At 41.5% G+C, this 118,376-nt stretch overlaps 6 protein-coding genes and 1 non-coding gene across 12 annotated transcripts; 4 read left to right on the top strand and 3 right to left on the bottom strand.

The window, feature by feature from the left end:
* Positions 1-933: 933 nt before the first annotated feature.
* Positions 934-32,680, bottom strand: ric1 (RIC1 homolog, RAB6A GEF complex partner 1). Of its 2 annotated transcripts, none has more exons than XM_063889934.1 (27): positions 32,087-32,680; positions 27,776-27,883; positions 18,598-18,677; positions 17,387-17,494; positions 14,908-15,053; positions 14,555-14,691; positions 13,716-13,807; positions 12,948-13,036; positions 12,373-12,517; positions 12,225-12,273; positions 11,763-11,933; positions 11,458-11,670; positions 10,747-10,785; positions 9,977-10,087; positions 9,706-9,795; positions 9,440-9,600; positions 8,285-8,423; positions 8,063-8,179; positions 6,660-7,067; positions 6,147-6,458; positions 5,765-5,923; positions 5,133-5,272; positions 4,766-5,046; positions 4,382-4,594; positions 4,114-4,291; positions 3,814-4,002; positions 934-3,508 (listed from the first exon to the last, which is right to left on the bottom strand). In XM_063889934.1, the coding sequence occupies exons 1-27, from the start codon at positions 32,225-32,227 to the stop codon at positions 3,193-3,195; spliced, it is 4,332 nt and encodes a 1,443-aa protein (XP_063746004.1). In that variant the 5' UTR covers positions 32,228-32,680; the 3' UTR covers positions 934-3,192. The 2 variants fall into 2 exon arrangements, with proteins under 2 accessions (XP_063746004.1, XP_063746005.1); XM_063889935.1 differs by having other exon boundaries at positions 13,716-13,804.
* A 655-nt stretch (positions 32,681-33,335) lies between these two features.
* exosc2 (exosome component 2) lies at positions 33,336-37,837 on the top strand. Its single transcript, XM_063888929.1, is given in 10 exon segments — positions 33,336-33,439; positions 33,442-33,481; positions 33,857-33,958; positions 34,045-34,090; positions 34,760-34,849; positions 34,949-35,014; positions 35,107-35,175; positions 35,488-35,664; positions 35,879-36,007; positions 37,443-37,837. Coding segments are annotated over 10 exon segments (879 nt in total). The 5' UTR covers positions 33,336-33,360; the 3' UTR covers positions 37,524-37,837.
* Positions 37,838-38,375: 538 nt separating this feature from the next.
* abl1 (c-abl oncogene 1, non-receptor tyrosine kinase) lies at positions 38,376-66,240 on the top strand. 4 transcript variants are annotated; one of them, XM_063888807.1, is made up of 12 exons: positions 38,376-38,904; positions 39,554-39,935; positions 57,624-57,788; positions 58,605-58,900; positions 60,606-60,878; positions 61,120-61,204; positions 61,332-61,509; positions 61,945-62,129; positions 62,311-62,463; positions 62,555-62,644; positions 62,754-62,882; positions 63,038-66,240. In XM_063888807.1, the coding sequence occupies exons 2-12, from the start codon at positions 39,809-39,811 to the stop codon at positions 64,705-64,707; spliced, it is 3,351 nt and encodes a 1,116-aa protein (XP_063744877.1). In that variant the 5' UTR covers positions 38,376-38,904; positions 39,554-39,808; the 3' UTR covers positions 64,708-66,240. The 4 variants fall into 4 exon arrangements, with proteins under 4 accessions (XP_063744877.1, XP_063744876.1, XP_063744878.1 ...); XM_063888806.1 differs by having other exon boundaries at positions 60,588-60,878; XM_063888808.1 differs by lacking the exons at positions 38,376-38,904; positions 39,554-39,935 and adding an exon at positions 51,794-52,561 and having other exon boundaries at positions 60,588-60,878.
* Positions 66,241-66,340: 100 nt separating this feature from the next.
* On the bottom strand, positions 66,341-78,402 carry rab14l (RAB14, member RAS oncogene family, like). Its single transcript, XM_063888810.1, has 8 exons — positions 78,258-78,402; positions 73,559-73,617; positions 72,555-72,608; positions 71,470-71,647; positions 70,322-70,388; positions 69,148-69,235; positions 68,660-68,690; positions 66,341-68,545 (listed from the first exon to the last, which is right to left on the bottom strand). The coding sequence occupies exons 2-8, from the start codon at positions 73,608-73,610 to the stop codon at positions 68,368-68,370; spliced, it is 648 nt and encodes a 215-aa protein (XP_063744880.1). The 5' UTR covers positions 73,611-73,617; positions 78,258-78,402; the 3' UTR covers positions 66,341-68,367.
* Positions 78,403-79,251: 849 nt separating this feature from the next.
* Positions 79,252-84,915, bottom strand: LOC134868770 (uncharacterized). The gene is made up of 3 exons (XM_063890072.1): positions 84,430-84,915; positions 81,563-81,703; positions 79,252-80,075 (listed from the first exon to the last, which is right to left on the bottom strand). The coding sequence occupies exons 1-3, from the start codon at positions 84,497-84,499 to the stop codon at positions 79,888-79,890; spliced, it is 399 nt and encodes a 132-aa protein (XP_063746142.1). The 5' UTR covers positions 84,500-84,915; the 3' UTR covers positions 79,252-79,887.
* Positions 84,916-90,454: 5,539 nt separating this feature from the next.
* Positions 90,455-98,285, top strand: ddx54 (DEAD (Asp-Glu-Ala-Asp) box polypeptide 54). Of its 2 annotated transcripts, none has more exons than XM_063890262.1 (20): positions 90,455-90,728; positions 91,685-91,811; positions 91,980-92,050; positions 92,146-92,331; positions 92,420-92,469; positions 92,579-92,620; positions 92,706-92,801; positions 92,911-93,032; positions 93,162-93,223; positions 93,537-93,668; positions 93,825-94,035; positions 94,157-94,288; positions 94,361-94,582; positions 94,937-95,010; positions 95,105-95,368; positions 96,404-96,552; positions 96,660-96,773; positions 96,885-96,995; positions 97,095-97,195; positions 97,386-98,285. In XM_063890262.1, exons 1-20 carry the CDS (start codon positions 90,621-90,623, stop codon positions 97,670-97,672), a joined length of 2,661 nt encoding a protein of 886 aa, XP_063746332.1. In that variant the 5' UTR covers positions 90,455-90,620; the 3' UTR covers positions 97,673-98,285. The 2 variants fall into 2 exon arrangements, with proteins under 2 accessions (XP_063746332.1, XP_063746331.1); XM_063890261.1 differs by having other exon boundaries at positions 97,380-98,285.
* Positions 90,828-90,899, top strand: trnac-gca (transfer RNA cysteine (anticodon GCA)). The gene has a single exon. It is a non-coding gene; the product is annotated as a tRNA-Cys (tRNA).
* Positions 98,286-118,376: the final 20,091 nt, after the last annotated feature.

Below are 118,376 nucleotides of genomic sequence, written 5' to 3'. Positions count from 1 at the left end.
CACGTCTGGAACTGCAGGATTTAAGTCCCTGGCGGTGTAGTGTGTTACTGATGGTAGCCTCTGTCACTTTGGTCCCAGCTCTCTGCAGGTCATTCACTAGGTCCCCCCGTGTGGTTCTGGGATTTTTGCTCACCGTTCTTGTGATCATTTTGACCCCACGGGGTGAGATCTTGCGTGGAGCCCCACAGTTGATTTCTTCACACCAAGCTGCTTACCTATTGCAGATTCAGTTTTCCCAGCCTGGTGCAGGTCTACAATTTTGTCTCTGGTCTCCTTTGACAGCTCTTTGGTCTTGGCCATAGTGGAGTTTGGAGTATGACTGTTTGAGGTTGTGGACAGGTGTCTTTTATACTGATAACGAGTTCAAAAAGGTGCCATTAATACAGGTAACGAGTGGAGGACAGAGGAGCCTCTTAAAGAAGAAGTTACAGGTCTGTGAGAGCCAGAAATCTTGCTTGTTTGTAGGTGACCAAATACTTATTTTACCGAGGAATTTACCAATTAATTCATTAAAAATCCTACAATGTGATTTCCTGGATTTTTTTTTCTCATTTTGTCTCTCATAGTTGAGGTATACCTATGATAAAAATTACAGGCATCTCTCATCTTTTTAAATGGGAGAACTTGCACAATTGGTGGCTGACTAAATACTTTTTTGCCCCACTGTATAAATAAAATTAAAAACGTTTGGATTTTTCACAAGAGTAATATTACAAGAGAAATGTACTTTTATTTAAAACATTTTTTATCAGTTCATGATTTCATTCATCAAAAAGCAAGACTAATTTGATACATATACTGTAAATGTTTAAGCCTTATTTAAATTGATGGTCGTTATTTAAAGCCCTTTGTGTTTGTTGAATATTGAGCTTTAAACTACTTACCTTCATCTGACTACATATAAACACAAAGAGCAGGAACACAGGCTACTCATCATTTTTAAAAATAATTTATTGGTCTTTATGTACAAGGAAAAAAAAATAGAAAAACCAAACATGAGTAGAAAAGGCAAATGTACAAGAGAGTTTCTTTACACTGCATTGAGGATGTTTGCTGCTGCTGCCGCCACTCCAGAAACAAACAAAAAAAGTCTACTCAGGAATCAGGCAACATTTTAAACTGTACACAGAGGGAGGGGTGGGGGTGGGGGGGGGCTGTCCACGACTGAGTGAACTGCAGTACCACGAGACACACCTGCCCCTCGCCTGCAGAGAAGGAAACCAGAAAACAAATGCAATATTAATTTCCCTAGGCAATCGTCTCAGTTTGAGCATCAATGGTTTCTGAGGAGAAGGGAGGGGGGGGTGAGGGTGTGTTTGTTGTGTCCCCCTCTGCGTAATGAGACAAGCACTCGATTTGAAGCAACCGGTTAAAACAGAAGGCCTCTGGACGTTAAGTCTTTGGTTCGTCGTGTTACCGTTTTTCAAGTAAAGCCTACAGCGGAGCAGCGTAGTGTTGCTGTAGGCTTGTTCAGAGGGGGGGGTAGGGATTTATGTTCAGTACATCATTCTGCCCTTTTGTGAGTGTTTAAACAAATCATACAACAGTCACCATTGAAGGATTTCACACAGACACCCGACTCATCTCGTACACACCGACAAGAGAGCAAAAAGATATGATTTGGTCTATCATGATCAGTAAAAGCTGGGGAAAATCAGTATTGAACATAAACAAAATAAAGCTGAGTAACATTTCAATACATTGCACAATATAATACTGACTGATGAACCGTTGAGTGCTCGCGGTAGAGAGCCAATACACAAGTTTGATTTCATTAAGGTGGAGAAGTTTGTTAGCATTCATTAAAATAAAAAAAAACGAGCATAATTCAGAGGCAGCTATAATGCCAATAAATAATACCATAAATGAAGACTAATACGATAACATCTATTCGCATGTGATGAAAGTCACCAAGCATGTCAACACGTTCTCAATACAATGTGGTACGCGCATCCAGAAATCCACACAAACCAGAAATCGTAGTCGTAGAGGTTCAGGGAGGTGATATGCATATTGAACTGGACGAAATAATGACGCGCCAAATTACAATTCTTCCATCACATAGCCAATGCAATGACCAAACCATTCTCACTTTAAAAATGATACTGACTGTTAACACTGCTGCTGAGGGAGTGAATGGATGAAGTCTTCAGAGTAGGATGGATTTAATAACACTAAACCTGCCTCGCTGATGATAGGAAACACATTCTGACAGATGGAGACTTAAACCCAACTGTGTTTATAAGCTGGAGAACATATATCGCATAATTTGGTTTTTATAGCGCTTCGATCTGCTCAACACGGCTCTGATTGTTGTCTAAAATCTGGAACACATGAAGAATATCAGACAGCGCACTCTGACATAATTGCAGTTAGGTGTACGAAAAAAACGAGTCTGCAGGGATCATATTCTAAGAAATCCTCGGGGCGCCACAAAGAATTCATACCATGCTTCTCAAAGGGAGGCTCAAGAGGGTGTAATGGATAGAAAAATAATGTTATTTTGTACACTGTTATATTATTGAAAAAGGTATCACAAAATATTTTTAAATCATATGAGGTATGAAAGTATGAAACACCTCTCATGCACGCTCCTGGGCTCAGACACACTTCCTGTCACGGCTAGAGCTTTGATCTAAATTTTTGCTAGGCGATGTAGCGTGGTGCTGCTTCGAATACACTCAGGGCTCGTCTTTGAACTGATTCTTGCACACGTTACACCAAAGGAAACAATGGAGCTCCTTGTCTGGACACTGAAAAAAGAAAAGAAAAAAGCCTCCAGTTGAACTCGAGTGAGTGCCAAACGAAATCTACGCACTCAGAATATTTGTCATGGAATGTGAAACAAATAAAAACCCTGGTGCTTTCATGTGCTGGTTGATAGCTCCCACACACCAACCTGATGTATAGACGCACAACTCGCCATGGTGGCGTTTGTCTAACAGCACATTATGGTCTGCGTGTTTGCAGCCGAGATGTCTGGCGCTTCGTTTATAGCTCGGTATCCACAGGCGCTCAGCACAGAGTGGATAATACTGACTGAAGTAAGAACCTGCAGGAGAGGTACTTTCTGCGCACACACACACACTCACAGACCCACACACACTCAAACAAAAATAGAGTATATTTCCAGTCCAGCCTCTGCTGCGCCCTCCTCTGTCACAGGTTTGAGTCCAGAGGAGGCTCCTCGCTTCATGACAGGGTGCAGTCGTAGGCTCCTTCTTCCTCGCCCTGCTCCTCTGTCTGTTCGGGGGGACAGTCCTCAGAGGGGGGGCGGGGGAAACCTCCAGCAGGTTCAAGGGAGGGCAGGGCGAGGCCTAGAGGAGCCGCTACTCCTCGGATGTCTTCCACTCGGGGCGCCGTTGCCCCTCCTGGCCCCTCTGAGCCGCCGAGCTTGGAGCTCTGGCTGCTGGGCTGGAAGGCCTCGGGCTGCACCTGCTCTGCCGTGGCCTCCAGCAGGTCCTGCAGCTGCGGCTGGATCAGGTTCAGGAAGGGTTTGTAACCCAGGCTGGAAAAAAGACAAGAGAGTGAGGAGAGAGGACAACGTGGGTAAATGTTTGACACCATTTTTAAAAATTGTTCTACGAATACGATCTTAAGTTCTGGAACAATCGATTAGTCCGTTCTCGAAGCTCATTTAAAACTCAACTCCTACTTCTAGCATTTTGTCCAACTGAATTTGCCAATCATTTTGTTTCATATACGCCACTGTCATCGGTGCTTTAAGATTTTGAATGTGCTCTAAAAATAAACTAAGCTTGAATTAGAACACATCACAGTATCTATTCCATTACACTTAAAAGCTTCACCCACCAGTTAGTGGACACCCATGAGTCGACAGCCAATAGGCCGTTCCGTATACTCTGCACAGTTTCTTGGGGAACCTCGGGGCTGTCCAGGAAGCCGATCACCTGCTTTATGACGTTGGCGTCCCGCAGGATCAAACCAATCACCACACACCACTCTAGACAGCCCGCCTCCATGAACACATGAAGGAGATACCTGGAGGGAAGCAGAGAGGCACCGCTGTCAAGTACAGGCTGACGATTCACATTGGATCATCACAGACTGCAGGGCCACGGAGGGGAGAGTTAGTGATGTTTAGTCTCTCACCTGAGCTGCACTTGTGACTTGTGCGGGCCTTTGTTGGCCAGCTCCATGGAGATGTGCTCCAACTCAGCCTGACTGAGGCTCAGAGTGGACGAGTTCTCATCAACCATCATCCAATCACCATCCACCACTGAGCTGGTCTCTGTCAGGTCTGTGGCCGAGCCCACGCTGTACTCCTCCACTAGAGAGGAGATAAAAAGAAGGATTAGGAAAAGGCATGTATTTAAACACATCTCTTGTTAGTAGCTGGTCGAGGATAACAGTTTTTTACCTTTGTTGGTGAGCAGAGACAGGAACGCGTCGTGTGTCTGTGGTGAGTGTTGGTTGGAGTGGGCTGACGAGGCCGTGTCCATGTCCTTGGCTCTCTCCTCCAGCCTGTCCAGCCAGCTGTGGTTGCTGTTATCCGCCTGAGGGGGCCCCGTGTCCATGTCGCTGTTCAGCAGACTGTCAGCCGACTGAGACTTCAACAGCCGAGTGCTCAATGCTTAGGGCAACAACAAAGACACAACATGAAATATTAGGATAGAGACAAAGGTATTAGGCACTGGGGAAGCAGAAACCACATCACCTTGTGAATGTTTCATCAGCCACTAATCAGGCTGCAACAACTTAAAACACACATTCTGCTGTGTTTCCTGGACCCAGTCTCACTCACCTGGGCGACAGCGTCCGTTCTTCAGTGGCGAGCTGATGCTTCCCACAGGAATAACAGGGAAGGGCCAGAGAAAATCCTTGTGGAGTCGTTTCAACGCAGACACGAAATCCTCAACGCGGGCCACGCGGTTCCGCTCGCGACACAACCAGCCGATGAGTTCGAAGCCCAGCTGTGCAGAAAAGCATCCCAGGTCTCGAAGCCGGACCTGCTCCAGGAGGTGGCGGGCGTGGCGCCACAGCATCAGGTCGATGTACATGTTCTCCGCACAGTCCACCTCCCGACTGACAGGAAGAACACAGGAAGGATTAGATGTTGCTGTGAGGACATTTTGAACAAAACGTAACCTGTGTCCATAGTGTGTCCCTACCCTTTAGCAGAGGGTCCGGAGGGCATACTGAAGGTCTTCTGCAGGTTGAACTTCCCCGTAGCGATGGCGTCCGCTGACTGCGACAAACTGATGCTGCGATTTCTGAAGAACTCAAAACCGCCAGATGAGCTGCTGGGTTCCTAAACACAGATACACACAGTTTACTTCTTCATGTTTTACAATAACATGTGAGGAAAAAGCATGACAGGGTTTCAGGCTTGCTAAATCATGGACAAATATCTACCAACCAACAATTGATGCATGTTCTGTGCTTCTGTGAGTTGTCTCTTTATGATGGATTGTTATTAAATGTTATTTACACACCATGATGTCTGCTTTTTTGAAAAGTTGTTACTATTTAAACATCAGGATTGTTTTACAAAAGGGATTTACATGGCAAATGCAAATAAAAAAAATAAAATTTTATTTTATACAATTTTGTTCCCATTTTTTTTCAGGTTTTGTGGATTAGGGAAAACCCTAAGGTCGCCTTCTCAGTGTGGACGGATATGAACACTCTTGAGATTGAAAACTTTGGACGGATTGCAACATATTGCTGACTGATATCTCTAGACCGAGTCACAGAAAAGTGTCAAACAAAGGAAATAAATGTTCTATTTGAAGTTCTCTACCTGAGTGGTGGGTGTTGGGGGAGGAGTATCCATCTCCCCGGAGCCGATGGCTTTGAGGAATCGGATCATGTGCCGGCAGAGGTCCCACTTGCCCTGCTCGAGCGCCGTGTTGAAGAGTAAAGTGGCGTGTTGTCTGCTCACTGCTGGAACCTCCATGTTCTTCACAGAGGGGGACGAAGAAATAGAGACGGATAGAAAGAATGGAAAAGAGATGGAGACTGTGAGCTTTTTTTTAAAGCATGACACCCTGACCAGTTTTAGGTCAGGTATCACAACGATTGTATGTGTGGTCGCACCATGAATGAGACTTTTTTGTTAATTAATAGGCTACAAATGTGTGATAATACAGCTAACTGAGTATGTGGTGTCATCGTGTCCCTACCTGCAGTATGATCAGGTAGGAGGCTGCTGTGTCCAGGTCCTGAGCCATGAGACACTCCTCAAACAGATCTTTGGGGTTTCCCACGGCTGCGAACAGGTAGTTCCACAGGGCGTACTCCGTCTTCCTGGCACAGTGGACGATGGTCTGGAGAAAGAGGGGGAACTCGGTGATGAACTTGGCCACGGTGGGCAGCAGAGGGTCGGGGATGGGCTCCCGCGACGTGGCCTCTTCTTCCAGCACGACGTGCACCATCAGCTCCATGACGTGGGGGAAGTAGGGGAGCGAGGCACAGGACTGGGCCAGCATCAGAGCCTGTGGGACAGAGGACATTAAGTCATGGAATAAAAGCTCATTCCAGCGCTCAGTGGCTCAGGAGACATGTCTTTCGTAAAACTGGAAAAATGAAATATTCTCTGAGAGGCGATTCCTGTAAGTTTTACACTTAGTGCCAGCGCTTCTTAACCTTCTTCAAATGTTGTCAATTTTTGTCTCCTGATTAATGGCTCCTCCTACCTGTTCACCCAGGTTGCGCACCAGCAGCTGCCTCAGGATGTGGTGGAGGTAGATCTGGGAGGTCCTCTCAACGGTGCAGTAGGGGAACAGCGCCTCCAGTGGCTCTGAGGGTCCCTGCAGCCCGTCGTAGAGCACGGTCTCGTTGCTGGCCCCCAGCACCAGGGCGTCCTCAAACAGCACCGCCAGAGGGTAGATGTTGATGTGGAAGGGCAGCATGATGCGTCTGGAGAGGAAGGAGTGGGGCTTGCGGTGGTCTCGGGGAAACAGAGGCAGCCAGACCTTCATGCCCGCTTCGCCGCAGGACAACCACAGGGCCTCAAGCAGGTGGCGCTTCTTTCTGTTGGAGCGGCAGGTGGTCCACACGTTCTCCACACACTGGGCCAGCACCACTGGAGGACAAAATGGAAGCTAGGGGAGAAAAAAAGAGAGTGAAAATCTATCTCTGGTTACTGAATAACCATCATTTGCACTTTAGTCATACAGTGCTGAGCCTCGGCACTTTAATAATGTCTAACATAAGCCAGTGAGGTGGTAGAAGTACTCAGATCTTGTACTTGAGTAAAAGTAGAAGTTGGCTACCAGAGTGTAAGAATACTCTGTTACAGGTAAAAGTCCGGCAATCAAAATGATACTTAAAGTAAAAGTACAACATTTTTGGCATCAAAATATACTTTAAGTACCAAAAGTAAAAGTAGATATTGTGCAGATTGGTCAACTTCAGAATAATATATCGTATATGTTTTGATTATAATTATTGATGCATTAAAGTGTTTATCAGAGCTGGTAAAGGTGCAGCTAGTTTGAATGACTTTGTATACTGCAGGGTAGCATGTGAATTTACTCCAGATGTAAATAAAGTCTGATTTAAGGGTTGATTATATTCCACATCATTAATCCAAATCGGCAAAGTAACTAAAGGGATGAAATAAATGTAATGGAGTAAAAGTACACCATCTAACTCTGAATTGTATTGGAGTATAAGCAAAAAGTAGCCTTAAACAGAAATACAGAAGTGAAGTACAAGTATCTCAAAAGTGTACTTAAGTATAGTACTTAGTTACTTTACAACACTCCCAAAGGCAAGACAAGGCTAGTTTAGGTAGAGATGTGATAAAAAAATTGCTTCGGAATTACAAATCATCAGGGCCAGCATCAAGATCTCCTGCCATCAGCTACTGAACATTTGAAGCATCTGCGATATAAGCTAGCACAGGAAACCAATATGAACACCAGTGACTTGTAAGGAACATTTCCCCATGGTGGGTGGGTGGCTTACAAACGGGGTGAAACAAGTTTGTCAAACTAAAGAGGCTGTCCAAGTATTGGTTAAATGTTTCCCCTGAGTGTGTCTGTAGCATAACAAAGGAAAAAACTCCATATCCTGGCTTATTGTTTGGACCCACCAGCTTCTTGGTGTTGGCAGGCGTCTCCTTCTCCCGTACCTGCGGCCCTGAGCGGTCCCTCTGCAGCATGATCAGCTGGCCAGCCAGATTCAACATGATGCTCTCTGCCATGCAGGCCTGGGATGGAGACATGGAGACACACACACACACACACACACACACGTTAAAACATGAATGTATTCGCACCTTTAGAGGCAATATTGGTCAGAATGTGTGTGTTACCTGCTGCGGGGCTTTCAATGTGATTCCGGTCTCTGTGCGCACAGAGGTGAGGGTGACGGAGACCACCAGGGCGGGGTGAGGGATGTAGCGAGACATGGACACCTCCTGCAACAACTCCACGCTGGCTGTCGGGTGTGGACTAAAACATGAAATAAATGTAAACATTCTTTAAGTCAGAATCATATCTTCCAGGTAAAACAATGCACCAAAACATCCTGACACTTTCAGTATGCGAGGGAACAGCGTTTGACTGCCAAACAGAAGCTCATTTTCTTCAAACGTCAATGCAGTCGATGTTGGCAGACAGCTTGATGTTGCTTACTTACATGTTTTATTCAGGAAGGTTCCCTGATTTAATTAAGTGCTTGTGTCTTACTTGAAATAAATGTCACCAAAAAATGAAGTAAGCAGAAATCCTTAGAGTTCTGGCAACTTTTAAAGGCGCCAAACATTGTTCATTAAAACAATGTCTATTCTGAACAGACTGCTGACAAATACTTCTGTCATGTGACGAGTTCTAGGTCAAGAACTTTTACTAAACGCCCCTTTTCCCAAGGGAAAGAGTAGCATATTACCTAATACTATTATGACTGCTGGTGCTGAAAACGGAATTCCCCCACAGGGATTATTAGAAGTTGATCTTAATCTTAAAAGGGAGAATGTGTGCTGCATGTAGAGAACAGTTATCTAGTTTATTCAGACGATTTTGGCCAATCCTACATTGAAATTCAGAATGCCAAAACATAGAATATAGCAGGAAAAGGTTTAGAAGGGTACAAATGAATGAGAAATGATTATCTATATTATATTTAATTAACGAAGGGTTTTTCTAACTTCTCCCAATATTTTATGCAAACATACAAAAGTAAAAATCTTCAAAAAGATACAATAAAATAACTGCACATTGCAAACCGAATCACATTATACTGTGCTCTTTATTATTTATTATCAACAGGATAACCCGGCATGCTCGATGAAGAATCTTTTCTCACAAACGTTACAGTTAGTTTTTGTCCCGGAGGCAACACCTTTGAATAAGCTTGATATTACAGAATTATAGTTATGAGTTAAAACCTCTGGCAGTATATAAAACAACTGGCAGAAATGCAACAGTGGGAGCTGTGCTAGTTCTGAATTTAAGACTGATGTGTGTACCTGTCATTCCTCCGCTCCAGGCTGTAGAGGCAGATGGAGCAGTCGGCTCTGAACAGGATGATCATGTCTCTGAAGACGTTCAGCAACAGGGTGTCTGACTGCAGCTTAGTGACGGATGCGAAGGCGTTGTCCAGGTTTGCCGAGCGCTGATAGAGCCTCAACTAGAGTCAACAGAAGGAGACGTCAGAACCTGACTTACTCGACTGATACCTAGATTAACAGAAAGGGGAATCTTTGAGAAACGCTAAGTGGTGCGTCGGCCTCACCTGCTCTTGCTGGTCTATATAATTGTAACAGGCCACCACCACAAAGTCCTTCCACCAAGCCAGCCCTCCTGTCACCGTCATGTTCTGCTCCTACACACAGATGCACACACACATTTTTTACTTGGGCAGGAAAGACAATATTTCTCAAGATGTTTTGAAAGCTAGATTGTCAAATAAAAGATAACTACCATCATGTTTACTCCGGACCAAATATAATACTGACCTTCTGTGATTTAACATCTTATTTATCTCAGTCTTCATTGTCACATACCTGAGTGATGTTTCCAAACAGCTTCCATTTCCTCGTGAATAAGGAGTAGTGTGCAAAGCCCCGCCTCCCTGCTACCGCCATGCACTGGCCTGCTGTGTCTATGGCTGCAAACTACACACACACACACACACACACACACACACACACACACACACACACACACACACACACACACACACACACACACACACACACACACACACACACACACACACACACACACACACACACACACACACACACACACACACACACACACACACACACACACACACACACACACACACACACACACACACACACACACACACGTCAATAAGGCAAACAATAACATGTAATGTATTGACAGAGCATAGAAACACTCACAAACACACTGAACAAACAAGGTGTTTTTGACATTCTTACTGACTACTGGTATATTGACGAGTAAGGTTTGTTTGTATGGTCATCCATCAAACAAAATTGTCATTATAGGCTTTTCTATAGCTTGTATAACAATAATTCTGCTTATACACACACGTTGTGAAGGCAGCATGATTAGTGTACTTTGTAAACAATACTGCTTTGTGTACACAGGACTACAGCAGCTTCTGAGTCTGAGCACACATGGGAGAAATGATTACTGTGACTAATGCTAGAGGAACCAGATGCTTATGAACCGGATCATTCCAAAGATGATTTAATATGCTTTTTTAATGACTCACAACCTTCCTGACACTTGACCAAGTGAAGCAGGAAGCAGGAAGCAGCAAAAGCAAACACACACTTACCCTTATAGGCCAGTTGCTCTCTAGGTATGTGCTGTGAATCTGGGGGAAAACAAAAAGGATCTGATGAATAAAAGATAACAAACTATAGTAGATGGTCTAAAGGAAATATAACTACCAAGCACATGCAGTTGGTCTCAGTGCATGATGGGCTTTTATTGGTTGAAGCTTGAGCTGTAAATAATACTGAAATATGCAGACATCTATATTAGATATTAGACTATTCCTGCTTCTCATATAAGACAGTTTGTAGTATTTTCTTGTAATACAATAAATGATTGAATACTTTGGGGTTTAACATTGTGATAGGTATCTTGACCTTTTTTTTTTAAAATCAGCATAACTCTCCACTTTGAATATAGTATTCTCATATTGTATTACATTTTACTGCACTCAGTTTCTTATATAACTATATTTTGTGTAAATAGTTTCTTTTTTTTTCACTGGTTGCAATAACTTTTTTAATTGTAGGATAGGTATTTTGGTAATTTCATTACTTGGTAATAAAACTGCTTCTGATTTTTTGTCTGCTCTGAAGTTAAAATGATTAAACAATTTTAAAGAAATAGCAACAAATCAGTGACGCCTCTGTTGCTGATCCTACAGGATGGCCTGAGGCTGCAGTCAAAAACAATATGTCCCAAGAAATATTTCAAAACTCTGACACTTCTGCATAAATCTCACACAACCAGGTGTGGTGACTGCGTTCCTCACCTGGACCACGTGCCAGTGCTTGTGTCCCAGTAAAGTGCTGAGTCCCTGAGAGAGAGAGGAGTCGGGGTTGGGGGGGTGGTGCAGCGGGCTGCCGTCGTGCGGGTGTAAGTGTGTGTGCAGGTGTGTGTCAGAGGTGCTGTTATCCTGCGAGGGGTCACCACAGGTCAGGTAGAGGCGGTCTTCACCGTGGAGCAACACCTGCTCCTGGTTACTCTGAACCACAGAGAGAGGAGCAAAGAGAGCATTAGTCTTTTAAGTGTGCGTATGCGAGTAAAAAGAACCCGGAGGATATATTTTCCTCTCACCGTGCACGGGTTGACTGTGAGGGCACTTTTGATAAAGTGGAACTGCAGTATGCCGGCCTGCAGGGTGGGGTGAGGAGGCGTCTCCATCTCCTCCTCTTCCTGCTGCTCCTGCCTTTTCTTCTCCTGCTTGATAGGTATCACCCAAAGGTGGTAGCCCTCCGCTCCCCAGCTCTGGAGGGGGGAGAGTTCAAGTCAGTATGCAAAATGTAAAAGGTAAATTACCTAAGAGAAGAGAAGTATTTGAATATGCCAAATAAAACATTTAATAAAGAAAAAGCAGGATGAAGTGGATAGTATTTCGAAGCATTACTTTTGATGACTGTTTTGAAACATTGTTTACATCATTTAAACATTTTATTGTTTTGTGCAACTTCAACTCTCTGATTGTATTCCTTAACATTTAATCAATTTTTAATTTGAATGGTAAAATGTGGGTGGGACGGTATTAAATAATCCACTTGCCATAGAGCTGATTTTAATTGGTTCCTTCTTGGTACCATCAGAACGATACCTGAGGAGGGGGCACAACCATGAGAAAACATTTGATTTGAATTTGCATCCCAAGTGTGTGTCAGTTCATTTTTCTGTGGGTGTGTGTGTGTCCACCTACGCAAAGTCCTCGCCCAGAGTGCAGATGAGGTGAGCTCCGAAGACACTCCACAGCGATAGGCCGCCACACTCCCATGTAACCATGGCAACACTGTAGTCAGGTGACCAGCAGATCAGCTTGACTGGGCCGGTCTTGTTATAAATGTCTGATCAGGGAAAGAACACATAAAGGTAATTATACGCTTTAGTTTTACATTTTTTAGATAGAGTAAGTGCTGCAATGGATTAATTTATGCATTCTCTGACACTTCACAGTGAAACACATTATACTGTGCTCTTTATTATTTATTTATTATTTTTATATCAGGTTATTTTCATGAGGAAACTTAATTGAATATGGTATTTAAAAGCTGCAAATAATTGATAAACAGACTCCATTGTTCGAATGGTGGTGGCCCTATATTGGCTGCTCCCCCACTAGGGGGAGCCATGGCTTTAGATCCTATTACAGCACTAAAACAGATGTGACCTGAGGGGAATAACAGGCCTCTGAACCCAGGACAAAGAAAACTAAAGGAATTCAAACGATCTCACAGAGGAATCTGAGCAGAGAGGAGTAAAAAGGAGTTGTGGTACCTGGGTAGTGTTTCGGGGTGAGCTCCAGTTTGTGTGAGAGCTGCATTGATCCTGTCGTGGTGTCTATCATGTACACCAGCACTGAGCCGCTGTGATGAATACAAACACACGTTATCAGTCATAACTTCACGGAGGAAAAGCTGTGCAGTAGTACACCGTTAACAAACAGTCACGCTACAGGTCAGTAGGGTGCTTCACTGTCAGTGACCTGTGGCTGGAAGTTAGAGCTTTGCACGCACCTCCAATCCAAAAACACAACCCAGGTCATTATTTGAGTTGTGTGTGCAAATTATTCATTATAGAGGCTTTAATCTAGTTCTTCAATTGCTGCCAACTGACATGTTCCCTCTTGCTCATTCATTGGAGAAAATCACATCAGAGTAAACAAGCGTTTTCAAAAGGTGCATTCAGAGTCCCAAATTGTTCTAGAGATCTTTCTTTTCCTCTTGTACAGCGTGACTGATTTCATCCTCTAATTTGTACGAAAAGGAATACTGCATGTGTGCCCGCGTCAATGAGGTACAAAACCGGACTTAGATTGAGAAGTAGAGCAGGGAGACATGAAGAATTCCTGCCAACCTGACAGATTGCACAGTCCATTAGGAGTTTCTGACAAGCACACACTAGGTAAGCCTCGGCACAAACGGACAGATTCTCACACTGGACACACACCGCAAGGACAACAATTTATCTCTGTAACACAGGGATGCAAAACTAACGGATACAGGATTTCAGTTTTGGTAAATATCCAGACAGAGAGACACGCACCTGGCACAGCCGAAGGCCATCAGCCTGTACTTGTTGTTGACAGCCACGCAGGTACCGTCAGTCACATCTGCTGCCCAGACGCCCTGCAGCTGCTGGACACACACACACAGACACACACGCGAAACATTTATGAATAACAGTACACTGAACGTGTGTGTGAGCAAAATATATTTAATCAGCCTTATTATCGACATTTATGTTATGGATGTACGGATCAGTCTAATTGCAGAGAATAAACGCACGTTCTGCTTGGTTGATTGATTTCAGTTAAACACTGGATACATCTTGAAGCAGCAGTTTATAACGCCCACTGTCCAATTTCATGATAAAGCCATTACCTTTCAAATGCTGCCAAGATAAAGTAAAAGCCGCGAGGCCTGTAATGAATCATCTCATCATGATATTCTTTAAAGAAATTGTGCTGCCAGCCCTCTTTATGAAACCAACCATGAAATGTGTTGACCACAACATGTTGCATCATTGGTACAGATAATCGTCTTCGTGTGTCGCTTCTTAAAAGCTGCCTTATCTTACTCTGTGTTTCTAATAATTATAATCTTAGCATTTTTATATGTTACTTCAATGACGCCCACACACACACATAACACATAATAAATCTGTTTATAAATGCCATTAGCCACTCAAAAGTGAAACAAAAGCCCGGTTATCATTTCATTTCCTCATAGTTTGGTGGCATTTCCCCCGTCATGGGGTCAGATGTCACATGCGGCCAAAAGAGGAATCAGAGACTTTCTGCAGCCTTTGAATGACCAACCATTATATCTTTTTTATACGTTTGCCCTCGTTTTAACATCAGCAGTGTCTGTGATCATTCTTACATCTGCGGTGATGGTGTTGCTGAGCGGCGTGATGAAGCCCAGGCGTCTGTCACTCAGCACCACAGCGAAGCCGTCCAGCGTCACACAATACTCCATACAACGGATATACACTCCCTCCAGGTCCAGAGAGGGACCACCTTAACACACACATACAGAGGTTGAAGTATTACACCATACAAAAAGGAAAACAGGAGAGGAAGTAGCCAAAAAAAGTATGTGTATTTGCAAAAAGTCAACTTTGTATTGAGATTTTATTTCCTAGGATTAGAAATCAGGACATTTTGGACATTTCCTGTCAACTATACTAATGTGTGCTCTGTCTCTGTGTTCAGCTGTGTGCACGGGTGTCTAACCTCGAGCAGACTGCAGGTCTAGTGAGAAGGGGATTGTAGTGAGGCAGATGGCTTTGCGTCCGTTGCTGCCGAGCCCATCCCAGTGCAGCACATGCAGGTATCCGTCTGCGGTGCACACCAGTAAGTCCTCCTGGAGCGACTGCAGACTGGTGGGAGGAAGAAGAAGAAAAACAGAAATGAGCATTGAGGTTCAAAAGCTAAAGAAAGAAAGTGTGGAGGAGGAAGTGAAAGAAAAACAGACAGGGGTGGTAGGTAGGAAGTGGGCATGAGATGATAAACAGCAGTGTTGGAAAACAGAGGCGCAGTCATCATCCAGCTGAGTGGAGCCTGAAACTTTCACTGGCCAGCTGTGACAGGCCACACAGCTGCCAGTGCCAACTCTCACTGTCCTCTATGTACACAAGGGAACAAACGAACAGTGTGTCCGTGCGTAAAGACCTTCATTGTTTTCCTACATCCATGACAGGTCTAAGACTGAAGATGGCACAATGGGACAACCAAGAGGAGGAAAGCTAGAGACAGAATGAATCAACTAAAATTGAGAATGTCAAGCACAGTTGGCTTTAACTGTGGAGGAGGCAACAACTTTTACTGGAGTGTAACAGTAGGAGATACCCACTCGTCAAGCTGTGCATTTGAAATGCCGACAGGAGTCCTCTCACTACTCTGTAATCTCTGTCAAGTGCGCACAGTGGAGATGTGACAGATGAACACAAGGACGTGAAAGATGCAGGCGGTATGAAGACAAGACAAACAAATATGGTGACAAAAGAGCATAGGAGTTCCAGTCACTCAACAAACAAAGACGTCAAGTTGGAGGATGTGGGGATGATAAGAGAGAAGGTGGAAAACTAAAAGAAGAAAGAAGCAACACATGAGAAAAAGCTTTAACTGCCACAAAGGAGAACACCCAAGAAAAACAAGAAGGAAGTAGACACCGGCTCTTATCTGAGACGAGAGACTTTACTTGGGAACCGAAGGGTCGGTGGTTCAAGTCCCAATTGGACCACAGATATAACGTGTGAACTGGTAGCTGGAGAGGTGCCAGTTCACCTCCTGGGAACTGCAGAAGAGTCCTTAAGCAAGGAAATGAACCCTCAATGGCTTCTTAGCACCAGAAAACCTGGCAGCTGCTTACTCTGGCACCTCTCCATAAAAATGCATGTGATGTGCATATCTGTATTCCTATGCATGTGTGTGTATGTACTGTGTATATGAAGGAAAGGCTAAACACTATATTTACACTCTGGGAATAATTAAGGGTTATCGTCTCAATCTTCTTTATCTAACAGAGTTGTTTATTTCCTTCTTTCAACATGAAGGGATCTCTGTGTCCATGTCTTCTCACTGACAATACATTTAACATGGGTCTACATAAAAATGAAAGGATTTACTTAGATAGACTTACAATGTTTGAACGAATGCTGAGAGATACCCAAGGTGACATGAGTTTTTAAAATAAATATATATATTTTTTTATAGCTGGCAGGTTTGTGCAGTGTGTCAAAAGTGTTACGAATGGATCCGTCTTAAAACAGGTAATGCTGATAAAAAAAAAAAAAGGTTGAGCCATCTAAAATGGGGACAAACCTTTTTTATTTTAATAGACAATGAAGTTCTCATTCTGAATATGTAATAAGCGTCTTAACACGCAATCAATCTCACTTAACTGAATTGCCCAAAATGCCTTGTTTATAATCTGAATAAATACTGTCCAGAAAACGGATGAGGCTGATTTAAACCCGTTTATGCTCCAGGCAGCGCTTAATTCCACCCAGCCAACGCTGAAATAAAGTTAGCTTCTGTCGTGCTTTCATCGATCATCAATAAACCCTTCCACCCACCTAATTTCATCCGTCCATCACGGCGCACACATTCATCTCTGCAGATATGTGAATTTCTCTCTCTTCCTTTGTGTTTACAACTGAAGGAGCTGCGCCTCCGCCATCTCTCTCTCTGCCAATGTTGACTTTCCATTAGAGGAAGAAGTGCATTTCCAGAGTTTTACTCCGAGCTAAATGCTCTTTCCACACTTCTAACAGCTAAAAGCATGGAGGACATTTTTTAAACATTATATATAATATGCATGACTGCTGTTTTCATCATAATGTCCGTGAATTACACACTTGGATTTATACATTTTATACACTAAAATGTATAAATCCATGTAAATAGATCGAGCTTTATCAATAATAACACTTTTTTGGTTTACTTTGTGTAGTTTTTAAAGTTTTTAATTGAAGATATCTTGCCAGTGTGTAGCTTATGACTCGTGAAAGGATTGGAACCTTTTGTACATAACATTGTAAAACAATGCACAAGGGGAGATTTAAGAAACATGAAGACATGACAGTGATCGTATCTTTGGGTGGGTCTAGTGTGTGTATGCATGTGAGCTGGGGTCTGCGTTAGGAAGAGGCAGAGGGAAAGGGAGAGAAAGGGAGATAAAAACCGAGAAGAACATAAGATGTTATCGTACCTGGTGATGGGGGCCTCCAGATCCACGGGCTTCTTCATCTCTAGAGACAAAGCAGGGGCGCATTGCTCCTCCTTATAGCCCGGAGTCACCTTCACACGAGGACTTCCTCTGTGCAAACACACAATATAATAATATAATACACAGAATCATTTGAAGGATTTATGGGGGAAGATTTGAAATCCCAGAGTGAGAACAGGAGCTGGATCACAGAATACGTCCCGACTTGCATGACCTCTGCTGGTATGCTGTCAAGGAATGTGAACCCCACACACACACACACACACACACACACACACACACACACACACACACACACACACACACACACACACACACACACACACACACACACACACACACACACACACACACACACACACACACACACACACACACACACACACACACACACACACACACACACACACACACACACACACACACACACACACACACACACACACACACACACACACACACACACAAATGGAGGGATTAGTAAAGGAACGGAGGAAAGCTCAGGGGCACCTCTATACACACACTTTGGTCTACTTTGAAAAGCCTTCCCAGAAGAGTGGACGCTGTTACTGCTTTGTTTTTGGAACAAGATGATCACTAATCAGCTATAGGTGTAATATTGAGCGTCTTGGCCATATAGTGTATTTGTTAAAATAAAAAAAGGGAGAGCTGAAGAAATTAGTAGCTGGAATTGCACCACCTGCTTTTCTCAACCAACACAGCAACCTGTTTATTACGTATCTGGTCGAGAGCAAAATGACAACCTTATGTAAGAGGGTTTAGTAGAAAAGCCCTCTTTTATTCACGCTGGCATTGTTAACCGGCCGCACTGACAGACAGCTGCCAGCGTAGGACACGAGCTGCAGCAAGCATATCGAAAAAGGAGAAGCATTTGATGATTAGTGTTCATAAAATCGATGTTGCGCTGAATTATAACCAGCAATCTCATTATAAAGGGGTCACTTGCAGTAATACCCGCAAGTGTTTCCAACACAAACTGCATAGATATAGGGTTACATGTACAAGACTTACATAACATGCATTATTCATGATGGTTAAATAGCTCCTTAAGGGACGGATGATTTGTTCTTGGTGTATCCTCACTGCAAGAGACAGCCTAGCACACTCCGCTCACTTTGCTAAAGCGTGTGTGTGTCATCGTGTGTGACAGTTTGCATGTGTGCTGCACTCACTTTGGATAGACAGGCTCATAGAGGTATTTGTCGTCCCCTCCACCCAGCACATCAAACAGGAGGATGTAGCCGTTGGCAGTCTGAAAAACAGAGAGGGGACTGTCATTAAAAAAAACACATCAATATAGTTCAGTGCCCGTTTCATTGTCAGAGGGAGGAATGGAAACAAGTGTCGGAAAAGTCCGATTTTATACTTGTATTATTTGAATGTCCTCACAGGTATGCAAAGTCACCCCTTGCCTTTTTATGCAGCAAGAGAATAATAATGAGCAGACTGGAGGGGAGAAAAAGTCCAGCAGTAAACAAAAACATCATCCGTCACAGGAGAAGGCAACAGAATCTATTACACTGTGCGTGCTTGTTAAAAAAGGACCTCCTAATTATGCTGGTTATCTCAAGAAAACCAAATCCACCCCCACACGGTTTGATGCAGAGCCCATCTGAATCCTGAAGTCTTGATCAGTATTTCATGTGTAATTCATGTTTGAGCTAATAAGGATTAGATTCAACACACCTGGATATTTAAGTAAATATTTGTATGCGCAGGGGATGATAGTTGACATTTTCCTGCATAAACAACTCCTAAAAAGTCTGAGCTGTTACTGATAATGAAGCCCCAAAACAGATTAGTCAGTAAAACAAATAAAAATAAAAATGAAAAACACTCGAGGCTACGAACTGTGGAAAAGCTCACTACAGCTTGCATCCAAAAATATTAGCAGAGTCAAGCACAATACACACACACACACACACACACACACACACACACACACACACACACACACACACACACACACACACACACACACACACACACACACACACACACACACACACACACACACACACACACACACACACACACACACACACACACACACACACACACACACACACACACACACACACACACACACGTCAGGGAACCTGCAGAGACTGAGCCTGCAACATGATACGAAACCTGAAAACGTAACTGCACTGTCAGAACGGTTATGTGCAATGTTTTTGCAATGACTGCACATAAAAACACTTCAGTCCTTATACACAGCTTCACAGACACAGATTCTACTATTTATTACAGTGTTTTTGTCTCACTATATGGCAGAGTTTTGCTCAGAGTTGGTGGCAGCACACTGAAGTAACTGTTGAATGTTCTAGAGTGGTGACAGCGTTGTTACCCGCAAGGCCAACATATCACTATAGTAATAAGAGAACCCGAACCACAGAGGCTAAACCCAGCAGCAACATGAAGCTCAGCTGGAAAAGAGTAGCTCCAGCTAGAAGGAAGGGGACTGAGCCAAACAGAGGAATGCTAAACCCATCAACAGCCTTCCAGCCTCACAGAGCTACGGATGAGATAAAGGCAAAAACAGCTCAACACACACTCAAGCATGCATGAAATCTAGACACCTTCAGCAAGATAATGTCAATCGCTGATGCTTAAAAAGGATAGCAAACTTTTGTCTTTTTGCCCCTTTAAACACTACTCATCTCAATGTGAGAAGCAACAACCTGAATCTACAGGGATCATTGTAATTGATCATAATGTAATCGAATCATATTAAAACAAGGGGATTTTGATCCATCCAATGATGATAACAGACCATGTAAAAGTTGTGGTGCAATATCAAAAACTCCATTTCCAACACAACATTTTATGCAAACAAACAAGATATGACACCTGTAGTTTAAATCAAAATGTAAAGTGACACAGCGAACACAATCTCTCCTTTTTCTGAAAGACATAACTTGCATAAATCACATAACACTGCTCACACTACACAGTTGCTCTGTAACATGATCATTAACTCATCCATCATGCATTAGGTGTTTTGATTTGGGAGCCAATAACATACCATCAAGCTGCTACTCATTCTAAACTGCCTGCAACATGAGCTTTACCGAGTTCCATTTACTGTCAGGTGATCCTAAGACTTTGAAGAGATACAATCGATGTTACAATGACTGTTCTTTCTGCACTGAGACTGCAGAGAGGAAAGAGCTATTTCATATTCTCTTTGGCACTATATATAGTTCAATATGAACACAGTAGGATTCAGTCTGATTACAACGACCTAGTTATTAAAGACCCGACATGCTTATGCAACCCACATACAAAACGGGTAAGCGCTCGCATAGCGACCTCCACACCGGCTCATCATTTAACAACAAGAAAAAAAAAAAATTGGAACTGCATGTGGTTCTACACCTTAATATTAAGGGTCATTACACATACACAGTTATTCAAATTGAAACCACATGAGAAGACGCTGTTATTTGTGCCGGTGTTTGTAGAGGTTTATCCGCAAAATGGTTGCGACCTACTCGTTTAATCTCAACATTGCTTTTTTTGTTGTTGTCATTTTTACCCATAAGTACCCATGTCTCGTCAATTCAAAAACCAAAATGTTACCCTCTGGAGGAGTAGAAGTATAGAGTTACATTCAAATGGGTATTTCCTTTTACTTGAGTCTGGTATTCTTTAGTAAATCTACCGTAAGGATTTATTGACAACCTAACCAACAGTCTCAGAATCAGACAAAGTTTATTTCCCAGACGGGGGCTCAGAAAGGAAATTAAAGTGTCACCAGCCGCCTACTGTAAAGCATGCCAATTACAGAAGGAAGGGATTCTCAGAGACGTACCAAGCATAGGAGGGGGGGAGGGGGCGGTAAAACTATTCGGCAACCCAGGAAAAACTTCAGCAGTGTCTCCCACTCTCAACATCACTTCCCTTTCATCTGTGGTTTGATAACATTGCATACACAAGAGCGTTCACACACTCATTCATCTTCATGGGACTACGATGAGCTTCATTTCTACTCAACCTGTCGGATAATAGGTGAAAAACTGAGGATGAAATGGGTGAGAGATGCCTCAATCGTTCACACATGCAGAGGTAATGACACAGGAAGGGGCAGGACGCCGGTCTTTGTCAAATAAGGCCCAATAAAAAAGGCTCAATGCACCTAGTGGCTCAATGTGGGAGGAAGTTTGAAGTTCTCCCTTTATGACAAATGGGTGCGACAACAAATAGCTGGAGCTCACGAACCAGTCGAGGTTCTTTAATGTCTTTCATGAGCTTGCAAAACAGGATGCTTCTACAAATGAGGGATCCAAGGAGCAGCTCTGTTTAAACTGCAGATACAGGACTGCATGGCCAGTCCAAAGTCCTTCTCAACAAAACATATAACATATATATATAAGTGGCAAATTGACTGATTTCTTCTGCTCTATCATTTCTTTAACATTATATTTATTGTATACCAAGTAAACAATACAACTGGTTTCCTTTTTCAAATGTAAGTGAGGAATTGAGTGAAACTTTGTTAACACAAATCCATTTTTCATTGCTGTGCTGGGTTTTCTAATTTCCTGCTTTAACCTGGTTTCTCTTATTAATGTTGGTGTCTTGATGGCCCACACAGTATGGACATTCAACAGTTGCTATCTGAGAGGCGCATATTAGATGATGCTGTATTTATAGGACTCAAGACAGGGCATTAATCCTTTAAACCTAACACTTCCTCTTCTTTCGTTGGCACATCTACGCTACAAACCAACTATTACGACATTATGCTGCATTTGAAAGCATGGGACATCAAAGGAACAACTTCATGTTGCTGTAAAAACACAAAACAAAAGGTAACGAAGAAGAAATAGCTGACTCGTAGCTTCTTGAGTTCAGGCTTGCATGTAGAGTGAAAGTCTGTGGTTTTGTGAGATAGTGTTGAGTCAGCATAAAGCTGCACCAGCGTACTGGGGCCTCTTTTTTATGCATGTTTCAACAAGCCCTAGACATCCATAAACACACAAAGGCTTGTGGATATCTGCAAAGGCTCTCTGAAATTAAGAGTACTTTCAAAATAAAAGGATGCAGTCACTCTTGCAAATCACAGACCATAGATGCGGCTGTAAAGGTGTATTAGCCAAAGCAAGCCTCTTCAATTAAAAGTAGAATTAAAAGTAGTAATAAAAAATATGTGACTGTTTCTTTCCAGCAAGACGTCATTTACCAGCTGTGTGTGATAAAGGGACAATACAAAAAGGAGCATCTAATCTAGAAAAGCCACAACACAAAGTAAAGCCTTGAAATATCCAGAGAAATATCTGATGCACTCTCAGCAAAATGGTGTTTATAGCAGAGTAATGTTTGCTCCTGTTATTGCAAACACATCCTGAATGTGTGTGTATGTGCTTGAGATAAGATAAGAAGCTGAGGGTTGCAATTGTTGACAAAAACATAAAATGCTTCAGGAAATCTCCAATTTGCTATTTGAGCAATCTGTTCCTTATTTACATTTTCACCCTGTTGACTCCAGATGGATAACCATGTACTTTTCTTTTTTTCAATGCTTATATCTGCATAAGCTTAAATATGTACTTTAAGAGATGTGAATGTCTGTCTCAGAACAATTGGTCAAAAAAGAGTACTGTGAGTGAGAGTCTAAAAAAAGAGAGGGAACTTTTTGGCCTTGGATAAATCCCAAAACACACATAAGAAGAGCTAAACGCTTGAAAGTATTTCCTCTGTTAGAAGATCCCTTTTGACTCCCGCCTCACACAAAAAATGTCCCTTTTGCTCTCTCAATTGCTGTAGAAGTTGTTCACTCACATTCACACACACACACTCAGCTAAAGATAGTCATAGCTATGGTTTATGAGGGTGATTACGTCTGCTTCAAGGTTTGCAGTGTGTATGAGCACCCAAACATCTGGGTAACAGCTGGTAGCTGAGGCCAAGATCTTCTGCCTGGGCAACGCTAGCCTTTGTGGTTGTGCTGTCCCTGTCTTCTCTGAGACTGCTCACCCTATAATTACATAACAATGCTTGCAAGGGTGAGAAATGTTATGGCTTCTTGGATATAAAAAAAAGGGTGGCTAGTCAAAACATCAAATAGCCTGTCTGTCATTCATTTCCATCAACTACTGCAAATCCCCAACCGCTTCAGTCGCTCATGGTGTCCCCCAGGGCTCTTTACTTGGTCCCCTGCTTTTCATCAATTAACTCCTCCCATTTGGACAGATGTCTACGGCTTTGTGTAAATGGAAACGTACTGCAAACAACATAGTGAACGCTTGGTCTACCGCATAACATTTAAACTTCAGATCACTTCTTACTATTGCCCATTTTTTTCAGGAAGTGCGACAGGGCAGCGCAACCTTTAAATATACGACTAGTCACTGCAGTTAGAAGAGCCGTTTCTGCTCAGTAGATCTTACTTGAAAAACCAAATGCACACACTCACACCTAAACCATTGCTCTCAAGTGAACAAGCCCTTGCACTTAACATTGTGTATGTGAAAGGAAGAGCCAAAAATAATAAACGTAGTTATAGAGAAGCACAACATAATGTGATAACATCCTCCTAAAGGGCATTTCAGGTTTGACAAAAGAAGGTTTGTCAAGTTGACTTCATCTGGGACTCAAGGATAATGAGAGTCATTTGAAAGCTTCATTAGAATTAAAGCTGCAACTCATATTGGGCTTCAACATTGTTGGCAATAAAGAGGGAATTCTGTTGCACACAGTTTGTGGTTGAGACAGCGGTTGTTCGAGTCGATGCACATTTATGCCACAGAAATACTGGGAGAACATGGCCAGTCCTCCTATAATTAAAATTAAAAACTTTTCGCCAGTCATGAGTGAGAATCAACCTCCGTGTTTGTGGAGCCCAGAAAGTGAGGGAACTGTTATTTTTAGCTCCTCCACCTGCTCCCTGTTGTGTTCGGATGGTCGGCCCGGGGCAGAGCCCGAGTTACTGCTTTTCCAGACACATTCACAGCATTCATTCATGTGTACTCTGGCTTCAGTGGGAGAGGTAGTGATGAAAGGAAGGACAGAGAAGGAGGGAGGCAGAGGCGGACACTAAGAGGCCAAGAGGTCATGGTGCTCATATTTTCCAATACTTTATGTAGAGAAGTCACTATTTTAAAATCAATCTGCCATTTCTGTGTTGAGAATTTACACGAGACCCTTAGACAGTCTCTCCATTGTTTTCCCAATTGTCTAAAATGAGGCATTATCTGGACATTTCTAAGTACAGTACAAAGAAAGTATAAAACGAACTACCACCCTGTGTGTGTGTGTGTGTGTGTGTGTGTGTGTGTGTGTGTGTGTGTGTGTGTGTGTGTGTGTGTGTGTGTGTGTGTGTGTGTGTGTGTGTGTGTGTGTTCTTGTAGCCCCTTTAACTCCTGATGCAGTGAGTTCAGCAGAGTGGCTTCAAGGACAAGTGGTGGTGTTTTGGGGTAAACATCTGCACCCCTCTGCCAGACTGACTTGTAAGCACTTTGCGTTACCTTGACAGTATTTCCTGGCAGTGTTTCCAAAAAGACACAAAATAAGCTGGACTAAGGTGTTTGATGAAACATAGAAAAAGGGAAAAAAGGGATTCTGAACTTCTTGAATGCAGAGCTGCAACAATAAATGTACATCCTTCTTTTTAATGGATCTTAAAATCAACAGGTTGTTTTGCATTAAGCGGCTATATGCTGCATAAATGAGAAAACTCAGATCCAGCACATTCTATGTCTGGTTATGATACTGTATAAAAGGTAAAGGATGAAACTGTTAAACCCAAGAACATAAACATTTCTTCAGGAAATAATCTGATCCTGCAATATGTGGATGACTGCAAAACTATACTCTTGAGACATATTATCCCGCATGATTTTATTGGAAAGAAAACCTAGTGTAAGCATAGATACAACAAGCGCACACAAACACAAATCAGTACCAGTGTGCTCTAATGGTTTTAACCTGTGATGCCGTCTGCTTCTGATCTGGGTCTTGGCGGTCGCCCTATGTGTTGCAGGTCACATAGCCTTTGGAAGCCGATTGAGTCAACTGCTGGCTCGGGTGCTTGCCTTGTGTGAGATTACTCAACAAGACACGTTCTTCACACAGCCATCTACGCTGATGATCAGCTCAGCTAGCAATCATGAGCAATGGTAGCAAGAACACAAAATGTCAGCGATTGAAGTTCAATGTTATCATTTTCCTCAGAAGGTCGATTACTGTGCTTTGTAGGCAGTAACGCTGGAATGTAACGCGAAAACTGTGCAGGCGTGTTTTGGGTAAACAATGAAACTCCATTGTAATCATGTTTGAGGGACATTATTTCCTCTCAAACAAATGCACAACACCAGATACAACACTGGAAAGCTGAGCAATTCTTATATCATACATTTATCCTGATATGTTTTCTGGTTATTTACATGAAAATCCTAAACAAGCAATCAGATTCTGCTACCACTGCTCTGACTTCTTTGTTAGTTTTACACAGCAGATGCAGCATCCCCCCTTTCAGCATGTATTAAGATATTAATTCTACACAGACTGGGATCTTATCAAGGATTACACTTGATAGGAATGATTTACATTCAATCCAATAAGAGCAACAAATCCAGCCAAGATGTACTTATTTAAGCTTCTAGGGACACTGTTCCGAGAGGGTATCAAAACCGGCTGTCTCTCTCTGAACAAGGTCACTGTTTGGGGCATATTATGTGAAAATTATGTTTGGTTGTGCTCTCAACCTTAGTGCAACCTGTGTTAAACACTGTGGAAGAAACAAGGCCAGCAACAATGTCAAAACTGAAAATGGAAAGTGTTGCGTAATGCTTCACAGAATGTATGCATGTTGATTTCCTTTGAAAAACTGCCCTCAAATACAAATAATGCTTATATAACAGTGGACATATACGTAAGCCTTATCATGAACACACCGTCTTAATGTCATGTTTAATATTGTAATAGGTGATATATGGATTGAGGATCCGAAAAGCAGCGTGACAGTGGAGGAGAGACGTGTCCAAACTAACATCCGTAATTGTGTGTGGGATGGGCTTACATACAGAAACATGCTGGCGAGAACATTTTATCTCCATGGAAATGAGCATGGATTTTTGAAATGATATCTTTCAAGCTTTGTGGGCTGATCATTTGCATTTTGTTTTGGTTTTGGGTCTCTATCACCAGTTTACACAAATGCTGGGATGTAATTACAGGAAGGAAGAACCTGGGGAGAAACCTCAGATTACTTTAAACAGAAAAAAAAACAGGTTGTACAGGCTGTGTCCTCCCCCTCATCAGGGTGAATTTGTATTGATTTGCAAAACACACAACAAATGAGGCTCCCTCCAGGTGCAAGAGGTAAGAGATCCCATGACCTATAGGGACACCAAAATAGTGTCTTTAACCACATTGATGGTCAAGTTAATTTATTAACCACAAAACATCAGGCTCTATTAAAGAGAAAGTTGACTTTGAGTTGATCACAGTCAGATGGAATGTATAGTGATCAGCAGACTTCAGGTAGGGAGCAAAGTGTAACAGAGTATTTCAAATGTTATCTCAGCATGTCAAAAGGCCTGTCTGTTCATTAAACCTTTCATTGATTTTAGTTACTTTCATAGCATTTGATCATTTCAACTGCACACTGATGTCACACCGTGGCTCACTGCATTGGAAGACATGTGTGTGATTAACAGAGAAGCTGTTAGATGATGTAGGAAGCTTAGGGAGATGTTTTCAATCCTGCTCTTACTGCTGGAGGAACACCTTCCTTTTATCTGGAGCAAACATATCAGTAAAAATAGGACAAACTCTGCTCTTTAAAGAAGCGCAGCCGCACTTTCATTTTTCTCTTTCTAGCATTTTCATGCTCATTTAACTGTGATGCACTGCATTTGTTAGGAACTGCTCTTGTGATTTACTAACTGTGATTCATTAAAGCATCTTCAATCCACTAACTGAAACTCCACCATGATGCACTCTTTTTGAGTTAGAGAATGAACTCAAATAAGTTTAACATTCTTGTAGTAATTACATTACACTATATTACATTTAGCTGAGGCTTTTATCAAAAGCGACTAACAATAAGTGCATTTAACCATTAAGAAACAGCAAGAATCCTGCAAGTACATTAGCTTTCAATAAGCCAATCCATTGCAAATGCTAATGCATTAGCTTCAGATAAGCCAAATCTTGTGTCACATACAGAAGAGGGTAATTATTTATTTTCCATTGGCCAAGATGCAGTTAAAAGAGATGGGTTTTTCAGTGTGTGACGGAGGATTTGTAGACTTTCTGATGATCTGATATCTATGTACATGCAATGCAGGTACATAGGGCGTCAATCAAACTTGAGATGAGATGGTGCATCGCTGTACTTACCGCCACAGCTATCATGGAGTCGTCTGGTTTCCATTCTGCTTTCTGGTAGAAGCCAAACTGGGTAGCCGCCTTTGCAGACTCGATATAGCTGACTATCAAAACACTGGGCTGTGGGTGGGGATAAGGGAAAGAAAATGAGCACTTTAAACATACTGCAGGTCAAACACAGTCACATATTACAACCAGAAACATCCACAGAACACATACCATTGGTGCTAAAAATGCCTTCAGAACAATTTAAAACATTTGATGGTTGTAGCTTCTCTAATGTCATATATTTACAGAAAAATGAAAATATTTAGTTTTGTTGGTTGGACATTTACATTGGCTCTAGGAAATTGTTCACTTTTTTTCAGTTTTCTTAAGACTCTTAAAATGAAATGTTGACAAAAAAAAACAACGTATTGCAATGTCCTTTTTTATGTTTTAATCATTTGAATGCAGACTGCTGTACAAATCAGAGACTAACTAAAAGGAAACTAGCAAACCACCACCTTTTAAAAGAACAATATTTTTAAGTGGATTTCATTTGAATATTTAGCACAATAAAATGCCAGCTGGCAGTTTATCATGTTTGTCAACTTGTCAAAGGATATTCTTGAGATCAGGAAGACTGTGACACCTGACTGTTGTTGAACTGCTAACCCTCTCTCTGAGTAATAGACTACATTTCAGCCAAGCAAGCAGAACCATGCAACACAGATTGAAAGATAAACAGGCGTACACAGCGAGACTTTGCCTGAGGCAGATGCCCTTAATTTGCTTCTACTCCTGAATCGCTAGGGTAGATATTTGTCTGGATCACAATACAGTTCATTCCAATGCCCTAATATATCGCCACAAACAATAATGTGTGTAACTGTAGTTAAATAAGAAGAATTGAGTGGCTGTAAATGTGTATCTATAACCAAAAATAGTAGGCAGATTAATAGTCATACTATCAACGTTAAAGAGCACTGGACACTGAATCCCTATGGCCAGATAACAAAAGCAGGGAGAGATCTAATGTAATTCCAGCTGTGCAACATTATACCTTGTACCCTGTCACCGTAACGAGAGCAGGTTTCAAGTATCTCGATCTGATAGTGTCTCTCTCGTAGCATGACATTTTTATAATGCCAAAGATACTGGTAAAGCTTGCCCTGTAAGAAACAGAAAGAGAAACCTTGTTCCTCTTTCCAATTGCAATAATATCAGATCCCATTTACTGCAAAACTTAATCTGGAATAAACGTAAAGGGAAAAAGGGAATTAACTTATAATTCAAATGTCAAAAGGATTCATCAACCACTTTTTTTATGCACTTTTCAAAATATTGATCATTGGAAAAGTCAATCAATGCATCACCCAAACCCTGTACACAGGCAGGTGTTCCCCCCGCTAACACAGACAAAATAACTGAAGGTCTCGTGTTTGCATGACAACATCCCGAATAAACAACCACTATATATAATTTACACTGAGCCGAAAAGAGAAATAGTTTATAGGGAAGTAGTAGCTCAAGCTTGTTCTCCTAAGTTGCCATTTCCAGTGCTCAACCACAATTAAATGCAGTCAGCTGCTGTAACTAAAGAAATCCCAGTGGGGTGTAAATAATTACACACACTAGTGCAGCCAAACATGAGCATACAAACACAATGTTGCTCATTTTTGCAGGCACACTAAGCCTACTGTCACTGCACCAATAACTGATCCCTCTATTCCTAGAGATGGTGACCTCCCTCAAGGCTCTTGTAAGGCGTCAGAGCAGAATGACTACAAGGCTAAGCTACTGTGCTACACGGATTAAGCGATTGTGCTTCGGCTGAACAAGTCAGGCTGAGGCTGCTCTGGCCGAGGTCGAGGATAGATAGGATTAAAGAAAATAGGCGTGATGGTTGATGGGAAATGGCAGATTTACAATCACCTCTATAAAAATAAATAACCTGAGCAACGTGCTTAAATGCTTGTTGGTAAATGCACAATATAGTATTTACATTTATTCAGAGAGGATACTACTTTTGAAAACTGTGTAAACAAAATACTCTACTACATCCCTGTGTGTGGACATGCAATGAAGTGAGATAATGGATAGAACAGATGTGAAAGGTGCATGTGAAGAGGAAGAAGTTGCTCCAATCGACATTCCTGGCACTATCCTTTTCCTGGACGCCTCATTGACACTCACAAGCAAGATTCTTAAGAAAGAGGGGAAGGAAAACACGGTCACATCCTGAATGGGCCTCAGGAAATAAACAATGACCCCGATCCATTGTTGCCACACCTCAATAATATACAAATGGTAAAGAACACAGACTGCTATAAACAATGTGCTCAACTGCATGTTATCAAATCAATAGGCCCTTCTCCGTAGCAGCATGGTTCTCAAAAACAAATCACTTCTGGAGTTTACAGTTCACAGGGTTCACAGCACAGGGTTTCTTGGAATTTCATAGGACTTTTCACTACATAAAGGTGCTGGTGTTGACGCTGGAGACACTGCTCAGGGGAATCACATTCAACATTTCATTCTGCATTTCTGCAACATTGAAGTTGATAACTTGTCTAGGTAGAGGAATTCCCTGGTAACGAATAGATCGACGGCCACACATTCGTTGTCATGAAGTTAAAATATCTAATGGATGTATTTAAACCATGGTTAAAATGAGAACTCGACTGTGGAAGCTGCCATTATCTCGCACATCACTCAATGCCTGTGTCGGTTGACAGTCGCAAATCCTATACTGACTACAAAAAGACAAAAAACATTTGCTGTACTTGATTGTCGCGTACCACCTTATGAAGCTTAAAACAGTCTTTGGTTAGGACTAACTAAATGCTTATTTTTTACGCTTTTTCTGTCAATTTGATGAAGGTTTTTTCATTGTCCTGAAAACATTGTTCCCTCCTAGATCTGCTCCCAGCAGACCCCAGGCTTTCTGTAGAAATAATTATTTTGGGCATTTCTCTCTTGAGTAAAAGACAACCAGTACAGCATTTATCATTGTTGACAGAACACTGGCTTATAGTATTACTATTCATCTCTGTTGTTTTTTCTATAAGGTCAGCATTTTCATATTGTCTCACTTTTCACACAACGTCTGTTATGTATACAGGTTTATGTCACTATCCTTCAGCTTACTGCACAGGTCCCCGGGCTCTATTCCAGCTACTTCAGGGGCAATAATAGGAAACAGTTTAGAAAGCTATTCTGGACATCACACTTTAAATGGGGGTGCGTTTCCAGCAAGACCATTTTCTGTTAAGTCATACCTCACATCAACCCAAAAACTACATTTAAAAAGCTAAACTCCTGTTGAAAACACTGTCATGACATACAATAAGGGAGCAGGTCCACACTAGCCTTCAGATGATTCATTTAAGAGAAAATGACACGTTACGTCTTTGAAAAGCAACTTTGCTTCTGTATTATGCTATTGTTTAGAAAAAACTGCACATGGAGGGATCAAATGATGTGCTGACACAATTATTTACATAACCATGGAACTTTGTCAGCTTAAAACATCGTGATCCCTTGCCTGAACATGCAACATGTGGTCAGTGAGTATTTGTTCTATACACTATTGAAATTCCCTCGCTGCTAGTTTAATTTGACTTTGGACTTGAGGAGCTTTTTCAGGCAGAGTGATAAAAACAGAAAAGGTCACCACAAGTACTGAACGTACCAGAGATAATCAACCTGTTAAAATGTCACCATGAAGTCCAGAGTATATGTTCTGAACACAACCTAAACTCTGAACCTGATGAGCCTTCTGGGTCAGAGTGATAAAAATATGTTCTGAATGTACTAGAAAAGCTCAACTAGTGCCAACCTTTCTTCTATCTGACATGGAATGCTCCCTTACGTGAACTTCAGTTCCTGTGACTGAAAGGATTAAACCAAGCCTTTGTAATTAATGAGTAAATGGGAGGGAAGACGCACGTGGAATGCCATTCACAAACAACTGTCTTTATGACACACGTATACGGATATACTCACACTGTCATAATGTGTAACGATATCACTTGTGTAATAGGTGTGTAGGTAGCACAGGTTGCCAACCCATCCAGAATTAACAGCTAATCACTCCACCAAGGTTGCTCTCCATGTTTATGTATTACCCACTTAATAAATATGTAGGGCAAACTGCCAGAATGCCACGCAGTAGTGCAAACCATTACAATGACAGTGGTTGAACTGTATGGGTAAAAGTGTAATAAAGGTATACGCTGTGTAATATGAAAGCTCAAATGAAAGCAGCAAAGCACCCATTGTTTTTGTCGCTACAGCTGAGTTCATGAGCATGACTGAAGCGAGGCATGCTTCACTTACCCGACTGAACCAGATGCTGAGCTGAGTCTCTGACAGCACGGCAAAGTAAAACCTCTGGGAGCTGGGCTGGACGTGGAACGGCTCCTCTTCACTCCTCAGCGGACAAAGCAGCCTCCGGGGCCAGCCGGTTAGAAAATACATGACGGTAAACTCACTCCGCCTCGGCACTCAAAACAGTGTCGCAATGCAAAGATAGTCAGTGCCCCCTATTCCTCCTGAAGTGTTTAATCGAAGTGAGTCATAGGCGTTAACATTAAAACTTTAAATAGCTACATGCAGTCCATCATTATAAAACCAGCCTATCAATCCATGAATGCCGTAGATAGAGCTCCCAACAGCCGATGGAGAAACAAGGCTAGCCCTGGGTTAGCATTCGCTTTCCAAGTTGAAGCTAATAAGCTATCCAAGGCAACGACAACGGAAAACAAAAGCAATCAGGTCTGCAGCGACAGCTCCCAGCAGCGAACAGCTTGCTGCTGCTGACAGACGGGTGGATTAGCTCTCGCTTTCGCTGCCGTGTCAGATGTTACGGTCTCTGGAGCAGTGATGTTTGATAACGGTAAAGCGTCCAGTTTTCACTCCTCTGTGCCCCACAGTCGCCATCTTTACAAGAGTCTCTGTGGCTTCAAGCTGATTGGCCACCAAGGAGACGTTTGCGTAGTGTTGACATGTGACGTCAGCCCTCCGTTATGTGAAACCCCCCGGTGGTGTGAAGGCAACGTGGCTCGATGCTGACATCTGCTGGTGTAATATAAAATGTATTCAACGGAATTACCGATAAATCTTGCAGAAAAAATACATATCCACTTTACAGTATACATGCGTCTTGGATGCCTTAATAAACCCTTCATACACACTTGACTTAGATAGAAAAGGTTGGTTTATAACAATTTACATGTCTAATTGTGTAGTTTGCTATTCAGAAAACGAGGTGTGTTTTGTGAAATTAATGCCCGTCAACACAAAAAAACGGAAATGGGAAAGAAAATCGGGATTAAATTGAGCATGGTGGAAATTAGGGTAAACTGTCATCACATGTTCTCTGTCATTTGTTCTACAGCAAGCATAAACAGACAACAAAGCATACTCTAAAACAAATAACTATTTACAATGTCAAGTATGTTGCTCGACATATTTAACTATTTTGAAACTACTAGAAACGCAAGGTAAAAAAACATTTAGACCAACACTTCGGTAGGCGGCGCTATAACACGTATAGTTGTTTGCTAGCTGCAGAGGGAAGTAGACGAAGAAGAAGAAGCAAAAGAAGAAGCATGGCTGCTGATATGAGATTGCCAACTATTCAGAAACCAGTGTCGCTAACTGTTTCTGCTTTTGACCGAAAAGATCTTGTCGTCCTGGCGATGTTATCACTTCAGACACCGGTTTCATGAGGTAAACTGGTTGGTGCAACGGTGGTGTGATCGGCTGCTCCGTACAGTGGCCTCAACATGTTGTCATGGAGGGAAATCAACTAACGTTAAAATGGGCTAGATTATTTTATGGATTCCTTGGGAAATGGAACATAAAGTAAATTTGATATGGACTTTCATGCAGGCTGCACTAGCATTGTGCCTTCAAAAGAGAGAAGTTATTGGTTGTGCTCTTGCCATAATAATATTGTTTTAGCTGTTTTTATTAATAGAAGATTTTACTTTATGCCTACTCAGTCTCATCTACCATCACCAGTAATGACTGTTAATCCTCACAGCAGGTCAGGATGACTCAAACAGTTTATGTAACTTTCTCCATATTGTAATTTATCCTCAGGGGGCATGGTACCTATGTTGATGAAGAGAAGCTGACTGCTTCAGTTGCTGGAGAGGTGCAGAGAGTAGACAAGCTGATCTGTGTCAAACCACTAAAAACCAGGTAAGTTGTAAAATAGATACTCTAAAACGTTTACTTGTTTCATAAGTTGTGTTACTATATTTTTCCTGTATGTTATTGAATTTCAGATTCAATGGTGAGGTTGGAGATGTGGTGGTTGGCAGAATCACAGAGGTAGGGCACCGCTGCCTCATCTCTTTTAATATACACTGCCCGGCCAAAAAAAAGGTCACAAGCCTGTGGGGGGCAGTGCTATGATCTGGGGTTGCTGCAGTTGGTCTGGTCTAGGTTCAGCAACGTTATGTGCCCACAGAATGAGGTCAGCTGACTACCTGAATATACTGAAGGACCAGGTTATTCCATCAATGGATTTTTTCTTCCCTGATGGCACGGGCATGTTCCAAGATGACAATGCCAGGATCCATCGGGCTCAAATTGGGAAAGAGTGGTTCAGGGAGCATGAGACATCATTTTCACACATGGATTGGCCACCACAGAGTCCAGACCTGAACCCGATTGACAATCTTTGGGATGTGCTGGAGAAGACTTTGCGCAGTGGTCCAAATCTCCCGTTATCAAAACAAAATCTTGACGAAAAATTAATGCAGGACAGAAATAAATGTTGTGACATTGCAGAAGCTTGTGGAATCGATGCCACAGCGAATGCGTGCGCTAATCAAAGCTAAAGGCGGTCCAACGAATATTAGAGTGTGTGACCTTTTTTTTTGGCTAGGCAGTGCCTGACATTTCAAATGTATCCTAAAAAATATATATATATATATATTAAAGCCAATTTGCTTTGTAAGAATTTTTTTAATATGTGTGTTTTGATGATATGTATAGGTACAACAGAAACGGTGGAAGGTGGAGACCAACTCCCGGCTGGACTCTGTCCTTTTGTTATCTTCTGTCAATCTGCCTGGAGGAGAGCTGGTGAGCTGCTAAAAATGATTATTCACTGGGAGAAGTGGTTTGTGTATCACACTGTTGCTGGACAAGGCCTCTTTTTAATCTTTGATTTTCTCTTTTTAGAGGAGACGATCAGCAGAAGATGAGCTCACCATGAGAGAATACCTTCAGGAGGGCGATCTCATCAGTGTAAGTCACAGGGAATTATCACCTTTAATTGGCTGCTCTGTGTAATTATTCTCACTTATAATGTTCTTGTTGCTTTCTTTCTATGCTTTTAGGCAGAGGTGCAGTCTGTCTTCTCAGATGGAGCCTTATCACTTCATACCCGTAGTTTAAAGTATGGAAAAGTAAGTTATGCCAGTGTACACAATGACAAGTACACAGATAAAAGTTGTTATTATACCCCAAAATAGTGGTTACATTAGCTCTTTGACTCATTGTTTGTGGTTCAATCCAGCAAATTGGAACATAAACAATGAGTATGGACAATGCTTTGACAGATGTTGCTTGCAGAGTTTTGAATTCCCAAAATATGCACATTTCCACAATGTCATTAGTTTATCAACTCTTACACAATTGAATACAAATCAAAGGGAGTTATAAGTTATATTTTCCTTATTTGACCTCATACCTTGTTTTCTACTTTCTCTGCCCATCAGTTGGGTCAAGGAGTACTGGTACAGCTTTCTCCTTCTCTGATCAAGAGGCAGAAAACCCATTTTCACAACCTGCCATGTGGTGCATCCATGATCCTCGGGAATAACGGCTTTGTGTGGTTGTATCCCACACCGGAACAACAGGAGGAGGAGGCCGGGGGCTTCTACACCAGCCTGGAGGTGGGAACAAAATATTGTTTCATTTAGTCTGCCTAGTCAATATATTAGTCAATGAATACTTGATTTAAACAAGAAGTCAATATTTAACTTTGTCTTATTTAGATGCATTACAATATAAAAAAGAAAAGGGAAAAAAATCAGCTCCATCCAAATTATAATTCCATGTTTGTATTAAACTTGTTTGTTTGTGCATCTCTTGTCCCTGCCCTTTCAGCCTGTCAGTGTGTCAGATCGAGAGGTGATTTCACGGTTGAGGAACTGCCTACTGGCTCTCGCTGCGCACAAGGTCCTTTTGTTTGACACCAGTGTTCTCTATTGCTACGAATGTTCAGTTCATCACCAGGTAAGAAGCAAGCAGATAAAGTGTTCATGCACTTTCAGATTTCAAATGTGGGGTGTTTCTTAGTTGAGCCTGATGTCTCTGATATGTAAAGCAATGGCAATACAAATATGTTTCAATAAAAATGTGGACTTTTTCCATGATGTATTGTGCCATCTGGTGGACATATTTGAAAACAACAGAAACAATTGATTCACTGTTGTTCTAAAGCACAGTGCAACAGGCAGGGGTGATTTCATTGCTCTTTTTCGGTACATCGACATAAGGCCCATGCAGGGTGCGATTTGTAGGGGGGGATGGTGAGGATTTCCCCCCCTCTGGTTTTCCTATTCCTACCTCTGCTAAATTATTTTTATCTCCGGTGGGGACAAGGATTTCCCCCCCTTGATAGCGATGAATGCAACTTAACTGCTAGCCTACTTAAACTCTTGAAATCTAACGATCTTCAGTGTCTTTACATCAGAGTAGGCTATTCAGCAGCCTTCTGGCAGACGGTGCATATTTCTGAACGTCATCGAACACAAAAACATTGTAACATTTTTGTGCGGGAACTTCGCAGGAAAAACAGCGCTGAACCAAACATGAAACGCGTTCAGAGCAGCATATCATCTTACTTTACAGGACCCATTTGCAGAATTGTGGATAGAAGAGGGCCGAAATGCTGCAGACAATGCCCCGATAGGAAAAACGAAAAAGCCACCACAAATTTGTCACCAGAGCCGACTGTTTACTTTGTCTAGTTTTCCAGACCTGTCCCTGAGTGTTGACAGCACGTTGTGCTATTTAGTGAATTATTTTGAGTGTTTGATTTAAGTTAATTGGAGGGTCTTTTCATGGAGAGCATTGATGCTGTTCTATGGTGCTTTCTGCCTGTTAGTGCGTACGCATGTTTTTGTGACGTTGAATAGAAATCCATGTATGGGTTTATAAAGTTTTGCCATGTTGTGATGGGGACTAATCCACGGACCCGAAAAAAGGGCCTGTCTACTTTTTGCGTTTTTTTCTCCCTAGTTATGCAAGTTAAAAGTCCAATGTTCTTGTCTATGAATAAATTAAAAAAAACATCCCCCCCTCTGTTTTTTTGTCAAATCGCACCCTGGGCCCATGTATGATAACGCCACATTTTCTTTTCGCTAAACAAGCTGTATTTAGTAGCAGTGGCCACAACTAGTGGTACAATGAAGTAAAAAATATTGCTCAAGGCTTTTTTTGGTTTGTCTCTGTAACCAAAAACAAAAATGTAGCTTAGGTCATCGAAATACTTACTGCTTTAAAAAAATGTGAGAATAAATGTGCATTATGTATAATTCTGCTGGTTTGTTTTAACTGGGGATTTGTTCTTGTTACATATTATAATTAAGCCATTGTGATATTAAAACAGTTTACCTGGTTCATTGTGTAATGATTTATAATTATTTGCTTTATTCTTTCTTTGTAGGTCAAGGACATCTTGAAGCCAGAAGTGATGGAGGAGATTGTAATGTTGACGCAACAGAAGCTGTTGGAACAGGAAGGTTAAAGAGCACCAATCCCAGTCATGCAGCAATGTCAGGGATCGACCATCTATCTGAGGACCGAACTGGCCTTTTTTCAAAGAACCAATCTTGTTTTGATTGTCTTGGTGTGCATTTCAACAGCTCCATGTATTTTATGTAAAAAAAACAGATGTGTGTGTGACTGCTTATGGAAATGATTGGTATTTTTCTTTGATTTCTTCAGCATTCTGAAATCACTAGAACAGCTTTTATTAAATATGACCAAGGTATATTGGAACACTTTTGATAATGTTATACAAAAATGTTGTATGCAATACATTTTCTATAAATATCAGCACTTCTTGGTGGCGTGTAGTTTGTTGGTTAATGAAGAGACTGAAAAAAAACATGGTGTTCATAAGAATGTATTTATGCAATTCTTTATCATTTCCCACAACAGCAGTGTAGATGTAATGCAGTTTATTAAAAGTTTTATTTTTGATTTGATAAGACTGACACCAAGACTTATTACTATTATATGGTGGGTGAACTAAGCTGGGGAAAGTAGTGAAGCCTATCAGAGCATAAGTCATATTTCATGAAATATTTGTACTATATGGGTTTGTTGTTAAAACTGATGGGAAAAAAAACGTATGATGCTTTACATGTCAAAGGATTTACATGTTTCCTACCCTCCCTCTTTATGAAAACATATCTCAACATTTTGGAAATGTTGATTATATTGTTTCTGACAAATACTACTTTCACCACTGCCTGGGCTGGATGTGCTCTGCTCTTCCAGCATAATACGCTATGCTCTGGTCCCCTGTACTAGCCCACGCACGCAGGCGACGTCACACGTAGCCCCACCCACATATTTCAGTGAACCACCTTGCGTATGGAAGTATGGCGGCACCAGCGACACAACTACTCTTCGGCCAAAGTTTACTGCTCAGGTTTTCACGTGAGAGCGATGAATAAGTACGCAAATCGAGGGGACGGTAACGAAGAGCTCGGAGACTGTAAACACCAGGGAGGACTTCCAGAAAGAGTCGTCGGTCTCTGGCCAGCGGAGCTTACTCGATTTCTCTGCACCTCCTTGATTGAAGTCCCTTTAGTCCGGGTACCACAGGGGAAGAAACTCCGCAAGATACGGAAGTTTGAAACAAACTGAATTGTCTGGGTTTTGGAAAAAGACATTGCAAAGCGTTTTATTGTTGTGACCGGAGATGTTGTTTTGAGATATTTGAGTGCACTTTTCGGACCCTTTTAAGCAGCGTGTTAACAGCTAACAAACTGTTGAGTGCTCGATGAGCATTTAAGGGTCTGGCGCTGCATACCACCAGCTAACGTTGGTTAGCCTCCATGGCTACCTTCAACATTAGCTTGAGGTCGCCAGCTAACCAACAATACACATGTGTATATGTAAGTTTCCATCACTTGTCTTTACATCACAAGTTCTTAACTAGCGTGCAAGTTTAGGATTTGTGTTAGAAATCTGTCACTTTAGTGCTTATTGCTTATGATTCAATGTGAACAGTTGATGTAGTTACAATAACTTGCTCATGGACAATGGGGTTAGTATTTGCTGTTCTGCACATCAGGAATGCTTTTGATGATTATTTTTGTATCGAGCATTACTTTGTTGTCGCCTATCAGCTCAAAATTGTATATAGCCAGCAGTATACTGAGGTGTGCAGATGTTATCTTGTCACTTAAGAGCTTTGATTGGCATTAAAAAGAGGAAATTCAGTGTCATTAAATCCTATATATAATGGGGAAAGGGGATGTACAAAGAAGGAAGCACAGGTAATATAGGTGTGCTGACAATAAAGTGGAAGTAGGGCAGATAAAGCATGCTTTTGCTTAGTTTAGCATATAGTGTGTTATTTGGCACATAGTCTTATTACAACATTCACACTATTACACATATGAGGGTGTTTTTGCAGTATACATTTAAACTAGGATTATTTTGACCACTTGTAAGGTGTTAAATTGTAGTTTTTCTGTTTTAATTCAATAATATCACTTTTAATGAAATCAATAATGATTCTTGTTTGTTTCCCCCCGGTAGGTTACTCTGAAATGTCTTTCTTTGACCTCTGAAGCACTCAGGATCCATTAATGCATGATAAACAGAGACATACTGGAGTAATACGGATCTGCATAGGTGACCTGCATCACCCACACTCCAAGAGAGGACGGACTGAGCCAGGGAAAGGGGTTCCTGTCTTCTCGCTATCCCGTCCCTGCCGTGTGGCAAACTGTTAACAGTGAGCAACTGAGTCCAGCTTGGAGAGTCCCGGCTGCGGCCTGGCACCGTGCCCTTATGGGGCAGCAGCCGGGGAAGTTTGTAGGGGACCAGAGGAGACCTAGTCTGCCGGCCTTCATCAAGGGTGGAAGGAGAGAGTCGCAACGCCATGGGATCCAGCCCTGTAACGTTTTTGCTGTGCACGGTAAGAAAATAAATATCTGCTAAGACCTTTGATAGGTCCCTTGTCTTTGACAGCAAATGTGTTTGTTCGAAAGTAATGAAATTCATTATATGTGTGTGATGACAATTAAGGGATGTGCCCTCACAGGACAAGGAACAAATACTCAGATAACTCTCTGTCTCAGGATTCCCCTTGTCTCTCTGCCTCATAACATTTCAACCAAATTAACCATAGTGACCATTGCACATAGATACAAGGGGCAGGAGATGTAATGATCCATAATGAAAAATTGTTGCCTCAACATAAATATGGGTGCATCAATGAGAATGCAGCTTGCCAGCTGAATGAAATCTGAAATATTACATTTACATTTAATAATACATGCATCCTTTAAGCCACTCTGACCCTTGGGATAATATAATGAATATGTCACTTGACTGATACAGTGCTATACTTCTTGTAATGCTGAATAACAACTCTTGACTTACTGCTACTACCATTAGCGTCTTTAATCAAGGATGTAAGGTGTGGTAAATTGCAACCTCCATGGTATTATCACTAGGTGTCTACCGCATGGTAAACTAATAAGCAGATGAGTTGGCGCAGTGAGGGTCATACAAGATCTGCAGCGCTGTCACATTGTGAGAAATATTTTTGACTGACTGATTAATTACTGGCTGACTATCTTAGATTATTTAAAACATCTGTAGAGCAGTTATTTTTCAAAAAGCATCCTGTTAAAACTACAATCTGTATTGGATGGATATTTGCTATTAATACAGTAAGTCTAAGCTGAAGAAGTTATGTTTTTGTGTTTACTTTTGAGAAGACTTCACTGATTTAATCTTGAAATCTCTGGGCTGATGGTCAGACTTGATATGATGCTATACAATAACAATCATTAAACAGATATGAAAGGGTAATTTAAAAGAGTGAAGCCACGCGCTTGCTATAAATCATTACAAAAGAATAATACAATAAGTGATGATTTCGTCAATTAACAATTTGGCTTGGATTGAGTAATTCTCTCCTCCAGGCCATGTGTATGGATTGCTCACAAGTTAGTACATTTGCAAAGCCTTGATTTTGGCTTGCCTCCCCTCAGCTAGCTTCTCAATCACAGAGGGTGAGTCTTGTGGGGGGAAAGTGCATTTAGGCTGTGAACTGTGTGGCATGCAAATATGGACAGAGGATGTGACAGGACAGTTTTGAGCCAAGAAAACACTGTAAAGATTAGTCTGTTCCCGTCCTAACACCTAGTCTTACTTAACTTTCCCGAGGAACACATTGAGAAGAAATCTGGCAAATCCAGATTGTCTCCTCCTGTGTCTTATGTAGTGTCAAGAAAGTGCTAAAATAAATTGTTGATTGGTCAGCAAACACCAGACTGCATCTAACACTTTTTATATTCAATATTTTTTTTCTGACATTTTAATATACAAACTCATCAGTGCAGAATAAACTGTCATACAGATGCTTGAGTTCAGGTAAATGAATACATAAATAGAAATAGCTTTTTTAAATGATCATTTACTATTGAACCGGACGCATGCCTTGCAGCCAGCTAACTGATAGGTTTAGCAAAAGTGTCTGTGAGGCTGGGAAGACCTTGACTGGAATCTTTTTTGCTGACAATTCTTGCATAACACTGAGGGGGACAAGACTGGAAAAGATCGGAAAAACAGAACGAAGGCCTTTGCCGGTAAATGGATCGAATTTGGCAAAGGGGCAGAGACATGGGGCGTGCTTGTTTTCTCTTTTTGCCCCTTTCCTCGTGTGATGAACACTTTAGACGCAGAGAGTGGATGTGAGTCATAGTGCACGAGCAGGGCAACATCAACACATGATTTTACCTCTATGTTTTCTTTTCTTCCTGGTGAGCCCCAGCTAGTTAACACTGGGCTAGCCAGCGCCATGCTGCTTCTCAGCAGGCAGGTTCAGACCTCTGCATGCAGCTGCCTGTGAGAGAGACGGAGGCAGTGAAGGGCAAGCAAAGACCTGTTTGTGCTTTTGGCACGTCTGTGTACTGTGCAGTGGAGAGGTATGATTTCACTGCCTAGCTAGCACAGATCAGAAGAATCCAGCAGGTTAGAACGTTTCTGTAACCAACTCTCACACTGCATTTAGTTTTTCTGTGTGTGTGGCTCAGGTAACTGATTTTGTCCTTAAGTTGTCCATTGTGCTTGATGAATCATGGACTAGTTTGGAAGCTGCAGATGGTGACCAGGCCTGTTTAAGGAACAGGTCTCATCACAACAGAAGAGACTTGATGACTTCCTTTGACACAATAATCCAACCTGGATTAATAATATGGGTGTTTAGCTGGGGCCGTTGCTGATTTTGTGCAACTCATTCTTCTAAATAAGCATCCGTTTTAAGTTTAATAGCCATCCATCATTATTTCACCTGTACGCTCCTCGCTGTACATGTTTCAGCCGCACAGGTGCCGTTCTTTGTATGAAAGTCAGGAAGTAAAAAAACTGAAATATAAATAGGAACAATAATGGTCTAACTATGATATGTCAGCATAAGATTCCTTAAAATAGTCAGATTTAGTTATTACACCTAGTAAAGTTAAATGTGTTCTGACAGAGTTTTGCACTTCCATCCTTCCCCTCTTTATTTGCCCATGCAGGACATGGACTTGTTTGTCGAAGTATTCAACAAACAAACTCGGCTTTTCCTGCTATCCCCTCAAAAAGGCTGACTGAGTGAAGAGGAAAGCAGAGGAGGGTTGGGAGGTTAGAGGGTTCAGATGAAAGAGGATCACAACAACATTGTCTGATTTTAGAAGTATTTTTATAATTGCTGAGCCTATTTCGTGCAAATTTGCCCCCTGCTGGTTACATTTATTTTCGAGTTCAATGTATTTTTTTCGGGTACATTGCAATCTTGACATATGTACCATGTTCATTCAAAAGTATTTATTTTTGTATAAAAGTTAAGCCATATACACCAGACTAATTTCACATTAGCGATCATGATCTAATAATATCATGGTCTTACTTATTCTCTGTTACCTTGTTTGTGTGTTTTGTTTAAATATGTATATTTCCTAGCCATGGCCAAACAATGCAGGCCCACAATTCAATGGGTGCCTACAGTTATTTTTAAATACAAAAAAATGCAATTGGATTGACACTCACGGCGAGGATTGTAGAATATATTTTTGGTACTTGATCTATGACAATCTTTAATTGAAATGAAAACGCTGCCATGTTTGAATTGATCTCAGTTTAGAGGCCAGTCATATATATTAAACAGATACGATGCATGCATTGTGTCTCCCAGTTAGTTTAACAGTAATCTAGAAATTGGACATCGGAGCAGTGAATTGAACCATTTTCAGCTCCAAGCAAATGCGTTCCTGACCAGTTATAGATGAACAACTTTTAATGTATCCCATGTTTTGAACTCTCAATGCATCAAATCATTACATGTTTGCAAGACACTAGTTTAAAGTCCTCCTGTTTCAGTCGTTTTAATTATAAAGTGTGCCCTGGTATTCAGCTTCACTCATTAGTTGTAGTTCCCCTAGACTACTGAAAAACAACAACAGCTGGAAACAGTGTAAGCGTTTAACAGGCGGCAGTTTTGGCATGTGATTGGCCACTGATTGCCCTTGTTGTCTCTAATGTTTACTCCAGCCCAACTTTCATTTGTGGACAATAAAAAGAGAGCAGTTCCAACATGTGGTCATCAGCCAGACAACAGAAAATGTCGGGACCTCAGGCATGTTGCTTCTTGCTCGGTTAGCTTTCAATATGGTCACAGCAGGACTTTTCTTCCTTCCCATAAGCTTCACCCCCACAATTTTTCCCTGTTTGACGCCTGCAGGCTGGACTGGCAAGGCATCAAGTATGTACAAGGCACATTATAATGTGGGGATGAAGAAAGATGACACCCCGCTTGTTCATTGTCTTTATTTGCTCATTTCTATTCAGGGTCAGGCTGGAGCAGTATGTGCAAGGCAGAAAACAGGAAAACACAGCACACCGGTTAACATTGTGTCCCTAAATAACAAACCGATTGACTTGCATGTCTGTGGAGCGCATAAAAGGGGAAACTGGAAAATATGTGAACATGGGGACGTCCTGCTGGTCTATATAGTAAGACTCTAGTCCAACATTCTCAGTTCAAATCTGGCTAGTTGACCTATTCCTCTCATCTTATTTTCTTTTATCTCTCTATTCGTATTTATTATAAAACACACTTACAACTGGCTCCTAGGACTATAGATGGTAGTGTGTTCCAGCAGCATATAAATATATACATTTAAAGCTAGTTTCACGAGTTATCAGACGTCATGTTAACGTCTAGTTCATCATCTTCAGTGTAGGAGGTATTGAATCCACCAAAATTCTGAGATACATATAAAAAGGCTTTAATTTGTAATTGGTGAGTATTGTTCCTTTTTAGTTTGTACGTTTAGGTTAGACAGTCTGAACCCTCCTCTCATGAAGCCTTTCAGTGACATCATTTGATTTGTGTGTGTGTGTTTTTCCTGCAGCAGCTGCGTTCATGCAGTAAGTGAATCCATTTCTCTTTTAGTCTGTCTAGCTCTTTCTTGGCTGGAACCCGAGGAATCTATACAGTCTATACACCAAATCTCCTCCCATGATCCCTATGGTTCTGAAGACGGGAGGAGGAGGAGGGGGGGGTGTGTGTGTGTGTCTGCTGTGCGTGCACACCCACGTACATACCCAGGCAGCAGGCGCCTCATAGTAATGCTCATTTAGGACAGCTGTTAGGCCCCTGGTGGCTTGTCCTTCGTCGTGGCTGGTCATGTCTCCAGACTAATAGGCACACACACACAAACATACACACACAACCTTGTGTAACTTTAAACCAAAATACTCCTCCTCTATCTAATCTGCTTCCTACTTCATCGTGATAGTGGTTTGATGGTCCTTGGAGATGGAATTTTGACAAGTTTGTCTTCCAAGTTAATTGTTGAAGTCAAAATGTGTGTGTGTGTGTGTGTGTGTGTGTGTGTGTGTGTGTGTGTGTGTGTGTGTGTGTGTGTGTGTGTGTGTGTGTGTGTGTGTGTGTGTGTGTGTGTGTGTGTGTGTGTGTGTGTGTGTGTGTGTGTGTGTGTGTGTGTGTGTGTGTGTGTGTGTGTGTGTGTGTGTGTGTGTGTGTGTGTGTGTGTGTGTGTGTGTGTGTGTGTGTGTGTGTGTGTGTGTGTGTGTGTGTGTGTGTGTGTGTGTGTGTGTGTGTGTGTGTGTGTGTGTGTGTGTGTGTGTGTGTGTGTGTGTGTGTGTGTGTGTGTGTGTGTGACACATTTGTCCCTTTACCGGATGACACCTTGCTGATAAGTATGTGTTTTCCCCTCTCATCAAGTTTTGACCACCTGGAAAGGAGTCCTCTTTAGTACCACCCTAGCTGATGACTGGTCAAAACAGCTGTGTTTATAAATGAAGGCAGTCCACTGTTTGTCACAAGTTCTCTCTTTTTTAACTCTGTTATTCAAGTTTCACAAGGACCTGAATCTAAAACCAAAGGCATTAAAGGGCCAAAAAAAGCATGAGAAATGTCCCAGTTTAAAAATCTAAAAGTCTAAATCTGACATGGTACACATGAATGAAATAGTTTAGGTAGTTATCCTCAAAAACGCATATAACCCTGACGTTCGCCAAAGAAAAGAAGATACAGGTGAATCTATTTTGTCTGTCTTATTATAGTCCTATGAGCTGGTTCACACTGAGGACGCATAATTAATTCTGAAGTTTTTTTTACAACTGTGCTAATGAAGGTATATTGAGGCTCAAAGCTAAATGAATCATTACCAGTTTTTCTGTTCAGTGTCATTGTGATCGGTACATTCAGATTAGGCTCAAAACCAATGTAGAAAAAGACTGGAATAGACAATTTTTTTACAAACAATGTGTCAATTTTGTTTATTAGGGCAGTATTTTATATTGATAAAACATCCTTCTTGTTTCTGCTTTTAACATTCGCCATCCATGGTAGCCTTTTTTGAAGAAGAAGAAAAAGCAGAGGTGCTTCTGACGTTATGCCCTGATACTATAGCAGCTTAATGGAATTCAGCCATTGTTTATGTTATTATTCGATCCTCTGCTCTTTCTACTTTGACATGTCAAAATCTAGCTCATTAAAAGGGCCTATTGTCAAATCAGAAACCTATATGAGCAGTATGATGTACCAACTTCTTCCTGTCCTAAAGCTTCTTCATCCTCTGCCTCCTGAGCCGGTTCCCTGCATGTGTTGCACCAGAGGGATGTTGAGTAATATTACCCATTTTACTCCGAGAAAGAGAGAGAGAGTTGAACATAGGGCAAGCCACAGCAGTGGAGTGAAGAATGTGACCTCTTGTGCATTCCTCCCTCGAATAACTGGTGCAATCCCCTTCCCTCCCTCCCTCCCTCCCTCCCTCTCTCCTTTCTTCTAATTTTCTTCCTTCCTCTTTTTGTCCTTCTTTCCTTTTTTGTCTTTGTGTCTCTCTTTCTTTGTCTTGCTCTCATTGTAAGGCCTTTTGTAGGTACATTTTACATTTCCTAGGTCAGTTTTAAAGACAGCGGAACAATAGCAAAAACTAGGAACAGGCTGAAAGAATGAAAATCAGCAGACAATGAGGCACAGAAAAAGAGTAAACAACAGCAAGCGTTATCACTTAGAAGGATTTAAGCAGAATTCTCTTACGTGATGGTTACATTACATGAATAGTTTTCTGCTATCAGCAACTATTGGAAGCTATGAATGCTTGATATATAGCTGCCCTGTGTTATATGTTGCATTATACTGTATGCAGTTTTACCAAACAAATATATAGTTGATGTGTATCAAATGATGCGTAGTACTCTTGGATACATGTGCTAGGTTAATCCACAAAATATAATAAAAACACAATAACTGTTGATCTTGTTTTGATAATATATTACAGTTTATTTATTATTGATAACCATGCTGAAATAAACATGTAAATACTAAGAAATAATCATCTACTTGTTATGAAGTTCATTTGAGCTGAGGAAAATCCAAAATGCAAACGAGTAAGAAAAAACCCACGGTAAAACAAAAGTGTAAACCCAGGGTTTCTCCATATACAGAAAGAACACAGTGTTATGTGCAGAACAATGGAAAGTGTAAGCATATCTGTTAAGAACAAACAGTCCTGTTGAGTCATCGACTCTCACCCTGGATTTTGTTATTTGGATTCACCTCAGTGTTGATGTTATGCAACCTAGGATTGTGATAGCCCAGTTCCTGACAAAGTAGATCAAAAACATAATGATCTACTTTTTGTTCAAGAACCATCAGTTTTCTTATTTGGATATACGGGTACATACTTTATCATTTATAAATGTCAATCTTACTTACAGAACAATAAGAGGCCAACCGTACGTGCACTTCCTTTTTTTCTCTTTGCTGTTACCCTTCCATCCTTTATACCGTATACATACAGTACGACAGCACTCGCATGCATACAGAGAACCTCCAAGATGGATTAGGAATGCAGAGCAGCAGCTCTTCACCACCCGGGTCAACGCACACACACACATACTCCCACACACAGAAAAAGCCCCCCTGTTCCTCTCTCCATGCCTGAGCAGGCAGCCACAGCTCCAGACACAGCTGTTGTTTTCTCTGCTTGACAACCTGCTACCTAGGATGCCAGCTCTTGTCTTTTTGGTGAAACAATTGAGCCATTTATGGGCCCTCTTGGTCAGAGAGCCTCCCCATGCTGATTACAGGATGCAAGTCCAGAGGGACATTTGACACGAGAGCATTTGCCTTCTTTGAGGAAGCCTTTTTATGCAGTTGTTTTGCTTGTCACAGTATCTAGTTCCAAAATTGTTTTTTATTTCCATTGAGCAGGAATGAACACCCTATCCACTTGGCCATCATCCTGTCAGATGCATTATTTGTGGTTTGTTCTTCTCCTCACAGTCCAGTCCATACAGTCCGGGTATGCTGTCTTGTCCCTTTGTGTTGTGTTAAGCTGCTCTTCATAGCGCTATAAGAGGAGGCCGGCTATGCTTGCTGCATCTGGATCCACTTAGACACAATGAAGAACCGAAGCAGCTCCACTGCTGCGGCCCGAGAGCCTCATAGAGTCACTCCTCGATGTATCTGTTTCTGTTTGCACCCCAATGGGCATACACTAATGGGGTCTTTCCACAGTCATCTAGATAACATCTCCAAGACATTTACGGTTGATAGTTTGTAAAAACAGACTCTCTTCACTGTTTACTGTGTCTGTCTGCTCTTATTGAGGTGTTATCTGTGTATGCTGTGGAATTGAACACCCAAGGTGATAGCATAATCTTTAGTGCTAGCTGTCTCTTTCGATTGCAAACTTCCCGTACACACACGCCTTTTCTTTTCTGCTCTCTCTTCCCCTCCTGAAACAGTTTGGCTCTCCTTGTCTGCACACTCATAAAACAATGGAATATAAAAAAAGTTGGGCCTTCACTCCAGCTCACAAATTGAGTTGTTAAATTCAGAAAATGTCTGGATTAGCACCCTCTCTTCTCACACACACACACACACACACACAGGTTGCTATTTCTGAGTAGATCTCATTTGTACGGGCACTCTTTCGCCTTCTTAATTTTCGCCTTTGGACGCGATGATTAGTCCAGCATTTTATTCCTAACAAGTGATGAATAGCGGTGTGCATTTGACCTGGCTTTCTTCTTTTTTTCAAAGTATGGAATTTAAATTCTCGCCTAGCATGCATACATTTCTATTCTCTGCAGGTTTGAATATTCTTGGCACTGCGTACTTTTGTCTGGGCCTACAGCAGTCTATCGTGCAGAGAAACGAGCAAAGGTTCTGCTTAGTCACCTGGTTTGTGTTGCCCTATTTTGTGTCCATGATAAAATTGTTCCTCGAGTCCTGTTCCAATAGGTCGTCTGGGTTTACCTTCCTCTGTCTCACTTTGCGTGCTAGCAGATCTTCCCCACGTGTCTGTATGGAAGATTGCTGTAAAGCTGAGCTGACAGTGGATTGTTAACGGGTCACCTCAAATGAGCAGGATTTGGCTAAAGAGAGAGTTTCTCTGCGAACATAAGCATGCACATAAAGTGGATTTCATCATAAAATGTGTTTAATGACCTTTGGGTCAGTTTCATTGTTTCCATGTAAAATACAGTTGGAAAACCGCTCTTAAAGAGAGAGAGAATTGGCTGAGAGAATTTTGTTTGCATTTGGTTCTCTACACAATAGGCTTAACATTTTAAAACCTTTGCATGTTTGCTTCTATGTTTTAGTGTTGTCCACATTAGTAACATATTACCACCTCAGGCTGATGCTAGCGCCGTTCACCTTGAACCGTAGCAGCCACTGTTTTGTTTTTAAGTGTGCTCTCTCCCTGTGGACAATGCTAAGTGGAGAATTATGTCCAAACCCCTTAACCTCATGTGCTGGACTGCACGCCTCTGACACCCTGGCTGCATTCTCCAGAGGGCCCTGAGTAAACAGCCACATGTACGTACACACACACTCACACTCACACTCACACTCACACTCACACATACACACACATACCTGGTTCTTGAGTGTCTGATATTTAAGTACTCTGGACTGTTACATGCTGCAACTGCTGGGTTTAGGCAATGTGCAATTCAGAATTTGCTATTATTATGAACCTTTGTCGTCTCAGTCCTATCCTCCTCTGTAATTAGCAAAGCTCACTTTGTTAGAACTGTATCAACCAAATGTTGGCTGGCTTATTATATATAAATAATATATTATAAGAGAACGTCATTAGGTTTGTAAGACTGGAGTGGCTAGGACAGAAATCGAGCGGCCCTCCAGTATCATTGTCATATTGAAATTTAGCCTAAAGACAATATCTTCTTACCAAGTATGCATTTATCATACAAGTGGAATGTTCCTTCATTGCCTTGCCACATTTCAAAATGTTCATAGCAGATTTCAGTAGCAGTTAATCACGTAATCACATGAATGACTTGGTGGCATTGTCGCTCAGAGAATTCTGGTTAAAAATGAAGTGTGAAAGTAATGCCTCGTTCATAATTGACAGTTAGGATTTGATATATGATGAAATTATTCAGTCAAATATGGAAATATTGATTCATGTCAACATTAACTAAATGCTATAACTCCAATATAGTTTGAATTGGTACACAGTTGCCGCTTCACAGTTTGTGTCTGTCTGTCTGTTTCTCCGGAATCAGAAAAGCAGGAGGGGGGTACTTTGTGAGGAAAAGGGCCAAAATCCATCCCGTGGGTGGATGTACGTCAGCTAACTGTTAACATACACGGCCCCGGATTATAAAACGCGAGCGAGCAATTCTCCTATGAGCTCACTTCCAAACAATGTGCTTCATGTTTCTCCATCTGCAACCTTTTTTCCTCTTTCCTCCTCCATTTTTTTTATTTTTTATTGCCCCTCTCCTCTCCTCTTCCCTTCATCCTCTCATCTCCACAACACTTTGTGACTGCGGTGAGTTAATGGGCCTTTCTCAGAGTTTGAGGAAGACTGCATTTCTTCTTAATTGGCTTTTGGGGTGGTGCTTGAGAGGAACACAAATGTTTGCCATACCAGCACTGCAGCGGTGATGGAGGGCCTGGTGCCATGGGACTGGATGTTCAGAATATTGAGGTCATTTTTTTGCAAGGAGACTGAGCCATGTTATGAATACCAAGAGATGCTAATAAAACAGTGAAACCACTACTTCCCACACCAAAACAGACACGCATATAACTTTGGGTAATTTATGTGGATGTGTAATGTTGAGCGAACTCTTGTCAAGTCTGTAAAGTCACCGGTGATTTACAGTTTTTAGGATTCCTCCCAAAGTTCAAAATATAAATCTTAATATTGTCAGCTAACTGTCTGTTTAGAAATAGTTCAGAGGACCTTTTTTAAATTATGCCTTTCCTGAATTGTTGGACTTTTCAAAATGTCAGAAGTCTCCTATAAAACAAGCACTATAATAATATAATTCAAAAAGTCTGAGAACACATGCCCAGCCAGTATCAAAGCTGTCCTTAAATGTTAGTCTTTATCTGATGGAACTAGCTCATTGTTCAGACCCGCCCCCCCCCCCCCCCCCCTCTTCTTTATACTCAAATTTCTCCTTGTCTTATCTGTGGCACATACATTAGCTTGACTTCTGAAACATTTACTGGACCAGAACAGTTGCTTTAGACAAAAATGGCAAACTCTGGTTTATATGGAGTCAGCAACACGGATACATAGGTACGTCGATTAATATTAAGATGTCACTGACATTATTATTACTCCATTCTGCACTCCGTCATTGGAATTCCAATGACCAGGTCAGCCAGTGATCTGGTTTGGCACTCATGCTATTTGAGTCATCAAGCCGGCTTCCCATCAGCATTTAATCATCTCTTTGACATGGCTTCTTATCTCTAAGCGATGTTTGTCATTTAATGGAAAAATATCCGTCAGACAGTCTGCATTTTTAGTGGTTTCAACCTAAGTGGACAGACAGCCAACAATACTGTAAGCCCATACACAAAACAACAATATCCTGTTGTATCAATATCACATTGCTTTCTTTATATGCATGTAAATTTGAGAAGTCCACAGAATGCTAAGGGGTATACTTCCCTTGCTTTTTTCAGCTCTTGATTGACTGCTTTAGCTACTTTAAAACCCAGTCATGCTCCTCCAGGAATGATTTTCTTCAACCTGTAAACATTTCTGAATGATGAGAGGAGAAAAGGTTTAGTCAGAAGGAAGAGAGAGCACAGCAAGACAGTCAGAGGGGGGAGGGGGGTCAAGAAGTTGGAGGAGGGGTTTCTTGTAATCATCTCATGACTTCAACAGAACGGAAGAAGACTTTTTTTGGGGTCCATACTGAAACTGAGCGCCAGTCAAAGTTTCAAATAAGACCCCTGCAGCAGTTGTTCCACATGTACGCTTGCTCTTCAGGCTACGGTGTGCTGTTGTTTATATTCCTCTTGGAGAGTGCTTGTGTATGTGGAAGCGGTCTCTCCCTCTCATTGTGTGTGTTTGCTGCTGGAGGTGGGAGGGCTCAGCTGATGTCATTGAGTGCAGCGGGCTGAGCCTGAAAGAGGCCCTTTGTTGGCAGCTGTAGCAGGAGTAGTCCCTGTGCCTCAGAAACACACTCACACAGGGGACCGGAGCGAGGAATGGCACCGACCAGACTGCCCTACTGCCCACTCAACTGACACATCTACATTTGGAGCAAGCTTTCGGACCAAACCCGTGCTTTGGGATAGCCGTTTTACCCTTCCAAAGTGGAGCTAACCAAGAGCCCAAAAGCAAAAGAGGGAAAAAAAACATGGAGACGCTCAGAAGAGAAAGTTGATAGACTTTGCCGGACAGCGGACTCTGCTTTTTCTGTTTCGGCAAGGAGTGGAGAGAAAAGATGATTTAGACTATCTGAGAGGACTGAAGGAAAGAAAACCAGTATATTTCAACAACTATTTTCCATTGGTGCTGTTTCCCTTTTTTTCCATTTTTGTCTTGCGTTTGAACTTTCCTTTTGTTGGACACATGTAGAGGCAGAGCGTTCAAGGGACGTCTGATTTGAACAAGCAACAACATTTTCAAGCGGGAAGGGAAAGAAAGCAAATGAAAATGTTGGAGATATGCCTGAAATTGGTGGGGTGCAAATCTAAGAAAGGCCTCTCGTCCTCCTCCAGCTGTTACTTGGAAGGTAAGAAAACTTTTGTGATAGTTGAAAGGGTTGTTCTTCTAGCTCGGGCAGTGATTTTAAAGTTTACTTTGGAGAAGTATAAACAAAAAGTAGAGATGTCACACACACAAAAAAAAAGGCTCAACAATGATTTCTGCACAGTGGAAACAGAAGAATGGGGAGGGGAAAGCAGAGAGTGAGCACAGGGGAGGGTGAGGGAGGCCAGACACACTGGCTAGCTGAAGAGGAAAGAAGTGGAAAAAGAGACGGAGAAGAGAATACAAGGAAATCTGACTCCTGCTCGTGTCCCACTCAACTCTTGTTTATGAGGAGAGGGGATCTAATCTCAATCTGCGCTCTTTCTTTTTAGTTCTCCATGTTCCAGTACTTGGATATTTTTCGCTGCTTCTAAAAACATCAGATAAAGTAGATCTATATACTCTTTGTAGTATGCAAACTAGAAATATCTTATTTTCCATTACTTGTAATTACACAGTCCTGTTCACAGTTGAAGTGGGTAATTGATTTGCCCGTGATGTATGAAGGGGACACATGCAGTTTGCAGAAATCCAGGAACATTGAGTCTGTTCATGATCAACATAGTAATTGATTGGCAAAGGAAGAGTCAGTAAGGACGTACGTGTGTGCCAAACATTGCGCAACCAAATGATTTAAAGGAGTTAATAGTCCTGGTACGCTCCCCACTGAAGTGGATGACAGTGATAAAGAGTCTCTAATTTCCCAGACCTTATGGTACAAGGCACTGGAAATCTCGAGATGTTCCACCCCAAACTGAAACTTTTCTGACCTCAAGAGCTGAAGGACTCATTTTGATTTAATATGGGCATAAAAGGTGGTTAATGCAAGTCTGTAGTTATGCTAAATGATGAAAATGGTGGTTCTTCTGTTTGGTTGCCTCCATTTGACTCTGGTCTGTTCATCCCCTAACACACCTCCCTTAATGGATTGAGCCATATCAAAAGTCTAATGTGATTTTGTTTCCCTTGTCTCGAATCACCCTGCTCACAACCTACCACCCAGGTGATGCAAGAGAAATATGTAGATTGTTCCTCTCTCATCCCTCAGAAATATGTGAGTTGGGTCTAGAAATGACATAATGGAAAGGGATCACACTGCTATATACATTCATGGTTTCCGACCCAGACTGTTGGTTTCTTTTGTTCTCTGTATTTAGTTATCTTTGCAGTTTAATCCATGGTGTAAGTCAGCTTATTTAAGATGACTGGAATCCAAACTACCGGGCTCTTTTGGTCTCTGGCACCAAATGAAGCCAGAAATCTTTTTTTTTGTTTTTGTTTCTTTTTAAAAGCAGTTGGGTTTTTAAAGAAATGTCTGTCTTGCATCAGTGTGTTAGTTTGGGTGGATTCCTATTGCTTATCGCGGTGCCGTCATTGCTATGAACTTCTAAACATATTTAATCATTCTTTTAGTGTGTAGTCATGTAGGACATGCTGCAATATTTCCCAAATGCAGGACTCTGGAGGACTTTTAGTCTGATTTTTAAAAAGCCGACCTCAACCATGGTTTTTCTGTTTCATATGTCTTCGATTTTCTTTGCTCTTTGTTGTCATGGCCCATGTGTCAGTATTCTGTCGCCCTCTCACAAAGAGCTGTGGTATTTGTGGCCTGCAAAGTGGACATGTGTGGCATGGGCTGCTCAAATGCGCTGCCCACACACTTTATGACCAGGCCAAACTCTGGACCTGTGGTATGGTTTGCCGGCTCTCAGGTCTGCATCTTGTATAGTGGAGCGTTTTTTTTCCTCTTATGCTTGATCTCTGGCCTCAGCTTAAGAATATATTTGAAAAAACATGGCCGTATTTTCCACTTTGATCATAGTGTTGTCTTCCTGTCATTCTCATATGTGTCTTAACCAAGAGATAAACTCAAGTGGAAATCTCCTTAACTGCTATTTTCTTGCCATATAAAAAAATAAATGTGGACCAATATTCAATGGACAATTCCAAACAAACAAACAACTGTTTAAGAGAGGTGTTCATTGGTTTGTAATTGTATTATGATTTAAACTGTAAATATGAATGTTACTGCTCGATATGATCATATATTATATCCTTAGGCTTTAATTATCGAGTACTTTATGACAACTGGCATATAATACCGTAGAAAAGTGACTGCTTCCCTATTTTTGGGAAACAACATTTGAAGTGCGGCTACAGTCTGTCTTTATCTTAGCATCAGACACACAGATAGCTGTATCAACATGGGTTGGTTGCTCCAAAATTCAACAGGTTTTGTCTTTATAGGATTGGAATCTACTTTAGTATTCTGTAGGGGTCTGAGTGAGGCACTACGCTCCAGATGAAACCAAATCTGGTGTGTTCTCACAGGCCAAATAGCAAGTTTGTGACCTCAAAGAATGACCACATTTGGCATTGATTGTCTCAGTGTGCTAAAAGGCTATGAAAGGTTTTAGTTTTTTTTATCAGCACAACGCACTGGTGTCTGCAACTTGTCAACAATGTCAAGTGACTGACTGTTCCCATTCCTCAGGGTTGTGCTAAATCTTGCATGCTACACATTCTACTTCATTAGGCCTTCTTCTTCATACTACTACACTTCTCTAACCATGACTGTAAAACTGATGAAGTCATTATGCACAAGATATCTGGAATAACTTAAATTATGATAAGACCTCAGCTGGTTTATTAGGAAAAGCTTCAAAAATATGCCTCCATTGTCCTGAGTATATATCTATAGTTGCTTGCAGCTCTGGCGCAGAGGATGCACTCTTTGCTGCCTGCTCAAAAATCTTATGTTCCTACTAAATCCAGTTTGATAACTTCATGCATATTGTCCTTTTCCCCAAGTTATAATAACCACATAATAAAACTGTGGATAAATCAGTCGTGGTACAGCGGATATTGTCTGTTTTTAAACGTTGGTCTCCTTCAGACCAGACAGTCCTCAGCTGTCCTTCTACAGGCATAATGTCTGTAAACGATACATTAGATGATCTCACTCCTTAATCTTTTGCAGAAACAAACTGTAGAGATGTGGAATTTTTCCACAACTCACATTCACTTATGCAATAAATGTGGTGAGCAAGTCGCAATATGCTTCATTATGCAACAGGAAGACTTGGTTTCATTCCAGGACTTTCCATCATGTGATGAAAAGCATGTATCTCCAAAATATGATATTTTCAGAAAAACAGCCTCGACTGAGACATAATCTGTTGGATCCAGAAGCGTTTTCAAAGGGATTTATGAGCCTAAAGGGTAAAGGGATTCATAAAAACACCCAAAAGATAAATGGTTTTCAATTTAGAGAGATAACACAATGGATAAGTGTTCCATCGTGTGTGTGTGTGTGTGTGTGTGTGTGTGTGTGTGTGTGTGTGTGTGTGTGTGTGTGTGTGTGTGTGTGTGTGTGTGTGTGTGTGTGTGTGTGTGTGTGTGTGTGTGTGTGTGTGTGTGTGTGTGTGTGTGTGTGTGTGTGTGTGTGTGTGTGTGTGTGTGTGTGTGTGTGTGTGTGTGTGTGTGTGTGTGTGTGTGTGTGTGTGAGAAATGCATAACGATGGCCACAATGTTTTCTCCCTGTGGTCCTAGTGGTATGATATGATGCACTCATTCAAACCGTAGTGACAGCTGGTTTTATCTGACTGACCTCTCTGTGTGTGAGTGGGAAAAAAATCCTATTCAACTTTAAATCTTTGTTTATCGACTCACCTGGAGAGTTCAGGATTTTAGCAGTAAATTCTTAAGATGAAATGAGGTTTACAAAAATAACAGCCCTATGTGTTTGTTTAAAGCTGGTCAATGTTTTTAATTGCCAGTAGGCTTTATACTCTAATATGTTTTCAGTTGGCTCCTTTTGCATTAGTTATTTAGGCTTGAGTAAAAGCCATTGGCTTGCAATAGTGTTCTTCAGGATTTCCAGGATCATGTTGTAATTTTATTTGTGGTTTATGCATGGAAGAAGATAATTACTATAAGATTGATTTTTGGTTGTAGGGCTTCTTTTCTATGTTACTAAAGAAATTACAAGTTAGGATTTGTTTCCTAGTGTTACCAGATCCACAGAAAATACTAACAAGTTATTTTATTCATACTTTGAATGTAATGTTTGTTTGTTTTAGCAACTATTTTCCCCAGTCTTTTTGTCATTATGCAGAATTGAACGTTAACGGTTACTTTCTGTGTTTCATCCCTTTTTGAGAGCTAGGTTGGATTTCCAAGGCTACTGTGTATCTTACACTGTTACTGCTTTTCTTCTAAATTGATTTGAGAATTTTCCCTCCTCACATAATCGTCATTGCGAAATGTTCCCTAGAAGGTGAAAACGTGCTGCTGTAGTCTGTTGTCTCTGTTGGAAGGATGTGGGTGTTTTTGAGCTGGGGGATGAAATGTAAGATGGCTCTAAAACATGTGTGACAACAGCTGAGGAAGCCACACAATGGAGCTCAGGCCAAACAGCAGATTAACGTTCTCTTCTCCCTGCTCTCCTCTGTTCTCTCTTCCTCCTCAAACAGTTTCCTTCTTTCCTCATTCTTTCCATTTTCCACATTTTGTAATTTAGCCATCTGCTAAAATTGCTATAATTCCAGCTGTGTCTGTAATTAACATAACTATGAGTTAAAGCGCTTTGAAACTGGCATCATTACCTGTGAGTGCAAGCACATCTAGTTTCCAGTTGCAGTGGAGCTTCATGCTGGGACACATTCTCACGGTCTGATGTTCGCTAGTTGTCTAGGTATTCAGGAAAATGAAAACTAAGCAGGGATAATCCCGGAAATGAAACGTTACGAAGACAGCGGGGACACAGCGGGTCACATTATATCAGGGTTATTACTCTAATCCCTCTGTGGGATCACAGCTGATGACCTGCTCTTTGGAGGAATGCCCAATTCTGGGAATGTAGAAGTATTTTAATGACACGTGGAGAGGCTGCAGTTGACATTGTTGCTGAATCATCTCTAATGTGTGAAGCTGCCTCACAATGTCACTGTGTACCAAACACACGCCTACAGATCTCCCCTCAGCAATGCATTGTCTCATGTTTACCCACATTCACGGCATGTGTTCTCTTTTTGTTTTTTCAGAAGCTCTCCAGAGACCGGACTTTGAGAGTCAGGGTCTGACAGAAGCCGCCCGCTGGAACTCCAAAGAGAACCTGTTGGCCGGCCCCAGCGAGAATGACCCCAACCTGTTTGTCGCTCTCTACGATTTCGTGGCCAGTGGCGACAACACGCTCAGCATTACTAAAGGTAAGGAAAAGGGATAAATAAGGCCATTTATGTATATATATTATATATATTATATTATCACTTCGTCATTCTTAGTTAAATCATTATGTTACTGCTATGTTACATTTTAGATTTACTACTACTACTACTACTGTCACCACTGGAAGTGATTTCAAAGTGGCGAAAGAAAATCTCAGCAAGGTTATTAATCTTATTTGGGATCTGCTTATTTACTTCCTGTCTCCTTCCCTCTCTGTCTTCCCCCCTGTCTGACTCTCACTTCCTGACAATGGTCTCAAACACTTTTTTTTTTGTTCGTGTGAACAATACCACACATGGATCACACAGACAAACACAGGAAGGAAGGAGAGAACATATGCGCCGGAATAAACAAGAAAACGTCCTGTACAACGTTACTTTCCGTAATATGAGCCAGTGTATCAAAAACAAAGCTTCTCTTGTCTTCAATCCCAGTTAATTTGAAGTTTGGCCACTTTTACTATAATTTTTGTTTAACTGAAAGTAAAGTAAAGTAAAATAAAGAGCATTTATTCGTTTCTTAATGACAAGTGGAGAAAAATAAAAGCAGCTGCCAGAGCTTTGATGAAAGGAAACATGGAATTAGATTCAGTGATTCTTCCATGTTTAACTTAAAATATGTTGAGTTCAGTTCTACTGCAGTGTCCAAATCGTATAAACTGTTCCTAATGCACAGAATATGGAAGATTCTCAACAACGCCCCCCCTGTAAAAACACCTCCTAAGATCAAATCTATACCTTAGGTAAGTGTATGAGTTCTTCCTGGAGAATGAAATGTTCATTTTTCCCGTTGACTAGGAGAGAAGCTGCGTGTGCTGGGCTACAACCACAACGGCGAGTGGTGCGAGGCACAGACTAAAAATGGCCAGGGTTGGGTGCCGTCCAACTACATCACGCCTGTCAACAGCCTGGAGAAGCACAGCTGGTACCACGGACCCGTGTCTCGCAACGCTGCCGAGTACCTGCTCAGCTCGGGCATCAACGGGAGCTTTCTCGTCCGCGAGAGCGAGAGCAGCCCCGGCCAGAGGTCCATCTCTCTGCGCTGCGAGGGCAGAGTATACCATTACAGGATTAACACTGCGTCTGATGGCAAGGTAGGCATCAGGAAACACACACACACACACACACACACACACACACACACACACACACACACACACATACATCTTCTGTCTGCTTAAAAATAAAGGTTTATTTCAGTTTAAAACGGTCAAAACAAAAACAAAACGGTCAGAAGAATATGGATGTTTATATAGGCTGTATCTGCTAGCCAGGGGCAGGTTTCCGTTGTTCAAATAAAGACCAAACCTAGGAGGATTTCTTTTTGTGTGCCCCTAAAAAGTATGAGGTTTCACATAATGCACTATTTGAAATTTGGGCTGCGGAAATATATAGTTGTTCTTATTATCATCACCAATGACTGTGACATTGCCAATAGTTTCCAGCTAAAGTAGAAAACTGTCCCTTTTTTAAAGTGTAATTCAATTTTGTGTTAAAGAATATAAGTAATGCAATTTGTTGTTTCATAAGCCATCTACTTAAAAACTGCAGAACTAAGTGCACTTATATGTGTATTTATTTTAGGTATTATTCTTATCTCAATCTCCAACAGCGTTACTGCGTATTGTATAGCTCCCTCTTATCCCCCCCTGCTAGAAATCATAAATGTGATGAACTTAGGACTCAGGTTGGCCAAAGAAGGCAGGGAATCTGGAGCATGGAGGGATTCCCCCTAATAGTTATGCCAACAGAGATGCCGATGCCATGTCTCCCTCCCGTCTGTGCTGTTGCGAGGTGAGCCGGCTCCAGGAGCGCTAGCTATGACAGGAATGCCTCTAACCACCACTGTGCTGCTCATAATGGCCAGCAGACGCAGGGCCAGCCAGACGCTGACGCCCATGGTATGACATGCATAAGAGCAGAAAGATGCAGCCAAGTATGCGGACACACACACACGAAACACACGCAGACACACGGCTCTCCATGTCATGTTGTTTTCCATACTCCCACAGAGCTACAACTCAAGAGTCTGGTATGATAGGCTTCTCCGATAGTTTGAGATGACCTCAGCACCCAACCCCCCCACCCCAAGCTGCAGCTTTGGTTCACACTGACTGATTAATACTGCTTTGGATAAAAATGGTTTATTTCCACCATAAATTAGCACATGGTCAGGGTTTAAGCTAGGACATCCTCTATCGATATCGAAGGTCTTTTCACTCCCTTTAAAAACATGTCTTCCAAATGCCTTCAACTCGCTCGAAAAAAGCCTGTAACGAAATGCAGATTGTAGAGCAAATCATTTTTAGGGTTATGTAACACTTGGACAATGGAAAAGACTGTGTCCACTGAGCCTGACCGATATCCTCCCCTCCTCCAGATTCCTGACTAATGCCTGGAGTTTTAGAATGTGTTATGGTCTGTCTTTACGATAGAAATGTTTTAGTGTTGGTCAAGACTTAGAAGATCGCTTCGTGCCTTGTAAATGGCACTTTGCCAGTTATTTCTGCTCTCAAAACATGTGCTTATTGGTTCCAGACATAAGGTTTAATCACCACCACATAGTCATGTAATGAAAACATTTGTTTCTCCAAATCTCTTTTCACGGTGCTTTGACATCTCTTCTGTACATAAAATATAAAAATGTATAAAAATCTGTACTAATCCAAAACTATGGCAGATATTTGGTGTATGATTAAGTATTTTCATAGCTAGTGGCTTACACTGCTGTCTATACCTATAAGCTGAACTGACCTTTCATATGCATCTACTCAAATGTAGAATCTCTTTCTCCTCCAGCTGTACGTCTCGTCTGAAAGCCGCTTCAACACGCTGGCGGAGCTGGTGCACCATCACTCCACGGTGAGCGACGGCCTCATCACCACGCTGCACTACCCGGCGCCGAAGCGCAACAAGCCCACCATCTACGGGGTCTCTCCAAACTACGACAAGTGGGAGATGGAGCGCACGGACATTACCATGAAGCACAAGCTGGGAGGGGGCCAATACGGGGAAGTGTACGAGGGGGTTTGGAAGAAGTACAACCTCACCGTGGCTGTGAAGACACTAAAGGTAAAAAAGACAGCGTGACAAGGTGCAGGATACGATTGGATTTATAAGCTCACACTTTTGGGGAAAAGGGTGTATGTCATAAAGTGGAGTGGAAACATTTTGACACCTACTGTTGTCACTTATTAACTGTCAGCTGTTAAATGTGTAATTGTCTGAATAATGCTTCCATCTGGTGTCGCTTGGATGCAACTGCAGCCAGCCAATGGTTGTGCTCACTTTCTTTGCCTTAAACTCTGTGCAGGAGGATACAATGGAGGTGGAGGAGTTTCTAAAGGAGGCTGCTGTCATGAAAGAGATCAAACATCCCAACCTGGTACAACTGCTTGGTATGTCCACGTATATTGGATAACCTGCATTCAAAAAGAGGATTTCTTTTGACTCAGCGAGCAAATTGACAGGGTCCTTTGCAGGTTTACTCGCTGATGTTGTTAACAAACTCTTCTTCTTTGGCAGGTGTGTGCACACGGGAGCCTCCCTTCTACATCATCACAGAGTTCATGACCCACGGTAACCTGCTGGACTACCTGAGGGAGTGCAACAGAGAGGAGGTGAATGCAGTGGTGCTGCTCCACATGGCCACACAAATCTCATCCGCCATGGAGTACCTGGAGAAAAAAAACTTCATCCACAGGTAGGTGGAGTGATCTTCCTCCTTCCAAGTCTAGACTATATTGTCAAAGTTTCTCTGGCAGCCTGATTATCCTCACTAGTGTGGTCTCAGTCAGAGCTGCAAGAAAACATCTGCTTTGCGCTAAATCTGAAGAAGAAAATACTCCCCATTTCTGGGCTGCTCTCCTCACTCCCACGTGCTCTCGCAGGACTTGCATCAGACGTGTTGTTACACAGCTCTTTCGCTCTGGCACGTTTTAACCAGGTTGTTTTATGAGAAATTAAATGATAAATGACTTTCGTATTTGCCAAACTGCATTTTAATTTTTAAACCTGACAAGACTCAGCCTGTGAGTTTGCTCCCCCGGAACATCTGTAGAAATCCAACATGTTTTTGTTACTGTTTTTAGAAAGTCAGGATTGCATCACTCATTCCTCTCTTGATTGTCTCCTGCAGGGACCTGGCCGCCCGTAACTGTCTGGTCGGGGAGAACCACCTGGTGAAGGTGGCAGACTTCGGCCTGAGCAGGCTAATGACCGGGGACACCTACACGGCTCATGCTGGGGCCAAGTTCCCCATCAAGTGGACCGCTCCGGAGAGTCTGGCCTACAACAAGTTCTCTATCAAATCTGATGTCTGGGGTAAGTTTGATCTCATAGCTGTAATGTATACTGCTTTTAAAATCTTTATTCCAGGTTCCTATTCGACAAGGGAGGATATGTTTTCCACCCTCCCACCATCTACAGCTCAGGGATTTAGCTCTTGACGTGTTTGTTCATTGTATGAATAGCACAACTAGCTGTCTTGTGCATACATCTCCAGCATTCGGTGTGCTGCTGTGGGAGATCGCCACCTACGGCATGTCTCCGTACCCCGGCATCGACCTGTCCCAAGTGTACGAGCTGCTGGAGAAGGATTACCGCATGGACCGACCCGAGGGTTGCCCCGAGAAGGTCTACGAGCTCATGAGGGACTGTGAGTGGCAAAATCATCCAAACAGAATATGATTGAAGTCACTAATCGTGAAGGATTTCCTTATTATTTATTAATTTGATCTTAATGGCAGGTTGGAGGTGGAACCCCACTGAGCGTCCATCTTTTGCTGAAACACACCAAGCCTTCGAGACCATGTTCCAGGAGTCCAGCATCTCTGATGGTCAGTTCTGCCGTCTTTGATTCTGTTATTTTCTAATATATTCACATGCCCTGTAATGGTTCTTCTTATATAATAAAATATTAAATCTTGTCTGTATTTTTACTTTTAGAGGTGGAAAAGGAGCTGGGAAAGAAAGGGAAGAAGGCGACATTAGGTCCCATCCAGCAGGCTCCACAGCTGCCCACCAAAACCAGAACTCTCCGCAAAAACATGGACAACCGGGACGGAGATAGTCCAGGTGAGATGCCCACTGCTCCGGTTGATGCAACTTGCTGTAAAATGGTTATTCATTTTCTGTAGTCCGTTGAATTAATTGTAGTTTGACATTTAATATACGTATTTTACCCGTCCTTATCCCTAATCATTTTCTGGTTCCTTTGGGTTTTTCCTCAGACCCTTTGGATCCGGATGTAGCTGTGTCTTCACCCATGCTCCCCAGGAAAGAGCGCCCCCTGCTAGACAGTAACCTGAATGAGGACGACCGCCTAATACCCAAAGACAAGGACAAGAGCCGTGGCAGTGGTTTCCTCAGTCTCATAAAGAAAAAGAAGAAGAACGCGCCCGCTCCGCCCAAACGCAGCTCGTCCTTCAGAGAAATGGACATCCACCCAGACAGGCGGGGCGTGACTCCAGATCTCCGAGATGGCGACAACTTCAACAACGGTGCATCATTGACCATTAGTGACATCACACATGGCCTTGACTCCGCAAAGTTCCTGAGTGCTAACAACAACGGGGCCGGGGGCATCACCAACGGGGCCCCTACCTACCCTGGGCCTCTGTTTCCACGCAAGAAGGGGGCTCCTGCAGTGCCCGGCCCTGGAGGAAAAGCAGCCACCACACCACCCAGCGAGGAGGAGCCCATGTCCAACACCAAGCGGTTCCTCTGGTCCTCCAGCATGCCCAGCGGCTCCGACGGCACCGAGTGGAAGTCCGTCACGCTGCCCCGGGACCTCGGCCAGCGCCACTTCGACTCGGGCACCTTCGGGGGAAAACCAGCTCTGCCACGCAAGAGAACCAGTGAGCAGAAAGGGGAGAACGCCCCTCGGAAGGGCACCCTGACCCCGCCGCCGCGTCTGAACCTCCTCTCAGACGTTTCCTCTTCCTTCTTAGGCAAAGACACTGACCCCAGTCCTGGCTCCAGTCCCCAGGCACTGACGCCCAAGGTGGTCCGGAGACCGGGGTTGCCGGGACTGGAGAACTCCAAGACCAGCGCGCTCCACGCAGAGCTCCTCAAGCCCAACGTGTTCCCCGCTTTAGGGGCCGCTGGAGACGAGTGCAGGGCCCGCAGAAACAAGCACTCCGGGGAATCTGTCAGGGAGAGAGGAAGGATACAGAAACCCAAGCCAGCCCCGCCTCCACCCCCCACCAACGCCAAATCAGGAAAGATTTCTCGCAGCCCCACTTCAGAACCCCCCTCCCCCTCAGACATCAAAGCTAAGGGCCTCCCCTCTCCCTCAGAGCCCCACCACACAACCACTGCCAGCGAGCAAGCCCGCTCCCCCCTCAGCGAGGGCTCCAAGAAGCTGTCCCTGGGCTCCACCTCCAAACCTCAACCGCTAAAGACCTCCACCTCCTCCTCTTCTGTGACCACCTCCCTCTCCAGCCAGAGCCTGGGAGGCTTCTCTTCCTCCCTCACCGCCCCCGGCGACCTGTGCTCGCCCACTGCCTTCATCCCCCTAGTGAACACCAGACGCTCCCTCCGCAAGACGGCCCCCCGCCAGGCAGCCGAGCGTACCCCCAACTCGGCCGTGACGCGCGAGATGGTGCTGGAAGGCACCGAGCGGCTCCGCACGGCCATCTGCCGAAACTCTGAGCAGACGGGCAGCCACAGCGCCGTGCTGGAGGCCGGCAAGAACCTGTCCAAGCACTGCGTGAGCTTTGTGGACTCCATACAGCAGATGAGGAACAAGTTCGCTTTCCGCGAGGCCATCAACAAGCTGGAGAACAGCCTGCGGGAGCTGCAGATCTGCCCCACCGCCACCGGGGGCGCCAGCGCTCAGCAGGACTTCAGCAAGCTGCTGGCGTCCGTCAAAGAGATCAGTGACATTGTTCAGAGGTAGCGCCATCAAGATACCAAGAACTGAAACTGATACAGACTGTTCCCTACACTACCCTCTTTCCTGAGCAGTCCATGCTGAGCTCCAGTAAGGGGGGGGTAACGCCTGCGTGCGAGCAGCGGAGTGTCACTACAGTTCACTCTGAGACACTTCAGCCTGTGGTGACTGTGGATGGAATCAAAGGAATCTCTCTGTAGGGTGGTGAGAGTTTGCAATATTGAAAAGCCTTAACGTGAATGAACTGTCTTTATGAGAGGCGAGGGGCCAACACTTTATCAACGTGACTTTTCACCAATCGTTTCTGAAATGATCATGTCTTATGTACTCTCGCTGTGCTCTCCCCCTTTATCGATGACACTAGTAGAGGCCTTTGATATGTCACTGTTCAAAGAATGATTTTTCATCGATGCCAATGACAATGACATAAAAACACTTAACCTCATCTTGTTCTAGGATGCCTTCTAACTTTTAAACAACTGATCTCATATTTCCATTGTCACATTGTGAGAATCAGGGAGCATCTGGATTCAGTGTTTATGATGCCTCTGTCCAACATGTTGCATTTCATCAGTGACTGGTTGAGTGCTGAAAACGTGTCAGTGTTTGTTCCGTATGAATGCTTTTTTTTGCAGTATTTGCAACCATGTGCCATAAAATAATAATGGGAGCAAGCAAAGACGGCAGAATGAGCTTCTGGTTTTCACCTTTCTTGCCTCACTGCTCACTTTGGTGACAAGTAGTGCCTTCAACACTATTGGCAGAGATGTTTAGGACTAGCCTCTTCAGAGATGTGGCAGAGTGGATAAGAACAGTTTTGTTTATTAGATATACATGTGTTATTGCCATACCAAAAAGCCTTTGTCTCCAGTCGATACTGGAGAGAGAGGGACCAGGGTGCACAATCTGCTTCTTTGTGGATCAGACTTTTATGTTGTCCTCAGACTGGACCTTTTTGTAAAACTAATTCTCTACATGCCAGTCACAAAAGCCATCAGTAGCAGCCCCCCCCCCCATCCCCCTTGTTCGATCTGTAAAGAGTGATCATTGTTTCTCACCATTGAAAGGACTCTTCTTTTTGGAGGGTTAGTGACACGTTGCTGTTTCAGAGGCCTTTCCACCCCAGCAAAAATAAAAATATCCTGGGGGAAACACTGGACTGAAATGTTAATGAATCTGTCACTTGCTGTCTTACAAAATAATAAGTGATAAGCTGACCATTATAGACTAAAACACCTATGAAATTCCACTGTAACATCCTCTTTCAGTAGCTGTGCTGTAGTCCCGTGCCCTGTCTGACTGCGTTCACTGCAAGCTGCCTCGACTTCAACATGGTACTGTCAGTGATGGCTCATCTTTTCTTTTTTTGTTGATTCCGCTCCTTTTCAACCATACCACTACTTTAATGTCTAAGTCTTCTCACCAATTTTGTAGACAAACTTTGCTTTCCTTTGTAAATATGTTTTCCTATTCTCTCTTTAGCCTTGGTGCAATTTTTGTTGCAATAAAATACAAAGCAGTTGTGCTACTTGAAATACATGACGGAGTCTGACGCTTTTTTCTGAGCAGAAGTTAATAAACATCTTGAGCAATGTATTCCTGTTATCAAAGCAACAACAAATCACAAAGGAGACACAGCAACAGGTTATGTATAATTTATTTTTTTCTGTCTAGAGTATTTTGTCATTAAAATCAAAATGTCAACAATTTAAAATCATATACACTCAATGCATTTAAATGTTAGCACAGCTCCTTAAAAATTTATACATATGTACTTTTTGTTGTACTTGTGGACAGACAAAAGCAGGAAGTGGTCACTCAAGACTGCAAAGAGGGTGGGACACAGGAAAAAGGAAGACCCAGCCCACCAACTTCCTACAATAACAAACCAATCCCCACTCCCCAAAAAGTTAAGACAGCGATGCAGGCCCCTCCCATGTGGTGGAGGGATGATGGGGTGGAAAAACAGAATATAAACAGAAAAGTGCCCCATGCTCCACTCCGTAAAGAAATAAGGAATTAGAGTTTGCAGACATAAATACTAGTTTTCACATCATATCCATCCACTTCCTCTCCCTTCAACCAATCGACAGGTTCAGTAGTGTGCAGACAGGGTGGTTGGGGCCGGGGGGGGGGGGGTTAGGTGTCTGTCCTTTACATACATTTATTAATAGAAACTATGTTACAGAATTTCCCAAGCATGAATTACAGGCAACCCACGAGCACATCAACTGTACAGATCTTGGCAGAGCCAGCAAATAAAATGTCTAAATTTCCAAGTAGCGCGGTCATCACCGATAGTTAAGAAGCGATATATACAGCCGTCCAATCAGGGATCACTATGGTACAGAACGTTTTTTTTTTACTTTAAAAAGAAAAGACAATTGGGTTTCTGATAAGGTGTTTTGGGGGGCTGCATGCTGCTCGGTGTCGTTTTATACAAGGCAGAGGAACAACCGCCCAAAGGAACAGATCAGCTCTTCAGCATCAGAGAAAGGAGTGTTGTGACCATGCTGCTGATATTTTATACAATGTGCGCCAACACTTTCATTCTCCGGTAAAATGCTTAATCTAAAAGAGTTGATTCCCTGACTCAGGGGTGAGTCCAACAGCAGTGTGAAGAGTGCAGCGATACAATAATAGAGATTAAAGAGTAGTCACATTAATTATAGTAAGGCAACAAACAATGACAAAGAAAATGCTGGTAAAGACAGAATCTGTTGATATGACTTGGGGGACGAGAGGGAGAGCTGGTTTAAAGAAACCGATGTGAATGAATCTATCAAAAACAGGAAAGCCATGTCGTCAGTTGATACCCCCAGACGAGCTGGAAAATATTCCTTCCGGTGATTTCTCAGAGGAGAGGTTGAGGAATAACTTTTTCTGGTTTTGTGAATTATTCCTCCTCTCTCCTGAGAACATCAGTGTTGCCACATCTGGCAAAGGGAACTCTCGGTGCCGAGCAGCAGAAACAGAATTAAAAACCACAATCAGGTTTAAATCCTGCTGGAACGCTCTCTCGGCTTTGAAAACCACTGGAGACCCTCTGCCTGTCCCTGTGTCACTGTCTGATCCCGCCAAAAATTAGGGGAGTGAGATATCACGCCCGCATGTCTCGAGTGGAGGACCATGCAGGAGGGATGTTAGGAGAGTATCATTTAAGATCCTATTCGTTCAGAAGTGATGAGCGGTGGATGAGATAGTTATAAAACCCAACGTAAAAAACAGTCTCGGTTTATCGTGATCGTATGGGCGGTACGTCTATCTAACGTGTCAGTAACCCGTGTGATGCGTGGCGACGTCTAGCATACTGTGACGGGGGGGAGGGACTAGACTGAATGGTGCAAGAGGAGCGGAGGGGAGTAAAAGAGAGTTATGGGATGACAACACACACTGACAGATTTGAGAGAGAAGGGACGAGACAGAGAGAGAGAGAGAGAGAGAAGGAGGGGGAGATGTAGTCCACACAGCCCAGCTCAGTCTGGCCCAAGTCGATATCCATCCCTCAGTCCTTCACTCCGCAGCCCTTCTCTGATGCTCCTGGTGCAGTGAGGGAGGATGGACGTACGGAGGTGGAGGAATGGATGGAAGGGTGGGTGTGGGGGGGGGGGGGGACAGAGAGAGAAGGAGGAAAGAAGAGAGGGATGGCGCGGGTTTGCTTGGTCATTAGCATCCGCAGCCTTCCCTCTGGGGCTGTGGTTCGCTGGTTAGCCGGCCGCCCTGAGGGGCCGACGGCTTGTGCTGGACCCCCGACTCGGCAGCGTTCAGGTCCAGGCTGCCATCTTGGATGTTCTGGTAGATCTTCTTGGCGGCTTCCAGGAAGGCGTCCTCAACGTTTTCACCTCTGAAAGCACGGAGAGTAAACACACATGTGAGAGAGGAGGCGATGGGGAGTTTGGGAATGTGAGCAGGGAGGGGTTTCTGAGTGTGTGCCGGCGCTGAGGCGGACCAGACTTACGTTTTTGCACTGGCTTCCAGAAACAGCAGACCTTGGGAACATAAAACAGACGCCATGACAGACTCAGTAAAACATTGTTACAAGCTCACAAGCGCCAAGTTCTCAATCGCCCCCTCTTTTGATTCATATCCCGCTTCCCTCAAGTCACCCTCTCCTAGTTTCTGCCCCAGCAATAGAGACAGAAAGGGGTATTAATCTTCACTTCTGCCTCTTGAAATCAGCCATAAGGGCTCCCGTTATAAACAACCTGGAGAAGCTGGATCTCATATTATTGCTGTATTTCATTTCTAAATATTTGGACATTTTGTTGGAAATTCTGTTATTATGGGTTGAAATTGAGGATTGATAAGTCAGGTTTTTGCAGAATGACTTATGTTCTGATTAGTTAATTCCTCAAAGTCTAACAGCATGTTGAAATCCATAAAGGAAAACATTTCCTCCAAAACCTTCCTCCCCGTCTTCCTGACACGATGAGCTGTGTGTCTCACCGTTCTCCTCGGCAAACTGCTTCGCCTCCTCATACGTGACGTCCCGCTGGGCCTCCAGGTCCGCTTTGTTTCCTATGAGAATGATCACCTGAGAAACAGAGACATGAACATGGCGGGTGAGAAATGTGTTTTTCCGAGAGCCGAAGGCAGTATTAGAAACACTGTTCCTAGAGCGGCTGTTACGCTGTGGAGATCGATAGAGGAATACACGGAGGAACAGTGACACAACAAACAAATACTCCACTGTGCCCCTAGCAACTGATGCAATTAGACCTGTAATGAACTCATGTAATGCAATAAGCCCCTTTGTTGTGGCAGTTACAGATTCTCCACAGACTGCAGGACGGAGAGAATAAACAACATCATGTTTTACTCCTCACAAGGATCCTCCCTGTGCTGTTGTTGAGTTTTTGGGGAGAAAGTGCTCCATCCACTGCAGGAAAACAACTCATAGGCACAAATACATCTGTAAGTCAAATTCAATCTTACTTTCTGAATTATTGGCTGTGAAAACTGAGCTTGGAAGTTCTTGCTTAATTCCAAGAAGTCTTGCACAACCTGTTCCTTTCATTCAGAGGACTCCAGTGTTGATCAGATAATATTTCCATTATGTTTTTCATCTCAAACAGCAGCAGGAACACATGCTGACACTCGCAGCCCTGCTCACGATATACAGTCTGTGGCGAGGACTCCAACACTGCCCTCACATGGCCGATAAGCTGATTCAGTGGAGAAAACAAGGCTATGAAGATTCTGCAGATCTACTACTTTGATTTTGTAAAGAGATGACAGGAAGTACACCACAAAACCCCTTGTCTTAAATAACATTCATAATTAATAACCTGGTGTATCCATAAACATGAGAAACAAGAAACCATTACATGATGAAAAAGACAGCTCCCTGAAGCATCACGGTTCAGTAAATTAGAGCGGTGTGTTTTAGAGCTAATCATATTTACCAAGAAATTCAATTTAAGGAATGGACAGGCTCGGGGGGGAACTAAAGGATGTGAAGCAGAGGAAGTGACAACAGCAGGATACTTAAAGGACAACAGAGCGATGGCACAGCAGGAAAGAAAACAACACAGTAAAAGAGATACACAGAGAGCAGAGGATGCTGGGACATCAGAGTGAGTCCCGTACGCAGAGACCTTTACTGTATCTTTGTACTCACAGTGTTAGGGTTGGTGAGATTTCTGGCGTCAGTCAGCCAGCTGCTGAGGTGGTTGTACGTGCTTCTCCTGCATGACATCAACAAAGGGACAGGGGTTACTATGACAACAGGCAAAGAAGACTTAATGATGCCATGTCTGAGGAGGGATCAAGATCAGCAGCTGCTGCACAATCAGGATGAGGATAGAGCAACAACCTCATCACAGAGAGGGAGGAATGTAGGGTTTTGGGGGGAATTGAGATTATATATATAACGTCCTGTTCCACACAGCAGCGTCCTCAAACTGAAAATACATCATCGGCTGCCAAGCCACTCCTGTCACTGGTTTCAGCCTGATCTAAAACACTTTCATTAAATGGACCATTTCCTCATCTCATCCAGTCCCTAACTACGGATGAGTTCTGCCAAACCGGTTGCTCAGGTGTCAGCAGGCTGTGGTAGCTCTGAAATGAGGTTAGCACTGGTTGTGAATTCGGGCCTGACAACACAGATTTTAGGATTAAAATGTGTCCGATTGCCAATCTTTTTTTGTTCTAATGTTTTTTTACTTCCACGTTCCCCTCTGACTTCATGCCAGTTATGTCTAACCAGTGGCTGCTTCTCCCAATTAGCAGCATGAGCCCAATACTGTCGTAGAGCAGGGAATCGGTTGATAAAAAGGATGGTGCATCCCTTACTATTAAATGTGGAACACACGACGGTGACTGACTCTGAACAAGCCTAGCATATACCAAATGACCTAACTCGAACCACAGGGAATAATATAAACTGCTTTCCAAAGCCCTTTCATCACAGCATATGGATACAGATCAGCTGTGTGTTCATGATTGACATCTAATATTTGTCTCCAATAAGCCCAGCAGGAGGACACATTAGCAGTCATGTAAACCATAATATTAGTTCTCCCAGTAGTACTGTTTCTAGGCCCTTGCTGCAGTGGATGTGGTGTGGAGGGACATTCCACATGTTCAACTGTGTTTATCTGGCACACCCCCGATACCATCTAACTAAGGAGGGAGTCTATAGGGGAGGGCGGTGTGCTTTATCAGATTATTTAGCATCCATTAACTTTCCACTTTAGTGTGAACTCGAGATCGCGTAGTAACCGTATCGCTCACACACATCAACAATTAACCGGCGCCCGGTACCTGGTGATGTCGTAGACCATGAGCGCCCCTGCGGCTCCGCGGTAGTAGGAGCGTGTGACCGCCCTGAAGCGCTCCTGCCCCGCTGTGTCCCAGATCTGCAGCTTGATCTTCTGGCCGCTCACCTCGATTATCCTCGTACCGAACTCCACGCCGATCGTATGGGGGCAATCCGCCATGACTGGGGAGAGGAAGGGAGGTTCATATGAATTCTGTTTGCCTCTTTGGGTCATTTGGTTTAAGGAACGCCATTTTGTACCCTCAATTTAGATTACATTGTTTTGCTTTATTCATTTCTGTGATCATCATTTACTATAGTTTAATTTAAAGTGAGTTTTGTTTCCAGTTTTTCATTGAATTTACCAATAATTCATCTTTTTCACACACACACACACACACACACACACACACACACACACACACACACACACACACACACACACACACACACACACACACACACACACACTCATACCCCTGCAGGTGCATCAATCATGATCAATTAATCAGTCTTTAGAATCTCACTCCGTTATAAACTCAAAGTATCAACACCCAGAAAGCGGTACATTTATGTTAAACCGACACTAAGAACCTTTTCTAAGTTCCCCCAAATGTGTGTGTGTGGAGGAAGTGATGCTGGCGAGTGAATGAGGAACCCAGCATCTGGCTCGTCAATAGCGGCTCTCAAGCGGAGCTGAATGGTGATGGGAGGCTGCAGCTGAGTCACTCGCAGAAGAAGAGTCTCCCACTGTTGAGCTCACACTTGACTTCTATGCCGCTCACTTCCACTGGCGTACAGAGAAAGCTTTAGCGATTTAGGCACTCCAGTTAACCCTGGCAACCTCACACACACACACACACACACACACACACACACACACACACACACACACACACACACACACACACACACACACACACACACACACACACACACACACACACACACACACACACACACACACACACACACACACACACACACACACACACACACACACACACACACACACACACACACACACACACACACACACACACACACACACACACACGAAAATAGAAGTCAAAATCAGGACAGCACTTACATTTCTTTTCTGTAAACTGGTGAAGCAAACATGACTTCCCTACCCCCATGTCCCCTGTGGAGACAGAGAGAGAGAAACACTCAGGTCAACCGAGGAAATAACAGTGACTCTATTCAAGCCTGCATGCATGTTGTATCAGACACACAGTCAGCGACGATACTTAAAAGTTTCATGTGTAGCGAAAAGACAGACTTGAGTGTACTACTGAAATGTTGACAAGGCATGTTAGGGTATTTGGTGCATCGATCCTGTTAGTGCAACCATCAGTGAGTCCTTCAGAAAAACAATTTTCAGCACATTCTTCTGACTGAACACCTTCATCTTCAGAGTGTGTCAATATTGATGCCTCTGGGGATACTCTGAGATAAGAATATGCTGGGATGTCAGTCATTAGGATAGAGACACCAGGCTGCACCAACGGTCAAGCAATTTGCTGTTCATCTTAAGCTACAACCATCAAAAGCTTCGAAAAGTGTGTGCAACTGCAACAAGCAGGATCACAAGACCTTAAAAGCTTCCCTTTTACAACCAAACTGGGACATTTCTGCTTCACTTTTCTAGTATTGCAAAGAACAAATTCACAGGCTACCGTTGTACACTCGTACACACACCGCTTTAAGATCCGAGCTAGCTGTTAGCTTTGAGGCCGGGTGTTAAGTTTCACAGAAGAGGGTAAATAGCCCCGAGCTGTGGGGGTTTGTTTATGCAGACTGTCCATCTGTAAATGTATACAAGTAAAAGCAGCAGTATGTTCACTTAAAGCCCTTGTTTTAACAAACATGCAATTAAAAGTGGACCATAGGTCTCATAGGGGACAGGCATTTAATAATTCATTACACATTTGCAGAGTATTCTACACGAGTAATTAATAAACATTACATACCGGATCCACTCAGTGTAAACGTACAGTTTACAAAAAATACATCATGGTTTATCTGAGGGCCTTTTGAAAGTACAAATCAATGCACTTTAACATGTCTCGCTGAACAGCATCGCTCACTTACCGATAATGATGTATTTGAAAATGTAGGAGTAGTTGTACGGTGCGGTGGCCATTGTGGCTCTGAAAGAGAAGAGAGGAGGGGAAGTTTAGACATGTGAACTGCGAGACAAGGCTATTTGCAGTTCTATCACTTAGATATTTTCTAGTAATTCAGACAAGGGCAATAATTCAACGGAATTTGTGCTGCAGGTTGGTTTTTTTATACAAAAGAGGGCAATTATAATGTGAGCCCAGGCAGGCCAGATGCTCCGTCAATGCACACTAAGGAAGTAAAAACAGAAAACCTCTGTACGGATGTCAATAAACAAATAGTTTGTTGCACTAATTGAGTGATTACCTTTATCTCATGCTGTTTGGTATTACCCACTGATAATAATAATAAAGTGATGAATTATATCAGCAATCATTAACTTAACACCACAAACATATCTGAGCATTTCTCAGACACAATTGATACTGTAGAGACCAAAACACTATTACTTTGTTTAGCTTGGATAACTAGGCGGTGGTGAATGCACTTCCCACACACTTGATATTTCTTGTTACATAAATAAATGCAGAACAAAAACGCCTTGTACCCGAATGGTCCTGTATGTATAAACTCTGGGGAGTGACTGGCATCGCCCTGCAACCCTTGGGATATCATTGTAATAATGCCCAGTGTGTATATTTGATACATCTAATATGCATAGCAGTCATTTTAAGATCTATAAAACATTTTATATTCAGTCCAGTAACATTGTGACATGCATTTAAAATGCCTTAATGTACTGTATGCTGTTAATTTGCCTGCTCTGTCCCTCAAGAGGCTCAGAAACAACCATTAGCAGTAGGCTAGGTAATGTAGACAAAGAGGTGAAGGGTAATATTTTAGCAAGAAAGCTTGAACAAAGCTCCTCAGTAGTAAGGGCATACATTTGGAAGCTAAGACCACTGTCTCAAATGTCTGTCTCACCCCAATAATAACACAGTGACTCAGTCTGTCTATAGAAAACAGTGCAGCACATCCTTACATGCACATAAAAACACCTCCAGAAACATATTGTCAGAGTTGGGCTAAAAATAGCCCTGACACCTATTTGATACACAGTGATGCTTCATTGTTCACACTCGCAGCAGGCAGGGAAAAGCCTTCACAATTACCACACATTATTGCATGGCTTAGTTGAATACTCGATTCTGATTGGTCAATTCAGAACAAGTGACACGTTGTTAATCCAGTAGTTCAGACTGCTGTCAATGACTTATTGACTGTTGTTAAGAAGGATCAAGAGAAAAGGAAAATAAGGACAAATAGGGAGAGCTGGATGTCAGATAAATTAACAGAAGAAAGACAGACAGGAAGTAAATGCTAACAGGAACACGGGATGGGCTCTGCAGTGTTTAAGGATGTGTTAGTAGATCAGAAACTATAAACAGACTTGAACAGTTAAAGGAAACCTAGATCTGTGCTGCCATAAAGTTGGTGTTGTCACAGTTACAGCCGTTGGTGCTATGTGGAACAGTTTTTTTTGTCTTAGCGGAAGAAATACGATCATTTGAATCAATAAAATAATTTCAATTAATATTGGGAGTCGAGTTGTTAGTTTGTTTAGCATTTGGCCGTCTAATAAGTACACATGTACAATGGTTGAACAGCCATGGGGAGATGCTCTATCTTCAAACATGTACAGATTTGATCATAAATCAATGATCAGGTCATTTGTAACATCAAAGCTGTTTCAGGTTTCTCTCATGAGCAATTTCCCTTTACAATGCCATCTCCAGATATCCTGCCCATGTTGTATTTTTCCTGAATAAATGCTGCTTCATAATCCTGTATCAAGGTGCTGCATACTGCTGTACAGAAGTAAATAATTCAGCCTTAATAATCAGGAGCATATTCATTCAGCAGCCATGATGGTTTCTGTGTCCCTGGCTAAGATGGTCTGCCTTGAACGAGTGCTTTCCTCTGAACTACAGCTCAGAGAAAACTGTGCTGCAGCTAGAGCGGTTCCTGGAAACAGAAATCACTCTGCCACATCAGAGCCTGGTGCAGGTCTTATGCTAATACTCGAGCATCTGCAGTCCAGTGACCATGTTTGACTGGCTGGATTAATGCTGACAGAACTAGACGAGATGTGTATGGGTGTGATGTGAGAATCAGAGAAGGAGCGAAAATAGAGCAAGCACTTAAGAAGGGAAAGACTTTATAAGGAGGAAAAAAAGAGAGGGATAAATGGTTTAGACTTGCAGTAGAAAATGGAGTAAGTGGGAGACTATAGAGGCTCAGAGACAGGAAATGAAGAGGAGCTGCAGGGCAACTTCAGGGAGGTTAATTCAGGTCGAGGTGTCAAGGAAAACTGCTTCAATAAAAATGATCTTGGTTCAGGTTGGTACTATCATAATGGCTCATACCGACACTCATACTGACTACAGCAAAAATGCTTTGAGGAAAGCACTGAAATTCTTATGCCTAAAAAACATTAAAAAAGAAAATATCAATAGTCAAGAGAACTAATAGTCAGAGATACATTTTAGATGAATAAATTATAAACTCAAAGCATATTTGTTCTTTATTTTTTACAAAGATGTAAACAACTTGAAGGGATAACAAAGCCCACTGTGTTTTTGATAGTGTCCCCAGTCAAGACTTGGCTCACACCCACAGTCTTCCAAAACTCTGCAACCTGACCTGACATATGGTAATCACTGAGCTTAACATCAACTAGCTAACCTAAGCAAAAAGCAATCTGTAGAACTATGAACTTCTTCTGTGACCATTATATTACCTGGGAATCTATCCCTATGACTCATGTGTTGAGTCATAGCTAACTTTGAATCCAAATTAATGTCTAAGTTCAGCACTTAAACACCAACATGACGGTCTAATAGAAGTGAATGAAGAGTTGGTTTCAACTTCAAAGAAATGAAATAATTGCTATGCTTTAGAGAACCAAAATCTGGAGGCCTTCAACCAGGCTGCTTCCAGTCACATGATCGTCATGTGACATCTCTATACCCAGTCAAGTGTTATGGTTCTCAGGGCTTGGGAAGGTATACTTTGAGAGAATGTATTCTGAAACCAGTTAAAGCTAAATGTTGTTAAGTCATGATAACAAACTCCTTGTTTCAGTTTTGTGTGCTCATTAAATAGAAATAACACCAAACGGTATCCATCAAGGAGAAGGCGAATCAAGACCATGTGATCAGACTGCAGCATCAGCACTACTCTGTCACTCCCCAACACACTGAATCTTTCTCCAGAGAGAAAACTGTCACTGCTTTTCCTCCTCTCAGAGCCACGTAATAGAAACGTAAACTTAAATCTGGGCTGTCAGGAAATCGTGTCACACATATGGTCCCAGTGACTCCCTGATGTTGAAGCCCACTTTCAAATCATGTGACTAAATAATGTAAATCAGTCAAATTAGATCATCCATACCATTTACCGGCTAGACGGAGCACACTTTCACAATGCATACAAACTATATGAATGATGTTTTACAAACATGGTATGAAAAGAAATCAATAAAAGAATAATAGGTAACGTTGTTATTCAAGTTCCAGATCAAGCCTGCTCATACACAGACTGCATAGGTACAACAAACAGAAATGGTGCGGCAATATATATAAGCAAACAGCACATTTATAAGAACAAGGATACATTTAAGACACATATGGTCTACCTGTGATCAATTTCAGTTTTTTTATTTATGTAAACATCTGTTTGAAAAGGCAAAAAGGAGGCTAACACCGTGTTGGCTAAGGAATATCCGAACCTTTTCCCATTGCTGTAGAACAATTGATAACGCTATGACTTATGGACTAACAAACACAACCCGTCTGCAATCACAAATCCAAACAATCCCGACTAAAGTGTCCGATGTTAACTCATTTATTCAACAATGTAACGGTAACGTCATGCAAGCTCCCAACTACGGTGGCTAGTTAGCCCAACAACCGGTGACAGCATCAGTTTGGTTACATCTGAGCTGTTATTCAGCAAACAACAAGTTAGTCCCAGTGAAAGAGGAACATTTGGACATCGACTTGGTTAATATATCACTACATGACCGCGTCTAATAACAATCTAGGCCCTAAATTAGCCGTTTTGACAGCTACATTTGCGTTAGCTGGTTACCTGCTAGCTGACATCAGTGTACATCTTGACAACAAATAACATAGGGTTACATCACAATACTTACATCGGTTGGGTATATCTAAACACATGCAGTTGATAAAATTCCTTCTACTTGGTATATCAAGGTTAGTAAATTAACCTGGCCTCTGCATAATTTCACTAAAGCCAACACACACTAAACTAACGACAGCTAGCGTTAGCTATAGCTTTAGCGTGCTAGTTAACTGTCAGCTAGCTGCGAGTGTTGGATTATGGTAAATGCGTTGCTTAGTTAGCATGTCAGCCTTTATTAACTAATTGATGAGCAAGTAGTATTTTGCATACAATGGTGTTATCTCGCCGTTTAATACGTAATGTATCCAAAGTATCGGCAGCTAACGACACAAAAAAACAACCTAGTATTAGATATCTGCTAGCTGATAGCTCGCATCGTTAGCTTGCCAATTAGCTGAGTGCTGGAAAACACTGACTAGCTAAACAGTCCAAATCGTTCTATCATTTTATTACCAGAATGTCTACGTTACTCGGGCGGTGTGTGTAAGTGTGTGTTAAAATAGTTCCTATTTTATGTTCTTACCAGATATTAAGTCTTTAGAGCTTTGTGTTCTTGAGCTGTTCAGAAGAGGAATGCAGGTTATCCTGGCTCAAGTATGATCAGTCTATCCAAGATGGCTGCTCACGGCACAGGGTTTCCTTCGCTCTATACAATGGGCTTCTGGGACAAAGAGCATCATATGCGGCGATTTGCAGCCTCACCTGCACAGGTGTATTCTTGCATATTGATAAAGTGCCATTTCAGTTTATGCAACCATCACTTAGATTAAATCAGGTAATACGTTAGTACATGAATTCGATAAAAATCGATTTACCTAGTCAGATGTGTTTTGGGATACAAAGATTGCAAAAACTGTACAAATGAGCAATGGCTCTTTATATATATATATATATATATATATATATATATATATATATATATATATATATATATATTTTCTATCTATATCTTTTTTTGTTTTTCTTCGGTTTTTTGCATTGGTATTTGGTTTGGTTTATTTTAGTTTCTTTCCCACAAGATTGTGCATTTAAACTGATGGCGTTTGAAACCTGCTTTTGTGTTTAATGAAAAACATGTTTTTTGCTTTCAAGGATAATGACACAAATGTCATATAAATTCAATCATCATTAGTAAAGTGGAGATGTTTATTAAACATTTGAATCTTAACAGCATCCTCCTAGCCAACATTACCTTGTGGTATAGTGAGTTTCTGCCTCAGCATTGCTGCCTAACTCTGAAATGAAACATGTAAGATATTAAGCTTAAATATATAATGTTAAGATAAACTGGCATTATAATGTAAGCCCATAATGATTATTTTATAAAAAGTTTGACTTATTGTTTACCAAACTATTTTCATATGCACATAAATTCAATCTGCTTGCCTACTGTTTAACACAGTTAAGGTAAGTCTACTGAAATCAGGTGAATCTAAGATATTTTAATTGGCTGTAATTGTGTGTAGCACCTGATATTCATGGTGACTTGATATGACAAAAATTTCAAGTTCAAAGCATTTTTCTTTTGAAAAATATGAAACATTTTAATACAGTAAGTCACAACATGACATGCTTTCACTGTACAATATTTCTTACAATTCTACATAGAACCACATGCAGTGTGCTTTCCCAAGCTTAGCCTGGAGAACAGGACAGCGAACTAAAAAAATATTTTTAATTTTGCAAACTTAAAAAGAATCTACTCCACATAATATTTGATCTGAGAAAGAAGATGAAAATTGATTTATGCCTTAGAGTACAAGTGAATGAAAGCCTTTATTAAAAAAACATTGGTGAGTATCTTGCTGAAGTTATATGTCTGAAAACTAACAAAGATCTTTTTTTATTGGTAACACATGTCCCATAATATCTTTGTAGTTCATCTACATTTGAGTGAGTGGATGTGCACAATAAATTCATGGATGACTGTAGGCTGCTTCCCCATTATTTTGATCAAACATATTCACACTGTAAGTCCAAGCTAACAGTGTGATAAAAGCTAACATTTCAAGGTGCTCTCCAGTAACAACACACTGAAAAAAAAATGTCATCCATCCCTTAACATGAGTAGCTAAGACTCGAGATGAAAGCTGTTGTTTGTCTCATAGTCCACGCTGCTGTTGGAGGGCACTTTCCACTCCAGTGAATCCATATCACAACCACATCCTCAGCAGCAAGAGGCTGAACAGTGCACAGATGTATTGGAGTGTGCCTGGATGCCAGGAGGGGGCACTGTTACATAGGTCCGAGTCACAACAGTGGATGCGCACGCCTGGAAGCTCATGTTGCTGGCAGTGTCTGGATGTGGCACAACCGCTGGTCAGGACGATACCCAGGGCAGCTTGAGGGAAGAAGGGGGGAAACAGTCTGTCAGAGAAGATTGACACGCTGGTGTTTGGCTCAGCAAGAAAAATAAAACACGTGTAAGCACCAAATACTGCAAGTGTGTAATGAGGAAGGCGTTTAAAGATCCTAAGGGCACACTTCACAGGATATTTCTTTACAGCTGAGGACTCTGAAAAGTATTTTATAAATAGTACACGTTGTACTCTTAAATGCAGTAGCTTAGAGATGCATCTCCACAAACATATTTTTTTAATAAGAAAAAAAAAAGAAGCTACAAACAAAGACATGTTGGCATTCAAGTGAAGCATTTCAAACTAAATCCACTCTTAAGTAATAGCTGCAAATAATATAAAATCCCTTATTATGGGTTGTCATCTACCTTGAACCGTAAAAGCTTAAAACCAATGAAACTGCACTGCATAGAATATTAAGGCAGTACTTGGCATGAGCTAATTCTAAATAATTGTAAGCCACAATTCAGCTTCTCCACCCTGTTTTTCAAATAAAATAGTTTCTATAATGAGATTTTAATAATCACCATCTTGCCCTCAATTAGCACCTGACAACACCTCTGTCATTTGTTATCCGCTATACAGATAAGTGATCAGGTATTATAGGAGACGACATCAGGGCCAATCTAAAAATAACAGCCTTTCTTCTTCGCTCAAATAATGATGATCATTATTAGTCCAGCCTGTCTTTGTTTTGCTCATGAAGAATCTTTATTTTGATGTTGGAGGCAGCAGGGGAGTAAGATGACATTGGTCAGGAGAGGAAGGATTTACTGGTTATGGATTAAGTACAGATGTGCTGTGTCTTAAAACAAAAGGGACTATAACTCTAAGACTCTTATGGAACTTTGCCAGCATCTGTTAGATTTTGGTTTGGCGGGGTCACATGAAGATTAACAGGCTGACTTGCCGCAGATAAGTGCCAAGACACTGCTTTGAGATTTTGAATGACAAGTGCCTGTCATACTATTAATGATAGGCTGTTGTCAGTCATTTACTGTGCTTGCTGTTTCTCTGAGCAACTGGAAAAAGGTGCTTAATCAGCCCGTTCAACATGAGTGGATCCTTTAGACATCAAGCAGAGTAACAGCTGGATAGTCCACGCTTCTGTGGATATCAGCAGAACTACTCATCTGACCATCACTCTCCTGTCCTGGGTGTCCACATCGTCCGTTTGACTTAACATCAAACAAGGAATGACTTTACATTTGCTTGTGAAAGGACGCTAAAGGAGCCTTATGTAACTGTAATCAGTGCAGGGAGCAATATATTCACATCAGCGGGCAAAGAACTGAAAGTATTATTAAAAATGATTAAGCCAATATCCAGTGGCATGCCAGAGTGAATTCATCATGGTTTGATAATGATCCACTCCACCATGAATATTCTTCAAACAAATAGCTCAGTGAAAAGAGGATAATATGATTTCATTTTATTAGTCATGTATGATTGGTCATGGAAGTGTACTCACTGCTCTCCGTCTTAATGCAGAAGCGGTGTTTGAAGCCTTTGTGTGAGTGGGTGCAGGTGATGACTTCTGGGTTTGAGCAGCCCACGTCCACATACTTCTGGCCCTGGATGATGTTACAGCCATAGCACTGCAGCCCCTGGACTGCAATGGACACAAAGAACACTGATGACTACTTGTTATGGTAAATTGTATAATGATTTACCAACGTTTCAATGTAAAGTCACTGGGGTACATAAGCTCGACAAATTTGAAAGGAATAGCATACGAGGTCTAGTCTATGGTAGCAACTCCTCACACCACTGTTATGATTTTCAATATTATACAGTAATTTTAGTATTTATATACTGAACCTCGGTTACCTTGAAATCTTGAGAGGAAACATAGAGAAAAGTATTGATGAATTGAAAAAAATTGATTACTTTAAAAATAGCATCTTAGTCCTTCCTGAAGCAATGCAGCGCATGAACAGTATTTTAATGCATAGCATTACTGTGCATAGCTATACGAAACCAAAATCAACTCAATCTCTTTTCTTCTCTTCTCTTCCCCAATGACTCACCCTTGAGAGCCCCATCCCTAGCTGTTTGTCTGCCAGCTTCAGCTTGTGATCTGAAAGCCTTGTCTCTACCCAACACAGTCTCACCACCTGATAAATGGCGTTGTGGAAGCTACACCACATAATGGGACTTGAGAGGGACCAAATAAACATGCAGCTAGATTATACTGTTGACTTTTCCTTCTCAACTGATGCCTAAAAACATTAACATAACCATTTGCCAAATATATATTTGGTCCATTTGCTGATTAAGGAGGAGCTGGCACATACTGGATCATCATACAATGGGGATTTTAAAGCACATCTTAAAAAAAACAAATGGGCAATGGTCTCTCATCTTTAGTTCCCCCTTCTCCAATGCCACTGTCCCACTCTCTGAAGAAAGTAAGGCTAAGCCTCAACAAATCCAACAGAGCTTAAAAGGATTGTCTGCAAATTTAGACCCCCAACCCACCTGTGCTGAACTTCAAAATCCCACACACAAGATGGAAGATCAGCTTGGCTGAAACCAATCCTCCTTCTTTATCTGTGCACCCCTCAGGACTCTGCAGGGCAGAAAGCGAATGGAGCCTCCCACCAACTCGGCTCTGTTAAATAGCTGAGCAAAAGCTCTGATGGAGCTTTCAGGAGCAAACTAATCCTGGGCAAATGCTCTTACAAAAATCACTTTAGAAATCTGCTGGAATCAATGTAAAGCCTAACAGGGACAGAGTGCACATGCCAGCCTTTACGGGATGTGTCATACTCTCCTGCTAATGATACACCATGAACATTTCTTATAAATATTGGAGTATGTCATTAGAGCTGGGTAATGGTTGTGGAAATACCAGTGGAATGATCATTTATATCTGGCAAACAAGCTGAATTATTAATTCACTGTGATGTCCTTACACACTGCACACACATTTGTCAACATAATGAGGACATGTATAAGAAAGACATTCGGTTTTCCTGGCACAAGGCAATTTATTATAAAAAGATCCTCTCCCGGTATGAATTGCAAATGTTGATTAACTCTGTGTTTATCAAAAATCGATAGTGACCTAGATCAAATCCTATCAATTATTAGTATTGAGTAAATTTAACATGCGCATTTGCTAGCAAAGCTCATTTGCATTTTAACACTGAGTCACTTACAACCATTGCAGTATTATAAGCAGTATGCATGTTTTATTAGAAACATTTTAAGAAGAAGACAGCTGGAGGGGAAAAGTAAGCAGCCTAAGCGACAAACAAACAGGATTATCATAAGAACATTTAGATTTAATGTAGGACAGGTTACTACTGCTTGTGTGTTTCATTATAAATAGTTATTTTGCTTTTAAATTAGAACTTAAATAAATTCATGGTCAAAATTAGCTTTTAGGGCAGCATCAACATATTAGAGACTAATTATGAAAGCAAGGTGATTCCATTTTTGTAGATTTTTTAACATAAATAAAAAAGATGATATGTTTTATGTAATGTTAAATGTAATGCAATTATATCCATGCTTAGCTATCTTTGCTTCATGAAAGTTGCCCTATTGATCATCATTAGTCTGTTGAGCACATTACTTCACCGTCTTGTCTGGAGGTGGGATCTCAGACCAAACACAGCAATATAAATCAAGCAAGACAACATCGCAGCACGCAACATCACGCAACCTTTTTATTTTTGCTTTGCCCCGAGTGTAACAAAGGTCACAGCCAAGCCAAAATGGGTCAATGTTTATGGCTCTATGGGGAAATTTAGTTTGACACCTACGGATATCACCTATTGTTCGGAGGCATAGATTTGAACTCCCTAGGTCAATAAAATGCAGAACAAAGGCATAATTATTGAAATCCTCCTTCAACAAAGTCATCCATTATATTCATGTGATCCATTCATTTGGTTTAGGTTTGGAACATTCACCAGCCTATTTTCTTGAATTATACTGCTGCGTGGTTTTAAAAGTTTGCAAATCTTTACATTTTTTTATTGTACTTTCACTATACATACATTAAATTTGTATACCTCAGTCCAACGTCTACGGCTTTTACGTTATACTTGACTGTGAAAGGCTGTCATAAACACACACACACACACACACACACACACACACACACACACACACACACACACACACACACACACACACACACACACACACACACACACACACACACATACACACACACACACACACACACACACACACACACACACACACACACACACACACACACACACACACACACACACACACACACACACACACACACATTATTCCATGTCTATGCACTAAATGTTTCTACATACATTTCAATACCCAAATCACCTTACTTACCCTGTTTAAACCAGAGACCCCAAACCAAGATAAATCCAAGCCCATACACCAGCCAGGTATGTAAAGTCATGGATGCAGCACAGTAGTGGTGGTTGGTGGTCAGGTGGATGGGAGAGAGCCAGATATTTCCTCTGTTCTCATCTAATAGTCCACCAAAACAGACAGATAGAGAGAAACCTAGCAGAGTTCCCTTTCCAAAGCCTGAACCGCCCAATGTCTCCCTCCAGCCCAGCTTCCACGGAGCTCACGCAGTGCGTGAGTTAACTGCCTCTGAGTGTCCAGTGAGAGGGGGAGCCAACCATACAGGCAGTCAGTCAGCTCAGCAGCTAGTCAGGCAAAGAGACGAGGGGGAGGAAGCTAAATGAGTGGAGGAACTAAATAAATGAATGACTTCCTCAATGAGCTCCTCACGTCCTGAGTAGGAGAAGCTGGTGGAGCTTGTGGTTTGATTACAAAAAGGAAATCTCATCTCATCCCCTGAAGAAAAAAAAAAAAAAAAGCATCACCTTCTTCTCATCACAGAGATGAAAATAAGAAAAATAAGAAAATGTGTGGTCTTTTCCAGAAAAGGGAAAACACATTAATCAGGATTAAGTCCTGATTGATAATTCATCGCTTCTAATAATAGCCCTATCACAATGTGTTAAAAGCCTAGGCGCTAAAGGGGTTGGGACACCAAGGGGGCCAGGTTTGTTTATGAGTGTGTGCATGTGTGTGTTTCTCAGACAGGGAGCATTGCCAAATGACACACACACACTTCCCCAATAGGTTAGGTTATCTCTGCTCTGTGTATCACTGAGCTCGCACACTGGAGAGAAAATTCTATCTAATCAAGAATTAAAGAGTAAATCCTTTCTTAGAGACTGTAATGCCAGAGGATAAGGCAGGCTTTGCGCTAAGCCCTCTTTCCCTCCCCAACCAAAGCAACATATGGTCCAGGATGAGAGATGGCTGCCAATGATCACTGTCATTCATATTAAGATATATTTAGAATTGCTAGTACAGATTTTTTCCACAAAAGTTTGATTAGAGTGGAATCCAAACATGCTGCTTTTTTATTACCGCTCATTTACAAAACAAAAAAATCACGTTGTGCATATTTTTTTTTGTTTTCTCTCTGTATGCCTCTTTGTATTTGTAAGTGTGTGCAGCTGTGTGTGAGTTGTCTCTTCTCCTTGCTGTGCTTTTATTTATGAGTCACTGTTTGTGTGTGAGTGTGTGAAAGAAAAACAGGGCGAGCGAAGAGAAATGTCAGCAGTGGATGCTATCTGTGTGAAGCATATGTTAGGTAGAATGGTCATGTGGACAGTTCTGTTCTGGTGAAAGATGCTGTTTAAGCTTTGCTTTAATCAATATGTGTGTGTGTGTGTGTGTGTGTGTGTGTGTGTGTGTGTGTTTATGTGTGTGTGTGTGTGTGTGTGTGTGTGTGTGTGTGTGTGTGTGTGTGTGTGTGTGTGTGTGTGTATGTGTGTGTGTGTGTGTGTGTGTGTGTGTGTGTGTGTGTGTCTTGTGTGTGTGTGTGTGTGTGTGTGTGTGTGTGTGTGTGTGTGTGTGTGTGTGTGCCTTTAACCTTAAAGGTATAGTTTGACATTTTGGGAAATACACTTATTCCCTTAAAACGATTGATACCCTCTCAGTGTTACCAATCTTCTCTTCTCACTCTCTGCCAGAAAGTGCAAATAATCATATTTCCCAAGATGCAAATCTTTTACTTGATCATGAACTCTCTTTTTTTCATAATATAAGCTTTATCTTATTTGATGTACTTATTCTAAAAGAACACATCTCTTACACACTCACAAAAACACACACCCACACAACCGCACAATTCAACCTCTAGAGATTACGATTCGCCATAGACATGGTTGATGAATCTGTTATGTGAAATTTTCATATTGCATCAACACAGCCAAACTGAGTGGTGTGAAGCATGAAAGAGCAGTCCTTGTAATGTTCCCAATGCTGATGTGCACATGCAATTTTTGTCTCGACCTTTTCCCTCTTTCCCCATCTTACTGTCCTTGTTCATTTATATTCTGCTGAGCTGCTTGAGCTCTCAGTGATAAAGCCATGAAAAGAGAGAGTGAGGGAAGGATGGATTCGGAGGGGGAAGAGGAAGTCCGACAGTACAATGATGAAAGTGAGACTTCCCCAAGCTGCTCCTGACTTATCTTATGACACACAATAGCTGCTTTAAATACCCTTGAAGTCCCCTGTGGTGGCTAGCTTGGAGTGGCAGTGACAAGAATAGAGAAGCTACGTGGCTTTAAATTCTTGATGAAATTGCAATTAAGACACCAGAAGAAGAGCTGAGCCCGAGGCTGTGCAAGCAACAACCAAAGAGAAACAACAAGGATGTGAGGGGGAAATACATGAAAAGTTAATTCTGCTCTGTGGGCATTAATTTCGGGGAGTCTGTCATCACATATTACCCTCCCCTAAAAGTGTAGAGGAGATGAAACTGAAAATGGCCATTAAGTCTTGTGTATTAACCACAGCCCAGCGGGTTCTCTGCAGCTTTAATGAGCAGTAATCCACTACTGTTTGACCACAATACTGTACAGCGGGGGGGAAAAGATTCTGCAGCTAAATCAAAACAAAAGTCTAAAAATTGCATGAAGATCAGCGAGTTGGGTCTCTCTGTGACTTTGATGCTCCACCAGTTCTGCTTGGTGCAGAAATGCTCAGAGGTCTCTTTTGCTTCCCTCTAGGGACAGTTTTTGTGCTTTTGTCACATGTCCCGTGATTATCGCCTTACTGCTGGCATTTGGTGTAAGATTAACTGCTGAAGCCGAGGAAACTGCCTTTTAGCACCCAGAATATCAAGTAATTGAAAGTCTGACCGGATGTATATGCCTCTGCAGTTTTACACTAAAGGGAGTGCAAAGCCGGATACTCCTTATAAAGCAAAGGAGACTTCTCAGCAAAAGGCTAAGCTCCAGTTGAGGAACAGTAAGCATTTCTGAATTTTGCTTTATTACCCTTTCAATATTGGTCCCCGGAATGTCTTTAATGTACTGAATCTTTGTATTCATGTACTCAAAATGGGATCCAATGTGTTTTTGCACTGTAATATTTATTAGACACATTGTAAATGTTATATTAACACAATTTACTAAAATATCTACTTGTTTCTTAGCATGTTTACAATCAGTTTTGCAATGCAGGAGCACAGATAATACCAGTATCCTCTATATTTGTTGTGCATATTGTTTTCTTCTCCACCAAAAGCCCTTAAACTATTCTTGCTGACACTTTCTTAAAGGATTGCAACCCCAGTCAACCCCAGTTTACTGACATAATAAGCCACAATCTCCCCTGATGGTGAAGTGGAGAGTCCGCAGAAACTACCGGGTTAACATAATTATTCGTCCTCTCAAGCATGTAAGCGCTGCTCCTTTCAAAGTCTTATCAGCCCGTGGCATCTGAAGACGCACAGTCCAATCAGTGGCCTTGTATTTTGTGCATGGCTGCTCTGTCTCCCTGCCTGGCAGCCCTGAGGTTAAAACCCAGAGGACTTCTCACCATCTGCTGCTGTCACTGGGTGTGGCACTATCACGTTCGCAGTGCCGTGCGGCCCAATGAGCCCAAGAGGCTTTGACCCTCCCTTCAACTGCCCTGAGACCTACTGTCTCCCTCAGCAGGTTATTCACAGCTGCATGATGCACACTGGTTGCTAGAGTCATATTCTCTATTGGTTATCAGAAGAGTACTGGATTCAGTTTACTTCACAACCTTAGTGACAAACAGGTAAGAGTTGAGACTCAGGAGCAGCAGTCTTTCAGTTTTAAAATTCACAAAAACTCTAAGATTTCACAATTAGGATCGAATCATTTAATGGGATGCAACTCCAAAGCTGATATTTCCTCTTACGTAGCCATTTCAAACTTTTTGAGCAGCTGTTATCTGATTTCTGAGATTAATTTTCCCCTTGGACGTACTGTGTCTGGCATGGAAAATCAAACCAGCATTTGATGGCTCGCTGGAGGGACTTGATATGCTGCAGCACCACCCTCGCAATGCTAATTGGATGTTTTAGACTATTTTTAAAAGTCCACTGAATCTATGACCGGGCTTTTAAAGAGCACTTGATAAATAATTAAATTGACACAGATAAAGTAGAAGAATATTTAACTACTTCCCCCATTTAAAGGCTTAGCTGTACAAACCATCAATTTAATAATCTCTTAATTTAAACATACCCCCCAATCTCCAAGGCTTAGAGGCAGCATCTGCTACACACACTCTGCTGGAGAATCAATCCAACCTGAGACATGTTGACATCTGTTTTCTTAATGACTTTCATTCAACCTGTTAAGCCACTGACTGCAGAGTGAACCAGCATATTTGTGATCTAAAGTTATCAGTGACACAATTAACACTGCATGTTTTTGGAAAGGTCAAATACCCTGCAATAAATCCCCTATAGATCAGGACGCAGCTTAGCTTGGCATACATTTAGTCTGCATAAATCTCTGTAAGATGGGCATTTATAGATCTTATCTTTATACTTTATGAAATCAATAGCAGTGCTCTCAGGGCGGGGCGTTATGTAGCCATGCTCCCAATAGGAACATTAATACATGCCACCCTATTTCCTTAATAGTCTTTTTTCTGAAAAACAGAAACTACCTCAAGAATAAAAAGCAAAATCAGAAAATAAACTAATTTGTAGATGCAGTATAATTCAGGAGCCTGTTTTCAACATGAGAGAGTGGGGGTTTTGGAAGTTAAGACACTGCCAGGAGCTTTGCAGGCTGACCTGATACACACGGATGCCAACTCTCGCTTCATTGAAATGCCATGTCAAAAGCTCCAAAACATTGCCGTCCCTCACCAGCAACAAAATCTGAATCTTCCTCAGGCTTTATCAATTAAGTGACCTTTGTAGGTTGCATGTTGCACCCTATTGCCTGTGTGTCTTTCTCTGAGCGTCCTGCCCAGACTTGGCTCAGGGCCATCGCTGCCCGACTCTGTGAGGGAATATGAGTGGCATTAGCTCTGTGCTGTTGCCATGGTGTTGACTTATTTACTGTACATCAGCCCACTGACTTCAACCAGCACAGTGTATGTTTTGGCTGCAATATTAATGTCAGTGTTATCATCCAAAGGACACGTCCTCTGGATGATTAAAAAAATATATCAACCATGACTGCTTTTAAACAACAGACAGTCATTATCAAATGCAACAAGTTCTCTATGACATGCTGAACAATGGAAAATGTGCATTATAAAAATGTTAGAAAATCAAAGCCTCACTTATATTGATTTAAGAAAAACCTATCACCTATGATAAGATCAAAAACGAAATTACATTTACTAAAAATTGACAGAAAAACTCTGCTGAGCTGTATTTCTAACATTGGCTCCTGATCACCAACATACTGCATATGTCCTGGGTTTTTCTTGAGTGGCAGCATACCTCATTTTGCCTGCGCAACAAAAAGAAAAGTTCTGATTACCCCATGAGTTTTGAGTTATATTAATATATAGTCATCAGGATAGAGGAATATTAGGGCAATGCTCTTACTTTTAAATGTTCTTATAATGCCTAAAAGATACTAAGATATGTGACTTATGGCCGAAAACCAGCTTTGTTCCTTTTCCTTCAATCCTTCAATCATATAGATGATTTTTGCAAATCAGGATTCAGGCTTCTGCTCTTCTCTGTTCACCAGGGCTGTTAAATCTAAGCGAAATATCAATCTTCTCCACTGATTTAATAAAGCAACTTAAAAGGGGACTGAATAGCAAGACTGGAAAATTGTGTTATGGTTGAATTCAGCTGCTGGATTATTGGCTCTGAAGTACAGTTCATCAAATCTGCAGGAGCTGAAAGTAAATTGTTACATCAGAAGTTTGGAAGCATTTCAAAGAGTTTCAAGATACATATAATTTCAACACCCACCATATAATACTATACGCACAATTAAAGATTTGAATGCGCTGATTGTACAGGCTCCGTGGCAGTAGGTGGCAGTGTTAAACATTGGGCAACATACTCGTGTCCACACAAAACGGAAGTAGAGGCAGAAGAAGAAGCCCACACGTGTGTCTATCATGTCTGCCAGCCGTGTTGTTATGTGTTGAGATGCCATGAGCTGTTTTGACTAGTTTTTGACGCCGTTTTATTTCATTAACCGTACATCAAAGTTACCAACGACTGTTTAAGAAAGCATTAAAACTTCAAGATGGCGCAGAGGAAGAAGAAACTGACGAAGAAGAAGAGATACCCAGGCAGCAGAGATCAGGACGACTCCGACTTTGAGCTGGCTGCGGAAACTAAAGACGATGATTCTGTAAGGAACAGCATTCAAAATAACTTATTAAGTGGTTGTAGAATTATGATATATCTCTTTTGAACCTGATATAATTTTTAGTAGTAGTGACTTTTACATGGGGGTATAGCTCAGTGGTAGAGCATTTGACTGCAGATCAAGAGGTCCCCGGTTCAAATCCGGATGCCCCCTTAGTTTTTTCCCCCTTATGGATTTATATAATATATGCAGGTTTATTATGTGGTACTAACAATGAGCATGTTACTTTAGTACAGCTAAACCCCCTTCATCAATCTAGATTGGTTTGGCGATAGACGCTAAATGTTGCCAGCAAATATGTCTGCCTTCTCATCAATATAATTTAACAGCATTTTCTATTACAAGACATCATGACATGCCTACGGCAAATAATCCAAGGACCTTGTATTAAATGGTTTAATGTAGGATCTGGTTTTTCAACCATATTGCCGCACAGACGTTAGTGTCAATAGACCCCTTCTACTCACATCAAGGTGTTGTGATTACCTCTAGGTCATGATTTCTGGAAAGAGACATTTAAGTTGTGATTCGTTCAAAAACAGTTAAATGAAGTAGAAAACATCCTATGTCCTGCAGCATATTCAGGGACTGCTTGAGCGCTGTTTGAACTATTTGTTTAGAACAATTTCTTCTTTTATGTTCATACTTTACAATTATTTATTTCTTATTTACATTTTTTTTTCAATAATTGCAATAACTTATTATTGTATTATGCTGCTGCAACACAAACATTTCCCAGTCTGGGAGCAATAAAGTAATTGTTATCGTAATTCTTTGCTTATGTTGTTGTCTAAATATCAAGGGAAAACATCTACTTCTCCTGACATCGGAAGAAAAAATGGATGAATATACCAAAATGCATTGGTATACTTGGCGTATTTTGTGGTACCGCTCTTTGGTTGTGAACAGGCTATTGTGTTTTCTTGCTGTCCTCACAGCCAGGGAGGAAACTCCTACGGTTCCCCACCACATCAGAGTACCTGTCAGATGTGGAGCCCGACACCAGGCTGCTGGTCAGAGCTCAGAACAAGAAGAAGAAGAAGTCTGGAGGCTTTCAGTCCATGGGTAAGTCCCAGTGAAGAGTATACAGATAGGGATGCTTTTCCACTGGTAACCGGCAGATATGGATACACAATATTGGATTTTTGCAGATATTTAGCTATTAATTTGAGCGAGGGAAAATGTGGCTCCCTGTTTCAATATATGCAATAAATACATTGTGGTTTATTTCAGGTCTCAGTTACCCCGTATTTAAAGGTGTCATGAAGAAGGGTTACAAAGTCCCCACTCCAATCCAAAGAAAGGTAAGTTAACATTTTTTCTGGAACCCATGATCAAACATTTGGGACTTCTAACAGCAGAATATTTCATGCACAATTCCTCTCCTCACCACTTTCAGACTGTCCCAGTGATTTTGGATGGCAAGGATATTGTAGCCATGGCGAGGACCGGCAGCGGTAAGACTGCTGCCTTCTTGGTGCCCATGTTTGAGAAGTTGAAAGCCCCCTCAACCACAGGGGCCAGGGCCCTCATCCTGACCCCCACCAGAGAGTTGGCCCTGCAGACCATGAAATTCACAAAAGAGGTCAGTAATCAGATAATGATTGTTGATTTGCTGACTAATATTTAGTGGTGTCCATAATATTTTTTTTACAACCGTTTTTGTCTTGTAGTTGGGGAGATTTACTGGCCTCAAGACTGCATTGATCCTTGGAGGTGACAGGTGTGTGTCTTCTTAATATCCCTCTGCTGTTAGGTTTCGGTTGTACTCTGAGATATGAAGAGTTGTCTTTTAATTTTGCATTAATGTAAATGTCTCTCCTTCTTTCCAGAATGGATGATCAGTTTGCCGCTCTTCATGAGAACCCTGACATGTGAGTGTTTTTGCTCATAATGTCGTTTCTCCTCATCCATGTACTGTATGTTGTAATCCTGATCTCTGATCATCCCCCAAACCAGAATCATCGGTACACCCGGTCGTCTCATGCACGTCATCATGGAGATGAACCTGAAGCTGCAGAGTGTGGAATACGTGGTGTTTGATGAGGCTGACAGGTGAGAATTGGAATTTTTTATAGGTGTTTCATTGTCTCTTCACAGCTTGGATTCACACCTGCTGGCATGTATGTATGTGTGAACGTGTTGGTGTTCTTCTTCCACTCAGGTTGTTTGAAATGGGTTTTGCTGATCAGCTTCAGGAGATCATCCGGAGGCTTCCCGACATCAGACAAACTCTGCTGTTCTCCGCCACTCTGCCCAAACAGCTGGTGGAGTTCGCGAGAGCTGGTGAGATAATCAGTTCTGTTGTTCATGCATCCATCATGTTTAAATATTGTCTTAAAGGTAATCATCATCATCATCAAATTAGGCATAACACACAGTTTACTAAATCCTTTTTCTTTCAATATTTTACAGGGCTGACTGAACCAGTGTTGATTCGTTTGGATGTGGATTCTAAACTAAGTGACCAAATCAAGGTAAAAAAAGGGCAAAGTTGAATAAAAATGAACTAATTGTTAGAATTAACCTATGACAAAAAGGTTGAAAGGGAAAAACATACTTTTATTTATTTTCCTATCATAATTGAAGGATATGTTAAATTATAATGTAATTTATTTTGGCTTGTTACTGCATAATTGTGACCTAAGAAACCTCACTTTTAGACCTCTGTTATTAATTACTTTATCATATTAATAAGTAAACTTTAAAGGTGCAAATTACATCAAAAGCTTGTAGCTAAATCCTCTCTTCATCCTGTACCAAAACGAAATGTCTCCTGTCTTCCCTCAGCTGTCATTTTTCCATATCCGCGTTGATGACAAGCAGGCACTGCTGCTCCACCTGCTGAGGAACGTAGTGAAGCCTCAGGAGCAGACGGTGGTTTTCGTAGCCACCAGACACCACGTAGAGTACATCAAGGAGGTAAGATCCAAATGGCCGATATGTGTCTCTTTGTGTGTGTTTTTTTTTCTCGGTGAAACCTGACACACTCAAGTCCAGTTTGGTTAGTTTCTTTATATTTGTAAACGAAAAACATCATCTTTGATTTATTTTATTTTCTTCTGTCTTGACCTCTAGCTGCTGACTTTAGAAGGTGTGGAGTGCGCCTACATCTACAGCGCCCTCGATCAGACTGCCAGAAAGATCAACATAGGGAAATTCACGCACCGGAAAGCCATGGTGCTTATTGTGACGGATGTTGCAGCTCGTGGTATAGACATTCCCATGTTGGACAATGTCATCAACTACAACTTCCCCTCCAAGCCCAAGCTCTTCTTGCATAGAGTTGGTGAGTGGCTCAGACAACATGTTATGATATTGTTTAACCTCTTTCATTTTGACACGTTATTAGCAGGAAGAAATTATTAGGATTTCTTTTGCAATTGGTCATCGTCTCTGTTTTCCATCAGGTCGTGTGGGACGTGCTGGACGCACTGGTGTCGCCTACAGTATGATTGGTCCGGATGAAATGCCTTTTGTCTATGACCTTCACCTCTTTCTTGCAAGACCTGTTGTGTTCGCAACACCTGAACACCCACAAGGTAGGCTTTGGTGCTGAAAAAACTCTTGGATGAATTGTTTGTCACGTCTAAACCTCTCGTCCTCTCTTGCAGATTCAGAGGGTGTGTTTGGTCGGGTCCCTCAGAGTCTCCTGGATGACGAAAGTTCTCATTTGGCCACGGCTCATGAAAACTCCCTGGACCTGCAAAACATGCTTCATGTATCGGAGAACGCCTACAAACAGTACCTCAAGTCTCGACCAAGCCCTTCACCTGAGTCCTTCCGACGGGTCAAAAACACAGATCTGACCAGCATGGCTGTTCATCCGTTACTAGGTCAGTTTAGAGGGTTCAAAGGGTCAAGGTTCAAAGGTTTTGTTTGTCATATGCACAGCAGATACCGCGTATATGTTGGCAATGAAAATCTTATATCCCAGGCTCCTCCAACAACTCAACATACATAGTGCAAATAAGATAAACTAAATAGTGCAAAAAATAGACAATAAAATATATACAATAACAACAATAAGGAGGTAAAGATGTCAAATATATACATATGTAGAATAAATTGAAATTATTTAAATATACTGTACAGTAAATTAATTACTGAATGAACTATGAAGTCAACAGTGAGGATGATACTCTGACTGTAGTTGGTAACAGGTTTTTTTTTTATTGTTCTTTTTTCAGGGTCAGGTTTAGAGAAAATGGAACTGGAGCGCCTTCAAATAGTTGATGCCATCAAAGGCTACAAATCTAAAGCGGTGAGTAACCATGCATAATAATTCAGGTTTCTCATAGCGCTACAATGTTCTGCTAACCTGCTAACACAAACTGCCTTCTTGTGTTTTTTTGCAGACTATCTTCGAAATCAACTCCAACAGTAAGACACAGGCTGGGGAGGTGATGCGGACCAAGCGCTCCAGAGACAAACCGCTGGTGGAGAAATTCAGCAGACAGAAAGCCAGCCTGGCAGCAGAGAGCCAGCTGCATCAACCTGTCAAACCCACCACCACCACTACCACCACCACCACCACCGCTACCACTACCACCACCACAACCACAGCCGACGATGAGGACGATGCAATGCACAACACAGATGAAGATGAAGATGAAATAAAGGCAAGCAACTCATTCCTCTATACTAACTGTCTTGCATTTTCTAGAAGCCAAAACTCCTGTTGGTGTCCACTTGGGTTTCCTTTTATCATGGGTGCTCCACATCCAGTGTGTTTGGTCATCTATAATTAACACAGGTGGAAGAAGTGGCATATAGTGCTGTCCCACATTAAACTCGCCTAAGGACAAGCAAGCAATTAGATGTTACAAGACAAAAGTGCTGCGGAAGATCATTATTAATATTCTGCTTATTACGCAATCCTTTTGTCCAGGTCAGAACATTTAAAACATCTCAAGGCGTTATGAAGTATATGTTTTGGGGAATCTAATGTTGTTGTGAGTGTTTGTGCCGGAGCCGCTTCATCCAAAACAGCACTCCGGTTAGAGAGACGACACTGGACGGGAAATACAGTCTTTTCACTTTACTTGGTGCTGAATGTGGTCAAATGGAATGGTTTCTGCAATGACAGAGCAACATGCATAATAAGTGGAAATACAATTAAAGAACCATACTCTGGTTATTAATCACAGAAATGAGCAAGTAATTATTGCTCCAACACAGACATACTGCAAATGGATGCATAGCTACGAAACGCTAAGCTAACTTCTCACACACACGCTGTTACATAGATCTTACTTTTTTCACATTCTTTATAGTGACAATATAACCGCATATAACGAAGCGTCAATAAAGTCCTGACCCACATCTAAAAACAGATCGAGGACCCCATAGCTGCACTACTTAGCTTTCCCCAACATTGTGCCTGACTAAAAAGGATGTTAGACTAACAAGGGGAATTTACAACAATATGTCTTGATTAGTTTACCAGTCCCAAAGTAATAAGTTTATTATGTAATCTGATAAAGAAAAGCAGCAAACAGAAATATCAATGATTAATTTCTTCTTCAGTGACTCATCAATTATTTGAATAAAAACTATTTTTTTTCATTACAACCTTTTCATAAGACATCTCTTTTTATTACAGTACATGCTAAAAAAAAAACACGTAAATATGTAATGCTTTATCTTTCCACCAGGGGGTGTTCTCGGCAGTATTGGGTGGAAGAAAGAGAAACCTGTATGACTTTGGGGATGAAAAGAAAAAGAACAAGAGGAGCAGACAGTCGGGCAAAGACGAGGAGTTTTACATCCCCTACAGACCCAAAGACTTCAACTCTGAGAGAGGGTGAGGCCTGAACCATTGAGGCTTCTTTTAAAATGGGAAAAAATGACATTGGGCATGGTTAAATAATATATCATTATAACCTTAACTCGTGTTCTGGGTGGTATTAGGTTGAGTCTTGCTGGAGAAGGCACTGCCTTTGATAAGCAGGCCTCTTCAGCTGTCCTGGACCTGATGGGAGACGATGGAAACAAGTTGAACCAGCAAAAGAGCGTAATGAAATGGTAAACATTTAAATATTCTCTATAACTGTCTTTCTACTGCAATTTCTGACAGCTCATGCTTCTGATTCTGCGATTTCTTACCATAAATAAGTGTTTTTCCATTCATCGTAGGGATCGTAAGAGGAAGCGCTTTGTGAGAGAGGTAGGAAAGGAGGACCATAAGAAGAAGATCCGAACGGATGGCGGCCAGGTCATCGAGAACAAGAAGAACAGGAAGAACTTGTATCCTCTTTTTGCCTAGTCCGGTATTACTGTTCTCTCTCGCTATGACAATATTTAACTGTGATGTTGAGATGTTGTGTCCCTTAACGCTATGTGAAGTTACGAGGAGTGGAAGAAAAAGTACAAGTTTGATGACGGTGGAGCTGGATCAGATGGAGAAGAAGGAGGAAGAGGAGGACGAGGGAGGCGACCAGGTGGAGGTAGGAGAACACCTCTAGTCTTGAATTAGATTTGTACTTAGTTTGCCCTCTAATGTGCAATTTTAAATAACAAGTTGATGTCTGCTTGAATTTCCAACCACAAAGATAACTCGCCTTCTACATGACAAGTGTGTACAAGTTTTTGTATTTTTTATTAATCCTTTCTGTATATTCCACCTACCAGGTCCAGGTCGAGGTCGTGGTGGTGGCCGGGGACGAGGTCGAGGAGGAAATAATCCTAACTACCAGAGCCCCGGAGGACTGCAGCAGACACCCGGGGGCAACAGAGTGCGCTCAGAGCTGAAGACCAGCGGTCAGATCCTGAAGCAGCGCAAGAAGGAACAAAAGCACCAGTTCCTGCAGGGCGGCGGCCTACAGAATCTCCGTAACAAAAACAAAAAGTGGGCCGGAGAAGTGAAGAAGTCAGGTTTTGGACGGGGTGGTCCGAAGAAGGGTAAGATGAAGAAGAGACTCTGAGGAGGACACTTGAGGGGATGCTATCAAAGAGAGATGGAGGGCACTACGGTGGACCGGATGATGAGTACTATTATCTTCAAAAACCAATTCATATAGTTTCACAGTGTCTTTCATGATTATGCATTGAATAAGGAGATGAGTTGAGGAACATCTGGCCTCAAAGTACCAGAAGAATCCAATATACTGGATTTTCCTCCTTTCATTCCTGTCGGCAGATTAGTGTTTTTCAGAAGTGAGATATTTCTATACACATTAACTGATGGAAAAATACAGATGTGAATAAGATTCAGTGGCTTCTTCATTTGCAGTCAGTTGCATGTTGATGACTCAAAAAAAGGTGTGTTTATAAAATGACTTCCAAATATATTGCTTTTCTTTCTTGAAGCTGTGTTCTTTAAAGCTGCACCACACAACACTGGTTCTAGTCCATAACTTTGAAAAGCAGAAGTTTTGTATCTGGAAGAAAGTCTTTAAGATGTGAGAAACTTGGGCTAGATATGGCATGACAGTATAGTTCTATTAAACGGGGTCATAGTATCAGGGGAACTATGGTCTGTCCTTTTGTACATTTAAATAAAGCACAGTCAGGGTGCCTACTGGCTTTGAAAAAATGTTTAGTGTCATTTTATTCCCTTGTTCCAATGTGTGTATATATGGCTTGTTCCTGCTGATGTAAAGTCTGGATTAGTCCAACTATGTGCTCCAGTGAATGATGGGAATGAAAAACAAGGTACTGAGTTGTTAGGATGTATTCAGTGAATTTTGGATTATAACAGCTTGTTGAGGGAGAATGGAAGGTCCTCAACGTTTACAAGTCACTGTAAAAATAATGCTGTTTCTTTTTTCTTTTCTTTTTTACAAATTAGTGATCAACAAGGGGTTAAATCCACCAGTTCTATGACATGTAGGCCTCAGATAGATGTTCTTTATTGAATCAAGATGTTATACATAGTACCAGCATCCTAATAAGGTACAATGCTGCACTCTTTTGGTGGAAACGAGCACTGCATGTGTGCCATAGTGTCCCAGAGGTTTCCAAAACGTCATTTCACATTTTATTCACTGACTATGAGTGACTGTTTGCACATAAGACTGGAGAAAAAATCATTCAAATATCTTTGGGTTTTGAACAAACCAAGACATTTAAAGACATCACATTGACTTCTTCTGACATTTTATATACCAAATATATATATATATATATATATATATATATACCAAAGATTTTTTGGTTTCTAAACCACAGTTAAATATTTACATCGACATTAAGTTTTAAGTTTTATTGAGAAAATATACTTACCTGTAATAAAATGTATGAGATTGACAGCACATGTAGGTTTAAGCCTTACAATTGATGGTGGTATTAAGTTTATTGATTTAAATGTATTTTACTTTACATATTTGACATTTATTATCTAGGTTATAATTACATCGTTACGGTAATATTTCATTGAATAATGTTATTCATAGCTTTAAGTTGAGATTTTCACCATACCCAACATATTTAACAAGCTGTGCTTTTTATATAATTTGCATTCACACATACGTTGCTGTTTAACTGTTTATTCATTGTGATTACTTTCACCAACAATATGCTGAACTTAGGTTTTTCTGTCATCAATAATGGGCCCATCATCTCACATCTGAAAAGCATCATATCCAACGTTTTTTCCTTCTTCTGGCCACATGTCAAATGATCATGTAATTTATTTCCTGCAGAAGATACAACAGTCGATCATCTGGCCGAGGATTATTCTCTCATTTCGTCAGCTGCTGGGAAGGTGCAAAACATGACCACATGCACAGCCTTCAGCTAACGAGAGCGAGGGAGACAAGTGGCTCAGTGCATCTGGATGTGGTTACACTGCAAGCTGTTTTTGGGATGATATGCGTACATGCCATCGTAGGTTATTAATGTTTGCAGTTACTCAAGGGCTGAGATTTGTGACTTCCAGTCGTGAATGCTGCTAAAGATGTAAGAAATAGGTGGTAGATGGGTAATGTATTTGGTCCAAAACACTGCAGCATCACCATGGAGATTGTCCAAAGATGAACACCAGACCACTGTCATATTTCATAGCAGGGGGATCTTCCAATAAACATCCATTCATAAAACGAACCAACTACTACGTTGAGGGAGTTAGGCTAGCAAGTCTCAGGTTGCTTTTCGGATTGTGACAAGCCACAGCTGTCGCAATATCGTACAAATTAAAACAAATGGAAAGTTATTTATAACTTAATACCAGGTACGTTTCATTTATTTGCACTGCTTGTGACTTACAGTTTATAGAGAAACTACAGACACATATTATAAAACCAACACAATAGAAAATATTGTTAATTGTTTTTAACAACACATAAACATGTAAAATAACAACTCATACTCAATGCAATGTTAGTGTATTCCAGAAAATAACTTGATTTATTAACCCATATACAGATTGAACATTTTTTAAAAGAGATTATCAGTATCATTCATCGTATTCATTGACATTCTGTACGTAATCAGGACATTTGATATGGAAAAGATGAAAATGATCCCTTAAAAAACTATATATCGCTAAAACCTGCTGTATTGTTGGACTGAATAACTGACTGTGACTTTTTAATGTCCAAATTAGGCTTTTACATTTTTTTTAATGTATATTTCAGCAATGAGGATACTGTCTGAAAGTGAGACTGAACTTTTCAATGCAGCTTAATTGTTGGAGTGGCATGATAAAACACACTTGAGCAAAGCATGGTCTGGCTATAGAAGTTAGTTGTGGAGAGCATCATCCAGATAGGACATTTGTACTGTCTGTCCCCTGACTGTCTGGGACCAGAACAAACCGGAGTGAAAGAGGTTATGTTGCCTACAATATCAGTTAATCCTCCCGCAGAGATACTGAGCTACAGCCGGCCTTTACCTCATATCCCGTCTTCTGAAACCATCCCTCCCCTCCCTCGTCCATCTGATGGCCCCTCTTCCCATCCAGGGCTTTCCAGTGCTGCAGCAGCTCTCCAGTAATCAGGAACGGCAGCTTTATCTTTGTTTACAGTTCCCAGGACTGACACAGCATCCACTTGAGATATGCTGAAGAGCCTGGGCATCAGAGTACTGCTCTCTTGTGGGATATAAATGATATGTGGTGGTTATGTAGCTGTAGAGGACAGACCATTGTAAACATTAAAGGGACCTCAAATGCAGATATTTGACCAAGGCTTTTTTTTAATTGAAACGCTAATTATAGATGCTTTGTTTCAATTGATTACACATCTGTGTAAATTTGGATTACTAATGGTTCTGGTTTTGCCAACCAAATCATACCATTTCCTATGAATCGACCAATTAGTTTGAGTTAATCACATTGTCTTGTAGAAAAGTGATTCTTGGCACTTTGAAAGACTGCTTGCAACTGCATTTCTGGTCCCCACAAGTCAAATCTTATGGCATTGTTTCAGTACTCAGTATCTGCCTGGAAGAAAAAAACATGTGGAAAATGATGACAGTACACTGTACCGATAGCTCATGGTAAATGTAATTTAACAGAATAAAACTAAGATCCCTGAACTGACCAGAGCAGAGCTGATATACAGGGGACAATATCTGCCTCTATGGAAAGGGGCAACATTTAATGGTTTTGAAAAATTGCGGCAATTGTGTAAAACGTATAACATGATGTGTAATGTTATACACATCATGTTATACATGACATGATGTGTGTAACTATCTAGTAGAACTAAGAGCTATGATTAAGTGACTTAAAATACAACAATAGTATAGAGAATAATTGAATATTACTTACAATATCAATTCTGTATTAATATCAAAATAGGTAGCAAAGTTTCCTTTCTGGAAAAGCTTAACACAAAAAAAACCTCACCCTACCCAATATGATGGGACATTTTCCAGTAATGATCTCAATAATCTTAATCCATTATCAAAGCAATTATCTGTTTGCAGATATGTGAGTGTGTTGTGTCTGTTTTATTGTGTCCCGAGCAGCCGTCCCTGCAGTCTGGCTCTCCTCCGTGTGCTCCGTACGATGATAAGATTGCCTTTTCTCAGGCTATCGCTTACGAGGCAAAAGGGCCACTTGAGAAATGACAGGGCCAACATGACTGACATTAGCCGCTCTCACCTCAACAATTTCTTTGTCCAATGTAGAAAAGTGATGACAACTCATTAGCAAATTCCTTCAATGGTGCATTTTCTGTTGATTTTTCAATGAAGGGCATACAGTTGTATTGCCTGGAGCTGAGACGTTGTTAGGTTCAACTGCTGGTTAGCTCGGTTTATTGTCATTATAATAATTGCAGTGCTGTGGCTTTGTATTGGACAACAGGCAGCTTTTGAAAAGGTTTGGAACAGCCTAACATCCAGGCGCTTAAAGGGAACCCTAAATTAGCTTGATCACAAGGGGAGAACTGCTGTCGCTGGGACCTTTTCCGGGCCAGAAACATCCTAATTAGAGATAGAAACGACTGTTGGGGTTGGAATGGCTGTAGGCCATTTACAGTAAGTTGAACAAGAACCAGATTGGGAGAATGATCACACGATCTGAAATCCCTTTGAAAATGTAAAATTTCTATGATGAAGTGTGACAAACTGAAGTTCAGAAATGGCTCTGGCAGTAAACACTGAATGAAAATACACTTTTGAAGACAGGATCTACAAGTTAAATTCTTCTAATGCTTGGTTACTCTTGCTGTATACAAAACTATGTGTATAACATTTTGTTTCTGCTAAAACTATTTAAAGAAACCTTCCTTAGGTTTCCAGCAAATCTTATAACTGGTAACCTCCTGGCCCTCCAGCATGTCCACTGCTTTACCTGTGTGACTTATGTGACCTTCTCATTTGTAATCATTATTTTTGGATCTTTTGTAATGGTTATTTTAATATATGTGTGACTTCCTGTGGGTTTGGAAGTGTTTGGGGACAATTTAAGATATCTGAAGATTTACAGATGTATAAATAAATATCCTGCTGTCACATGATAATCCTATTTATAAAGCATCCAATCTTCTGGTTTCTGATTAAACGGGGAAAACCGTGCCGACTGAAAACACCACCTGCCAATTGTAATGTAAAGAACATCTTTCCTTGCCAGAGCGCCACGTCTCTGCTATGATCTGTTACTGCTGTCAAGCTGTAAATCTGGATGCACCCTCTGAGAAAGGAAAGAGGCTTTTCAGCAGGGACTATTACGTCTAAAGCAAGCTGCAGGACAGTGTTTCCGCTGCTTGCCTTTGTGCCATGAAAATGAAATACAGTCAGCACGCAAAGGCCTCTTTTTTCCTGTTTCGCACACTTTTATTGGCCCCAGTATCTTCTCACACTTTCTGTATTTTGTGTCATTGGCGAACCCTAAACATAGAGGTTGCTGGGATTGTTGTGTGAAGTCTAAAGTAGAAAAAAATAGAATGCCTGAATGCATATGTGGTGAAGCTGGTTAAATATACAACCAAAGGGCACAGTTCAACAGTCTCCTTTTCCCTTTTCAAAAATTCAGCAAACCCATTCAACTACTGAAAGTGTGATTTGATCCTGTGTGTCCCTTTAAGATACATTTACACATAGTTAAGGTAGATACGATTAATTGATTTGTTTATGTGAATGATTAAGAGTACAACAGAGACTCCTGTGTGGTGTGCTGTTAAGGGGGAAACATGTTGGCATGGAGCCACAGCCGAATGGATCAGGACTCAGGGAGGGTTATTTTTGGGGATGCTCAGGTGCCTGGGGCCCCGTCACAAAGCCATATAAAGAGGTCGCTCAGGGTGGGTGGAAAGTGGGTTATCAGCTTCATGTCGCTCCTTGATGGGGCCAACTCGTTTGCATCTAGTCAACACCTTCCTCCCTTCTCTGGCACTGATCCTAAAGCGACCCTGGTCTTACTGAACACTTTGAATACACTTCCTCTTGCACTTCTAATACCAGTCTGTTCAATTTCACACTAAACTCTTCACACTTACTTTTTGTAGTTTTCATCCACAATTCTTTTTCTCAACCATTCCCAAGCCCTGTGTAGCTCCCTTTTCTCATCTGCTGTACATTATTAATGAATGGGGAGAGCAGAGTTGTGTTTTGCTTTGATCATATCATGACAATACCTTATGGGTTAATGGGATTTTAGTGTAAATCTGATCCAAAACCGCTATACCTATTAAGATATGCTCATTCAGTGTAAGTGTGATCATGTAGAATGTCGAATGTCTGATAACACACAACAGCAATCCATGTTAGCTCATGCTTTTGGACTGTACAGCTGTGAAAGTGCCATACTCTTATCCTTTCTAAAGTTTAACTTCAGCAATGTCAGTCCATCCTAATCTGTTTGTTTAAGATTGCTGAAGACTGGGCATATTGAAAAATGTCATTACCACGTCTTTCCGTCCTTCCTTTTTCTTCCCATCTCTTCTTTCCTTGTCTAAGGAATGTTTTCCCAGACTCTCTTTTCACCCTCTGTGAGTGCTCTGTCTCTCTGTGGTTACGCACTTCATTTGTCTTCCCAGGATCAGAGAAACACAGAAAATCTAAATAATCAGTGGACATTGAAGTAAGAGAAGGCTCAAGACAAACCCTGGATTACAAGATCACAAAAAGTATTAAAACAGAGCTCTGGAGATGCTGGCCACTCCAAAAATTGATATTTAACTTATTTTATATGACACTTCAAAAACTTTAAGCAGTTTGAAATAGTTTAGAATATTATTTTGTTGGCTAAAATATACAAACACATTATCACCAACATTTCCAATCACTTTAATAATGCATTTTAGAACTTTCTACCAAAAAAGAAATCAAGAATGAGTCTTTAATATATATTTTTATATTTTTGTTGGTCAAAGCTTTTAATCAAAAACTGTGACCACATCACCAAATGTTATCTTTTTTTCAACATTAAGTAAAACAATACTATGCATGTTCATTTCCCCAGTTTAATCTACTCTTTTTCATATGATTAATCAAGCAATTTCTCTGTGAAATTACCTTTTTTGTCCAAAGAAAAGGCTTTTTACTGTTGTACTAACCTTACCTGCCAAGAGATGGTGCTACAGCCATTGTCCAAGGTCTTGCAGAGCAGGCTGGAAATCAGGGAGCTTCTCTAGGCCTCCCATCATGGTTTGAGTTTTGGATGTTTCTGAGTGGACTTGAAGCGATCGGCCGACAAACTGTGGAAAAGTTTGTGTTAGTTGCCATTCATCAGAGATCACTCTTAAGTTAACACTATGCAGCATCTTTAAAAAGTGGCCATTACTTTTCAGTAATATCATAGAGCTGAATTTTAGGAATCCCTTGAAGCCAAAAACATATTTAGAGCCAGGTGCAGAGCTAACAGGTTATATTCTTTACATCTGTGTTGAGTAATAAAGATGTGAAAGACAGAATAACCTAAAAAGTACAGCTACAGTGACTTGGGAAGGGGGTAGATGGGGGTGGGGGGTGGGGGGGGTGGGGTGCTGTAACCTTTTCCATAAGGAGAATTGAGGGTTGTGATTGGATGAAGATTATTTTCCCATCTCTCCCTCCCCCTCATGCTTCCTCCCCTACCCCTCACGCCAGACCCTCGATGGCACGCAAGGCCCTGACCACCACCGCAGCATGGCGCCGAGGGGGTACAGAGAGTGTGTTTGTCTGTGTGTGTGTGTGTGTGTGTGTGTGTGTGTGTGTGTGTGTGTGTGTGTGTGTGTGTGTGTGTGTGTGTGTGTGTGTGTTGTGTGTGTCAGCCAGTTTGGAGGGCCGAGACCCCGGATATGTTGTGGAAGTGTGCAGTGGACAGGGGCCAGACAGGACGTGACCTTCTGGAGGAACCTCAGCCGGCCCTATAGGCCAAGTGGCTATCCATCAACACCCTTTGTCCCGCCCCAAAAACAGCCACTTCAAACACATAGGAGGATTAAAGCCGTGTCCAGATCTTTTTATTGATCTTTTATAAAAATTGCAAATGTATGCTTGTGTCCCTCAGGCAAGAAGACTCTGATGTACATCTTAGAACCAAACCACTCCTCAATAAGAACAATACAAAGAACTAGCTATTTTTATTATTCTTATTTTGAAAGTAATGTTCTTCAGGTCTGGGGAATATTTTGAATTATACCCCAGAAGAGGCAGAGGATGGCTATTTTTAATGTAATAATACATATTGATCCTCCTGCTATCATCATTGCCAATTAAGTACAGAATGTGACCTGGGTCTGTATCAGTCACCTGTGGCTGCCGGACATGATTTTTCATGTGTCTTTTGAACCCCACTGTAATTTAGCAGGGGCACTTTCATTACTCCCAATCCATGGTAACAGCAGATCAAAGCTGTGGGTTGATTCTCCTCCTCTGCGGGCTGTCTGGGGTCGAACCTGTGCTTCGGACAAATGGCCGACAGGTCAGGAACTCAGTTCCGCTAAGGGTAGGGGCCAAGGGCCCGGGACTGACCCTGCACTGTGAACTGTGTCTTATGGCTTCCAGTTTCAGACAAAGCATATCTTTTGTTCAGTGAGGGTGCATAGTATGAGGCCGTGGTGATGATAAAGAGGAGACATCCATCTATCTATCTATCTATCCATCTATCTATCTATCTATCTATCTATCTATCTATCTATCTATCTATCTATCTATCTATCTATCTATCTATCTATCTATCTATCTATCTATCTATCTATCTATCTATCTATCTATCTATCTATCTATCTATCTATCTATCTATCTATCTATCTATCTATCTATCTATCTATCTATCTATCTATCTATCTATCTATCTATCTATCTATCTATCTATCTATCTATCTATCTATCTATCTATCTATCTATCTATCTATCTATCTATCTATCTATCTATCTATCTATCTATCTATCTATCTATCTATCTATCTATCTATCTATCTATCTATCTATCTATCTATCTATCTATCTATCTATCTATCTATCTATCTATCTAGTTCACTCATTGTAACTCTGAATATCTCATTTACAATTACACTTGTGTTGCATGAGCATTTGAGTACTGATGATTACAATTTTGAAAAGAAATAGGCTGTTATATGTTGGAAAAATTGTCAACATGAATCAATCATTGTGTTTCATTTGCAGGATAAGAGGATATCAATGAAAACCCAACCGGACCAACACGCTAAATTTGCAGGAAGAGGACAGGAGTTAATGGACATATGAATGTCTTAGTGTGATACATGTCTTGGAAAAAGGGCTAAAGGTGCTAATTAACAGAGCTGTCAATGGTTCCTTGAAGTGAAGTGAACTTGCCGATAAGCGGAGTGGCTGCTGGAAGAAAACTGATGGGGCCCCCAAGCCATCTGGACCTTGTTCTCCCAGAGAGTGGGGCTGTGGCACAAAACCGGTATCGATTGTAAAGTCAAAAAAATATATGAAGAAAATATGACTCAAGTTTAGTCTGAAACCAACAAGTAGCTGGTAACAGTGTTTTGTCATGTTAATTGAAGTAGCTAATAAAGGAATATAAATTAAATATTTTGATGGGATTAAGTGTCAGACATTCACATTTTTGCATAGGTCTGTGAATGTTGCCATTTAAAAAAAAAAAAGACAGCTCTAAATGTCTGGTCACATTGTTTGCTTCTACTTTGTTTTAGAAAATAACAAACACATTTGGCCTTAAAAGTGCCCAGAAATTGAATGTGAAAATGTGAGATCATGCTTTAAATCATTAAATGTGTGGGGTCTTATTTTCTAGACAATTGTAGCCCCCAACCTCCTCAATTTACAAACGGGACAAAGATGGATTTTCTCCTTCCTTCTTCCTCGGTCGTCTCTTCGCAGTGCTAAAGTGCTATCCTGTGACTCTGGAGGGCCGCGTAGCTCATCTCCTGCAGGTAATCAACCATCATTCTTTCATGAGGCTGTGAGTGTTCAGGAGAGACTCTGGATCTCCCCTGCTGCTTATGCCAGCAATACATCCTGCTACACGTTAGGGAACATGACAACTGCACTCCCTCCCAGCTCATTGCACCTGAACACACTCCTCTATCTCATGACATGATAGGTCAAATAAGATCTCTCACGGATATACGGTTTACAGAGGGAGTTTAGGTAAGAAACTCCCTCTGTAAACTGTTTAGATTATTATATCAAATTACACCTTGTACATAAACAGCTTGAGAAATAAAATTCTCGTTTAGTACTCTAATCTCTTTATTCAGTAAGTTTGGTGGTACAGTTTTCCATACTGAACAAATAAGCTCGTAACGGTTTAAATTTAAAGCAATCTGAATACCTGACAAGCTGCTGTTGCTCTGAGTTATAAATCATTTTCAAAATAAAACAATTCACAGTTTCTTATATCTGAATGTAAAAGGCACTGTCATAGCACCTGGTCTTAAAGTTGCTGCTTAAATTCTGCAAAACTTAATTAAATGTAAATCAAGCAGAATTAAAAGACATTTAGGCCACCAGAAAGCAACATCATAACTTTCCCATTAAATGAAATGAATGTCAATATTGTCAGTATTATAGTTCAATCATCCTTTTATAAAGAAGTAAAGAAGCCACGGTTTATCAAACGACACAGTTTGTGCAAATCACAAAGGAACTGTATGATATACTCTTGTTATATAATTATTATTTACTTAATACTATTAACTAAATACCTTTGTCAGAATGTCTTCCCTGTTCTTCTTTATTGTGTAACAGGACAAAATGTTATTCACATGCCAGTAAAAGCTGTTGGCATATGCTCTTTCTCATTGCTGCTGTGTTCTTAAGCAAGGCTCAAAAACACACAGATTTTAATTGATAAAATTGTGGTTGGGCTGTGTTGCCCAGTATTAACTGCATTAGAAAAAGGTTGGATATTGCGGCAAAAGAAGATAATTCTATAGCAAACCTAATATAGATAAAGTTTTAATAAGTGCAGGTCTATGCCATCCTACCACCCATTTGTATACGTAAAGTTGCAAAAAATACAACAGTACATACAATTTCAGACACCTTGGTCAACGCAAACAGAATTTACAGCAGAAATCTAAAAATGCTTTTTGAGTTTGGGTTGAGATAAAGACTTTACCAGGACTGTTTCAAACTACACATGGACAACTGGGTAATTAATGTTCGTATGTGACTAAAGGACACTACTCTCAGGTAGTTCAGCTTTTAGATTACTGATTATAATTGTTTGAACAGTACAGCTGTACAGAATGCTGGGTCTTGTGACATAATGTCTACTGTTTTCAGGTTTACTGTGTATGAAGATTTACCGCAGACTTTTCCCCTTGCGATATATCCCTCTGTAGTAAGTAAAGTATATCGTGGCTCTATGTGTGTGTCAGAGTATGTGTGTATGTGTGTGTGTGCACATGACTTGCACGTCTGCGTTCGTGAGACTTGGTATTATCAGGGTGGTTCAACGAAAACGGTTGAAATGATATCCAGAGCTCAGACATCAAACACTGGAGGCCAGTTGAGTTATGGTGCATCGATCGACTGCAAGAACAAAGGGGGCGATGGTTAAGGGGATGGAAATCGTGGAAGAAAGAGATAGATGAAGCAGACAGAAGACAAGCAGCCTAGGGTCTGCAGCAAATTCAGTTTGGGGTCTGAGGCTCTGGGGTTTATGTCAGTCAGGATCTGGAGGAAAAGTTGCTCCCTCGAGAACAAAAGAGTGGAGAGAAAAGAGAAAGAGATTCAAGGGGATGTGTGGGGCACTAAGGGGCTGCATGATAGGTGAAATTAACCAGGTTCCCTCCTAGCCCAGCTGTCAATCCATCGCTTTCCTTTCTGCTCCTCTACAGCATTACTTTGTTTTTTCTTAAAACAGGACCCAAAGTCAGGTGCTGCTTTGGAGTATGCATGGCTGGCGAGTTTCTGTCTGTCCATGTCTGTTTTTCTAAGCCCATACAGTTGTGTACGGGCGCATGTCTAGATGGTGATGAATAACCAGACCCTCCTTGGTTATCTCCACTTCCTTTAGAGTTTCAAGTGAAAGCCAGATGTAGCTATTTATCTTAATCTTTCCTCTCATTTAGTCTGGATGGAGCTGCAGGCCAGTTTACTTTTCATTACCTTATCAAACATAAGAAGAACGTTTTATGAGAAAATAATCTTGATGTGTTGACTATATTGTCACCGCTGCCTTTGAAATAACAAAATTAACAGAAAAATCAGTGCAGTAATAGCTATGAAATGTAGACACTGTATGACAAAGATATGTGACCCGAAGAAGCTTCTTCATAAATGCTTAATTTTCCTGTAGTCATATTAATGCTAATGCATTTGAGATGTACTGGCATAAAAAGCTTTTCAGACAAAGAGTGTTGAGTCATACGAGATGGGACTTCTCACACCAGTGTAAATGTCATGCTATTTTTTTTAAAGTGACTATACATTACACAATCAAATATTTAATACAGTCCACATTTCACTGATCTGTGGTCTCTTGGAATATGGTTCTAAAATCTGATCATTCATATACATCTGACAAGCCTAATTAAAAATGTGTTTATTGCTATGAATGATTATTATACAAATTGAATCCCTCACAAAGCAAGGACTAGGAACATTCAGTATTTTCACACTGGGCAATTTGGAAAAGAAGCAGACAGAAGAAGACAGGCACTTCCTGCAATAAGTCATACATTTGCCTCTTGTACCACAGATTGACAGTGTGCACCACTAGTGTGTTTACAATTAACAGATTTTAAGCAATGTCATCCTCAGTGATGACAGACCACATGCTGTCAAACTTCTGTCGAACTGTGTGAAGGACGGATCACGCCTCCTGCCTGCAGTCTCTGTGGTACAAGACGATACAAACCACACTTTGATTCCAGAGTGGTGAAGGAGTTAGCAGTGTGAGCAGTCTCATCTCTTACCACATGGTTTTAACGGCTCTCCTAGTTGCTGGTCAGAAGAGGAAAAGCTAATTTAGAGAAGTTACCCACCTCGCAATTAAAAAAACAATCCTGTAAAAAGAACCTACATCACTGCTGTTTATGTGCTGCAGAATATATTCCATACTGGCGTGGAAAGGAAAATACGCATATATGCAAAGTAATTTGAGTTCAAAAATACATGTCTTATTTTTCAGACAAGATCTCACTTTTAAACCCACCTTTATAATTATGTGTGGTTCGACAACCACTAAAGTCTGCCTTTTTGGGAATGTTCCTTGGCTTCATTTATCCCTTCTTCCAGACCGGTAATTTAAATGAAGGCATCTTGGATATTGTTCTTGACACTGCTGCATTTCACAGCATATTAAACATTGAACTTTGTAACCGAGAGCTTCATAGAAAGCAACAGACGTGCGTTCAGAGAGCTGTAATGAACCAGGCGAGTGAAGAAGAGAGGACTCAGTGTGCACCGGGCATCTGCACATGGCATGCAATCCTTGCAGAGAGGCACATGGCTGCAGCACATGTATGTGTGTTCACAGTATGGCTGCATTGAGCAACAGTAATTGATAATAAACAGGTCTCATAGCGGGCATTTTATAGCTTTTCCAGTCTAGTTAATTTAGAAAAGAAATGCATTGGTTCTTTCCTTCCTGATTTCGTTGGCTGGTTCCATGAACCTACCTTTGTTATGGGCCCTGGTGGCCAGGCTGCTTTAAACGACTGAGTCAATACCAGAGACGGAAATCAGGAGGCTGCCGTGTCAGGTCTAACACTGGACAGAGTGTTCGATTGGGGATAGTTGTGTGCCTGGTAACATAACTGTTCATTAGTTTCCTGTTCCAACTGTTTGTTGGTTTTGTACATATCATGAAATGAAAAACACTAATACAATTATATTTTGATGCAGCGAGATAAAAAGAACAACGTGTGAGTCCTCTGTAGTGTGGATAATTAAAATGTATTTTGTCATCACAGGGAAAATGTGAGACAATGGGAAACAAACAATAGTTCTAATTGAAGAATTTTGTGAGCTGCCCTATTGCATGCAAATGGACAACTGAGTTTTGTATTATATTAATTAAGCATGTCACCGTCATTCTCATATACTTTGCAGCTTGAATGATTATAGTTGCATGCATGAATACATTTAAACAATTCGGTGAAATCACACACATTTTCACATGCTGTTTTTAGGGTCCTGTATGACTCACTGTGTTATAGGGATACGTTCAGATTACATGGCGCTAAAAACATATACATTTAAAGCTACCAAGCAAGGGGCATTTGTTCTTTGCAGTAGCCAACTATTTTGTGTGAAACCATCCATCCAGATTGCAGCCTAAACCTAGCCCTTTGTGTGGGGGATAGAGGTTGAACGGTGGTGAGTGGGGCGGCAGGAGGAGGGAGGGCTGGGAGCGGATTCTTTTCCAAACATTCTGCACGCGGATTTGTATTCATTGCACCCCTGCTGCTATTGATATCATTACGCGGGGTGCTCATGCTGCGAGGAGGGGCCTGGGACTGGCAATGGGGAGGTCATGGAGCTGCAGGCCCTAACGAGAAGTGACACTGGCTCCAGGTCGGCCAAGCATCCACCGGATTTCAATGGGAGCCGCACTTTCCCAGTCAGCGCATTAGATCAAAGATCATTACCTGCTAATCAAAACACATGAACGTAAGGGGCTTCCCTTCTTCCATTCTCTGTTTGGCCCCTCTTTGCTGTTCCAGGGCTTTGGTTGAGATAGGAGACAAAGGAGGAGACTGCACCAGCTACTGGACTGGATGAACTTCCATGGCCTCATAAATATAAAAGACCCCCTATGCAATCACTTCCTGGACTCATTCAATTAATTCCTGTTGAATTAACCAGCCACAAACTTACTGTGATAAAACAATGCATTTCATTTCTCTAAAATGTGCCTTAAAGTTTACATCAGTACCTTCCACCATGCTTATGGCTGGAAATACTTCAGTGTGGATTTTGCTCTCTATCTTTTCCCAGGCCCTCTCGTCTAATTTGGTGCTGCATCACAATTGTTAGGTCACCACCGCCACTGGGGGCCAAACAGGTCTTAGTGGCTCTTCAACAGAAGAAATGAGAACAGGATTCTTTCCTCTTCTAGATAGTGACTGAACGTTGTTGCTCCTTGAAACAGCCTTACAACTTGTGTAGATATCTTGGCTATTTGGCTGTCATAGCTGTTAAGAACTCTTACAAAATAGGCATGGCAATATATTGAGGATGGCCAAATAAACCTATAGGCCGTATTGTTGAATCGAGAAGGTTCTTCTGAGATGTTCACCATATTGATGTTGTCCTCTTCATTACTTTCAGGGAGCTCAGTAGAATTGACGTAAGGGGGTAGCAGAAATATGTCGCCTTGGGGCAGAGGCCTGGGTATTGAAATGTTGAACCCCCTCGGCCAACATGGGACAGGGAGAGAGTGAGAGAGTACATAGAGGGGGAGCAGCGGTGGGTATTTTGCTGCTGTACTGGAGGCTCCATGGCCCATTAATCGTTTGTTTGAGTTTCCGCCCCAGCGAGCATGTCATGTCTCCATTAGAGAGGGTTTGTTTCTTCTTCCTGTCCGCCTCTTGGCAGCAGGGGGCTCTCACACATCTCATTTGGCCGTGCACTGCTGTCTGGTGCCAGGCAGACTGCCCTGCGTTTGTGTGTGTGTGCATATGTATATGTGTGTATGTGTTTGTGCGAATGCACATGGTGATTTTCATGTTTTCGGGCTACTCATTTCCTAGAGGTGAATGTTAATGCTAATCGAGTTAGGAGGGTGCTGATTCCAATGTGATCTGTTGAACAAACCAAATCCCTCCTAAAGACTGTTGTCAGTTACCTAAGCCCTCTGACTACTGCAATTCATGGATTACTCATAATTGGATTACTTTAGTTATTTTTGTCTTACTCTGCTCCTGAAATGTATAACATAATGACTTTTTACTTTGTCTACCGACTAGTGGATAGTAGATTTACAATACAACTTGGGGGAAAATGAAGTCTTATTGGTTTAAATCATATTTTTTTGAGATTTTGAAATAGCTCCTGTTAAAATAACTACATTTCAGATTTGAAGGACAATGATTGGTCATTTTTTTTCCAGGCAAGTCCGTTCTAAAGTTAATTTAAATTAAATTCTGTAATGTTTTAGGTGGAATTACTTTAAGATCTGCGTAATGCCGGAAAAGTCCTTTAGAAATCAAGAAATATGAGTCAAAACTTTTTTTTAAATAAGTCGTTAGATTAAATTAATCAGCTCATTGTCTTTGCTAAGATATTTTTGTTAAGATACGACATTCCAGTCAGTCTGCCGACCTACTTACTGGTCTCTCTGGTGTAGGAGCTGACCCACAGTGCCACGGCCTATCTTGATGTTAGTTTGAACTTTGACCCAAGACTATGTTGTAGACATCAGCCTGCTGACCTGTCAAATGGGCCCCTTTATTCCCGTGACCCATGGAGCCTTCCCCTTTAAACTAAAATATGGCCGCCAAGCCTACAGAAGCCAGCCAATTAGGAAGTAGAAAGAAATCAGAGTGGCACAATGAGCCGAGACTAATAGAGCCCTCTTTATCTGCCGCCTGCCCGTCTGCCTGCCTGCTGCCTTAATGCCCTCACCACTGCTGCCAATCTGCTGGCTGTGTCTGTGTAGCACTGAACAACTGATCATCAGATTCAGTACGTTTGACCGCTTAATGCACAGAAACTCAATAAAATAAACACTTCAGGGGAAAAACCATTCAGCTCTAAAAAAAATAAATCACAGTTATAAGCACTGCTACATGGGAATGTGTTGACTGTCAATTTGTGTGCTATAAAACACATTTAGCAGTAACCATGTCATTTTTCAAGGTTTAGACAGCTAATTGTTCATTAAAGTTCTTTAAAGCACCTGTTCCAGGCAGCTCTTTATTTCTATTTTTACATATTGTTGTTTTTGCTTGTATACACTTCTGAAACTAAGTAATACTTTAACAATAAGGCAGCAGGATTGCCTTTGTGGTGTTTGTGTTGTGACGTATTGGTTCAGTATGAGGTGACTGATCTTTGTCCCTTCCCTCCTCCATTTTGACTCATCCTGATGTGCGTTTGGATATACAAGGTGCACTTATTGAATTTTCCATTTCCCCATCCCAGTCCTATTTGTTTTCAGGTCATTGTCTCTTTCACTGTGCACTTGACCAACTCAAAGCAAGTGTTTGCACCCCAGAGCAGCTTGGGGATGCTGCAGCAAACAAAGAGGACCATTGTCTCAGTTTAGAAATATGACATCCATCTCTGGAGGTGTTTCCCTGAATGAGTCGCAACACATTTTAGTTACTTGTTCAGTGGTGGTGTCCTTTCATCTCGCATCCCAGAGGAGAACGAAAGAGTGCCACCGAAGGCTTCTGAGTGTCCCGAGCCAGAGAAAAACCGAGGACAAAATCAATAGCTCAATAGAGTGGAACTATTGTAGACTGTGAGCTAAAATGTCTCACCTTGTTGTTCTGAAACACAGCTAATGTCTCCTCCTTGCCTCCTCCCTTTACTGGGTTGATATCAGTTGCTTCAAATATGGAGATGGTTGTCCATATCAACCTTTCAGCCAGTCACAAAGATAAACTTGAGGCCACTAACTTTGTTTCTTCACAGGGAATTAAAAAACCTCAACAAAAGTATATTTTATATTAGATGTTCTTGTTTAGAAGTCTTTTAAATGGCACAACAGCAAGTTATTACTAAAATTGAAGGCACCTTGATCACATTTGTTATACTGACTTTGAAATGATTACCTTCACAGGGACACATTTTAATATAAATTCAATACAAAACTGAATACATAATTATGGCTTGAAGTTTCCTGGAACTGAAAACATTTCACTCACTCACTTTCTCACTTCTGATTTCACTTTTCCATTTTACAGCGTTTGATTTGAACAGAACTGATAAATGAGTAGTAAAACTGACTTTAAAAAACATTTTAAGCCCAACTTTGAGTCCATAAGAGTAGACAATTAGAATACAATTTGGGACTAAATAAAGCAAATCACTTTCTGAGATGAATCAATAAAGTTATAGTCTTTCTAATGTATGGCCATTCGGTTGAGACTTTCTTTCATAGGAAGTACATGAAATTATCAGGGAAAATTAAACTACAAAAAGGCTTTATGAAATGTTATACATACTATATAAATGGAGGAGACAAATCTCAGCCACAGCTCCATATATCATGCACTCGCTCATCCTGCTGAATGTATTTCAAATGTCAGATAAGAGCATCACATTGATGAGAAGCAGGCTTGGGTATTTTTACCTCGGGATCCACTTCTGTCCATTGACCAAGATAATAAAGATGGACTGAAGCTAAGATTACCGGCAATTCCAGCGAGCCCCTCTCATTTTTCACAGCACTCTCACCGAGCAGAAGGTACTTTGTTAAGTACTTGTTAAGTGTGTTATTCTTTGTACACAAACATCACCCTGGTAATAGCACACCTACACAGCACTTGAGTGAGTTATTGTGTATATTTGTACAAGGCTTTTGGGAGACTTGCATATTCTAACATTTTACTACATTTTATTTTACGTTATTCTGGAACACACCCAGAGGAACACTTTTGTTCACTTTTATATTAATACATTTATTTGGGTTTTCAAATGCTACATAAGGATGACCCGTAATCCCTTTCTTTTGTGTTTGTGTTTTGTTTTACTTGGTTCTAACTACCATTATAGAAGTTGGATGTCAAATGGCAAATAACATTAAGCAGTAGCACAGAATAGATTAGTGTTACAGTATGTTGGATTTGTCAGAGGAGGCTTAACATGTTTAATATCTAATTGAAAATATGACCTCATTGGCCATTTTTTTTTTTAACAAAAGGGAGTAGGGAAAGAGATAAAGGTTATTATTGATGTTGCAGTGTTGTTTTTTTTTGTAGTGCTTTTGAGGAATTATGGCTTTAATCTTTACTAAATCAAATCCTGATCCGTTTATTTTCTTATGTTGTCATGAACAACTCTTCTTAATCTTTGAGTCCAAAGCCATGGACCAATGTTTGGTTAACAGTGTTTAAGTGACACATTCTTACCATCTTTCTTTTTCCAAGACGGCCTATGTTTCAGCACCCAAGTTCTTACAGCAAAGATGGGATGGGTCAAGAGGGAAAGTGAGCCTTGAAAGAGTGTACCGCTTAACCTTGACCTTGGGCTTGCATTTCTCCAAATGTGTGTGTGTTCAACTACAGCTGCCCCGCTCGCCACTTCAGAGAGTGTTTACATTTTAGGAGAGGTCTTTATCTCCCACAGGCCTGGGGTCCCTCTGGGTGAGTTTATACAGCCAGTCCGCACACACACACACACACACACACACACACACACACACACACACACACACACACACACACACACACACACACACACACACACACACACACACACACACACACACACACACACACACACACACACTGTGAGCCTCCCATAGAAAGACTAAAGGGAGAGTGCTGTCACACACTCATCCATCTCAGCTACATTCTGGACCCACGCCGGCGTAGCAGCTCTCTCCCTGAGAGCACAAACACTGCAGAAGTAGGTTACCTACAGTCTGGATCTTGGAAGGAGAGAAAAAAACATTGTATAAACTTCACCAGAAAGGGTATACATAGACATAGCAGCAACTATGATGGGAATATCTGTAACATCATACCTTTTCACACACTTATGGCAGCAAGTGACTTTATAAATCATCAGATTCTATGTACGACACCACATTTTTCCTCAAAAAGACTCACTTGTCGGGCAAAAACGAGTTAATCATGTATCACTAAAACCAGACTAGATTAATCTGAATGACACTTGGAGATTACAGTTATGTTTGTGGGCAGCAGTTAAAGACTTGTCTATCATGAGTGCTGTCTGTCTGTTGTCCTATCAGTCAGTTTAGCCATTTAGTGTCCTTTCAGACCCATCCATCTTGATAGGGCGCTCTGTTTAGATATGGGACCATGGGGTGTCTTCCATACTGTTACCGTCAACTGTCAAGTGGTTGATTCACACTGTTGACTGTTGACCATGCTTACAACATTGAAAAGAATGATTGACATAACTAGTGACGCTTTTTTTCCAGTTTAAATTGGAAACTGTTAAGACCAAAAAATATTCCAAACATGCACATTTTAAAACTTTTTCAGGCTTATACAAATAATACTACATCCTTTCATAGGACACCATAGGTTTCATAATCTTCTAATGAGGCGTCTTGGTGCTTGATGTGGAAAAAACTCTTTAACAGATCATGGGTGTATCCTCCCAAATAGCTAGTTTGTTTTTCAAGTGTGAGAAAGAAAAAGACCACCGGCATAATAGCACTGCTTCTTCCAGACTCTCCCTCACACACACACACACACACACACACACACACACACACACACACACACACACACACACACACACACACACACACACACACACACACACACACACACACACACACACACACACACACACACACACACGTTTGCAAAAGTTTGACCTTTTTCACAGGCTGAGATAGTAAGCTGTTACAAAAACCAAACAACCTGTCAGGGAAAAGATAAAACCAGAACAGCTGATTCACAGACACAAGAAGCTTGGTAATCCTGCGCCCTGGGTTATCCTGCAATGCACCTTTACCCTCAGCTTTACAACAGCTTGCATTTTAACTCCACAACACACACAAATAACACCTTTGATCAGCTTTGATCACTCTCTAAATAATTCATTCACATATGATCAGTTTTTTACAATTTCTACCAGAGTTGTAGCTGTCCTCTCTGCTTGACTTTCTGTCATTCCTCGGCTCACTTTACACCTTAATACTTC

The sequence above is a fragment of the Eleginops maclovinus genome, chromosome 8 (genome assembly GCF_036324505.1).
Source record: "Eleginops maclovinus isolate JMC-PN-2008 ecotype Puerto Natales chromosome 8, JC_Emac_rtc_rv5, whole genome shotgun sequence".
Taxonomy (NCBI): Eukaryota; Metazoa; Chordata; class Actinopteri; order Perciformes; family Eleginopidae; genus Eleginops; species Eleginops maclovinus.
This window is presented reverse-complemented; position numbering and strand designations above follow the sequence as displayed.

Excerpts from the sequence above, each read along its gene's own strand:
- ric1 (XM_063889934.1), bottom strand. The coding sequence starts at position 32,227 with ATGTATTTTCTAACCGGCTGGCCCCGGAGGCTGCTTTGTCCGCTGAGG. Across the intron at positions 13,037-13,715 it reads ATGGCCTTCGGCTGTGCCAG|CGGCTCAGTGCTGGTGTACA; the intron begins GTGCGTGTCTCT and ends TATTCATCACAG. Across the intron at positions 6,459-6,659 it reads TGCGCAACCTGGGTGAACAG|GCTCTGATGCTGGCCCAGTC; the intron begins GTAGGAGGAGCC and ends TCTGTCCCACAG.
- abl1 (XM_063888806.1), top strand. The coding sequence starts at position 39,809 with ATGGGGCAGCAGCCGGGGAAGTTTGTAGGGGACCAGAGGAGACCTAGT. Across the intron at positions 60,879-61,119 it reads TGGCTGTGAAGACACTAAAG|GAGGATACAATGGAGGTGGA; the intron begins GTAAAAAAGACA and ends AACTCTGTGCAG. Across the intron at positions 62,883-63,037 it reads CCGGGACGGAGATAGTCCAG|ACCCTTTGGATCCGGATGTA; the intron begins GTGAGATGCCCA and ends GTTTTTCCTCAG.
- rab14l (XM_063888810.1), bottom strand. The coding sequence starts at position 73,610 with ATGGCCACCGCACCGTACAACTACTCCTACATTTTCAAATACATCATT. Across the intron at positions 72,609-73,558 it reads TTTCAAATACATCATTATCG|GGGACATGGGGGTAGGGAAG; the intron begins GTAAGTGAGCGA and ends CTGTCTCCACAG. Across the intron at positions 70,389-71,469 it reads ATGGTCTACGACATCACCAG|GAGAAGCACGTACAACCACC; the intron begins GTACCGGGCGCC and ends GATGTCATGCAG.
- LOC134868770 (XM_063890072.1), bottom strand. The coding sequence starts at position 84,499 with ATGACTTTACATACCTGGCTGGTGTATGGGCTTGGATTTATCTTGGTT. Across the intron at positions 81,704-84,429 it reads GGGTCTCTGGTTTAAACAGG|TCCAGGGGCTGCAGTGCTAT; the intron begins GTAAGTAAGGTG and ends TGTCCATTGCAG. Across the intron at positions 80,076-81,562 it reads CTGCATTAAGACGGAGAGCA|CTGCCCTGGGTATCGTCCTG; the intron begins GTGAGTACACTT and ends TCTTCCCTCAAG.
- ddx54 (XM_063890261.1), top strand. The coding sequence starts at position 90,621 with ATGGCGCAGAGGAAGAAGAAACTGACGAAGAAGAAGAGATACCCAGGC. Across the intron at positions 92,051-92,145 it reads CCACTCCAATCCAAAGAAAG|ACTGTCCCAGTGATTTTGGA; the intron begins GTAAGTTAACAT and ends CACCACTTTCAG. Across the intron at positions 94,036-94,156 it reads GCTCTTCTTGCATAGAGTTG|GTCGTGTGGGACGTGCTGGA; the intron begins GTGAGTGGCTCA and ends GTTTTCCATCAG.